A 144,179-nucleotide genomic window follows, 5' to 3' on the forward strand; every position below is an offset into this window, starting at 1 on the left:
AATACACACTCATTCTAATATTCTACCCTGATAGGTGATGCTTCTGCTTCTATAAGAATTATCCCCATGTAAGTCACTACCACAAATGAGAAAATATATCAGGCAATGCTAGTCACAAGAAAGTTCATGGTCCTCTATTGTTACCATGTTAGACTCCACCACATATGCCTTTCTCATAATTAAGTACAAGTAGGCTTAGATAGTGTATTAGGGTTAAATTCATTATCACAGATCGTTTAATTTATTCATGCCTCAGTTTTTTAATCTTTAATATGGGAACATTGCAAGTTGTTGAACTCTAATAGTAAAGGATAATTCAAACATGTTTTCATACTTTGCAAATGCAAATGCAACAGTGCTATGTATGTGCAAAATAATAGGAAGTCATCACTATGTGCTGAAAATAGCCAACCCCAAGTGCACAATAATTTAGACTACATAAAAGACTACCCCAGTTTGAGTTCCAGTTAATTAGGTCAAGATAATTTGGCAGCCTTTCTAATATCTTTCTCTGAGCACTAAGGAGTGTGATGATGGGCATCTCTGAAGTGCCCAGAGATAGACACTGAACAGAACTGACTCAAGCGGTTTAATAAAATTGGTCATGCCCTACAAGCCTGCAGATTTGCCGCCATTCCTCATTCATTCCCCATTGCCAGTTGTCATATGAATGCCCTCTCAGCAAAATTCTGTGCCCAGGTGCTTATTTTGAAAGGCATTGTACAAATATGGCCTGAGCGATAATAAATCCATCATTAAAGTTGTCACCATAAGCTCCTGAAACTGACCATAACACGATCCAGAGATTTTTCAAGGAGCTAATCTTACTCATGTTTATTTGGAACATTATCTTCCACCACTAGAAAGCATCTCTTGTTTTCTTTAATAAACCTCTGTTTTTTCAGCTGAATGTATATATATATATATATGTATATTTTGAAAGTATGTCAGTTTTTATAAATGTGTCCTCTGTATGCTTTTATTTATTTTCTGAAATACTAAGAATACAGTATATTTCAGGATTTAATATATAGCCTGCTGCTAAACAATTTATGTAAAAATAATAGCTAACACATTAAGAGAAATTATATTAAAACTTAGCCCCCTGCAAGTACCTGAGAGAAACATCAAACTCTGCAAATGTTTTTTAAAGTTAAAATGAAAATGCTTGATCAAATTCAAGGAGACATTTCTTTAACTTTGGCCAAGAATTTCTTTCAATAGAGATGGAGGAAGGAATTTACTCATGAGATTAAGGGTTTAAATTCTTGATTTTAGTTGACCTGTTGAATGCCTGAAAAAACCCAGTAAGAACCTGGTAGCATTCCACTGATTTCATTAGCAACAAATTATTTTTCTAATAGCTCTCACTTCTGCTCAATGCCTACTTTCTGATAATTATAATCTGGCGGATGGGGAGAAAAGTGATGCATTTAAGTTTTAAAAATTAAATTTAAATTTGTGATCACCACAATGAAAAATGTTAAGCAAACTCTCTCTTATGCTTATTATAATTGAGAGGAAACACTCACACACACACACTTATATCAAAGAACTCTTACAGTGATAATTCAGTTTTCTATAAATTACTGGAGTAATTCTTGTTTTTGAATCTATCCCTAAATGTGTGGTTATTATTTTATCTAATTGCATTTATCATCCATTCATAAAATGAAAGAGGAGCAGCATGTGCCTCTCCAAAATGTGCCACTATGGCATGTGAATTATTTTAAGCTGAAGGCCATCAAGACCCAGCAGATTCAGGAAAAAACTGCTTTTTTCCCCTTTAACTGCCTAAAAACATAGAGATAAACATCCTGGCCCAGAAAGAGAGCTATCCCCAGATATATACATATATATTTTTATTTCTGAAAGACTTGCATGACGGCAAATATCTAATTACCAAACATCTGCTCTCTTGTCTTCCTGTGAATTGCCCTCCTCCTATTTGAAGTTCTAGGCCCCGTCCCATTCCTTAAGTCAGAATGGCAGATAAACCTCAATTGCCTGACTGCCTTTCAGTCTAATGTCTCTGTGTGCTCCTGTATGTACATAATTAAGTTTGTCTGTCTCCAGTTAATCTGTCTTATGTCATTTTTCTTGTTAGACCAGAAAACAAAATTAGAAAGGTAGAAGGAAAAATTTTTTCTCCCCACAAAATCAGCAGATATTTATTGAGAACCCATGAGGTACCAAGATATGGATAAAGCATTGGAGTAACATTGTATAGCAAACAGTGATTCCTACTTTCAAGTTGACCAGGGGTTAGCTAGACAAGAAAACAGAAAATGACAGTGAAATGCACCATTATTAGAGTTTCATGGCAGTGTAAAAAGGGACACCTTAACCAGTCTTATTTTACAGGAATCGATGGTTTTCCAATCAGTTGGAACAGGCTAAACCTAGCCTGTAATTAGGCACTAGCCACAGATACTAGAAAAAAAGAAAATAAGGGGGGAGGGAGTTGGTAGATGAGTGTAAAAGGGATCAAACATATGGTGATGGAAGGAGAACTGACTCTGGATGGTGAACTAACAACATGATATACGTATATAGATGATGTATTACAGAACTGTACACCTGAAACCCATGTAACTTTATTAACAATTGTCACCCCAACAAACTTTAATTAAAAAAAAGAAAAGAAAAGAAAATGTAACCAAAAACTTTGAGTTTTATGATACCTGGTTAGGCAGTTTGGTATGTTTGGTGGGGGTGCACAAGGAATTTATTGGATTTTCCTATAATTATTATTATTTTTTTTGTTTTCAATGGCACATAGAATTGATACAAGTGACTTGGCAAAAAAAAAAAAAAAAGGAGTTCAAAGATAGAAGGGAAGACCAAGGGGAGGGGTTTGAATATCCATGGCAGATAGAATAGCTCTTGCTAACTCTAACATGACCGGTTGTAGAAATCGATAATGATCTCTTTACTGGAATATGGGTTTCTTTAATGTAGATATCTTCTCTTCATCTGTTTGTTCATAACACCACCTAGAACAGTAGTTATCACATTTTAATATCAAAGTCATTTGGGACTCTTGTTAAAAATACATATCGTTTCTCAGAAGGTCAGAGATGGGCCCAAGTCTACATTTTTGACAAGCTCCCAGGTAATGTTGACTAAGAAAGCCTCACAAACCATTGATGGAAGACAGATTTATATGTAAATAATTTGAATAAAATCCAACTGTTTTAACAAAAGTGTATACTATATACTACGGAAACATAGCTGAAGGCAGAAAGATACTTATTCCACATGCAAGTTTATGGAAGACTTCTTAGAAGTGACATGTTATCAGAATCTTAATTTATTTTTGAAATTTCAATGCCAGGGCCAAGGATTTTTGCAAAATTAGAGAGTCACAAAAGTTAACAGCTTTCCTGTGGATTATTAGTTTTGAGTTGCTTAGGGTGCATGCAAAGAAAAGACAACAATTCAACAAGTGGAGAGAATATTTTGAATTCCTTGTGAAGCATGCAAATTCCAACCTTTCCTAAGTTCACAAGTTTAAATTCTGCAGTGAGTTATTGCAGAAAAAGTTAATACGCTTTGGCAATCCTTCAGTTAATGCAAGTTGGCAAGCTAAATCTTTAACTCTGAGGTTTTAATCAATTCTTTTTATAGCCTTTTCTCCAGCAAACTGGGATCATTCAACGCTTTTTGGGTTTGTTTGGTGTTTTCCAGAAATTTTCATTTTATTGTAATATTTAGTACAATGCTTAATTTTTTATATGTTAACCTTGCTAGGCCATAGTACCCAGATATTTGATCAAACAGAAATCTGAATGATGCTGTGAAGGTATTTTCTAAATGAGATCAACATTGAAATCAATAGACTTTGACTAAACAGATTACTCTTCATAACAGGCCTCATCCGATCAGTTGAAAGTGTTAAGAGAAAACCAACCAAGATCCCACAAGGAAGTAAGAATTTTGCCTCCAAATCTTCAGACTTGAACTGAAACATCTGCTCTTCTCTGGATCTCCAGATCACGTGAGCCAATTTCTTAATATCTCTTCAGAGATACACACACAGATTCTATTGGTTCAATTTCTGTGGAGAAACCTAAAAATATATATTTTACTTTCACTAAACGTAGGACTGCCAGTGTTTCAAAAACTGTAACATTTCAGGAGAGGTTTTGAGCACTTCTTAGATAATGGTTTTGTGTTGTTTAGCCCATCAGAGATATTCAGGAAAAGAAGTGGATCTATCCTTGACTTTCGATGCCATAATTAATGGATTAAAATTACTGCAGATGGAAAAATAGTTTATGCATTAATAAATGAATAAGGTACATTTCTTCAGTTCAGTGTACTTGATAACATATTTGGCAAGCACCAACTCTATGCCAGACTTTATGCTAGGAGCTGGGAAAAAGGTGATGAATGAGACAAAATCTCTACTCTAAAGAGAGGATATGCTAAACATTATGTGGTAACCACAGACAGTTGAGTCTGGAATACTCAGGACGCCATATTGATATTCTGCAGGGATGAATAAATAAGCACTACTCTACAAATAACATGTTATGGTACGTAGGCTCTTCATGGAGTAGAGTACCCTGTGGTTATTTTAGGAAAATAAGCCATTAACCACTATGGAAAACAATCTGAATTAAATATCCTTACGAATTTCATCATGGGGAAGAAAAGAAGTTGAACAAATGGAAAAATAGCTCTTTTACAGAGTCTACCCTCAGCCTGACTTGCTTTTGATAGTGTTATTAAGTCATGAGTTAAGGGGTTGGAATCCTGAATGAAGCAGTGAGGAGAAGCAGCAGAGCTGTTCCTCCCTCTTCTGTGACCCACTCCCCTTGCTGCTCTAAGTGACCTGACGGTGTCTGGACATATCCACATCACAAGCATGTCAGCCGGTCCTGCTGTTAGTAACTGGTAAAGGCCTTAGTCCCTTCACCTCATCGGTGCCCTCAAACTGAGACAGCAGAAATTTGCTGCCACTCACCTATTAGCCTGCTCTTTTCAATTGCCCAAAGTATTTCTTGGGTCACTCAGTTTAGACTGGGAATTTGGCTTGGGAATAGTTTCAGCGGCTTCAGACAGTGATTATACTGCAGTGCAGTGACTTTGGGTTAATGTGTATTTTTAGGTTTTTCTCTAGACACAGAAGGGAGTAACCACACTCCATGGCATTGTACAAATTCAACCGCTGGATGGAGTTGTACAAATTCAACCACAGGGTAGAATTCTCATGCCTTTTTTAATGGAAAACCAAAGAGCCAGAATTCTTTGGAAACGATTTAACAATCCACCTGATATGAAATAAAATTTTACGAAATGCACTTATGATGATGATGTTAATAATGAGTGTTGGGTGATGAAGACAACTGCATGTAAAAGAGAAATAATTTCTCTCTGTTAATGCTTTTAGTGGACTTTTCTGTTTCATGTAATTTCCCTCATTTCTCCGATAGGCACATGAAATGAAGAGGAGCCAAATAAAATGTGCATTTTTTTCTGTGTCAACTCAATGTTAGCTAGATATCAAAAAAAAAAAAAAAAAAAAAAAAATCAAGGAGTATGTTTGCTCTTGTGTACTTGGAGAAAGACTACAATTTTTATGGTGCATTTTGTTTGCTTATATGGATTCCTATGACCTAGATGGCATTCATGCGCAAAGGCACATGGATGGATTTCCAGGGGTGTAGAGTGGCACAAAGCTGCTTCAGCAAACCGAGGAAAATGAGGGAGAGAGTCAGAGAGGAAGAGAGGATGAGAAAGAGGGAAAGAGGGAAGGAGGGAGAGAGGGAGGGAGGGAGGGAGGGAGGGAGAGAGAGAGAGAGAGAGAGAGAGAGAGAGAGAGAGAGAATATGAGATATTTTTGTTCATGTCTTTTATATTTCCTTGTGCTTAAAGGGGAGGGTGGAGACAGTTTAAGTTTTTTATTTGTGCAAGCAATTTAGTATTTGTGAAATTGGGATAAGGGGAAAATGAAAGTTCGTCATCAAGGGTAATGTGTAATTTTCAAATTTGGAATATATTTATTTGGGGTTTATAGATAACTAACTGTAAAAGTCAGGAGAGTACTGTATGCATGGCACTGATTGTTCATTAGATTGTTGGCAGCTACATCACTTGTTTTAGTAGATGATATAACAAGTTCACTAAAGTATGGTATTTCTTGCATCTGGATGAATGTGCCTTTGACTTTCACTGGAAATAAAAATATCCTACAGTGCAGCTTCAATAATTTCATTCTCCTTGTTACCACTTAAAAATTCTCACTGATTGAGATGTTACATATCATTTTGAGTGGTGTTAACTTAATTATTTCTTATCTGTTGAGGATTTAAACATGCTGGTATAGCTGGCATTAATTATTAAATAAAGGAGAAAATGATCTGTAGAGCAGAGATGTAGATGAAGCCATTTTAAAAATCTTGCCCTTAACCTCATTTCTCTTTTTTCAGACTTCAAAAAGGTTCATGGTACCTGCAAATTAATTTTAGATAAAATAGGGAAATTTTTAAGTACAGGAGCTACAAACTTAACAGTCTGTTTTATTAATGAAGGGTTTTCTTATCTGTGCCTTTAATATTTTTTTAAAATGCTTTCTTCCCAAGCATGGCAGGAAATATTGAAATGTCAGACCCCCATGGGAGCTGCCAAAATATTCATGAGTGTGCCTCAGAGAATCTTATCTATGTACAAACAGAAAAAACAAAAAACAAAAACAAAAACAAAAAAAAAATGCGTAGATATAGGTCAAGGAAAACCATTTTTGTTTTCTACATAGAGTGCCTTACAAATGAAGATGTACTATTTTCTGATATAATTGAAATCAAGTTCTTGTAAACTGGCAGTAAAAGGCCCAGCCATTTATTAAAACACAACATGATTACAAGTGAATAATAATAGCTAAATACTATATAAATGATTTTATTTTTTAACATGAAAATTACATGCCTAAACAATTCAGGGGAAAAAAAATCCCATCCAGCCCACAAAGGAGCTCAATCTGTCCTGGTCCCTAACCACAACCTGAAATTTTTTCTCACTTTTGGCCTCTCTCTTTATTTGATAATTTGGCTGCTGCGATTATCTTGAATCCTTCTACCTAAAATATTTCATCAGCTTCTAATATTATCTCAGAACAAAAGATGTATCTTTTTCACTCAGGCAGTTCTTGTCTTTTGCTGAATGCTTAGAAAATCATCGTCTTCTTCAATTTAGGTGTTTCCTTCCTTCCCTTCATAAAATATATGTTTTCTAAAATCCAGATTTATTGTTTTGGATAAATTCCGTTTTGAGACATAATTTATTAGAGGCAAACTGGTAATTTGGGGTTTGTAAATGAAGCCACCAGGTGGGGGGAATTACTGAGAAATAGGAGAGATGGACTGGGAAAAGAAAGAGCAAAATAAAGCTGGGTAAAGTATTAAAATACAGTTCGTATCAAAATTATTTCATTATGTTTCTTTCAAGATGTCCAAATGTCAAAACTATTAAAAACTCCATATTTATTTATAACTCTCAAACAGTTTATATACTTGATCTTAAGAAATAAATTACAAATAAAATATTACTTTGTAAGTAATCATTTTTATTTTATCAATATTGTGAGTCCAGATTATCCTTTTCTGTATCTTATTTAAGCAAAGGCCACTCTCAATAATCAGTTGGAGTAATTATATTCAGAGTTACCATTTTATAACTTTAAAATACACTGGCATGACTATAGTTTGATTGCTCTGATATTTAACTACTTCCTATAATTTTAACACTCATTATGTAGTAAGAATATCAAAATAATTTAAGAGGTACATGTGAAATGTAAACAGATAAACTCTTCTGCACTGAAAAAAGTTTAAAATGTGCATAGGAAGTCTGACAATTAAGTTCCCGAACTTGTTGCAACAATGTCGCTAACCTTTTTTTTTTATATCAGAGGGATTATTTATTATGAATTTGTACTAATTGGTCAGACAGGTAACCAAGTTTACTATTTGGAAGTGCTGAAAAGACTGAGTGAAAAAGTTAGACGACCTGAACTTTTCACCAGCAATTCATGGCTCTTGCATCATGACATTGCACCATCTTACACAGCATTGTCTGTGAGGGAGTTTTTAGCCAGTAAACAAATAACTGTATTCGACCACCCTCCCTACTCACCTGATCTGGCCCCCAGTGCCTTCTTTCTTTACCCAAAGAGAAAACAAGTATTGAAAGGAAGATATTTTGATGGCATTCAGGACATTAAGGGTAATACTAAGAAAGCTCTGATGGCCATTCCAGAAAAAGTTCCAGAATTGCTTTGAAGGGTGATCTAGGTACTGGCATCGCTGCATAGCTTCCCAAGGGGAGTACTTCGAAGGTGATCATAGTGATATTCAGCAGTGAGATATGTAGCAGTTTTTCTAGGATGAGTTCCCAGACTTAATTGTCCGACCTGGTGTGTAAGCTGAAGCTGGGATATACAAAATATACAGCAAAGCTTATCAAAGAGCTGACTTGGATAATATTGGCATATGATCATCCATATAACTGCACAGTAATTTGTTTATAATGTGCAGACAGAAATGGGAAGAAAAGAAAAATAAGCAAGGTCTTTAATCAAACAGGAGCTGATTTTGAAGTTTAGAGACCTTCCTTAGCACTAATCAGTCCTTCCTATCTAAACAAGTACAGTGGCTTTAGAACATTATTTAAGAAATTTAAGGGAAATTACTCATAGAGAGAATTTTTATTCTTTGATGTGATTTAGGTTATTATAATTTCCTTTAATCTTCAACACTTTTTTTGCCTATCATTCAGATAAGTAAAATAATTCAGCAATACAGTAATTATGTAGTGAACAGTAGAAATGTCTATTTGTTCGGCTTTTCGTATAATGCTAGTAAGATTGTAAATCAGTAACTTTCTGAGGGACAGTTTGGTAATGAGTCTAAAATGACTTAAGATTCACAAACTTATATTCACGTTAAGTAATTGATGCTAAAGAAAAAGTAAATAATATACACACAGAAATACGTATAAAGATTTGTCAGTATCGTTCAGTTTACAACACAGGAAGCAATTTGGAAACACCAAATGCCCCCTCCTTCCCCCTGAAAACCTCCTTATGGCAATGGAATAAATTAATAGTGATAAGCTGAATTTCAGCACACTGAAATATTTGCATCAATTAAAATGGTGTTTGAGGAATATATAATGAAATGGAAGACTACATGAAATACTCTTGACTCGGAAAAGAGAGTTGCTTGGATCTCATTCTGTTTTCTCTGATCTCATTTTGTCCATGTGTTTTTAGAGGAAATAGTCTTAAAATATATACTCCAAAATTTTAACATGCAAAATTTTCAAATATTTTGCCAGTCTGAAGTTGTAAAGTAGTAAACAATGAGATATGTTTTTGTTTTTTGTTGTTTTTGTTTTTCCTATCCAAACAATATGTATAGTGAACCATTCAAAAAGCTTTGCCTTTACTTTCTCCTTTAACGTCTTGATCTCCATGTGAATACTGAACTTCAGAAGTAATGAGCCCTGTTCAGTAGTCTGCAGACATTCCCTCTCCTGTGTCCAGGAACCATTCTCTTGTCCTCTTCCTGTCTTCCTTCTTCCTCTCTTTTACTCCTGCCCCCCTTCTCCTGACCTTCTCTCATGCTCTCTCCTGCTCCTCGCACTTGCATTTTTACTCTTCCTCTTTCTCCTTTCCCTCCTCTCTGCCTCTACTTTCTTCCCTTACTTCCTCCTGGGACCCCCTTTCCTCTTTTTCTTGTCTTTCATTGACTACCATTTATGACCTGAAGATTCTGAAGACTGAATATAGATGTCTTACCTAAAGCATATGATCTATTGTGCTTTTTTGCCTTTCTAACAATAATTGTAATAGGATTTTAAGAAAAACCTGCTAATTGAGAATCAAACAGATAACATTCCAGTGCTAAAATCAGGAAGGCTCTTAAGAGCATCAAAGTACCATGGAACCTGCAGCAGCAGTGACCATAACTTTAACACATACTTACAAAGACTCGTGCTATAATTCCTTTTTATGCTACCTAAGCTGAATCATTTATGAGTTAATCATATTTTGTACAGTGTGGTAATAAAGATGCTGCCTTCATATTTTAAAATGTGGCCTTTTGTAAGAGAATGCAGGTTAACGGCAATATTTAAAATGACAAAAATATTCCTGTACATTATTTTAAAAATATCTAAAAACTATGTGAACATTTAAAGTTTAGATATTCATTCTAAGTTCATAAATATTTTGTTCCACACCTCTTTTACATTTACAAGTCTTCATAAAAATCTGGCGTAGCCTGCTCAGGACTGCATTTATTCCTTTATGTCTCCCCTGACTCCCATCCCCACCCCTACCGAAGAACTTTCTTGGATGTCAACAGGAGGATGTAAGATGATCACAGGGCCAGTCTTGAATGAACGCCTGAAGAAGGGTGACGATCTGGTTTGATGAAAAATATATTATCAACCGAAGGCTTAGTCTGTAAGATATTGCAGGCCAAGTGGCAATACCAGTTTATATAGAAATGATAGCATTCAAAGCACACCTTCTGGATAACAAAAGCTGTAAACATTTGCTAGTGGTGAGAATAGCTATCCACTGGTTACCCAGCCATTTTCCTAGCTAGGCATAGGGCAGGAAACAAATCAAGATTCATGGTAAACGAGAAAGCGATATTATTTCATGCATTTGTGAGATGTTTCTCAGAAAATGGACAATGTTTAGAAAAAAAAGGGCTACTCATGACTCTCAGAAGGCTATGTGGCCCTGGCAAGCCATGTGACCTAGGTGTGTTTTCTAATTACCTCACATAAATGCATACTTGGACCAGATTGTCTCTGATCATTGTCCATTATTTGCATACTTTGGTGAAGGCTGTCCCCTTCCTCTCCAAAAATAGTACACACACACACACACACACACACACACACACACAGTTCTGTAATTGCTAGAAATGTTGAGGAAAATGCTGCATGTGTAATCAACTCATTGAACCATCTAAATTTGAAATGATTTTCTTTTTTCTTTAATTCTCTGGTCACTTCTAAGCATAACAATTCTGCCTAGAATAAAAATTTACTTGCATGTCTAGCTGATGGATTATCTCCTCTTCTCCCTCAGGGACTTCTGGGTGTTGGGCAGAGGGATCTGCACTTGCCATTTCACTTCTACTGTCCACTATCTTGCACATGCCTTCCTCATTTTTAGCTGGAGTAAAGACTCAAAAGCTGGAAAGGGACAAAACATCTTGCTGCTGTTGCTGCTGTAGTTGTTTATTGGTTTCACTGCTTCTTCAGTCAAGACTGGTGTTCCGGTATTCTCCATGAAGAAGGCATCCCTGTACTGGTTCTCAGGCAGGTTCATGTGTAAGACCTGGGAGCCATGGGGGTCCCTCTGTGCTTATGCCACTGAAGAGGGAGATATACGCTGACTTTGCTTTTCTAGTGCCCTCAATATCTGATCTTGGTGGAGTAGACATGTGCTGTTTTTTTCTTGCATGGTGGCCAGCCCACTTGGGTAGCATAGCAGCAAGCTAGTGCAAGCTAAGCTAATTCCTGTCATATTTATCTGAGTCTCCAAGAACTCAGGTGTCCTTTCTCATCCTTGTCTCTGCCCTGCTCTCTCTCTCTCTCTCTCTCTCTCTCTCTCTCTCTCTCTCTCTCTCTCTCTCTCTCTCTGTAATTATCTGCCTTCCTCACAACACCCAAGCTCACATAAGCACACAGGCAGATAGATGAGTTTACTGTTTAAGCATATGCCCAACCAAGAATTATGGTGCCAGTCTCGGTTATTATAGGCTTCCTTACTCTCTGCAAATAAATCGCTTGGTTTCCACATTTTACTTCATGAGACAAAAGTTTAGCATATAGTAAATAAAAGCAGGAAAAAGCCACAACACTCACTCTTAGACCTACACATCTTAATTCAGATCTAACTCCACACTGTCATCTTATTATACCAATGGGTAACTAACCGGGAGGAAGTATCATTTTGTTTGTTAGTGTTGATGGTGTGTGTGTGTGTGTGTGTGTGTGTGTGTGTGTGTGTTTGCAGTAGTTAATGAAATCTTTAAATACCTAGTAACAATGTGTGTTTCCTCTCCTTAGAGTACTCCCAGGCTACTTTCCTTGGGTTCTGTCAAAGTGGCCAATTTGGGGCAACAGGATAAGGCACTCTTAATATCTTGCTATTCCACATTGAAGTGAAGGTTATTCTGTCCATGAGATTATTTTATCAGGTTACCTAGGAGAAATTTACCCCCTGATAATTATTTCTTTGGTTGAAGAATGAGTAGTTATTGACTAGAAGCATCCAAGGAAGAGCTGAAAAACAAAACAATGGTAAAGGCAGATAGCTGCTAGCCCTCTCAACACTGAAGCCAGTGAAGATACCTCCAGCATTCTCAGTTCATCTTAAATGTCTGTCCCCTGCATGTTGATATCATTATCTCTCGGTGTAGAGCAGCTGTCTCCACATGTTGGAAAGTGTAGCCACAAAAACCCTGTAGTTAGTATATGAAATTTTTCAAAAATCATAAGGAAAGGTGTATTTATTCTGTTTTTGAAATTGTATAAGAATTGTATGTCAATTAATTATAGACAGTAGGTAGCATCATATAAAATATGAAAATTCACTCAATAGTAATATGTGTGGAATAATTCAAATTTTTATCAGCTGATGAATGGATAAAAAGTCCTATATGTATACAATGGAAGATTATTTGGCAATAAAAAGGAAAGAAGTATTGATGTATGCTACATCATGGATGAACCTTGAAAAGATTATTCTAGGCAAAAGGAGCTAGAAAAGATTACATACTGTATAATTTATTTTATATTAAACATCCAGAATGGGCAAATCAATAGAGAAAGAAAGTAGATTAGTAGTTGCCTAGGGCTTTTGGGGCGGGGCAAAATGTTCTAAATTTAGAGTGGGGTGATGATTGCACAATCCTGTGAATTTACTAATAAAGACATTGAATTCACTTTCAATTCAGCTGAATTGAATATGTAAATTACATGTCAATATATCTGTTGACATGTAATTTACATAATTACAAAAAAGAAACCAAGTAATATATATGGAGTTCCCAGAAGAGAGGACAGTTAATTTTACAGGTATCTTTACCACCCTGGTGTACCTACTTTCTTCTAAGGTATATCCCAGACCATACAAGGGGCACATTGCTATTAGAATACAACATACATTTATATGCTTGAGTGCAAAAAATTGGTCTTCCTTCATGCACATCAGCATATAACACCTATGATCTTCTTTACATATACTTGTCATGACAGAGATCATCTCCGAATAGCTCACTGTACCAGAAGATTACATTGAACTTAAGTCTGTATCTACTCCATAGCTTCCTAGAAGAGTGATGAGTGTGCATCCAGGGTGTCGATCAATGGGATACATTTGGATGTAGGCATAAACTATTATTACATCTATGTCTTTAACTATTTGATATACCACTGACACTAGTACTCTCACCAGGGAAATAGGCCAAATGACTGTCAGTCCATATGGAATATGAGTTATCCTGAGAGAAGACCGGGCATTCTGTAATGTGCAGAGTATGACAAGAGCACCTACATCTGTTCCTTTACTTTCAGCAGTTTGTGACACATTGCAACTCATGAATGGTTGTAACTGGATTATATTATCTAGTTTCATCTACCTTAATTCTCATAAAATAGACAAGTGTCATAGAAAATGTCTTTGCAAAGATGCCACAGACAACAATAATGTATGTTAAGCAAGAAGATAATTGCAAAGCTGTAACGTTTCCTCGTAACACAAGCTCTTCATCATCAGGTTTTGAAGTAAAACAATCAGGATTAGGAAGATCTGGCAAAAACCTAACCAAGATTTTTGAAAACGTCAAGGAGACACTTTGAAATCTGGATTTACATTGACTATTGGTGGTGGTGAAAGCTCCCTTCGGTATATATTGTGCCTTGAATGATTAGATAGTGATACTCTGAAGTCATAGAAAATAAGAAGGCTTTTTAGAAACAAATTCCAGAACATGAAGAACAAAACCAGAACATTCCAGAACATGAAGAACAAAAAAAAAAAAAAAAATACATATATATATATATATATATATTTGTATGTATGTATGTATATGTATATGTATATATATAAAACAAAACCATATGTGTGTATATATATATATATATATATATATATATATATATTTAAATCATATGCTATTCAGATGAGCTTTTTATGCAATTTCACTAAGCTTAATTACCTTAAAATTTCCTTATTTAATACTGAAAAAGAAGAATGAACACAGTAGGAGGAGAAGGAGGAGGAGGAGGCAGCAAACCCACCACCACATAACATTGAATAAAACCTTTGCTCTTCCTGCCCCAATTCAAAACGGTAGTTGTAATACATGGAAAATGGTACGCTAATGAACCAAATCTCAATTCTTTGTTCAAAATGTATTTTTGAAAGCCAATCATGAAGATAAATATGATAAAGATTTGACCAAATGAAAATAAAGATATATTACAAGAGAGGACAGACTACTGATGTAGATTACAACGTAAACGAACAAGTTGATGACAGGTGAAAAATTTGCCACTTACAGGTATTTCTAGCATGACTCAACTTATGAGATTTGTTAGGTTGCCACGAACAACTACCTTTCTGTGAACTGCTTCTCTGGTTTTAGTCTTGAGAGAAACAGCATAGGTAAAGATAAAGCCTTAAAAAAAAGTACTTCTTTAATTAGTACCACAAAACATCTTCAATAAAATGTTGTGTTAATACTGATGGAATAACTAACTTAAAAAACTCTGACTTAAAATACAATTTCTCAAAATTGTCACAGAACTAGCACCACACATGACACTTATTCACTGCATCATTCATAGGCAAGCTGTTAATATTTTTTCAGTGGGGAAGTTGTTGTCAGAAATGCAGTCAAAGTACTACAAGGGGTTAATTTTTCATTTAAAGAAGACATTTAAGATGTAATAACTTTTTATAATGACATTTTGTAATAAGATCAAAAGTGAAAACTGGAAAAAAATTTGCAAAATTTCTTGTTTTACATCATGGAAAAGTACTTGAAAGAGTTGTCATAGTCAAATATTTTCCTTTATTACAAACACAAGTGTTTCAAATTTGCAAATGTGTGTGTGTGATAAGTGAGTCAATAACATGCTTTCTATCAGATAACACTCCACACTTCCCTTGAAAGGAAAGAGAAATGCATTAAATAAATGAATAAATAAATAAATAAATAAATAAATAAATAAATAAATTATTGTAGGCAAAGTTTGCTTGTAGGCAAAGTTGATAGTTTACCAGAGAATGGAACAGAGACTGCTTTCAGTGGAAATTAGAAAGGGAAAGAATGACACACTACAGAAAGCAATTTTTAAAATGGATGTTTTAAAATGTTTCTGTTATTTATCTATTTATTTATTTATTCTTAGCAAAAATGATATAATTATGTCACCTATAAAATATTTAATGCATATGTTTAAAATTCAAGACTGAATTTTGAACTCTATTTTAAATGATCAAAATGAAGAACAATAGTAGGGTTTGGATCCATTTATTAAAAATATGGCAAGCAATTATTTACAATTTGTTTGCAAGAACAATTACATGGGCATTTCCTAACCAAATTTCAAAAGTAGCCTTTCTACTCTGCATATAGGTAGTTGGAACTAAACACCGAGTATCTGAATTTAGAAGGTATAGCTAACAATGTATTTATTTGATCTGGATCTACATACTCCACTCCTAAGTCCTTTTCGCCTTATGATAACCATTAAAACAAATGTTCTAATAAGTGGAACTTAGCACTACACCATCACAGAGTTATATCACAGAATGTTTATCCCTGATTTAAAAAAATGAGAAAGTACATTCAATGACATTGCACTCACTGAATATATTTTAGGGAGAATAAAATTGCTTTAGGACTATTTATAAATAAATGTAAGTAAAACACTTCAAAAAACTTTGTCGTTTCAATTAGCTTAATTTTTAAAGAATATTTTATAATGTGCATATCTATATCAGTTAGGATTCTATAGCCTGATGGAAATAGATTGAACAATGGAGTAAGAAACAAATATATACATTAATTATATAGGGACTCTAGAGTAAGGCAGTGTTAGAGTTGGTCCAGCAGCTCAGTGAATCTTCTGTTCTGCCACTTCCCCATTCTCACCTATTCTTATGACTGCAACCTCCATGATGTCTGCAGTACCTTTAGGCATCATGCCTTTAATCAATTGCCTCCAAGGTTAGCACAAAAAGACAGCTGTCCTTTGTAGGAATCTTTTTCCCCATTGGCCCCAATTGATTCTCATGATTACTTTCAGACCAAACCACTGATAATAGGAAAAAAGATTGTCAGGATCCCCTACGACTAAGAATGATCAATCCCCAAAGACTGTGCAAATCACCATCCAAGTAAAATGGATATTATGTTAACAAGGAAGAGAAGAAGCATATCTGTCAATTAGAAAACTAAGTTTCTGCACCTATAACCTATTAGCGAAGTAGTTCATATATATGATTTATCGGGAATAAATATGTGTATATTGACAGTATGTACTTGTATTTTTTCCTGATAATCATGTGTTATCAAGAAAGTTTTACACTCGTGGGTATACCTTTGCCTGGTGATATTTGTAAATGAGTGATTTAACTTTAAAGTTTGTGATGAATCATTTTAGAAAGTTAATTAAAATAAATAATCAATAAATAAAAACAATTCTAAGGAAATTAAAAAAGAGGGATGGTTTGTGTAGTGCAGTCTTTGTTTTCCTGTTTAATATGACATTTGAATTTGAAGGAAACTACTTAGAATTCGAAACAGTTTAAATGAACTGAACCTAAAACTATCAAAAAGGATTAGGGAAAGTATCTGCTGTAGCGGTCATTTTGGATGAATAAATGAAAATACCTTAAATAACAGATTTGCCAGTATAATGTATGAAAGTCTTAGACAATAATGTTCCAGAAAGAGTATTAGATTTCTCTTTACCTCCAACCCTGACATAAGGGATCTTAACAAAAAAACAAAGGGAGGAGGGGAGGCTTGTTAATTCATTAAATGTTTAACATTACATGTTATGTTCATTAAATGTAAATTAATTTCAAGTGAACATTAAAATAGAGTCATCTAGTTAGAAAATGAACAATATTTATGTGTAGAGATTTACAAAAATGCTATAGTCCTTAAGAATGCAGATAGTCCAGTGAAGGTAACAAGACAAATACAAATGGAAAAGATTTAACTAAGAATATGTAATGGGGAAATATGCAAAGTACATGCCAAACTATTCATCTCTAAAGAACAAAGTACATAAATACTTGAAGAAAACTGAAGAAAATGGAATAATTGAAGCCAAAGGCAAGCAGACACTCAAGGTTTTCTGAGTGATGTCAATGTTTTATTCATTTATTGCAGAGGGCAGCAGACTTCTGGCTCCAAACAGAGACCTTATACTCAGCTCGATTGTCCTGGAAGATCCCAGTTGGTTCTGACCATCATGGCATCCTGATTTAGATTTGTCTCTGATATTTCATTTTATTTACTGAATATTATTACCGATGCTTCTCTAAGACAAGATGAGATAACTTTGTTCAACCTCTGCTTTGCATTTCCAGCTTCTGCATTAGCTTCTTCCGGTAGCGAATGAGACATAGTTTTCATTCTAATATGTGGGTAAATATGAAAGGCAGCCAGTGATAACCTGCTGCTGTGTTTTTTTTTGTTTTGTTTTTTTCAACCTTTCCAGATGCAGAGTAGCTATCCTCTCCCTTCAAGTCAATGGCATTTAGGGCAGTTGTTGATAAGCCAAGGGTGCTGAGATAAAGTGTCTTTTCTGGGTGCTGGATGCAAGAAAGTAAAAGTAACATTAGACCCTGTTATCTTTGCCAGCCACTAAGCATGCTAACATGGTTTTATTGTGTTCACTGCCTGAAAAATGCCTGGAAGCTACCAGGCCACCTGCCTACATGGGCTGTGGGGAACATGAGCAAATATAGATTAAATATATTTGAAATGTGTACAGAAAATAGAGGTCATTGAGCTCATAGGATGTTTCTGAGGATTTTGCCAAAGTGCTTGTATAATTTAATATAAAATAATAGTTACTTAATTATTTTATTTTTAGAAACCCATTTTTATTTTCTGATAAAATCATTTAGCAGCAATGAACTAAATAGTTTATGAGAAATTTATTTTTTATAAGTTTTTATAATTCCTTCCTAGTTTTAACTTTTATTTATGTTTTTATCCTTTCAGGGATTTTTTTGTCTTTCATTTCATTTTCTTCTTTTTAGATATTTTCTATATTATTTTATCTTATTCATTTTTTAAAATATTTTTTTGTAAATAAGTTCTACACGCACAAGACCTGCAGATCAGTTCTCAGTGCTGAATGATTAAGGGGAGCATAGATCCAGGTTTGAGCCAGCCCACATTAGCAGGCATGTCTGTTCCCAGAGCAGGTGTCACCAGTGACTCGAGAGATTTCTTCTAGACTAAGAGTGTCCTTTATGATGTATTGGAACTGATAGCTTGTTCTAAGTCATTCTATCTCAGTGAATGCCAAAATTACATGAAAATTATGTTCTGGATTTCTGTATCCTAGGAAAGTAACATATGCATGTAACTTTCACAAACTCCTATTGACATCTATCTATCATGGATGCATTATGCTATAATCGAGCAAGTGAAATTTAGAAGGCCTAACCTGCTGAAAAGTCATCATCAGCCTCAACTTCAAATATGAGTAAATATTTTAAGAAGAATCTGCTTGAGATAACTTTTCTAGAGCAAATAGCTGTCATTTGCAATTCACTTCTCTCATTTTTAATTCTAAGTTTCCTTGTGCATTTAAAAAGTGAGCCTAGAGCTGTGTTGGCTTTATCTGCAGAAATGTTTATCACTTAAATGATGCAAGTTTGATAATCCTATTATCAGATACTTCAAATAGAAAATCAGTTAATCACAGTAATGTATGATTTTTTTTTTGTATATTTTATGGAATCAAAGCTGAGCTTTTGATAATTTTCTTTGAAATATCTGATAGCATATATATATATATATATATATATATATATATATATATTCAGATAAACTCAGTACAACATTTATCTGTTGACAATGATGTTGAATAAAACATAATACCTCATAATGGCAGTACGGAATTCTCCCTTTGTTGTGTAACATTAATCTGATTTTAGATATATTTGAGCCATAAAAAGCTACTTCATATATCAAACTGTTTCCCTATACTTGTATTAAACTGTTTTGCAATATTTTGATTGCGTTGTTTAAAAAAATCTTTACAGATTCAAAGTACTCAATGAATGAAATGCCCCCAAATCTTCAGATTTTAGGAAATCACAGTTATTTAAAAAATAGCGTGTAAACAGAAAGATGTTGAATTTTATTCATACAAAATAGGAAAAACTGAAAAAATGTTGAGAGCTCAATATGCAAAGTTTATTTTAGAATTGCAATCTTGGCTTTGAAATATTTACACTTGTGGAAAGAATACTTTGATGGGGCTTCTGTCTACATTGATTAAAATTATATTCTAGTTGGCTATACAATGAAATTGAAAAAGTCTAAGGTTTTGCAGCATTTATTTGCTAAAATGGTCAAAAAATCATAAATAGACACAACTTTTTGACAAGCTTTATCTTATAAAAATAATTCAAATAAAAGGACTCTGAAAGATAGCAATGAAAGTATATCTTTAAAATAATTGGATTGATACATGCACACATTTTAGTCAGATATAGAATTGAGAATAGCCTTCATTTAGCATAATTAGTTCTCAGACAACTAAATGGAAAGAGTTAACAATTGAAAGACTTCAAATGCATTAAATATAGAACGTAATTTTAAAAAGGTACAAGAAAATTTTATTTAAAGAAAGTAACATGACAATATTGAATACAGTATTTCACCCCCCCCAAAAAAAAAGTGACACAAAATTAGACACAAATACAGGTTAAAAAAAGCACATCTATATCTACAATAAAAATTAATTTTCAGTTTTTATAATTTTTATAATATTCAGTTAATCAATATAAATAAGTTTTCATATTTAATTTAAGGTTCCTATTTATATTAATTAAATTTGTACTATTTGATGTGTTTTAATTCTTCTTGAAATTATTTTTTGAAAATAATTTAATATAACTAGTTTATAGGTCAAATGATAAATGTTTTTAAAAATAAATCAATAATTAAGCATTTCAATCAATGAATAAACATTTTGAAATTATGTTTTATTAATTTTGGTATGACCTCTCATCTCAAAACCATCTCAGTGTCATAGAGAATACCCCTCAGATAACTGTCCACCCTAAAATTTAGTGGCTTGTAACAAGTTATTATAATTATTCCTCATGGTTTGTGGTTAACTGAGTTTCACTGGATACTTGTGAAAGGTGTTTCACACAGTTACAGTGAGATGGTAGCTAAGATTGGTGTCATATGAACAGTCAATTAGGTTGAATATGCAAGATAGCTCACTCATGTGGTTATCAGTTGATTTTGGTTACTGGATGGGGTTTAAATTAGACTACTAACTAAAGTACCTACATGTCACTTCTCCACACTATTTGGACTTCTTACAGCATAGTAGCTGGGTGCTGAATGATTAAGGGGAGCATAGATCCAGGTTTGAGCCAGCCCACATTAGCAGGTCCTAGAGCAGGTGTCACCAATGACTCGAGAGATTTCTTCTAGACTAAGAATGTCCTTTATGATTACTGGATGGGGCTTAAATTAGACTAATTAAAGTACCTACATGTCACTTCTCCACACTATTTGGACTTCTTACAGCATAGTAGCTGGGTGCTGAAAGAGAGGACTCTAAATATGTGTGCTCCAAGAGACACAGTAGAAACAGTGAGGGTTTTTATGAATAAGCACCATTTCTACCATATACTATTGACCACAATGAAGTTAAAAGTCTAGTCCAGATTCAAGAAGAAAGAACTATATAGGCATGAAAACCACTGTTCGTTGGTTAAAAGACAAGTGTTAAAGAGTCTTCAGGTAGAAAACTAAAATTGAATAGAAATGCATAGTGGTAAAGGAATTTTTTACAACAGAGGCAATTTTTTTGTTATTGTTTGATAGATGAGTTGGCAGATTGAGTGGTTTTGCAGTGCTTTGTTTGGTTAGATTAACATCTGAAGTAGAATTGTCGAATTAGTAAGGGAACTCGAAAGATAGAAGGTTATGAGACGTACAACCCAATATTTTCAGAGTATGTAGAGTAACTTAATTATTCTGCAAGTTTCTGAGAAGGGGGGAAGTACTATTGTTAATAATTTTTTTAAATACATGTTTTACTATTTGTCATATAAATTTGGCTAAAATCATAACCCATTAATAGTTTATGAACCTGAATTTATTTTACCAATAACTTCATGTACTCCATACATGAGGTAAAAGGGCTTTATATACATGCCAAAATTAGATGTCTAAAATATGTATAGATAGAATAGAATAGAATAGAATAGAATAGAATAGAATAGAATAGAATAGAATATAGAATAGAATACTGTATAGAATACATGAGATAAAAGGGCTTTATATACATGCCAAAATTAATTGACTGAAATATATAGAATAGAACAGAATAGAATAGAATAGAATAGAATAGAATAGAATAGAATAGAATAGGGTAGAATAGAGCAGAGTAGAATAGAATAGAGAATGTACAATATGTGCCATAGTAAAATATTCTGTCCTAAACAAGCTGTGTTTTAGAGTATTCATGGAAACTAGATTGAGGACTAGAAAACTGTTCGGTGGAAGACTGGTAGAGGATTAGGTTACCTGTAGTTAACCAAGTGATGCTGTTACATAGACAGTTGCATGCAAAAGTCAAGAGTAGAGATATAAATTAAAATCATTAGTATATATTAGAATTTTAAGCCAAGAGACTAGATGACATAACCCAAGGAGTTTGTGTAGATAGAGAAGTAAAGAAAGACTGAGCCATTTATAATATTTGGCATTTAGAAATTGAATAAGGAAGGCTTAAAAAGAAAGAGAAGTAGCGAGGACTTCGAATAGAATTAGGAAGCATTTTAAGAAAAGAGCATTTATTAGCTATTTCAAATCTTGCTGATATTTTAAACAATGAACCATAAAAGGACATGGGATTTTGCATTATTCATGTCATCATTGACAATGACAACAGCTGCTTTGGTTACATGGTAGAGCAAAAATCCTTTTTATTGTTGGTTCAAGAAAGACTCAGAGTGAGCAATCGGGCAGAATCAATGACTGTAAGACAACTCTTTAGAGGTTTTTCTTCGTTTCTTTTCTTCTTCTTTTTTTTTTTTTTTTTTTTAGAAGGGAGACATAAGTTAAGTGGGATATCGCTAGATGAAGATGCAGAATAAATATTTTTTAAAGCAATAATTAAATGTATGTGCTACCAGAAATGCTTCAATAAAAAGGAAACAATTTGATAATACAGAAGAAAGAGTGACATCTGCTGGCATGTGGTCCTTGGGTGGATGAGCATGAGAAAGCCCTCTACCCATCCTCCCTGTTTTCACAGTGGTATTGGAGGTCATGTTATCATATGAGTGTAAAGACGGAAAAAGAAGTTTGCGGAGTTAAAAAGGAAGGAGAAAGGAATAGTCATCTCAGAAAGTTATCCAAGACAATGAGTGAATGATGTAGGGAAGTGCAAGAATATGACAGATTTGTCATATAATCAATAGTAAAATTCACATTTGAAGAAAATTCAGTAACTTCCACAGGCTAAAACTGTCTATGATGCAATGTAATAGCAATGTATTAGTGATACACTATCTTAATGATATATTGTTCTATGACACAATGTAATAATAATAAAATAACAATGAGCAAAGGTTAAGTGCTAGTTATATGTTAGGGCCTCTTCTAAGTTTCTTAATACTCAAGAAAACCACGAAAAGTAGATGAAGTTGAAAAAAGTGAGGAAATGAAAGGCTATATAACTTTTAAATGATGTAATCAGAATTTGATTAAGATCTACTAGACTCAAAGCACTTCTTTTTTTCACTAGGTAGAGCTTTTATCTAATGGAGTAAAATAACACATTTACCTTTCAGCACGTTTAAACATGGTTTTCAGTGGAATTATCTTAAATTGAAAGTCATGAGCAGAAAACATAGAATTCAAACCTAAGGGTTTCAGTCTTTCTATCAATATCAGATGTCCAATAATAAGGATAGTCTATTTTCTTGGCATAGCTATTTTAATTGTTTTCTGTTCTACTTATGTTAAAAATGGTTTAGTTAAATCAAAGCTATAATGTAATTAGTTCTGTTTATTTATTTTAGAAAAAAATGTTTCACTTTTAGTGAAAAATATAAAGTAATACAAAGATTTAATCTAATCTTATAGAAAACATAGACTATAGAAAAATATTTAAAATAAATATGGCAGTAACATGTTAAGTAATAAACAACACAGGCAAAGAGTCCTCTATTATTTGCTACAATGTTTAATGGAACGCTAGTCAGGTATAGGTATAAGACATTTCATTTTGCCTGAGGTTATCTTCCTCATGTCAATCTTACTTCTGAGGTCTGATAGTAATTATGCACTTGTCAATCACCATAGGATTCTCTCTCCAGACGAGGCACTGACTAGTGCTCTTCTTCTCGGTTCCCATTGATGAGATATTTATTATGGCTGAGAAATCTGGAGTTACTCTTCACAAAATGCAATAATGTGAAGATGTGTATGGACAGTCTTTAAAAAAAGTCTTTCACGTCCTTTACTGTGAGCATGAATTGTGATATAGACTAATAAATATTGAAATGTCTGTAAAGATTAAGAAGCATGCAACTTAGAAAATACAACTAGCATTTTATTCAGCTCATATATGGTGCTATAACAACAAGTCATGAAACTCTAAAATTTCCTATGGCAGCCAAGAAAACCAACCTTGGAACAAACTGCTTCAAAGAAAAATTGTCTGTGCTGTGTTAAAAGTGGTAAGAGTCTAATGAGAATCTATCTACTGATCAACAGTCTATACCATTTTCTAAGCACCATGTGGCATAACATTTATGATAATTTTTAAGATTTGTATTACCAGAGTAAAACCAGCTTATCTTCAATTTTCATGAAAGGAAAAGGAAATTTTCAAATCTGCCCACAAAAGGTAAATATTGAAACAAGGAATCCTTGTAGTATTACCAGTGTTTATACCCCCTCACCCCTCCACTAGTGTATATTTTTCATGCACAGCAGGTAAAGTAGGAGTCAGGGCCTCAGCATCAATGTCATGGATTTGTGTTTATCCTGAAGGACCTAAGTATAATAACAAAAACACTGAAGCTAATTTTTGTGTAATGAAATCAGGATTTTTCCCATACATGGATCATTGCTGTCTACAGATGAAGCATGATTGAATTACATTATTTCACATAAACTACACTGTAGAAGCAGATATTCTTACTTAACATTTCTGGAAATTCAATAAGCAAACAAATCAAGTCATTTTGTCATCTGTTATTTAAAGTCTTTACCAGTGTGCAAAAGAGAAAATTGAGGATTATTTAAAAGCAATAACTAAAATATACCGCACATTGGAAGGTAGGATAGTACGTGAATTCAGCCGCTCTTTGAAGAGATGAGTTATTTTGCAGATGGCTCCCATGCGGCAAGGCTCTTCTGTTTATAGAGCTGCAGGTGGTAGAATAGGACATGGGAACAGGGGTGGAAAGGTTGAAGCTATATAATTCTCTCAACAGTAAATTCAGTAAAATTAAAGTAAGTTCCCAGCCTTCATTTCTTATCAGTACTGCCATCTAAGGTGACATGGGAAGTATCTATTTGATGGGTATTAAGCTTAGTGCATGATGTCAGGTTTTCATAATTTCGCATACTAGTGCAAAGAAAATAGCTGCATTATTCACAGTTAACATGGAAAAGCAGTTTAGAATAGTGGACAAGACTGAAATATGCAACTTAATGCACTTACACAAATTTAACGAACAACAATCTCTGACCATTCACTTTATAAACAGAAACCTCACATAGCCTGATGATCAGGAATCAGTTAGAATTAGAGTGTGGATGAGTCAAGATAAGCCAAGTAACAACCAACTCCAAATCTCAATGGCTTCCAACAATAAAAGTTTATTTCTTGATTAAACTAGATGTAAAATGCAGGTTCACAGAAGAGATTCTTCTTATCGAAGTCACCCCAGATCCTGACAGACAGAGTCTTCCTCATCTTAAAATGTTGGTCTCTCAGTGTGTGTCTCTATGGTTGTCATGGAGGGGAAGGGAGAATTTCAGAGCTTGGCATCAGCAACTAAACACTTCAACCCAGAAATGACACACTCCACACTCCTCTTCTGGTCATCTTTTAATAACAAAACAAGAAACATGCCCAGGCCTAACTTAATAGGTGTGGTTAAGTATAATTCTTTTATGTGCCTGGAGGGAGAATAGAACCTAAAATGTTAGTGAAAATGTAGCCATGTTACCACAGAGGGACATCTCAGCACAGAGTGATAAAGCAACATTGCCTAAGCCATGACATTATAATAATATATTTTTATATTTTATCATCTTTTTCTGAAAAGTCTTTACAAATGTCTTCCTAAAGGTGTCACAATGCTAGAGCACACAGGACAAATTTGAGAAAATTTTAAAAGGGGGGACAAAGAGTGACAAAATTTCAGACAAAAATTGTGAACATCAAGATTTGAGATGAGTTTATAATCCTACTATATAAACAAACAGTTGTTGAAAGTAGAGGAAAAGGGACAGATCATGTCCTTGTCATAACTAGACATCTTGACCAAATTATTGAATGGACTTTCCTAAATTTTACACAATAGTTTCAAATTCTTTCTAGTGAAAACATTAGCTCACCCTATTATTTTTTCTACCCAATGTCTTTAATGTAAAAGTTTTTTTTTCTTCGTTTGTTTTGTTTTGTTTTGTTTTGTTCTCTCTCTCTCTCTCTCTCTCTCTCTCTCTCTCTCTCTCTCTCTCCTTAGTTAAATTTTATCGGGGTGACAGTTGTTAGTAAAGTTACGTAGATTTCAGGTGTATAGTTCTGTAATATATTATCTATACCTCACATTGTATGTTCATCACCCAGAGTCAGTTCTCTTTCCATCACCATACATTAGTGTGTTTTGTTTTTTGATGACAAAGTTAATAGGATAATTTTATACTTGTTTTGGGACTGAAGTCTAAAAGTATCTATTACAAAATGCTTGCTATGACCTGTAGACTCTATCCCCTTGCTTGATTAGTTTAGTTAAAAAAAATTAAAAAGTTTTGTCCAGAAATGTGGATAAGCTTAAGAGAAAATGTGTACAAAACTGTCAAAGAAACCATTAAACATACTGTCACTAACCTAGCCTAGCAAAGTTGGCTTTTATTAAATGGCAGCTGTGCCTGATTAAAAGATTATGGCTCCCCTCAGGAATCAGGACAGTCATTAAAAACCGAGTCATAAAATCCTCTGCTCCCTGAAGGTACACTGACAGAGAACACTTTCCATTTCCTTACTGTAATTTAACCTTAACTACCATAATATCCAACATGCATTTAAAATATATTTTAAAATTGTCATTTTATTTTTTACAGACCTAACTCAAATTGTTAAACAATTACATTAAATTAGTATTTGTAAAATACAAATGACCTGAATTATAAATATGGTCACCTTAAATAATCTTTTTTTTCCTCAGATTTGTTAATGAATTTTCAACAGATTTACTTTAATGAGTATATTCATATATATTTTATCTTCATAGTTCTAAAAGACATTGTATAATTGGGCAAGGGAAACAAAAACAAATACACAAGTGGAACTATATCAAGCTAAAAAGTTTTTACACAGCAAAGGAAATTAAAAAAAAAAAAAGAAAAGACAACCTACTGAATGGGAGAAGGTAGTCACCAATGATACATTAGATAAGAGGTTAATATCCAAAATTTATAAAGAACTCTCACAACTCAATGCCAAAAAAACTAACAATCCAATTTAAAAAATGGGCAGAGGACCTGAATAAACATTTCTCCAAAGGAGACATACAGATGGCTAATAGACATATGAAAATATGTTCAACATCACTACTCATCAGAGAAATACAAATTAAAACCACAATGAGCCATCAGCTGAAACTTGTCAGAATGGCCATCATCAATAAGTCAACAAACAAATATAGAGAGGATTTGGAGAAAAGGAAACCCTTGTGCACTATTGGTGGCATTGCAAATTGGTGCTGCCACTATGGAAAACAGAATGGAGGTTACTCAAAAAATTAAAAATAAAACTACATTATGACTCAGCAATTACACTTCTGGGTATTTATCTGAAGAAATCCAAAACACTAATTTGAAAAGATATATGTACCCCTATGTTCACTTTAACATTATTTACAGTAGCCAAGATGCGATAGCAACCTAAGTGCCCATCAATAGACAATTGGATAATGAATATGTGTTACATGTATACAATGAAATATTACTTGGCCATAAAATGAATGAAATCTTACCATTTTTGACAATGTAGATGGACCTAGGAGGTACTATGCTAAGTGAAATAAGTCAAACACAAAAAGACAAATGCTATGTGATCTCACTTATGTGGGGACTCTGAGGAACAAAATAAATGAACAATCAAAACAGAAGGGAAAAAATGTATTAGATAGGAAAACAAACAAAAAACCTATCTGTGGGAAAATAATCTATGAAAATTAATAGACTTATCAAAAGTTGTAAATAGAGGTTTTCAGATATTTTCCTAATTCTAAATTTATAGATAATGCTTTCCAAATTCATATATACAGATTATATATATATATATATATATATATATATATATATATATATATATATACATATATATATATATATATATATACACACACACACACATATATGGATATATATATTCTCTATCAGAGAAGATTCTACGCTATTTCTTTTTTTTTTTTTCTATCTTAATCGTTCTATCTGACTTGTCCCCCAATTCCATTTGCAGTTCAGGTTGACAATCTGGCTATGACTATCTAGATATTTACAGAAAGCCAGCAATGGAATCAGTGTCATGGACCAGAAAGTCTCCAGTAGCCATCCTTCCAATGTCACTGCAGAGTATCTGCAGGATAGTCATTATTATTGTTAAAGTTCAGATTTACAAGTTTTGGTTTCAATCTCTATTGTTGGTGTGAAAGGGTGAAAGCCCTCTCTGGATTAAGCACAATAATCCTACTCATGAGGGCTCCCCCCTCATGACCTAATTGCCTCCCCAAAGCCTCACATCATAATACCATCACCTTGGGGCTTAGAATTTCAACATGTGAATTTAGGGGGAGCACAATCAATCTGTAGCAGCTGGAAGGTATAGGAACACTAGACATGCATGCTAGAATGATGGTCCAGTGATTTGTTCAGCTCAGCATTTGGCCTTTACAGTGTATTAGTCTGCTCAGGGTGCTATAACAAAATACCATAGATTTAAGCAACAGAAATTTATATTCTCACAGTTCTGGAGGCTGGGAAGTTTAAGACCAAGGTTCCAACTGATTGGGTTTCTGGTGAGAGTTCTCTTTCTGGCTTGCAGACAGCTGCCTTCTTGCTATGCCCTACTTGACCTTTCTTTTGTGCCTGCATTTAGAGAGTGAGGGTGAGCTATGGTCTTTCTCTTCTTAAAAGGATATGAATTCTATTGTGATCTCATTTAACCCTAAATGCATCCTAAATGCCATATCTCTAATTATAGTCACATTGAGGATTACAGCTTCAACATATGAATTTTGGAAAAATACAGACATTCAGCCCATAACACAAGGCAACTAGCTGTCTTTTTAGGAAACTTTGCCTTCAAAAAATTATCCAACATTTAGGAACACTTCATATTTATCTCTTAAGAACTGATTACCCATTTGTTCATTTAATATTTACTTGAATCTATATTTTCATCCTGTCTATAATCCTTTTGTATTATAAATCTTATGAGCTCATTATTTTTTATGCCAAGTAGTATATATCTTTGTATTTATTCTATAGTTAAGACTAAGGGAAGACCTTAGTATTTATATTAGTTGAGTTTTTGCTGATTGAGTTTGTTTTCATTATACCATAGTTTGCTTTGTATAATGTGCACTTTTTTGCCCAAATTTGCAAGGGAAAAATAAGGATACACATTATACATGGGTCGTACAAATTCTGTGTCTACATAAATGTTTTAAATTCTTTTATTTATGCTTATGAGTTAAAAGTAACTCTAGAAATCAATAACAATATCCATATGCAATATAATAAACTGAAATACAATAATCGGTTTTGTTGGACTTTCAACAAACTTGCAACAACGAAGAGCTCTTGGCCTTCTTTGATGCGTAAATATTGTAAATGTGTTACCGGTATATAAAATTTCTTGTACCTTGTATCTGTTCTTGTGTTTTGTAATTATTTGTCACATAAAATTTCTTGTACCATAGTATATGAAAACATAATGCCCAAATTCCTTCATAATACAAAAAATAAGCACATAAATGTAAACAAATAAAACTTTGAATTAAAACATGAAAACGAAAGATTTTTTTTCCCTAAAAGTTTGGGCCAAAACCATGGGTACACATTATACATGGGAAAATACAGTGTGTGTGTGTGTGTGTGTGTGTGTGTGTGTGTGTATATATAATTTTTTTCCAAGAATGAAAACAAACACTTATATTTTTCTTTACCTTCATTTTAAGATTAGAGTTTTTATTATTTAAATTTCCCATTTAGATCCTGTCTCCTTGACCATTTTAATAGTACTTTCTAGATATTTTCTAGCTTTATGTTGATATATCTTTCTTGAAAAGAGCATTTTAGATATTACAAAATCTTGCTTACTTATAAAGATAAGCAAATGCTTGCTGAGTTTTCTTTTTCAGTGTAATTTTTATGGATTAAGTAGGAGTGTCTTAGAAGTTTATAGAAGTTGGTTCTATTTTATTCTTCCTTTAATCTCTCATGTTTACTTAGCTACGTCTGTTGACTTAGTTACTTAGGTAACTCTTTGACCTTGAACTTAGAAAAATAAACTAAATGTAGTCAACATGCCTTCCACTGCTATAAGTTTTCAATGCTATAATTATTCTTTAGATAAGTGAAAGAAAAATGATTGTTTCAAATTGTCTACTATGAAAAAAATATTGTAATATTGAACCATAAGTTTAGTTATCATGCACTATGGGGTGGAGGTTAAAAAATTCAAATATCTCTGTGATATCTAATTTGCAAAGTAATTGTGAAATATTGTTGAAACCTTTCAAAAGGTTTAGAGATGCTCAAAAAGCCAGTAACACAATGTGATATATAGATGATGTATTACAGAATTGTGTACCTGAAATCTATGTAATTTTATTAACAATTGTCACCCAAATAAACTTTAATTATAAATAAATAAATTAATTAAGAAACAGTATATGAAGGCAGTAATAGAGGGTGTTGGTTATATTTTAAGGAAACATGTTGTAAGGACATATATTTTAATGACATATATTTTAATGTATATATATATACATATATATATATATATCCACTGTGTATATATGTGTGTGTGTACACACACACACACACACACACACACACACACAGTGGGTGCCAAAAAAATGTATAAACATTTTAAGAAAGGAAAAAACTGTATTAAAATTGTAATACTCAATATCTACCAATAACAAAAAAGGAATACAAGTCATGTTTGACTTCTGCAATTACAAATTACAAGAGGTGCTCAAAGTGGTTACTGTCAGCGCAATTTTATTTCAGTTTTTTTCCTTTCTTAAAATGTGTATACGTTTTTTTGGCACCCCCCTATATGCGTATATATATACACATACATACTATTTGTTGGAGTATAAATTAGTGCATTAATTCTCACAATTTATTTGGCATATAATAATGAATATTTTGGAGTATTTACTCTTTGCCAAGGTATTTAAAAATCATTCTGAGACAGGTAGTACCCTTATTTCTGTCTTACAGATGAGAAAGTGGAGGCATAGGATGGTTAAGTAACTTTTCTTAGGTTGTGACTATAAGCATCAAATCCAATTTCAATTCAAGAGTTCTGACTCTATAGCTCATATGCTGAAATTTTAACTAAAACTCCTTCAAATATAAATAATAAAAGCAAAAAAATGTACTTGATGTTTGCCCTGAGAACTTTTTAATAAAAGAGAAAAATATGTGAACACAATGTATTTATGTGGTGGTGGGATGTCATTTAAAAGGGCAGCCTATTGAATGCAACCTAGATGAGCCACAAAAAGAAATGGTTAAAAAGAAGCATATGTCTTTTAAATCAAATACTATGGAAATATTAAATGTTATTCTATAATATAATAGCTAAAGATATAGAGACATGTTTATAATTTGTTCTTAAGACAAAATAGCAGGTTACTTCACAATAGGTACAGTGCAAATCTAATTTTATACATGTCTACACCCAAATGTTAACTGTGGTAATCTTGGGAAGCTAGAATTTCAAGTGTTTTTATTTTGTTTTGTTTTGTTTTTCTCCTTTCTATGTTGCTACAGTTTTGAAATTCTTAGAAAAGACGGTTGTAGCTTTTATGTCAGAATAAAACATTAATTCAAAATTTTCAATGAAGGCAGCTCACATCTTCCAATTTTTGGCAAGAGGTCCTAAGAAAGATTAATGTTTATCTATAGTTATGTCCTTCTCAATGAATTTTTCAACAGATTAACAAATTATGGGCAAGGTACAATAGAGCTGAATTAAAGAAAACAAAGCACTCTGCCTATGCAATGAAATCTAAGACCACCAAGTGGTAGAGGCTGATTGTTTACTGGTTTATCATTTCTTTAATAATGCTGACCCTACCCGGTGGTGACTTTCCTATGTGGGTTTGGAATACATAATGTGACAACCTCGTTTTGAATAGAAGCAATGTGCAGAAATGCTTAAGGTGAATAAAGCCAAATATTGTTAGTTTTACTTTATACTTCTGGAAAAACATTGGATTCAAGATTGATACACTATTAATTTTAGTAACGGTGTGAATCAAAACTAGTCATTTGTATATCTTTGTGTTCAAAACCAGCAGTACATTGTAAAAAATTATCCTTAAATGATTAAGATATGTTGCTATAGCAACTTCTTATTTACTGTAAGCTGTTAATACAAGTAGATTATAGCAGATATGTGTTTGAAATGGTCTCTGTGATAAAAATAGAAGTTGACTTTTTTGCACTTTAGGACGAATGCGTTTCAGATATTTTATAACATTAGAATGCTAAAGAAAAAAATGACATTTGTTGTAGTTCTGAAGCATAAATATCTGCACAAAGTGTTTCTTTTCACTTTAATTTTGTCCAATAATTGCAACGAGGCAGTACCTTGCAATTATCTTTTATTGAGTGAAAGAATAAATAAATTTAGGGATGGTTAAATATACAATGCACTTTAAGTCGAATGAAAGAGTTCATGTTTTTATTCATAATTATGTATGGCAAGCTGTAAGGGAGACCCAATAAATACTGAGTCAACTTCAAGTTTCCTCATCACATCTATTACTTGACCAAAGACTATGTAAATCTCAGTCTCTACCCTCCCCTATGTATTCCCTCAGTCTTTGTCTAATTCTATCTTCTGGTACTATCTACCTCTAGGATGAATGTCATAAATATCATGGAAATCAAGAGGACATAAATAGTTCAGAAGAAGTAAAATGCTAACTAAATTACGTATATCTAAGAAGTGGAGTAATGTGAAGGGCAGGAAAATATCTTAGGAATTTGACAATAATCATGGGAATGTAATAGTGTAAATTTATTGAAAAGGTGCAAGAAAAAAATTGCATTGAAAATTAATTCAAGGTGAGCAAATAGGAAAAAAAAGTTCATATAATCTTTTGTGAGCTTTACTTTTATACGGAATGTTAAAATAAGAGTATAACTTAAGGGTGATGAAAGTTAGGATAACTTCTATAGGAGAACATGTTTGATTAAATATTAGACAAATCCAGTAGACTGGAAGAGATTGACAATATAAGAAAAGGAAGGAACACACATAAAATTTCATGCCTTAAAAAGATTAAAGGGGAAAAGATTACTAGCATATTTGCAAGGAGTGGCCTTTGAAAATAAGTAAATTTTTTTCCTTGATCGATACTTTTATTTTTTAATTGGATCTGAAAAATCTTCATAGAAAGCTATGATGGCTTGATTTAGGATCATCTCCAGCTCCTAAGCTCTGATGTCGCTCGTCTGCTAGTGAGCAACCTAACCTTTCTTCTGAGTACGAGAGTTTGAAGTAATTCTACCTCTTTGCTTTGAACTTCATTCCTAGGTTCCCTCTCATTGATTAGAAGATGAGTCTATGGGTGGCAGCATGAGCTTTCTTATTCATCAACCACATCATATCCAGACTTATAGTGTTCTTTATGTACAGAGGAAACGCGTTCTTATGAAGACGTTCATCTCAGGTAGAAAATTAATCTGCCACATTGTGTCCCATAATGTGCTTACAAAATGGTTGTGTTTTGAATTCTTCACTTAGAGAATCATAATAAGGGAACTATTTGATACTGTGAGGGATAAAAAAGACTCAATCAGATCCCGAACACTTTATTTTCTATGATAATGTTGGCACTCCCTGCATCTATATAGCATGTGAACACCCCAGTATAGGCATCAGAGCTTCCACTCTGGTTGTGTCTTCATCTCTGGTTGAATCCACTTTACCTTCATTAACCTTGTCAGTGAAGACTTAAAAAAAACCAAAAAACAACTCACAGTCCAGACATAGGACAGTCGTACAATCCTTATTTTGTACTTTGGAAGTACAAAAGAAACAAAAGTAAACACCATAAACAAAATAAGCTGTGCAGCCTATCATACCCCTATCGATATGGGCACATGCCATTTTACAAATAACATCTCTTTTGATAGTACACATTATCATCATGAGTTTTGGTGTGGTTACAATCTTATCTGAGAATCCTCAGCGTTTCTAAGCATAAAAACAGTTGTACTCTCTCCTCTTCTCTTACATTGCTTGGTATTTCTTGAAATATCATTATTCTTTGCAAATTTAATAAACCACATCTTGCAAAACAGATACCCACATCTGACAAAACCTTAGTGAAATCTGTTATAACAATAGAAATACAGAAGACAAATATAGACGCAGTTAGGATTGTAGATACATTGATGGCAAAATGGGGATGATTCCTTCTGATGACTTATTTTCTAAATTGTCCTACTGGATTATAAGACAAAAATGGGTCTGCCATGGAGTGCCCTTGAATAGCCCTTAGCTAAGTGTCCTTAATAGTCCTTAGGACATTAGTTCAGAAATTGTTTGAGCTGAAAATTTAGCCACGTTAATCCCCAGATTTCAAAGACACAACTAGTTTTGGAGGAAATCTGTTTTTAAAATAAGAGATTTTAACTTAAAAGGAAAAATAAAAACCAAAGCATTGTAAAAAATACTGAATTTTAGTTAATGATATGGATATTAATAATTTTTGCATAGAAGTATAATGATGTCTGTAACCTTAAAAAGCACCAAAACAAAATAAACAAACAAACAAAATTACAGATTGATGGAGAAAGATACACAAGTAATAATTCATGGGTAGTATAATGTTAGTGACAGAATCTAGATGGTGGGAATATGACTCTTCACAGTCAATTCTTTGAACATTTCTGTGTGTTTGTAATGTTTCATAGTAAGATGTTAGAAAAATAAAGCACATCTGCACTATAAATGAAATACAGAGACTTACTTAGGTGAAGGCTCATATTATTGATTATAGTTACTGATAAATATCGCTAAACTTTCTTATGCCTAGATACACACTGCTTACTTTTGCTCCAGTGACTACCACTGATTTAATTCCATCTCTATAACTTGACAAATCTAATGATTCTCTAAGTCTACTTCTTCTAAAACATAGAAAAAGTCAGTAAATAAAATGAAACAAAGAGGCTTTGGATTTTCTCGATCAATAAAATCTTATACATTGATTAATTACCTGATGAGCACAAGCAGTCAATTTGATTTAACTTGTTTGTTACTTAGAATAAAAGGTACCTGTCCATTTGTCTCTACATTTAGGGAGAAAGATTGAGATTTAACCACTTTTGAAAATAAAGTTTAATATATAGTGGTGCCTATCGTATGGCAGAAATATAAGTTTCTAACTTAGAAATTTTACAGGCTAATTCAGAGGCAGAATCATGAATTTGATAAATTATATTTTTGTCTTTTTAAAATGAAACTCCTTTCTCAACTCTTATTGCTCCTATGTCTTATCTACAAAAAAGCACCCAAAATCTTCAGAAAAAAATCTAATTTAGCAAGTCCTGTTATAATACACATAATATGTATGTTCTTTGTAGAAAAAAAATTAGAAAATATAGATAAATAAAAATAAGACAAAATATAATTTCACTAGAGGACACTCTTTTTCCCCCATATTTTTGAAGTGCATTTGTCAACATTCTGTGTATATCTGCATTTATAAAATAACTATCAATTTATAATGTTTTACCATTTTTAGTTAATTACTGTGTTTTCCTGAAAATAAGATCTATCCTGAAAATAAGCCCCAGTTAAGATCGTCAGCCAGATGGACACATTTAGTATGTTATGACGATATTCCAGAAGAAGATGACATGACTATATTTCAATAAATGTAGATTGTTGTACATGAAAAAATAAGACATTCCCTGAAAATACGCCCTAATGTGTCTTTTGGAGCAAAAACTAATATAAGACCCGGTCTTCTTTTCGGGGAAACGTGCTAATAACAGAAAATGTAAAAGTGGGATGGGTTTGGAGATGGAAATTATGCATGCTGCTAAACAAATCTACTTACTTCAATTAATAGTTATCTAATGTTGGTCTATTCCAAAGAACAAGTGTGAAACATTAATCTAAAATTTGAGATATAATTTTCAATTTTTGCAACATATATTTAACTTGCTGGGAATTGCCTCCCTTCTTGTAATGTATAAGTCAGCATGTGACATTCATATTTCTGATTTTTTTAACAATCTGTTAGATGCACATTATGAAAGTAGTTGATGGCCTTTCTATAGTTATTCCAATGAACAGTCATGCACATATATCTGGCTACTGTTCCAATCATTTGTTTACTACAAACTCCTTGAAAGTAAATTGCTAGAGTGAAGAGAGTGTAAGTTTGTAAAAATCTCCTTTAAAAATAGTTGCACAAATTTAACTTACACTAAAAATGAATATTAGTTCCTAGTACCTTGCTCCCTAGCCAACACTGGGTATTATCCCTATTTTTTGTGTGTGAACTGACAGACAATGTTCTTTAACAACCTTGAAGTAAAGTATTTTTATTTATATTTATATATATTTTTTCATGTTAGAATTCAAGTGCAAAACACTGAGTTAGTCATGTGTTTCAGTGTATGGCACTCTATCTTTCTTGGTCCATGCAGCTTTCTTCATTCTTTTTTTTTAATTAAAATTTAAACTAAGCATTTTTCCCCTGTTTTCCCATTCTTCTACACATTTAACTTTCTAATTAGAAAACTCTTCTAATAGGTTTATTTTGTATTCTTTTTCGTGTGTGTGTGTGTGTCTGTGTGTCTGTGTGTGTGTATACGCAAACACTCTTTCAATATACATTGTTTCTTTTCTACTTAGCATTATATTTAAGACCTATTAATATTTATACATGTTTTTATTGTCTAGTCTTCCAACTGCTATGCTCCGTAGTGAAATTGCACCACCTCTATACTCAAAGTTTTCTAGTGTTGGGACCAAAGACACATCTATAACCCGGCACTTCAAATACGTTGTGATGAATATCTTGACACAGGCCCTGACAGGAAGTTTTGTGAGAATTCCTCGAGGACCTATGCCCAGGAGCAGATGTGCTGAGTCCTAAGCTGGGGATGGTGGCAGTATCCACATTCCCAGCCACTGATACATGAGGACACCCAAATTCATACTTCCACCAGTGTAAATTCTTCCATTCTCATGGAGGAGGGCAGGCAGTAGAGGGCACCGCTTCTTCTTACAACAAATCAAGACAATAATAGAGGTCTAAATGACTTCATAAAAAGAAAATCCTTATCAGAGTGCCTAACCCATAATAAGTGCTCAAAAACTCAGCTATTAATATTAATATTTTCTTCTCATTGCTACAAAGAATTAAAAAGATAAACAAAAAAACTTGTAGCATATAACAAAAATAATGCAAGGTCCTTGCCCCTTCTTATTCTAAATATAAATGATTTGTCTTATGTCAGCATTTTCTGTTGATCAAGTTCTAACAGTCTGAATATTTCATATTACCCATATCCTATTTTAAATAGCTCATTAATGTCTTTTCTGACATTATTACCAGACTCAAATAAACTTTACATCTGCATTTGAAACACTGACTCTAATGCCACAGTCTCTTACTTAGACTAATCTTTCCTTCATTTCTTGACATTGAGAAAGGCCAAATTAATATATTTGGAAAAAGGCCCAACAGGAAAGAGATTTAGAAATAGATAAATGGTTCTGACACAATTATTAAGATGTCTAAAGTCACCTTTTCCTGTGACATTTAAAATGGTAGCTCTTAAATTATTTTCCTCAAAGCTACAAACATTTTATATAAATATTTAATATTGAAAGAGTTACAATTAATAGAATTTTTAGACTATAGATTTAAGCTTAATATTATAAAAAATATTAAGAGAAATGTTAATGCGTTTATCTCATTTTTAAAAATTGCTTTCCTACCTTCTTTTGATATTATTGCAAATCTCAAATTTTTAGTTTTGAGTTTCCCTTTCTAAATTAAAGAACCAGACAGGAATGAATTCAGTGGAGTAGCTTTGAAGTGTGATGACTGAAGTCTGATTTAAATGAATTTGAGAGATGGACTTTAGGAAGCAATAGGTCTTAAGTTAAAATGCCCCTATCAAGAAACAATATAAATATATTTCAAAGTGATTTGCATTTTTTCATATTAAATCCCAATTGTTCACCTATTACTTTTTTGTGGAACATTTTTACTGTGTAACCAGGGCAGAGAGTAATTGTTTCTCCCTCATCATGGAACGAGGACAGGAAAAAGATTTGCTGCTGCAGAGTATATCCAGTATACAAGTTCTGCTCTCTTTGGGATGAATCCTGTCATTTTTTCTTACTACCAGAAGAAATTTTCAGATACAAATGGAGAGATATTGGTCAAAGAATTAAAGATGAAGGTTTATATATTCTATAAAATATAAAATTATGTCAGGTTAAGTTTCGTTATTTTCTGTTTTCTTGTGCCAGTTAAACTAGTTTGAAAATTATGCATTCCATTTCCATTCTAGTAATTTCCCATAAAATATTAACTAACATACTTAAACTTACAGTTTCCCAGTAATTTAGAACATTTAACTTAGATTTGATTTATTTCTACTCTTTGGGATTCTTGCCATCTGTTATGTTTAAATCATCTGGAATTCTATTGCATACTCTCATTTTAAAATATGATTTTTGCACTCAATATTTATTTGATGAAAATGTATTACTAATTTATTCGTTTTATTGGTTGTTTTAGAAAAGTTTTTAGTGAGGTAAAGTTCCTTAGTCCTTCTCTGTCTGAATTTTGTTTTCTTTTATTCTTGAGTAATCTTTGACTATGTTGAGAATTCTTGGTTCAGCACTTTGAAGATGTTGCTCCCTTCTCTTCCTACATCTAGTTTTGCTATTGAGTCTGTGGCCAGTGATTCTTTTTTCTTTGGAGGTGATCTGCATTTTTTTTTTCTTTTTTTTTCCTAACAGTAGTATTTTCTGATATTTCTCTGTATACGTTTGTCTTAGAAATTTATTATATACCTATCAATTCAACTGTGTTAACGTTTTGTTATTTTCTCAAATATTACTTTACATGCATTATTCTGTCTTCCTCTCCCCACATTCCTATTAAAAAATCCAGATGCTTTGACTCTTGACTTTCATGTGTCTACTTTTCTCTTAGGCTTTCCCTCTATTTATCCTCTGGGCCAGGGGTGTCCAAACATTTTTCAACGTGTTTCACCAAGGGCCATATGCGGTAAAATACACAAACAGCCAGGCTACTTACTCGAGGTGAAGTAAGTATTGCCTCACCTGGTTTATTTAAGTAAACGAAATACATTTTTGGAATTTGCTGCAGGCCAATTAACAATGGATTGCGGGCCGCAGTTGGCTCGCGGGCCACAGTTTGGACACCCCTGCTCTGGGCCAACACTATTGGGGGAATTGCCACAGCCCAGTATGAAAAACTTAGCCCACCGAAACTTCACTTCATGTTTGAAACTGACTCTCTCTTAGCTTTTTGAAAATGTTTTCTATCATTTTTAACATTTGTTGATGGGAAGAAACTGCCCTTTGTGCCAAATCAACTGCCTTAAATCCAGGGTCACTGCCTGTTTTTTTTTTTCCCCCTCTATATTTCACTTTATTATGATATAATGAGTTAAATAGATATAATAGAAAGCAAATAAAGAAAGTGGTTGGATTGTCAAAGTACAATATGTTGTAAACTTGAACTGATGTGGCATCATTTAACAAATGACTGTCACCTACAATATTCCAGGTACTGTTCTAGGAATTTAGGATACATCAGTAAACAAAACAGAAAAAAGTCCTTGCCCACCTAAGGCATTCTAATATCTTTTCTAGTATTTTATTAATACAGTTGCTATAACAGTAGCTATTTTAATATTATGGAGGCTTTTTAATAACAGTATGAAAACTACTCATTTTTATATATTTATTGATTAGCAATGTCTACTACATATCCACATATAAGTCACTGTACAATGTTTTATGGAGGCTACACAAATCATCAAAGGAAAATATGAGACATCACCAGAAATTCCAAACAGCATATCTTAAACCTGTAGAAAAAAAAAAAAAAAAAAAAAAAAAAAAAAAATATATATATATATATATATATATATATATATATATATATATATATATATATATGTTATTTTCATGACATCAGGGTACATATATATATATATATATATTTTTTTTTTATGGAATATATTCTCAATTATATGCATATTGACTTAGAAATTTTATTTATAATAAATGTATATGTGAAATTTTAGTTACATTACACTATCATATGTTTAATAAATTACACACAAATTATAAAGTTTATAAGCAAATAAAGGTATAATGAATAAAATATGCTTTTAAAAGTTATTAATGGTATAATATGTCCTCAAAGCAAAAATTTTTCACATTTTGGACTCTCTGATTTTAATAATTTTGCTAATAAAGTACTTTCAAATTACCATTGAATATTTGATAATTGCTAATTGTTTGTGACACCCACCCCAAGCTTTCAAGATCTCTGTTGCCATGTACCCTCTAACAGTGCCATCACTAGGCACCTGTCTTTCCTGGCTCAGAGCCTACAGGTTGACTCCTACCATCTGGGGTTTGTTGCTTCCATGTTCCAGGTCCACTGAAATGTATACCATGTCCTCTCAACTCTTAATGTCAGCATTCTGATATTGTAAATTATTAACTATCTAATGTGATAAACTAATCTGTGCTGATGTGATAGGTTTACAAAAGCAACTACTAAACACTAGCATAGAGCTTCTAGATACAGAACACTTTTCTCTCATATATGGAGTCTAAGAATGAGAATTGCAAGTAAAAATTGAATTGTGCTGTTCTTCCCAGTCAATAGAAAAGATATTTTTAGAACAGAAAATAAACGGCATTGTGTTTTTTTCTTCATTATTGTTCTTGAATAAACCTTTTCTCCAACACACTTCCGATGCTGCTCAGCATTCATTTAGTAACTTTCCAGACAGGTATTATTAATTACTTTGCCTCACTCAAAATTAAATATTCACAATAATTCATTACATATATTAAAATATTTTTATGGTGAGAAATTGAAATAAAAATAAAGTATTTAATTCTATGCTATAATATATTACTCAAAATTCATTCGGATAACCGATCCACTAGGAGATCGATCGAGCTATCTATCTATCTATCATCTATCTATCTATCTATCTATCTATCTATCTATCTATCTATCTATCTATCTATCATCTATCTATCATCATCTATCTCCTTGTGAATTTGTTATTTGTAAGAAGGATTTGACCTCACAAACTTGCGGGAATGGTTAAGCAGTCTCTGCAAAGCTGCTATCTTGGTGTTTGAAGGTGGAGCTTGACTTCCTCAGACAGGTAGTAGAAAAGGGAAGATGGATATAATAGGGGGGAAAGCCAGTAAAAGCTGGAGCCTACAAGAATGCTCTGAGGGCCACTTGGACAGAATAAAACCACTTTAGTATTTGCTCCCTTTGACCTTGATGGTACCGATGTCTTGCAGAAGTTCAGGCCATTTGTCACTGAGCTAAACAATCACACCTGGACCAGGAGTCAAAGAAGCTGAAGGGCACGGTTGAACAGTTGCAAACCCAGTCACTACCAAGGAGCTTAGTCAATGAGTTAGCCACAAAATGTTTGAGCTACAAAACAACTGCTGCTTCCCCTCTTCTCCATAAATCCCTTGCAAGAATCCTTTTTACGGTTGACCCTGATTGGAAATGTATGGTAAAGGAAATTCTGGGAAATGAAGTTCAGAGTAGCCAAATTGACACATTATAGTCACCACAACCACACACAGCATTCTTCATTGAACCATATTTTGCTAGTTCTAGTGCACCTTTCCAATATGTTCAAAAATACTTAAAGCTGCATTCATGATATCAGGCTACATTACTTATCTGAGGCTACTAAGTAACATCCCAATGGCCTGGAAGGTAAGGTAGCAGATGAGAGTAAGCACTAGAATGGTTAATTTGATTCAGTAATCAAATCAGTTTCACTTTTTACTGAGTTGATCATCAGAATGGGTGATTTAATCATGAATATAGGCAAGCTTAAAAGGAATTTTGAAAACTTAGTAATAATTTTAATCTCATTATCTTCAGGTAAATAATTAGCAGGTGGTTTAAACATCAGATTTTGAAACATAATTAATTTTTACAATTCAAGGAAGCACTCAAGGCATAGCACATCTAGAATTTTAACCTCATGGCATTCTCACAGGTAAATTGCTTATCATTTCTGATTGCGGTGTTTTATTTGGTCATTATTTATTGTGTCATTTAAAAAACTACATTTGTCATCAGTACCCAAACAACCAGTAAAATGAACATTTTCCAGAGTAAACTCAAGAAGAGTGTTTGGAAATAGATTATTTACTCCCATAATAGAATTCGGTCTGTAATCCTCTCAACCACCTAAGAAACATAACTACCTAATTTAGTGGGATCGTCTTTATCTTGGATATTAAAATTACCCCTATATTTAAAAAGAATTGAAAAAGAACTTTGTATTCTTAAGTTTAATTTCAGAAGAAAATTAAAGCAATATAAAAAGCATTAGGATAATAGTATATTTGAGTTAAAATCTAGAAATAGAAATCTATTAAAACTGTAGTGCTAGTTTTTTTCAATTCAGTGTGAAGAGAAAGTGAACAAAAGATGCACTGTTTACATACATAGCCACTTCTCAACTACTTTACTGTTCGAAAATATTTTAGATGTACTAAAAAGAAGAAGAAAGTAAAATTCATTAATAAGCCCTCTAATTAATATATATTGATTGGTAGATAGGTAGGTAGGTAGTACAAGAGAGAATTAGATATGGATAGATCGTAGCCAAATAGATGATAGATAGATAGATGATATAGATAGATAGATGATAGATGATAGATAGATAGATAGATAGATAGATAGATAGATAGACAGATAGATAGATAGATTTGAAGAAAAAAATAATTTTCCATCCCTCTTATTACAAACCTTAGAAGTAACAAATAGTAGTTTCCTGTATCTTTAGGATAGGTCTTCATGTTGCATGCACAAATGAGTACATACATACACATTTTTTAAAAAACTGAAATGAAATTAGGCTTTACAAAAGCTTCCCACTTAATATGCCATGGACATTTTTCTCAGTCAGTACATAAGGCATATTACAGTGCTTTTTGTTTGTTTGCTTTTTTTTTTTTTTTTTTTTGCTGATGCTCCTATAGCATTGTATTACATGTATCTACCAAAGTTTACTTAACCAGTTTCCTAATTTTGGATATTTTCAGGTTGTTTCCTTTCTGTTGTTGTTTGTTTTACTATATAATAATCCTGCAGTGGATAACCTTGTATGATAATTTATAAGATAATTGCTTAATTACTACAAAATAAATTCAGTAAGTGGAATTACTTGATCATGTTTGCCCACTTTTAATCTAAATAGAGTTCCCACCTAAAGTTTAAAGAAAATCCCTCTGTCCCAACATTTCCAACAGCCTGGAAAAGTATCCATCTAGGGACTAAAATTTATGCTAACTTTATTTTCAAAAAGATTAATTTTTATCATTTTAATTAGCATTTGAAATTATTATTAAGGTTAAGCATCATTTATGTTTAGTGGCCAGTTGTATTTAATCTTCTATGAATTAGTTACTTACATAATTTACTCATAAAAAACAAACAAACAAACAAAAAAACCTTAGGCTAGTCATCTTTTCCTTAGTCATCTGTAAGTACCTCTACGTGCATTTGGGATATTGGCCCGCTTTTGTACTTGTTGTAGTATTTTTTTGACTTCTGATATTAAGGAATAAAACTTTAACACACATTAACATGAAATCTAGCAAATAATTATAAAGCATACATCCACCACTGTGTAGAAAGCATACTGTCACTGAAATCAAGAAACAGGGCAATCATCTCTGAGGTTCCCCATGTGTCCCTTTCTGACCACACTCCTCTTTCACCCAGAGAGGCACACCATCTTGACTTTCACATCAATTACTTTTATATCAATTGCTCCTTTATTTTTTTAATAGCTTCACTACCTATTTTTGCTTCCCAAAAGAATAGTTTCCTTTTCCTGTCCCTCCCCCACCAACACACAGTCAAAGACTTTGCTCCCCTAGTTACTGCTGCTTTTCTTTTTCTTCACTGTCAATATCTCCCTGTACTCTGGATACTGCAAACATGCAATGATTCTTTCATTTCAAAACTGAACAAACCTCTTTGGACTCCCTATTGTCTTCCAGGCCCTTTTCACTTCTCCACTTTCATTAAAACTTTCTTTGTGTAGTTTCTCATCTTGTATTCACTTTACATTTATTGTGGTAAATATACATAGTATAAAATATATCATATTAACCATATTTAAGTACAGCCTAGTGACATTAAGTATGTTCACATTGTTGTGCGACCATCATTACTAACCATCTCCAAAATTATTTTCAGCCTATACTGAAAAGCTATACCATTTAAACAATTACCCCCCAACCTCCTCCCCTGGAAACCACGATTCTACTATCTTTTTCTATAACTTTGACAATTCTAGGTAATTTATATAAATGGAATCATATACTGTATGTCATTATTTATATTAAGAAATATGTTCTCTAAAATCATTTGATGTTATATAAGGCAGAATTCTAGAATATTCCAACACCACTTGATGCTGTGAAAGGCAGTATTCTAGATTGTAAGCCCCATGTGGCTAGATTTCATCTTATTATTGCCTGTATCCTTGGTTCTTAGAAGAGAATGTTGCACAAAAAAGTTTCTCAGTAAATATTTGTTAAACTTGAATTAGTAAATTATGCATTTTATGCTTCATTATCTATGGTTTAGCTGCGGGTGCATGAAAATTAAACTAGAGCAGTTTGGATGAGTTTAGTCACAACATTTTCATTAGCTCTTTTCCCTCTGGGATATGAATGAAAAGATTAATGCTTCCCAAAATCTGGCAGGTGTCAAATTATCTCCTATGGTAGATATTTGAAGAAGGTCCCTGTGATATTTCACCCTGTTCTTATAAAAGTACTTAGGAAAAAATGTCAACATTCGATTATTATTCTGTAAGAGAGATATTTTGGATGGTCGTTATAATTGTTAAAGGCTAGTTATAGCTAGAAATATATTAGAAAAGTATTTTAAGAATCAATGTCCTTGAACTGGATCATATCAGGTTTTATAGACCCCAAAATGTGTAATTTACAATCTCAGTAGCGTGGTTTTGATGTGGGTGATAGGACTTTGTCTAATAAACAATCACTGCCAAAATAATGAACATTTAATATACTTTAGATGTTATTAAATACAGAATGAGGAAATGACTGATTAAGAATATTTTAAGTAATTATTTTTAAAATAAATAAAGGTAACCTTGATATAAAGGAATATTTTAAGTAATGATTTTAAAAATAAATAAAGGTAACCTGGATATAAATGTAAACTTCTGGGCACACTTGAAAAATGGACATGTGACTTTTTATACACAATGAAGTGAAAATAGAAGTTCATTATAACCTCTGGTAAGCTTTAAAAGCCATTGTGCAATTTATTAAATTATTTGTTCTAGACTTTGTGGTCATGGAAGCACATATATGCACAATTAAAAAAATAGTCTTCCTAATCTAGCAACGTAGTGCACCTTATATAAAAATAATCCCCACTGCACATCATTCATAAATTTTGATAAAATGAAGTAAAGAAATATACACACATATGTCAAGAAATATGTTCAAGAATATTCACATCAACATTGCTGGAAGCAATGTAAATTTACATCAACAAAAGAATGGATCTATAACATGTAATAATCATACCATGGAATGCTGTACAGCAATGAAAATGAATAAAATTGTGTTACATGTATCCATGCATCTAACTGGATGAATCACAGATATGACATATTAAAGAAATCAAAGAACAAGTTGTAGAAGAATACATATAGTACAAAACTTTAAAAACATGAAAAACATCCATATAATTATGCATGCACATATTTATGTGTGTATCTATAAATATGTATACATTTGTATATGAACAGATGTGCATGAACACACATACACACACAAGTGTGTGTGCATATACATGAGGAAGATTCAATAAATATTGGAAGAAAAAAATCAAATTCAGATTAGTTCAAATTTTAAATTAGTGAAATTAGTTACTAACTTGGTGTAAGGAATGAAAGAAATACTACCAACTAGGAGTAAAGCAGGGGTTTAAAGTACATTATATTTGTTATATCATATTTCTTATATTTTTATCTGTCATATTATTTTCATATTCCTAAAAATGGCTCATATATTTCACAATATTTTTAATACAATTATTAAATAATGGATACAATTTATTAGAACTACAAAGTGGTCTTTCTTTCCTGACCTGTACTCATCAAGGTAAGAAATACAAATTTCATGGTCCATTCCCATCAAATATAGTTGATTATAGGGGGAAAGAATAGCAAGAGTATAATATTTGACTTCAAGTACACTGTGATTAGTCTTCCCAATAGCTGCAGTTTAAAATCCAGACTTTTAAGTAACTTAGAAAATTCTTCACTTTTTGACCTTATCTGACTCTGCAGCCACTTTTTACATATACCCAATATTGCATCAAATTATCATTATCTCCAAATCACAAATTACAACCTATACTTTGTTGGCTTGAGTTGCCTTGTTCTCCTTGGCTACAACAATCCTACATCTTTAAAACGACAATTTTATTTATTTATTTATTTTCTGATGAGGAGTTTTGATTTTATTCCTGAGACCTCAAGAATGGTTAGTGTTTCCTCTGACTGCCTTTGGTTTATGTCTCTGTTCTAGAGGTCACTTGCTCCCCTGACCTTATCTGTGTTCACGTCTATTTTTCTAACTAAAGTGTGACTACCTAAAGAGCAGAAGGGGTGATTCAGAGTCTCTAATTCTAGATATTTGAGAAAATAGTGATCCTAAGATCAAACAGTAGATTCTCACTATTGTGTCATGGCTTTCAGAAAATGGACTTCAATAGTTCTAAATATTTGATGGTGAGAAGAGTGCTTACTCTAAACACATAAGTAGTTTTCTGCTTCGTCTTAGGGAAAATATATACTTCAGAGAAATTTCACTGTTTTGAAAAATAATGGAAAAAGTTTTATTAGTCAAAAAAAACAGAAGGTATGCACTGAAAGGTAGCAGTCTTGTAGCATAGTGGTGGGCTGGGGGCCAGACCTGGAGTGAGCTCTATGAATTCTAATCTTGGTTATATCCAAGAGCAGGTTTTGTATTATTTTTCCTAGTTGTAATTTTTTTGCCTTAAGTCAATCAGTAAAACAATACTGCCTGATCTTATTTACATTTGGGACAATAAGTATGATTGCATTTGAAACATACCAGTAAGCAGAAACACAGTTACCTGGAAGAGTTGATAATGAAACTGAAGGTAACTTTAATATTTTTAGAACTATTGCTAGACTATCTTGTAGAATTGAAAACCAACTGCCCAAAAAGATCTGTGGAAAATGTAAGTGGGCCTTTGGGTTTTCCGCAGATTACATGGGAAAGGGAAACTAGAATGAACTTTCCACAACCCAGGAAATGGGGCAGATAATGGCAAAAGTGACCTTATTTTGTATTCTTAGCTTGTGAGAGCTGAGAAAAACTTGAACTTTCAATTGAATAGAGAAAAGAATTAAACACGTTTTTTACAATGATATTAAGAAGTCTTTAAAATAGACTTTAAAAAGAGCCTTGTATGAAGGACATTAATTTGTTGACTCTCCATCTATCTGTGGACATGTCATTCCTTCCAGTGGTTACAGCCTAGGAAAAATGCTACTTGTTTTGTTACTCTTTGATTTCCCTATAGGATTAGATTCATACACCAGTTATCTTTAACATATAAAATAAACAAATGTCAGAACAAATAGAAAAGACCATAACTAGTAACTATATTAGTAATTACATGTTATTTCTTTTTTTTCTAATTTATTGGGGTGACAATTGTTAGTAAAATTACATAGATTTCAGGTGTACAATTCTGTATTACATCATCTATAAATCCCATTGTGTGTTCACCACCCAGAGTCAGTTCTCCTTCCATCACCATATATTTGATCCCCCTTACCCTCATCTCCCACCCCCCACCCCCCTTACCCTCTGGTAACCACTAAACTATTGTCTGTGTCTCTGAGTTTCTGTTTCTCATTTGTTTGTCTTGTTCTTTTGTTGTTTTTGGTTTATATACCACATATCAGTGAAATCATATGGTTCTCTGCTTTTTCTGTCTGACTTATTTCTCTTAGCATTATACTCTCAGGATCCATCCATGTTGTCACAAATGTTCCTATGTCATCTTTTCTTACCACCGAATAGTATTCCATTGTGTATATATACCACAACTTCTTTATCCATTCATCTATCGAAGGACGTTTTGGTTGTTTCCATGTCTTGGCCACCGTAAACAAAGCTGCAATGAACATTGGAGCACACGTGTCTTTATGTATAAATGTTTTCAGATTTTTTGGGTAGACACCCAGGAGAGGGATTGCTGGGTCATATGGTAATTCTATTCGTAATTTTTTGAGGAACCTCCACACTGCCTTCCATAACGGCTGCACCAATCTGCATTCCCACCAACAGTGTATGAGGGTTCCTTTTTCTCCACAGCCTCTCCAACACTTGTTACTATTTGTCTTGTTGATGATAGCCATTCTGACTGGGGTGAGGTGATATCTCATTGTGGTTTTGATTTGCATTTCTCTGATGATTAGTGATGTTGAGCATTTTTTCATATGTCTGTTTGCCATTTGTATGTCCTCTTTGGCGAAATGTATCTTCAGGTCCTCCGCCCGTTTTTCAATTGGGTTGTTTGTTTTTTGTTGTTGAGTTTCATGAGTTCCTTGTATATTTTGGATATTAGCCCCTTATCAGAGGCACTGCTTGCAAAAATCTCCTCCCATTCAGTTGGTTGCCTCTTTATTTTGTCGATGGTTTCTTTTGCTGTGCAGAAGCTTTTAAGTTTCATATAGTCCCATTTGTTTATTTTAGCTTTTACTTCCATTGTCTTTGGAGTCAAATTCATAAAATGCTCTTTGAACCCAAGGTCCATAACTTTACTAGCTATGTTTTCTTCTATGCTGTTTATTATGTCAGGTCTTATGCTTAAGTCTTTGATCCATTTTGAATTAATTTTGGTACATGGTGACAGATTGCAGTCCAGTTTCATTCTTTTGCACGTGGCTATCCAATTCTCCCAGCACCATTTATTGAGGAGGCTGTCTTTCCTCCGTTGTATGTTTTTAGCTTCTCTGTCAAAAATTATCTGTCCATATTTATGTGCTTTTATTTCTGGGTTCTCAATTCTATTCCATTGGTCTGTGTGTCTGTTTTTCTGCCAATACCATGCTGTTTTGATTATTGTAGCCCTGTAGTACACGCTAAAGTCAGGGAGTGTGATACCTCCAGTATTATTCTTTTTTCTTAAGATTGCTTTGGCTATTCGGGGTCTTTTGTGGTTCCAAACAAATTTGATGATTTTTTTGTTCTATTTCTTTAAAAAATGCCATTGGAATTCTGATGGGAATTGCATTAAATCTGTATATTGCTTTGGGTAATATGGCCATTTTAACTATGTTGAGTCTTCCAATCCATGAGCACGGAATGTCTTTCCATTTCTTTGTGTCTTCTTCAATTTCTTTCAAAAATGTCTTATAGTTTTCAGCATATAGGTCTTTCACATCCTTGGATAAGTTTATTCCTAGGTATTTTATTCTTTTTCCTGCAATTGCAAAAGGAATTTTTTTTTGTATTATTTTTTTCTGAGATTTCATTGTTAGTATATAGGAATGCAATGGACTTTTGTACATTGATTTTGTAGCCAACAACTTTACTGTATTCGTCGATTGTTTCTAATAGCTTTTTGGTGGAGTCTTTAGGGTTTTCTATATATAGCATCATGTCATCTGCAAAGAGTGATAATTGAACTTCTTCATTCCCAATTTGGATGCCTTTTATTTCTTTCTCTTGCCTGATTGCTCTGGCAAGGACTTCCAACACTGTGTTGAAAAGCAGAGGTGATAGGGGACAGCCCTGTCGTGTTCCTGAATATAGAGCAAAGGGCTTCAGTTTTTCACCATTAATTATGAGATTAGCTGAGGGCTTGTCATATATGGCCTTTATTATGTTAAGGTATTTTCCTCCTATACCTAGTTTATTAAGTGTTTTAATCATAAATGGTTGTATCTTGTCAAATGCTTTTTCTGCATCAATCGATATAATCATATGATTTCTGTCTTTTATTTTGTTTATGTGATATATCACATTGATGGATTTGCGGATGTTGAACCATCCTTGTGCTCTGGGGATGAACCCCACTTAGTCGTGATGAATAATCTTTTTAATGCATTGTTGTATTCGATTTGCTAGAATTTTGTTTAGGATTTTTGCATCTGTATTCATCAGAGATATTGGTCTGTAGTTTTATTTTTTTGTGCTGTCCTTACCAGGTTTTGGTATCAGGGTAATGTGGGCCACATAAAATGAGTTAGGGAGTACTGTCTCTTCTTCAATTTTTTGATCAGGATTGGTATTAGATCCTCTTTGAAGGTTTGGTAGAATTCACTAGTGAAGACATCTGGTCCTAGACTTTTGCTTTTGGGAAGGTTTTGGATGACTGATTCAATTTCATTACTGGTGATCGGTCTGTTTAGATTTTCCAGTTCTTCATGGTTCAGCCTTGGAAGGCTATATGTTTCTAAAAACTTGTTCATTTCTTCTAGGTTATTGAATTTGATGGCATATATTCCTTCGTAGTATTCCTGGATGATCTATTATATTTCTGTGGTGTCCGTGATAACTTCCCCTTTTTCATTTCTGATTTTGTTAATTAGTGTCTTCTCTCTTTTTATCTTAGTGAGTCTAGCCAAGGGTTTGTCAATTTTGTTAATCTTTTCAAAGAACCAGCTCTTTGTCACTTTAATTTTTTCTATTGTCTTTTTGTTCTCTATTTCATTTAGTTCTGCTCTGATTTTTGTTATTTCCTTTCTTCTGCTGACGTTGGGTTTCAACTTGTTCTTTTTCTAGTTCTTTACGGTGTAACATGAGGTTATTTATTTGGAATTTTTCTTATTTCTTGAGATAGGCCTGTAATGAGATGAATTTCCCTCTTAAAACTGCTTTCGCTGCATCCCCCAAATTTGGTAGGATGTATTTTCATTGTCATTTGTTTCTATGTATCTTCTGATCTCTCCTCTAATTTCTTCTTTGACCCAGTCATTTTTTAAAAGTATGTTGTTTAATCTCCATGTATTTGTGTTTTTTCCTGCTTTCTTTTTGCAGTTGATATCCACTTTCAAAGCCTTGTGATCAGAGAATATGCTTGGTATGATTTCAATCTTCTTAAATTTGCTGAGGCTGATTTTATTTCCCAATATATGGTCTATCCTTGAGAATGTTCCATGTATACTAGAAAAGAATGTATAGTCTGATGTTTTAGGATGAAGTGCTCTATAAATGTCAATTATGTCCATTTCATCTGATGTGTCGTTTAGGGCTGCTATTTCGTTATTTATTTTTGTTTGGATGATCTATGAATAGCTGTCAATGATGTATTTAAGTCCCCTAGTATAATTGTGTTTTGGTCAATTTCTCCCTTTAGTTATGTTAGTAGTCACTTGGTATATTTCGGTGCTCCCTGATTGGGGGCATAAATATTGATGACTGTTATGTCTTCCTGTTGTATAGTCCCCTTTACCATTATGAAATGTCCATCTTTGTCTCTTGTTGTCTTTTTCACCCTGAAGTCTGTTTCATCTGATATCATTATGGCTACACCTGATTTTGTCTGGGTACCATTTGCTTTGAGTGTCAATTTCCACCCTTTCACTTTGAGTCTATGCTTGTCCCTGTAGCTTAGATGTGTCTCTTGGAGACAGCATATGGTTGGGTTTAGTTTTTTGATCCAATCTGCTACTCTGTGCCTTTTTGTTGGTGAGTTCAGTCCATTTACATTTAGGGTGATTATTGATATGTGAGGATTTCCTGTCATTCTATCTTTAGTTTTCTGGTAAGGCTGTGTCTCCATTGTTTCTTTGCCTTTTTGTTGTTGTCTGTTATTTCTGTGTGGTGGTATTCCATGGTGTTTCCCTCTGTTTCTTCTTTTATTACAGTATATATTTCAGTTCTGGATTTTTTTGAGTGGTTACCCTTAATTTTATGTAAAAGAAAGTTTGATAGTTAGAGTATTCCATTTTTTTTCAGCACACTTACTTTCTCCATTCCCATATTCAGGTTCAGGCCTTTACTCTCCCCTTTTTTGTGTTTTGGTTGCCACAAATTGTCCCTGTTAATGGTGGTCGAATATCCTCCTTTAGTATTTCTTATAATGCAGGTCGTGTTAGAAAATTCCCTCAGCTTCTGTATGTCTGGAAATGTCTTTATTCCTCCTTCATATCTACCGGATATCTTTGCTGGATATATTATTCTTGGGCTCATAATTTATCTCTTTCAATAGTTTGAATATTTGGTTCCACTCCCTCCTGGTTTGTAGAGTTTCTGCTGAAAAATCTGATGATAACCTAATGGGCTTTCCTTTGTAGGTTACCGTCTTGATTTCCCTGGCTGCCTTGAGGATTCTTTCTTTGTCGTTGATTTTAGACAGCTTCAATACAATGTACCTTGGAGAAGGCCTGTTGGGATTGAGGTAATTAGGTGTTCTATTTGCTTCTTGGATCCGAGGATCCAGTTCTGTCCACAAGTTTGGGAAGTTCTCATCAACAATTTGTTTGAATATATTCTCTGTTCCCTTCTCTCTTTCTTCTCCTTCTAGTATGCAGATTATTCTTATATTGCTCTTTCTGATGGAGTCAGAAAGTTCTTGTAGAGTTCTTTCATTTCTTTTAAGTCTCAAGTCTCTTCTTCCATCTGTGTAATTTCCAGGTTTCTATCTTTGATGTCACTGATTCTTTCCTCCATCTGGTCAACTCTACTACCTAAGCTGGTTATTTCATTCTTAATTTCTTCTATTGAGTTCTTAATCTCCAGGAATTCTATTTGGTTCTTTTTTAAAATGTCAATCTCTTTCGTAAAATGCTCATGTTGTTCTTTGATTGTGTTTCTGAGTTCATTAAACTGCCTTTGTGTGTTTTCTTACATCTCATTGATTTTTTTTCAGAACTGCAGTCTTGAATTCTCTGTCCTTTAAGTCACGTATTTCCTTATCTTTAAATTCCTTTTCTGGAAAATTTTCACTTTCTTTTTGAGCTGTCTTGTTGCCTTGGTTACTCATGGCAATTACTGATTTATTATTTCTCTTCCTAGACATTTACAGGAGTGGCTTCTGCAACAGGTTGATAGGAAGAGGTCTTTCTTTTGTTTTCCAGTACTTGTCGGTAGAATGTTTTATTTTCTCTCCGACTGCAGCCTTTTTTTTCTCTCTCACATGGTAGTGTTATGTTTTCTCTGCACCATCCCAGCTTCTCACGCAATGGGGGGTTCCCTGGGAGATGGGCTTCTCCTCTACTAATAGTTCACCTGGGTTTCAGGGCGCAGTGTTTGTGTGGGTATGTGGAGAGCTTTTGATGTTCCAAAGCTCTTATTGCACCAGATTCAGAGCCCGTATGTTTCAGCAGTTCTGTTTACTCCTACAGGGATCCGCCCATATAGGTGGGGCCAGGGGTGGGGTGAGTTGTGAGAGGTGGGCCAGAGTAATGGCGGAGACCACCACCACAGCCGGTCCTGCTTCCGCAGCTCCCTCCCCTTTGCTGGAACTAGTTCGTTTGGGCATCTTTGTCTCTGGTCTACAGTTCTCAGAACAGCAAATATTGTGTTCTTTTGCTCTGACACTGGTACTCTTCCGCTTCTAGCACCGGGCAGGTGGGGGCAGGGCAAGCTCTGGGAGGGTAGGGAGGGAGCGGCTAGTCTCAGTGCCTAAAGCTTCCATTCTCTCCTCAGCAGTGAGGGCTTAAACCACCATTTTCAGCCTTCTTCCCTCAGTCTTTTCTCCACGGTCTCTGCCGTGAGCGTTGGGTTCAGCCGTGTTATATGCTGCCCCCTCGGCCCTGTGGGCCATAAGCGGAGCCCTAGCAGTCCGACTTCTTCCCTCTCCCACAAGTGCAGTAGTTCCGGGAATCAGCGAGCTCGGAGCACTGAGCTAGGTCTGCGTCCTGTGCCCACACAGCTCTGTCTCCGCACTTCTCCCTTCTCTCCTCTCCCACTCGTGCGATTCACCCATCTTTAGGCGACTTCAGTAGTGGGCCTCTTCGTCTTGCCTGTCTGCTGTGCAGGGAGTCCTTTGTGGAGTTATTGTTGTAAATTCCAGGGGAGCTTTACAGAGGCTCACCTCACGCCGCCATTTTGATGACGTCTCTTACATGTGATTTCTTAACTGAGCTTGTAAAACAGGTGTTTTGGTTATCACCACTTCTACTTCTGAAGAAAATGAGGCTTAGAGAGATCAAATTATGTGCCCCCAAACCTCATGGCCTCTTAGAGGTCTGCTGTGAGTTGATGCCATGTCTTCTATTCTAAATCCCAACCTCTTTCCTTTGTACCACACTTTGCCAACATTCTTGATACAAAGAGGAAAACTTTACATGCAGGTTATTTTCATCTAGCCACCTAATTCATGCTTATTTATGGCCCCTCTTTATGTGTGGCATTTGTATTGTAATTCCCATTTTACCAATGTCCAAGTTTGGTCCAAGTTGACATTCATTGAAACCCTTCAACAACTGAGGAAATAATAGCTTTCGTGTTTTAAAAGGATCGCTTCCCACTCCAAGGCAGGTTGACCTGTATCCTTGTCACACACTGAAGATCGAACAGCAGGTGTTTGACTCCAGTGGAACTCCCCAGATCACAATCTCACTCTCTTGCTGCTTTCTGCCTCTTACTCTGAACCCTGACCCTGACTTTGATTTATTTTTTTGAACATGATCTGCTTGTGTTAATTCTTTGAAATGGAATAGCGTAAAAATGTATTTGCTTATAGCCATGACTTGAGACCTTAAACTAAGAGTTCCATTTTCTTTTTCTCATATTCCATCTCCTACCCTGAATTTTAAGAGGAAAGACACAAATTACAGTAAAATCAGCTCTATTAAGCTATAGTCTAGTGTGGGACATCATCTTCAGAGTAAACAAGACAAATTTGTTGTTTTGCCTTTCTTATAGTACATATACAAAGCAAGTTATATAAAAGAAGCCTCCTGAGAAGATTTTTCAAAGATTAAATGGAGATAGGAATATGTTATTTTCTCCATAATCAACTTGTGGAGAAGGGCTTTGATTGGTATTTCTCTGAATAAAGATGAGGGCCTGGACAATGTTTTCTGAAGTTTGGGAGCTCTTCTAGGGTCTGGGGACACTCTTGCTTGAAATTTCTGAATGGCTGGGGTACAGACAAGTGTCTCACAGTGTGTTGTGATGTGCTTAAGTATGGTCTGGAGAGGATGTGGGTAAAAGCCATAGCGAGTATCCTGGGGCTCAGGGGACACAAGAAAAAGAAGTTCCAGGAAGTTTACATTATGAAATGCAGAACATAGAGTTTGAGAGAGAGAGAGAGAAAGAGAGACACTGGAAGAACTACAAAACAGGAAATTTACCAAATTAAAAACACTCAAAAGACGACACTGAGTGAACTGCTGGTAGGAGCCCAGGATAAATGTGAAGCTTTCTTTGGAACTGGAAAAGAGGGAAGGAGGCTGTTAGACTGAATCACCCACAAGAGCGCTATGACAGCAGGAGACTATGTTGGACATCACCTACCTACGGGCACCTAGATCCTGAAGATTTGAGATATTGCCAGTGTCAGGCAGGAAGAATGCTCTGGTGACTAAAGAGCAGACTGTATTCCTGTTTTCACAGCATAAGTCAGTCTTGTCAGCTGACCATCATACATCCTCTTTTACCACTTTGGGCTGCCCCAGCCAAATAAACCAGGGAGAGAGAAGGCCTACCATCCATCTCTACTCTCTAAGTGATTCTTTTTTATTGTAATAGAGCTCTACTCAAATGCTGATAGAAGACTTTTAACTGGACAGCAATGGATCATAACGAGTACAAACTGAATTTGAGTATTTGCCAAAGAAACATCCAGTTTTAAACTGGAGATCTTGTGATTGCAAAAAAAGTAATTGGATTTTTAATATCAATCTGATTCATTTTTCATAGTGGAGGATGAACAAGAAATTTTCAGATGCCAACAAAGCCCTTAGATTTATGTAAATAAAGCACATGTAACATTTAGGCATTAATATAAGCTCATTAGACTATCAGTGCCATATGGGCAGGATTTTCGTCTGATTTTAGGAGTGCAGAATTCTCAGTGACTAGAATAACACTGGGTCTATATTAAGTGTCCAATAAATATTATTGAACAAATGTTTGAATTTTCATGTATCTGGTAATGACTAACTGATATCATGTATGACAAGGGATGGTGCCGCAAATCGTGCAAGATATTAAGAAGCTAAATATCTTGAACAAGATTTATTCTGATAAATTTGATAATGTCCACAAAATAAACAAATTGCTTGAAAACAAATTTCCATGTTAACACAAGAAATGTAAACTCTGAATTTTCTGGTGTCTGGTAAAGAAATTAAATCTGTAACCCAAATCTTTACACAAAGAAAATATCAGAACTAGGTGGTATCACTAGTAATTTTTTTCAAATATTTAAAGAAGGAAAAGGTATACTAATTTTAAATGGCCTCCTTCAGAAAATAGAGAAAGAGGAAATAATTCTCAATTAATTTTATGAAAGTATAATAAGCTTGAAACTAAAGCCCAATAACAACAAAGAAATTTGACAGACCAATAGGTCTCATGAATATATACACAAAAGTACTAAACACAGTATTTGCAATTTGAATTCCTATGCAAATAGGAGAAGTTCATCCTGAGTAAATGAGATTTATTCCAGAATTTAAAATTTAGTTTAACATTCAAAATTAATTAATACATTTACCCTATCAACAGAATAAAAAGAATAACAAGTAATTACCTCAACAAATGAAGAATATAAATTTAATAAAATTTAACATCCATTTATGATTTTAAAAATCTCAAATTGAGAGTAAAAGAGAGCTATCTCTTAATATGTTACAGGATACCTACTAAAAACAAATAGCTAAAATCATATTTAATAGTGAAATATTAAATGTTTCTCCTCTAAGCCAGGAATAAGTAAGAATGTGCACAATAACATTTTAGTCACAATTGTAATGGTGATCCTAGACAGTGCAAAAAGGCAATCAAAAATGAAAATATGTATACATCGTAAAAGAAGTAAAATTTTAATTTTTGACAATGGCATGGTTATGTATTTAGAAAATTCCAAAGAACCTATAAACCATTAAAAATAATAACTAAATTTAAAAGGGTTACTGGATGTCATGTCAATACAGAAAATATTGTGTTTCTATGTATTCACAACAAACAATTTAAAAATAAACTTGAGAAATAACATGATTTGAAATGATATCATATATTATCAAATACCTAAGAATAACAGAAATCTGTAAGACTTCTTCATTAAAACTGTAAAATATAACTGATAGAAAATAAAATAGTTTTAAATAAATAGAAAAATATACCTTGTTCATATAGTTGTAATGTGCTAATTTCCCCCTGGTTAATCTAGAAATTCAACACAATCCCCCCAAAATGGATAATTTTTGTGGAGATATGTGTGAAAATTAAGTTGAATCTAGTGAAAATCAGAAGACTTTCAATGGCTAAGACAAACTTGAAGAAGACAAATAAAGATCAATTCTTACTATAAAGCTATAGAAAGCAAGACAACGTGGCATGGGTAGATGAATAGGAAAAACCTCTAACTGAATGGTTTAAATTGTTACCACCACTTGCCAGTCTCATAACTTTATAACAATTCTTCCTAATTATGTTTTCTGTCTGGCTACAGTAAATTAGGAAACTCATCACATTTTTCCTCCACCAATATCAACAATATGCATGTAAAATTTACGAACATTAAAACACAACAAAAATTGGGTAAATGTTACAGATAGGCAATTCAAAAATGGATAATTGCAAGTGGTTAACAGGATGTGTAGTTGTGCTGAAACTCATTGAAAATCAAATAAATGGAAAATAAAACAACAGTGAGATCCTATTTTATACCCACTAGATAGTTAAAGTTTGTAAATTGGATTTTGACAGGGCTTTAGGAAAATGTAAATCTTTTTGCATTGCTGGTTGGACTATATAGTAAGTACAGTAGAGCAGCCATTGTCGTTTTGAAGATCAGTCTGTAAAGATTAGATAAATCAAGTATCGAAAGATCCTATGGCACTTCAATTCTACTCCTAGGTATATATCTTGGAAATTCTTACATAGGAGCATAAATGTTCATCTGTAGGTTGGTTTGTGGTGATGCAAAGCAGGAAGCACTCTAGATATCAATCTCTGGGGAAATGGAAAAGAAAGCAGTATGTGTACACCATTGAATTCCATCAGACATTAGAAACATCTAAATAGATGCTAATACAGCAACATGGATCCATTGTGAAATGTGATTCTGGCTAAGAGAGAAAAGATCTATACCTCAATACAATCTAGGAAAATTTCAAATGCATGTATGTAATTAGCAGAAATATAATGTAAGGAAACTAGATACACATCAAACTCATTTAAATGGTTGACTATTGGTGGGAGAAGAGTGTGAGTGAGGATTATGATTAAAAGACAGTAACCAAACAAGTATGAAAGGAAAAAGACCTTGAACAGATGATTGTAGTATTCCACAAAATAGGGAGTTTCGTTAATTCAACTTTCTGCCTGCCCTCAAGATTCAAAAAGACATCAATCAATCAATCAATCAATCAATAATGGCATATCCATACAATGATTCACCGAATATATTCAAGTCATTGCTGTGTAAAAAAATATAAGCCCACTTTGTGGCTTAAAGGAATGCACGTTTATTATCTCACAGTTTCATGGGTCAGGAGTCCAGGCAAGGCTTTGCTTAACTCTCTCCTCAGGCCTTCATGAGACTGCAAGCAGTGTCAGCCAAACTGTATTCTAATGTGAGGCTTGAGGGGAAGAATCAGCTTCTAAGTTCATTTGGATTGCAGGCAGGAGTACCTTTCTTGCAGCTGCATTGGTGAGGCCCTTTTTTCTTGCTAGCTGTTGGCAGGGACTCCTCTCAGCTCCTAGAACTATCCTCATGTCTTTACATCATGCCCCCTCCATCAGCCTCTGACGACATCACAGCTGCCTTCTCCGAAGCCGTCCGCCAAGACAGTCATGATTACTAAGAAACGTAATCATGAATGTGACATCCCTTCATCTTTGCCATATAATGCGGCCTAATCAAGGTAATGACAGCCTATTGATTTTGAACACTCTGTTGGTTAGAAGCTGGTTCTGCCTACACTCAAACACGGTGGATCGCATGAGAACATAACTGATCTGGGGTCACTCTAAGGTGTGTCCTCCACACTGTGCACTTTGAAATGAATGAAGCACTTCTAAGTTGCTCTGATTTTTGGACAGATTTCCAGAGTATATGCAGTGAAAAAACAAGGTGAAAAACCATGTAAATATATCATAATTTATGTATACTAATTATATGTGGATATGTGTTTAAATTCATAGATGATTTGTAAAAAGATGAGCAAGAAACTGGTAATAATGATCCTTTCTGCAGTTACTGAGTTGAAAGGGCAAGGAAGGTAATGAAACTTAGTAATTATCCTTTTCATATTTTCAATTTTGTATGTGGTGCCTATAGTAACTTTTCAAGTTGCATATAATAGCTTTTCAGGAAGTAAATAAGATTTCCTATAGGAAACTGTTATTTTAAAAATTGCAAAATAAGAGATTGTATAACATACAAGCTAAAATGATCAGAAACATGTCAAGATCAAAGAGTTTCTTCCTATCAAGACATGAGTATGACAAAGAGTGAAGAAATGTTTGTAATCATGGTCTTTTGAAAATCAAAGCTCCATGTATAAAAGATAAGTTGCTAGTCATCGCATGAAAGCACATTTTAGGAGACTAATGAAAATATAAATTAATTAATAATTGATAAATTCTATGAATAAAAAGTTTTTCAAAATCCTCTAAATAGGAATTTGACAACTTATCTTACCATCAGTACTTTGAATAGTAACATCTGTTCTATGTATTTTAAGAATCACTCTGGTTTAAAAAGGTGTATGGTTAATTAGCATTCCACTTGGATACATTCTAGTATGTTTACTGAAGTGAAGATGAGATTTATATATTTCAGGCATCATGGGATTGATGTTCTAAGAAACACAGTAACACCCTATTTTAGGAATCACTCCATTATGTTATTGCTGTATTTACATCTCAGAGAGGGTAGAGACCAAGTTTTTCATCTGTGCACATTCATCATTTTTCAGAGTGATTGGACCTTAATTGGTCCTCAATAAATATTTTCTAGACATTTGAAAAAAAAAGGTTGATAGATAGTAGTGAGACTGGTTTCTGCAAAAATCTGTAAGCATAAGAAAATGATCAATATTTGCCTCATAAAATGTTATCATATCTGTCTCTGAATGCGTTAAAAATTCTGAATGACACATCAGAAGGCAAAATTCTGTCCATCATCTGATGTGTTGCCTATACTTTTCCAATTAGTATCTAGGTACAGTGATACCTAGGTTAGAAAGTTCTAGAGAACAAAGCCGCTTTGAACAATTTCAGCCTGGGATAATGATAAAGTTTGGCTCCTCTTGGCACTGGATCAGCAAAGAAGTAACTAAGAGCAAACAAGGGTACATGGTATTAACTTAGATGTATTCTGAATTTTTCAGATATTCTCGAGAACACACATTCCATTGTTAGGCCATTTTTTTCAGGCTTCAGATACATGAAATGCCATCTGTGGATGCAGAACCTTCTCTAATAGCAGTATCACACTAGCTCACAGACCTATATGCATGTGTGCATATGTGTATTTCTGTCTACAAGTGTGTAAATACTTTCCTAAGTGTTAAGTACTTCACACATATTGTAATTTATTCCTTATAACATATTTGCAGGGTAGATTCCATTGTTACCCTCAGTTGAAGAAACTGAGCCCAGAAAGGTTAAGTGGCTTCCCCGTCTCTTAGGACTAATGCATGTCAGAGCGAAATTCAGACCCAGGCAGCCTGATATTAGAGTCCAGGCTTTCAAACACTGGCCATGCAGCCTCTCTAAGTGTGTTAAAGCCCTCTGGCTGGGAGATATTGGAAATTAGACTCTGAGAAGCTTTAGCTTCTTCTCCAAAGTGAGGTGGGAAAAGAGCAATCCAATCATGGAATACATTTCTGTGATGACGTCTTAAGTAATGAAGTTTCTGATAACAAATTGTGTCATTGAAATGCCCCTTTTCAGCAGTGGCATTGCCATTTTGCAAACATTCAAGTTGGTGTGCTTTGTCCCATGAATATGCCTTGGAACCATGTGCCTTGCATATCTTACACGCATCCTGATTTTTAATAAGACTTCTTACAACCCTTGAAGGAAAAAAAAAGAATCTACCTTGCACTCGTGTAGTGCTTGAATTTCAAATACTCCTTATTATCACTCTCCTCTAGGTTTACTATCAGGGAAATTAAAAAAATAGAAAGCTAATGTTGGTATATGTATCTGGGTTATGTTTACATTTTATGTTCTTTGTGAAAATAAGTTTAAACTTACCAAGTAGACAAGAAAAATAGTTTTTATGCTAAGAATCAATACAGACTCATAAAAATTAGAATTCATGTTTAAGAGGTACTATATTTAAATTATTCCATTACAGACTGTTAGTGACACTTATGTCTACTTCCCCACATCCTTCCAGCATAGAATATCTCATTTTATCATAAAAAGGTAAAAGGAGTGTTTTGAACAATAGTCTCATCTACGGGCAAGTTTAAACCTATCTTTTATTCATTTATACTTTTGTGCTTTCTTACCTCCACCCAATGTATATGCATTGAGATGTACCCTCCTTTGCTTTAAAAATTCTGATTCTTGACAGCACTCATCTCAGTCTATACATAATTTATTATAATTACTACCAGTAACTTTCTAGTATCAAACTCAGTTCTCCCAGGAGCATTGAAAAGGATTGTGGATGATTGCATGCTTTTAGGCACATGAAACTATCATAAGAGGGTGTATGTACTAGTTGAAGTAAATGCCCACAAGCTCCAGAAGAAACAGAATACCTTTACAATGCACGGATGCTGTGCTCCCATTTACAGAGGCAGGGAATACTTTAGGACCAGAATCACATGGGGAAATTCAGATGCTTACATCGGAGCTTGCCATAGCAAGGATTGGAACCTGATCATTTTTCTAGCCAATACTTTTCAGTAGAAGAACCTGGCTGTCATAATTTCATAGTACCGAAGTTGCTTGTATATCTTATCCTTTGGTTGGGGAGTTAGGATTTTCTTGATGAAATTTGAGCCATAAGGCATTTGGAAGGAGACAGAATAATGATGTTGGTAATGTTTGCAAACTCTCCTGGGTGTGTGAGCGAATAAACATTTACAGAGCGACTAGGGGTTTGTTAGGAGACGGAATGAGCATGCATGTGTTTGTGCGAAAGGGGAAGAAGGCCTTGGAGCTATGCACAGATTTGCTACCTGTGCAGATAGCCCATCCATGACTCAATAAAAGTCACCTGATTTCCTTAACTTTCTTCTTCAAGGGATCAGGGCTGCTTCATTTTTAAGGAGTGGAAAGACATATTTGGAGTCAGCATACATTTCATGTTTCTGAGACCATTCCAAGTTTTGCTCGGATCTTGCTTTTTTGCCCTTAGCATTTCTAGGCCTGGTATTGTTGCTTTCCCTGCATTCTTTTCTCCTGGGTGTGCAAATGAGCCACAGGCCTGCTATGTGTCCATCAGGGATGCAGAGTTTGTCAAAAGCCCTCCAGACAGAAACCTCTTTGGCTTTTACCGATAGGGAAGAAGCAGATTCCATAATATAACTGTAGTTTTTCCTTTAATATAAGGCATAACCATAAATTAGTTTAAAAATCCTCATGGAATGCTTCAAAAATCAGTAGGTATATAAAGGTCAAATTTTTTTTTTCCAAAAAGGTGTTTTTAAAACCAATGTTTCAGAAAAACACATATGAATGAGTGTTGCCCTCTTCACAGTGATCTCCTCCTTTTTAACAGTGCTAGCACGGCTCAAAACTGTGTTGAACCTGTTTTGGAATTGTCTTCCAAAAGAGTTCGTTTACGAACCACATAAGAAAGTCATTAGTTTATGGTTATACCTCATAAAGTTCCACAAAGGGAATAGGAAAGACAAAGTGAAACAAATGGAGTGTGGCTTTGCCCATTCATAAACCCAGCTGAAAGGATGGGCTTTATATCTTCCCAGAACATTGACACCTGATGTTCCTTTGGATATATAGTAGAAAGAAAAATAGGTAAGTCTTAAAGAAAAACCTCTGATGCCTATATACTTAATCATATAGGTTTCCCTAAAATCTGGCCACATAAAGAATATGTTTTTATAGATTGTAGGTAAATTTAGAATTACATACATTCACTCGTGTTTCAGGACTGTATGGATGCCTTTGTAGAACCATTAGCAGGAGTGCAAATCATTGTATAAGGAAGATGAGCTATGCCCATGTAAACAACTCAAATGGCTAATTACCTTTATCCACATGGATCACTACCATTGTTTAGACCATTATCAGTTCTCACCTTCTATACTGCTGTTCATTCTAACATGATCTCTGTCTCTAATCCATTGCCTAAACTTTAGACACAATAAACTTTCTAAAAGCGTACATCTGAATATGACACTTCCTATTAAAACCTTGCAATGACTACCCTTTGTCTTCAAGATGAAGCTCACTGTTTAGTATGATATTCAAATCTTTCGCAATCTGCCCCCTTTTAGACTATAGATTGATTAATCTAGTCTGTCATATTCCCATTTCTCTTAATTGCCCTCTAGACTGATGGATTTGCTTCCAAGAAAGCACTCATGTGTGTGTGTGTGTGTGTGTGTGTGTGTGTGTGTGTGTGTGTGTGTGTTTTGTTTTGTTTTCTGCCTAGTTTCTAGAACTTCATACATGCTTCCGAATACGTGAGACGTGAAATGTCTATCCATGATTTTAATCACTCCCCAGTGGTCTTCTCCTATTCTGGAGAAAGACATAGAAATATATCTTTCTAGCATTGGTTTTTATTATAGATACCTACTGTGCATTATTTAAAATGCCAGTTTCTTGGACAATTCTAAAGGCGATTTATCATAAGGTCATGTTGTGCCCAAGAATCCATATTGTTTAACAAGCATTCCAGAGGACTCAAATGTAGGTTTTAATATCACATTTTGAGAAATTCCTTTGGGATACTCCCCACTGCCTGAAATCGGAGTAGGACAGAATTTTGATCCTTCTCTAAAATTCCTGCTATGAATAGATGATTAAGCATAGCATTGACCAAACAGTAGAACCTTGAAAAAAAATGCTGAATAATTAATTTTCATGAAATATTCACAGGCCCTGTTTTGGTAGCTCGAGCACAAAGATGGTTGAAAATAATTATATACCTTTTTGTGCATGTGTGATGTATGCTGCTCATCCCAAGACGAGGAGCATTGTATCCTTCTCTTTAAAGCCACGCTGGTCTTATGATTGCTTTGAGCAATGCAATACAAAGGAAATAGCATTCAAAGACTTCTGAGTGTAAGCAAGCGTTATGAAAATCAGGCAGCTTCAGTGTGTTCTCTGTTAGGATACTCTTGAAACTCAGATGCCATGCAATGAGAAGCCCAAGCTAAAGGGAGGGGCTATGTATGTTGTGCTCTGGTCAAACAGCTCTAAATGAGCTTCCAGCTGGCAGCCAACATCAACTGTCTGCCAAATAGGAGAGACATCTTGGACCATTGCAGCTTGATCAAACCCTCAGAAGACTGCAGCCCTAGCAAACATGGAGGGACAGAAGACCATCTAGCTGAGCCCAGTAATGCAGAATCATAAGAGGTAATAATTTTAAGCCAATATACAGTAATAGAAAATTGAAACCCACATCCATTCTTTTCTTTTCTATTCTAATGCAAACTCACATAGAAAACCATTCTTCCATTTTAGAAAGGGAATATGATTATTAACTGTACTCCTTTAAGTGGAACTAATACACAATTTTTTACAAACCAATTTATTCTTTCCTTGTTTATATTTAAACAAAAATTAATTTATACAGATGCCTCAGGTTCTCATGTCACATTTTTCGGGCCCATCTCTGACATCAGCTGCAGCACAGGTGGCAGCTCCAGCTCACCTTGTGCTGGCTGCCAGCATGCCATTAGAAGCTCAGATTGTGTGGCTTTCTTCACTCTGTGCCCAGGCCTTCTCTACTTGGAGGGACCTTACTTGGCCAGTGCACGAGTGCTTTTTTAACTTCCCTAGGTTGATCCTTCAACCAATTAGGTAGGTGGGAATGGATACATGTTCCAGTCTCCCATCATTCAGATTGAAAATTCTGGATCACTCCATAGAGTTTGTAGATATTTGGGTTGAAAGAAGATCCTTGCCCACAGTAGCATCCTAGTACAATCTTTCACTGACTTTTCTTGCTTCACTCTTCCCCGTCTCTCATTCCTACTGCCTGAGTTCATCTCACAAATCCTTATCTCATAAGAAAATTCTCTGGAGTCCTTGTTTTAAACTCTGCTTTCAGGGTAAGCCAAATGAATATAGTTACTAATAAGCTAATGTTATGAATGGAATATTTGTATTTGCCCAAACATATACTATTTATTTTGAAGGTCTAACCTCCAGGGTGGCTGTATTGGAGATGGGGGTCTCTCAGGAAGCTAATTAAGGTTAAATAAAATTCAAAGGGTGGGGCCATAATCCGATAGAAGGAATGTTGTTATAAAAACAAAAAAACCACAACAGACACCAGAGATTATTCTCTATTTCTCCATGCTCACATACCAAGGACTGTGAGGCCATGTGAGGATGTAGCATTCTATTTTTGTCTTCCTTAGTTCTCTACATATTTGCCTTGATGGTTTTGACCAGCATCTTTTTACCCTTGAGCCGCAGCTAGACAGAATGTTGTTTCATAGCCTCTCTCTGTTCACTTGCACCTGAGGAAAACACACAACCCTCATGAGGCTTTTTAAGTGATTTTGCTGCTCGTAATACTCATAACATAACTTTAAGACACAAGAAGATTCACTTTACTGATTTTTTTACTTTATAACAAATAAGGTGTTTATAGTATTTTTTAAGGCTAGTCCCAGTTCACTTCTGTTCTTTCATCAGTTCTGCACTCACTGCCTTTTTTCTCTTCCAAAAAAGATGAAAGTTGTTACATTTGCTCTTTATGCTCATGGAAAAAGTTTTCGTACCCACTGTCATAGTTACTAAGGAAACTCTGAGATTGTTTTGCATTGTGAGATTTAAGTCAAACAGAGTATCAGGAAGACTTGACCTTTATTTCATGCCATCTTCACTGTCTTTTTCCTTATAAACTCAACATCCTTGAATCAGCCCCTCAGTAATTCTCCACTTGTGGATGTCACAAGATCTAAATTTAATGGCAGATGTGTTTCCTTAATACTTCTAGCATCATTCTCCATATCAAGGGTTAAAGTTTGGGTATCCTATAATTTTAGGGCCTTTAGATTAGACAAAGTCCTTTAGATAAGTTTCTTAGATACACATAGGGTCAGAAGTGCATAATCGTTATTTTTTAACATTGACATACTTTTTGAAGTTAACTTTTGCATCTTCACATGTAAACTTAATAATGTACTGGCAAATAGTTAATGAAACCGTAGAGTATTTATCGCCAGAGGCAGCATTAAGGATTTTATTTATATTAAGTGTAAGCTTCAAAATAATCCTTTAAAATAAGTATTTTATTATGTCTATTTTAATGTGAAGAAACTGAAGCTTAGATATGTACCGTAACTTTTGTATAATCTCAGAGATGATCAATGGTAAAACTGGGATTTAAGTCTGATCAGTTGAATAAAGTATGTTGTCCTTCTACTTATAAAAAATAATTAGGGCAAAATAGTGTATAGGTTGATATTTCAGGCAAACCTGTGGTAAAAATATTTTAGTCAAGAAATCATTTGGTGACCTCTATTCACAGGAGTTATTGATTCTGCGAATAGAATTTCAGCTTTGCCAAATGGAAGGCGGTGGACCTACATCCTATTGCTGTAAGACAAGAGCGTTCCTTGAACAGAGAGAATGATCTCTGAGAGTTGATCTCAGATTCCTTATCTGTAAAACGAATTTTATCCTTTTGTGATTTTAAAGTAAAATGAGAAGTTTATGAAACATATGATATAGTATCCATTCACTGTGACTGTATTTTTATTGTACGGTTCTTGAGAATGAGACTTCTAAATAGAGTGTGATTACAAATTACAGGCAGTTTTTAACTCTCACATTCTCTATTTATAAATGATTGACTGTGGTCCTAAGCATTTCTCTCTTTTTCTCCACTGCTAGAAGTTGAGCCTTTCCTCCCTTCCTTTTTCCTCTTTGACTTTTTTTTTTTTTTTTTTTTTCATATTGAATGACACATCATTAACACTTTTGCAGGACTTTGTCTCATTTTGTATTCTTTTTCCCTGACAGTTTTCAAATGAAAGAAGGGAGGTGTTAGAGGCTAGGGAGGAGCCAAACTTCTTGGATCCTAGAGCATATTTGGTGGCTTTGGGGAGTAAAGATGTTCCTGTATGATTAATGAAAAAAAAATAGTTTCCTCTTTCTGCAAAGAACATCTTCCTCAGATTACATCTCCAGTCTGGACATGCAAAAAGCCAATACAGGTATTTATCCAGACAGCTTGAGAAACTACATAAACTTGTCAACAAATGGAATGACAAATATCACAACTTTTTGCCACTTTCTGGAAAAGAATGAAAGAACACTAAATCCTGGAATAAAAGCTTCTCAGAGGAGCCAGATTAGGGTCTCAATAAAGTTTGCTTTTTTTGATAACAAAAAATTTGGTATTTAATATATTCATATTTCAATGAATAGAATTATGGGATTGAAAGTGCTTTGTAAATATTATCTGGCCAACTTCTGTTTTTTTAAAAAGTATATACTTAAATAAATACTATGCCCAACATTATAAACCAACATTGAAGAGCAGAGAGCACTTTTGCAGAGTTAGATTTCTTGACAATTTTAAACTTTTCCTTTGCATTTAATGTTTCTCTTGCCTATTTTTGCTAGCAGCAAAATCTCTTCAATAGCCTCATGAGGGTTGTATGATTTCCTCAGGTACAAGAGGACCGAGAGAGCCTATGAAGCAGCTTTCTGTCTAGCAGTGGCCCAAGGACAAGCAAAACTCTATAGACAAAACCGTTGATACAAATCTATAGGGACTCAGGAAGACCAAAATGGAATGGTTTCTTGTGTTTAAATTAAGATGAGCTACAGGGTGGTGGAAAGTTGGGCTCCTATTCCCCTTTTGAATTAATTTGATGGCTAAATGTTGTTTTTATAGTGAACATGCACTGCATGTATAGCAAAAAAGGGCGATTGAAGAGAAAATATTTCCATTTTGGGCCATAATAAAAACTGTTACTACTGAGGGTATATATAGTGAAAAGTAGGGGTTCCCATGACTACCTTCCGTAAGAAACCTACTAGCCTCACTTTAATGCTTCATTTTTTTAGCCTCTGTTCCACTGGTTTCCCTTCTCCTGTTCAGGGAATAGGTTCCAGCAGAGATGTGCTAGGGAAGCTTCTAGCTTAACCACAGAAGTTGTTTTTATTTGCTCCTAAATTCATACTTGTAATATAGTTTCTAATTAAACACTCAAGTTAGAAAATGATACTCTCTACTTCACAGACATCTCTAGTCTGTACTCCTTACATTCTGCCTAATCCAGGATATTCTATATTGAATTTCAGAGTACATATTTTATTGCATTCTAATAGTATATTTGCCTGTTTCTTCTGCAAGACTATGAACTTGGAGGTTACACTGACTTTTATTATCTCAGTATTCTCATCATCTAGTAGTGAATAATCCAAACTAAATATTATCAACATCTGTTCAATTTTAATGAAAAGACAAAAGGAAAGAAGTAAGAAGTGGGGATGAAGAAACAAAGGAAAGAGACAAACATTGTCACATATTGTGGTTATAGATTTTTGTATAGCTTAATTAAACCCAATCTAAGAACACTATAACATTAAAAAGTACATGAACATTATAATAATTTATAGTAATGTATTTGTGAAAAAAATCCATCTCCATATTGCAAAACACACATATACCTGGGTGCCAAAAAAATGCCCATGCGACTTGTATTCATCTTTTGTTATCCATATATATTGTTACAATTTCAAGATAGTTTTTTTCCTTTCTTAAAATGTGTATTTCATTGTGTATATATACCACATCTTCTTTAGCCAATCATTTATCAAAGGGCATTTGTTTTTTTCCATGTCTTGGCCACCATAAATAAAGCTGCAATGAACATCGGAGTACATATATCTTTACAGATAAATGTCTTCAGCGTTCTTGGGTATAAATGCAGAAGAGGGATTGCTGGGTCATATGGTAATTCTGTTCTTAAGTTTTTAGGAACCTCCACACTGCCTTCCATAGCGGCTGCACCAATCTGCATTCCCAGCAACAGTATATGAGGATTCCTTTCTCTCCACAGCCTTTTCAACACTTGTTATTATTTGTCTTGTTGATGATAACCGTTCTAACTGGTGTGAGGTGCTATCTCGTGGTTTTTATTTGCATTTCTCTGATGATTAGGGAAGTTGAGCATCTTTTCATATGTCTATTGGCCATCTGCATATCTTCTTTGGAGAAATAGCTATTCAGTTCCTCTGCCCATTTTTAAATTGGATTGTTTGTTTCTTTGTTTTTTTGTTGAGTTGCATGAGTTCCTTATATATTTTGGATATTAGCACCTTATTGGAGGCGTTGTTTGCAAATATCTTCTCTCATTCAGTTTATATATACACAATGGAATAGTACTCTGCCATAAGAAAATATTAAATAGTGCCATTTGAGACAAAAATGGATTAATCTTGAGATTATTATGCTAAATGAAATAAATCATACAGAAAAAAATTGAGAGCCACATGATTTCACTGATATGTGGGATATAAAACTGAAAGCAACCAAGGAACAAGACAAACAAATAAAGAAACAAAGCCTTATAGACACAGACAATAGTTTAGTGGTTACCAGAGGGTAAGAGGGGATGGAGTGGTAGATGAGGGTAAACGGGATCAAACATATGGTGATGGAAGGAGAACTGACTGGGTGCTGAACACATAATGTGATATACAGATGATGTATTACAGAATTGTACACTTGCAACCTCTGTAATTTTACTAAGCAATGTCACCCCAATACATTTTAATTTTTAAAAAAGTATATACATTTCTTTGGCACCCTCTGTATAATATAGTCCCTGAAAACACACCTGCATGTACTTTTGTGTGTGCTAGTGTAATGCTTATTTAAATTGCCAGGGCATTTTGATTTTAACTCTTTTAACACTTTTGGAATGGATTAAATTTAAATGCAGATATTAATGATAGTTAACATGAACTATACATATTTTTTTATAGATTCCAAAGCTTCTTGAAAATATCATTGCCCTTTAATGGAGAGTTGAAATAATTTTGACTAAAACCCAATTTTCTGCCTGCATGGTAGAAGGTGGCGTATCAAACCAAAATAGTCTCTCTAAAGGTCATTGTATGTTACCCGGTATCATTCATTAATTATCTGGTTTCCATCAACTCCATGATAAATTTAGTCAAGTTACGTTAGTATGCTTGATATTTGATTCTATTAATATTAAATATTAAAACAAAAGCGAGAAAGGGAGAAAGAGCGAGAGAATCGTTTTTCAAGAAATTAAATTCCAAGATTTCCTCCAGTTGCTAGTTCTCACATTTTAATACTTATTTTTGCGGTTGTGTTACATTTGTTTTAATTTTCCCATTGCAACTTAGGCTTTTTCTTTTTGTTCTTTCCTCGATGAAGGTGGAAAACTGCTGGCTGCCAACAACCTTTTATTTACCACCAACCTTTCCTTAAAAGAATACAAAGCTTATTTTCTTCCATCTCCGCCTGATCTGATTGTCTTCCCAAGTCACTAGAAAGTGTAGTAGAAAAAATGAACTAGAAATCGTATGGTATTTTGTTAAAGTATAGTTGACATAGAATACTGTATTAGTTTCATGTGTACAACATAGTGATTCAACATGTACATATCTCACAATGTGATCACCCAATAAGTCTAGCAACCATCTGTCACTGTATAAAGTATTATAATATTATTGACTTATTTCCTGTGCTGCACATTATACCCCCATGTCTTATATATTTTATGACAGGAAGCTTATACCTCTTATCTCTCTTCACCTTTTTCATCCATTCCCTTTAACCCCTCCATTCTGGCAACCATCAGTTTGTTTTCTGTATTTATAAGTCTGTTTCTGTTTTGTTTTGTTTATTTTTCATATATATAGGTAAAATCATATAACATTTGTCTTTCTCTGTCTGACTTATATCACTTAGTGTAATATACTCTAGGCCCATTCATGTTGTCACAAATAGCAAGATTTCATTCTTTGTATTGATGAGTAGTTTTTCATTGTGTGTGATATACATATATATGTATATATATATATACATATATATACATATATATATATACATATATATGTATATATATATATATATGTATATATATATATATATATATATATATATATATATATACAGGTACATGCAAAAAGAAAGAAAGAAAGAAAGAAAGAAAGAAAGAAAGAAAGAAAGAAAGAAAGAAACTAGACCACTTTCTTCCACCATATACAAAAAAATTCTAAAAGGATGAAAAATTTAAACGTAAGACCTGACATTATACAGCCTTTGAAGCAATTTACCACATATATGAATTTATTTTTATTAAATACTTTAATAAGTTAAGCTATATTTGGAAGATAGAAATTGATATACATAAAATGATATACAGAGAAGAAATAGATATATCCTATACTATATTTTCATTTCATTTTATTTATAAAAACTGTAGCTATAATTTTAATTTGAGCTGGTAAAAAGCAACCTTTGTGAGGTTTTAGTGGTCATTTGCATGTACTTAAGCATTTTCTCATTGGTGAGAGGAAGGAGGAAGTATGAATAAGAAATCTCCATGTTCTAGTAAAAAACTAGTGATTTAAGTCCACTAATTCATTAATCTAGTTCTCATTAAATCTAACCAGATAAATTTACACTGAGAATTTGTTAGATTAACAGAATCTTTTAGGCTTAGTAATTACTTTGAAAATTATCTTTTGAAAAATGACCAGTGCTTACAGTTCTTGAAATAAATCAGCTAATGCAACTATGGAATACGACTTTGTTCTTTGAATATGGAAAAGTGTTGTCCTGTCTCATCAGATGTGAAGTATTCTCTAGGGTTATGTTTCTAATCCTTCACCATCATCAAGTTGGGCATCATTGTCCTACACCTGGACTCTTTCACTAGCTTAGATACCAGCATTTACTAGAGGGTTCTAACCAGATGCAGTGAGTAGCAAAGATGTTACATGCCATGTGGGATGGTAATATAGTGCACCTGACAACTGGCAGAGCCGGTGGAAATGAGGCTTAATGGTTAAATGAGTGCAATTAAGTGAACTGTTACATCTTTGCTGTCCCAGACTACTAGAATGCTTAATGTGACTCATCAGCCCCATTCCAAGTTCCAGACACTTAAAACTGAATGAGTATAAATAGCAAAAGCCACAGTAAATCAGTTGCACAAAATAATTTATAAATATAAAAAATGATAATCAATTTTGGTCTGTTGATTTCTTTTCAGTATACAGCTAACATTATAAAGTATACTGATGCTAGAACCATGTCCAGTTTAACACATTGAACTTTGTTACATTACAAGTTCATAAAAAACGTTGCCTCCCTTTACTAAATCAAACTAACCATTGGTAAGCCATACCTTCTCAGAGAGGCCAGGGATGTCTGTCAATTACACTGCCAAACTCAAAACAAGATTGCTAACTTCAGGTTAAGAAATAGTTCTGCATTGACCTATGTCGCAACTCCTATCCAGCAGTCATTTGAAACAATCAATAGTACAGACAGCCAAAAGTCCAAGATTACGGAAATTGCCTATTTGGACAACCAAACCAAAAAAAAAAAAAAAAAAAAAAAAAAGAGAAAAAAAAGGAAAGAAAAAGAAAAGAAAACCTAGAAAATTATTTTGTGCTTCTCTGATCAATTGTTATCTTGGTTGGGGCGGCGGGGAAGAGGAAAATATAAGTTTCCTCAACTCACCAACAAGAAAACCATAATTTTAACTTCTGCAGAAAAAAAACAACATCCCAGCTTGATGAACAGAAAGGAAGATTTCAGACAGGAGGCCATGTGAACAACCTTGAAGAGGTCTAAAGAAAAGATTTAAGATCATTTGTGCTAAAGACAGCAAGTAGAGACAAAATAAAAGTGATTGACCAGCATTAGTTCAAGTCTTTCCATTATGGAACGCAAAAAGTATTCTCTCGCTCTAAAATTCTCTGCACACCAGAAAGTTATTTCTTTACTGGAAAACATTAAAGGAAAGAATGAGTATCTATCATGATTTTCAGTTTTAACAAAATTTAAACCCCAAAATTGTTCTATACAAATGGAATAATATGGATGGGCCAAATCAACTCTGCTAAGACTGACACAGACATTTTAGATTTTCCTAGATTTTACCTGAAAGTTTGCTTGACTGTAAAATTGTATCTATTATTAAAGATGGTAAAGTAATACTGAATTTAGAACTAAAATAAATAAGTTAGTGTTACCCACTTGTATTAGCTAGATTACATGAAGTCTGGTAAATTTAATTACAGTATCATTTTTATATATTGTCCAGTGAGATTTCTATTGCATTTCACAGTGTGTCCCGCAAGGAAAACCAGCAATAAGCAGAGACTAGGAAAATATAGTTTTATGCATATCTGATATACAAAAATGGAAACAAACACACTCAATGAGGTCAATCAGATGCAAACGTGTATAGTGTCTCCTAGAGCAGATGGCCCTGTTGATGAGAATTTTAGACAGTTTACAGCCAGAGTTTATGCCCAACTTCAGTTCATGCAAACAAACAAACAGCAACAAGATAAAACACCAATCTGAGCTCAACTAAAAGAACAAAACAAAATGTACCAAATTCTAGCCATTGGCTCATTTAGTTCAGAGAGGGTCGTTTTGTAGAAAACTTGAGCTTGTATGTTTTATTTCTGAAAATAAGACTGAAAAGTAAGTTCACGATGAAGAATATGATAATTTAAAGATTTGGTTTAGTATAATGACCAACCCTACTTCATAAAAAATAATTTGGTCACTTAATAAATATAGTACTGCATAAAATCCATACCCATATTATTGGGTGAGAGAGGTGACTTTTTTTCTTATTGCATAATAATGCAGTGGTTAACAGTTGGCATATGGCATATGGTGTTCCTTTTACACCACTGTGAGCCATGCCACAGAATGTTACATCACCATTCTAAGAATCTTTTCTTCTCCTTCTTCCCCATATGGCCTTCAATTCTAAAATAGACTTTTCTGAACACACTTAATGTCTCTGTTCAGTATTCTATAGTTGGGAATCAGGTGTGACTGAAAGATGAGAGAAAGGTCTTCTAAATCTTCAGTTCCCAGTTGGGTCTATAGGGATCTCAACTACAGTTATGTATTTCCATAAAATGTGTGATTTCCACAGAAACCAAATGAAAACTAAACTTAACCATTTGTGCTAAAATCTCCCCAGGACAGCAAAAAATTAAGACTAAATTATTTAGGTCTAACCAATCTACTTAGTTCAACTCACTTAACTGTTTAGAAGTTTGACCTCAGAAATACACGGAACTGAACAGAGGTTGATAAAAATTTGGTATAGGGAATTTTGCTATGACTTCCAGTTTATAATTAGATTACAAACTCCAAGGATGCATAATGGAGATTTATGAAGTGAATTAAATGATAGAATGTCATTAGTGCTGACTGGCAGCCACATACTCATTCTAGTACATGATACTTGACTGAAGACATGTTGTTTGATTAAAGACATTTGCCTAAGTTGTACAGTAAAATGTGTTTTTCCCATAAACATGACAATGACAATTTTACTTGTAATCTATTGTTACTCTCAATTCTAAAGTTTAGAGGAAAGATTTTGCCTGAAAATGTACCACTCCTGTAGGCCTCAGGTTAATGAATATTGGGTGACGGCATTTTGATGCTGTTGTCCCTTCCTTTCATTTTCTACATCTACTGAGAAGTTTTATTAATATATTTTGCCCTGTTTAAAAATATAATAATAGACTTCGGTTTTGATAAACAAAATAATCATGAGGCATTTACTTTTTAATATATTTTATTTTTCAGAAAAATTTCAGGTTCACAGCAAAATTGAGCAGAAAGTACAAAGAGTTCCCATATACTTTTCATCCCTCCCTCCTTCGTAACCTCTGGCCACAACTGATCTTTTTATTGTCTTCATAGTTTTGCTTTCCCCAGAATGTCATGTAGTTGGAATCATACAGTAGGTAGTTTTTCAGTTGGCTTCTTTCACTTAGTAATACTTATTTAAGATTCCTCCATGTGTTTTTATGGTTTGACAGATTCTTTTTAGTGCTGTATATTGCTCCATTGTCTGGATATACCAGATTATCTATGTCACTGAAGGACATTTTTGGAGTTACCAATCATAAATAAAGCAAATATAAATAAAGCTGTTACAAACATCTGTGTGCAGGTTTTTGTGTGGATATGTTTCCATTCCTTTGGGCAGATACCAAGAAGTGCAATTGCTGGATTGTGTAGAGTAATTTAATTTTGTAAGAAACTGCCAAACTGTCTTCCAAAGGGGCTATACCAGTTTGCATCCCCATCAGCAATGACTGACAGTTCCTGTTGCTCTACATCTTTGCTGGCATTTTGTGTCTTTGGTGTTCCAGATTTTGGCCATTCTAATTATGTAGTGGTACATCATTGTTGTTTTAATTTTCATTTGATGCAAATTAATAATGACATCTGATGTGGAGCATCTCTGTAGGCAATTCCTTAACAGTGAATACAAACATTCTTGATTTATGCTTGCAGTACATGTTTATTTCTCAGTCAGGTCAAAATATTTTTTTTTGTTCTTCAGATATACATTTTACCTTTCCTGGTAGAAGACAAGAATAATTTATCTTCAACTTGTTTATGCTTACATAATAATTTGTACATAATTCTTCTTCCCTAGCATTTAAATTAATATTATGTATATACAATAATTCTACTGTTTTTTTTCTCTATGAGGTCAGGAAATTATATGATACTTACTTTTATATCCCCACTGTACAACATACAACCAGTGCTCAATAAACACTTTTGAATGAATAAATATTACACATTATTGACATACATATTAATGATAACATAGAAAGTTTTATAAATATAAATACAATTATCATAAACAGAAAACATTTTAAATTAAGAATTTCTCACCTATTTTCTATTGTTTATTTATTTTGTTATGACTGCACATTAAAACTTACAAGAGAGAAAGTATTAAATAAGATGCAAAATGGAATTACCTGATAATTTCATATTATGTGTTAAGAAGTAGAAAATGCAGTTTTTAAGATGCTTAGTGATTTCATGTGTACCTATAAAATTATAATAAACCTCAAATTGAAATTATTTTTAAAAGATAGAATATTATTACCAATTAGTATGGTCTCTAGAGAGAAATGTTATTTTTTTCATTTATGTGTTCATTCTTTCATTGTGTAAGGATATGTGGAGAATAAAAGATGCGGTGCAATACAGCCATTGTTCTTATCATGCCTAAAACTTAGCAGTTGAGCTGAAAACTGAAGATATTAAAAGGAGGTTTTAAAAAGAAAGATAACTTTCACTTAGGTAGAGCATGGGAGCCTTCTTAGGAAGTAGCAGTAGTATTTTGTGTCCCTTTAGTGGTCTCATTGCTTCTGGTAAAAACAGTGATATTGTTTAATAGTAGTTTTTCTTTCTTTCTTTGTTTTTGCTATATTACTATGGTTTTCCTTCAAATGTCGTTCTAAAAATGAAATTAAAATGCCAAGATTTTAAAATAATTTTAATTAGGAAACAGGCTTGGCAAATAACAACTCAGTTTCTTCTAGGGAAAATTTAAACAACCCTTATGGGAAGTGATTAATAGCTTATGTAAAAGCAGTGGACTTAATCAAGAAGAACGACCTCTGTCTTAGAAAGCTGAACAAGGAGATGTGTGTCCAATTCTTCCTGATTTAATGAAATGAAGTAATGGAAATTGAGTATAAAAAGCATCTCATTTGAACATATAGAGATTATATATTTGGTAAATGAACTTGGATTTTATCAGCGAACACTTTCAGGAACCAAACTATGCATACAATGATAATTATATAACCTTGTGATTATATTCAAGGTGTTTAACAAATAACCTTGCATCACTGAATGGGAAGTTTGCTTTAGTTCAATGATTTAGTCCACTATCATCTAGAATACAGAATATTTTTAATTTGCAAATATTTTAAAGTGAGTATTACAAAGATTCCTTATAACCATGATGCAATCTTAATAAATATATTAAACTTTGGATGCTACAACTTAGTGGTGAAGCCTTGAAGATAAAAAAGTGTTTTCACCCTCATTAATAAGATAACTTGCCAAATAATTTCAACTATAAAGCATTTATCAAAGGGATGACTTTGGTTTTGTCTGTTTGTTTATTAATATCTTATTTATATCAAAAAAGTCATGTTCTCTACATAGAAAATGCTTATTACATGTAAATTCAACATTCAGTTAATGAATATTCATAGAATGGTAATCACTTAATAGCCACCATTTTGCTATAGTTTTATAGTGTGCCGGAGAGGCACTATCATAAACACTGTGTATTAAATAATTTAATCTTCACAACCACTCTATGAAGTACGCACTATTTTTAACTTCAATTTAAGGATGAGGAAACTGAGACACAGACTGATTATGCCACTTGGCCAAGGTCACAAAATTGCTAAGTGGCTGAGCCAGGATTTAAACCCAGGCAGTCTAAAGCTAGAGCATATGTTTAGAACTAATTCAAACCATAGCAGCAATTGCTGAAGATATAATGAGCGAGATGGACATGACCTGTACTTTCACAGAGTTAACAGGAGAGAAAGTATATTTAACAACTAACTGCAATGAAGATGTGTTTATGTGGTAACTTGTAATAAGGGAACTAAGTTACTCTTTAAAAAAAGAAGAAGGTGGAGAAGGAAGAGGAGGAAGAGGAGGAGGAGATGGAGGAGGAGGAGGAGGAGGAGGAGGAGGAGGAGGAGGAGGAGGAGGAGGAGGAGGAGGAGGCTTCCAGGAAGAGAAAACTGAATTTGCAAAATATTTATATTCAGTAGCATAGGATTATCCTTGTCAATCCTGTGTATATCAGATAATGATCAGCTATTGACTGAATTGATAGATTTATCACTTTATATTTTCCTTCCTACTTCTCCCAGATATAAAGTTTAAGTCTGCAGAATTTTTAAATTATAGAACCTTTGCTTGAAAATATTGTAGATTATACAGCAGCATAAACTATCTCATAGCAAGTTTGGTTACTTCTGATATTAACATCATTAGCATTACAATGCTTAAATGATAAAGCATCCACAGCTACATGCCTGGACTATTTACTTCATCAGAAAATATGTAAGATAAGTTTTCATTTCAAAATATAAAATATTTTATTACCTAATATGATGGCTAAATCCAGACTGCAAAGGTATGCAGTAATATTTTCAAACCAAGTTGAACACAAAGAATGAGAATTAGTCTCAAAAACAAGTGACCTTGTCCACTGGGAGAACATTTTATGCAATACAGTGTAGGCTGTTCAGTTATAAAGCAAGAGATGTCATTTTTACAATGTGAATTTTGAAAGGAAAGGGCATTTTAAAGACACACCCATGGCCCCCTTGTCTGCCATAATCTGGATAACTCAGCAGTGCAGAATCAATAATCTGAACTAATACCACAAATCATTGGTATGGGAAGAAAAATAGAAACTTGGAGAACTCAAGACTTTGCAGCTATAAATAACAGCATTGATAAAGGAGAAACAGAACAGAAAAAAGTAATGATTTTAAGGTAATATTATTTCTGTCTTCAAAAAATGGGCATCTATATTTTAGGATTTCTAGTTAATATATGAGTCAAGAAAATGACTCAATCTTGTCTCATGTTAGCATTTAGTAATGGCTACCAGAAAATGATTTGCATTTTCTTAGAAATCCGTTGTTTAAAAATAAAACAAGAAATTCATCTTTTTTTCTATGTGTCTCTCACCTGCAAATGCAGTAGACATAATTTTACTTATTATGTGAATCAAGTACATTACACAATGTCATTCCAAGTACAAATTTAGCCTTTCTAGCTGGATGGAATTCTAGATTGAATTTGCTGTATTTTAATTGATTAATAATTTAATCAATTATTTTTGAAAACAAAAGATATTTTACACTTTCATTAACTCATTTTTATATTTATAAAACACTGAAATATAGTTTCCATATAACGATAGCCAGATTTGTTTTATAAGAGGTATTGACATATTATGATTTTATGTAACATGCTTTATTTTTTCAATGTGTGAAGGGTGGAAATCTTCTCTTCTGTCTTTCCTTCCTAATCCTCTGCATAACTTAACATTATGCATTGATGATTGGTTAATGAATAATACAAAGCAATACTAACATCAATTTTGGAAATGGAGAAAAACAAGCAACATTGTTCCCCAGCAAATTCTGTAGCTTGTTTTGCCCATTGCAGCCATAATGATCAGATCTTGCCTCCTTGATTTTTATGAATTATGTAATACATATTTGCTACAATAGAAATGGGCAAAACCACGATTCAAACATTTGGCTACCTACTAGTAGGGAGGAATTTTTTCCAGTCAGGAAATACTCATTATTATTAAACACTATTAGCATAACAAATATTTTTAAAGGATAAAATTGTAACATCAAAAGTAATATGAACAAACAAAACACAAGCTATCATCTGGCTAAGCTCAATTCATCTATTTACAATGTAAATTCAAAAATTCTTCTAATGAAGAAAGTGGTCATCAAAAGCGTCACACAGATAGACTCTGTGCTGATTGATTGACAATTTCTGTGATAGATGAAATTGATAATGTTGGAGATTCTGAACTAACTTTACTGAATGGCAATTTATCTATACATTGTAAGAATCATAAATTATTCAACCCTTATTCCCAGAAATCTCTCGTCTAGTCATAAGGGAAGAATTCAAAGGAAGAAAGTAAAATAATTTATATAAAAGGTTCTTTTCACACTGTTTATTTAATAGTAATGTTTTAAAAAAAACTAAGCATAAAAAATGGACCTATTAAGTCAAATTATATGATAGCTTGAGCACCCATGAATATGATAAATAGAGAGTATGAAAAAAATTAAACATTTTATGAAAAATTTAAGTAAAATAATTAAAAATCACAATTTTATAGCCACTATAATTACAAAATACATATTTTTTTCATAAGCTATGAAAAGAAGGAGAGGGAAAGAGAGATCAGAATAGGGCACAGATAAACGTAAATTATTTGATTGATGGGAGTGATTTTATTTATTGTTAAATATTTATGAAATATTAATTTAATATTTCATTAGGAACTATAAAAATGCAAGTTATACTCAGAGGTTTTAAATATTGAAATAATTTTCTGATCAAAGTTTTGGAATATTCTTTATTTAGTAGAAGATCAACACGAAATATTTTTCTTTTAGGTTAAATTGATTTTACTCCCTCTAATTATTTATATATAAATGTACATATGTAACTATATATTTATAGATTAATACAAACTTTCATTCTTTCTTCACTAAAATATAAAACCCTAGAGTGAGAGTCCTTGTCTGTTTTTTGTTTGTTTGTTTGTTTGTTTTGTTTTTAACAGATCTATCAAAAGAATCCAGAAGAGTGTCTGGCACGTAGTAATTTCAGTAAATATCTGATGAGTGAATGGATCACTTTAAGTAGTTATGAACAGCTCTGTCAGGATTCATATATTCATATGTCCATACATAAATATGCTATCCTCAATGTAATACCCCATCCACTGTTTTTAATAAATAGGTTAAACTTTATTGTATTGTGTGAAAATAGAAAAATGAGGGTACAGTTGAATTTTTTGGACAACACAGATATTAAATACTGTACTGAAAAAGTTTTTATGGCAAGTAGAAATGTTTAAACTATGTACCATATATATAAGACATTACCTATTATATTCCCAGATATTTAGTATGTACATGACTGGTACCAAATATTAGGGAAGAAACCCAAAAATATGACTGGAACCCAACAGGATTCTTTGTCATTTGTAGGATACCAAGATCCTACAAATGACAAATAAAGTGTATTCCTAGACGGAATAATATGAGCATTTAATTTTGTATCTCTACTAATTTTGAAATATGATGCTTATAATAATATAATGTTATAAGGGTAATTGTATATAATATGATTAATATTATAATGGAAACATTTAGCAGAGAAAACAACAGGAATAGAGGTAGGCCTCTGAGTAATGTTAGTCTACTAAAGTTTTACCAGGAATCCTACTAACTACATACATGTCTTAGGTCATTTTTTCACAAAATTTGTTCAAAAAAGAATTCAGTCCAGTAGATGCCAGATATACTTGCAACCAAGCTCATCATAAGATAATTTCTTTACCACAATGCATACAGATGCTTCTTTGGGCCATTAATTTTATACTATCTTTCATACATATTAGCTTGATGCTAAAAATACAGTTGGAGCTTTTTATCTTTTATCTGTCATGAGTTGAATTGTGTCCTCAAAAAGACATGTTGAAATCCTAACCCCCAGGACCTTTTGTAGAAATAGAGTCATCAAAGATGTAATTAGTTAAGATGAAGTCATACTGAAGTAATGTGAGCCCTTAATCGAGCATGATGTGTGTCTTTATAAGAAAATGATATGGATGGATCTTGAGATTATGATGCTAAGAGAAATAATACAGACAGAAAAAGTCAAGAACTGTATGACTTCACTGATATGTGGGATATAAAACTGCAAGCAACAAAGGAACAAGACAAACAAATACAGAAACAAAAACTCATAGACACAGACAGCAATTTAGTGGCTACAAGAGGGTAAAAGGCAAGAAGATGGTAGACGAGGTTAAAGGGAATCAAATATATGGCGATAGAAAAAGAACTGACTCTGGGTGGTGAACACATAATGTGATACACAGATGATGTATTACAGAATTGGACACTCGAGACACCTATGTTATTTTACTAAGTACTGTCACCCCAATAAATTTAATTAGAAAAAGATATAAAGACACAAAGAAAGAATTCCAGGTGACTATAGAGGCAGAAACTGGGGTTATGCTACCACCAGCCAAGGAATGCCTGGGACTACCAGAGCTGCAAGAGACAGGAAAGGATGTTCGTTAGATGCTTCCGAGGGAAGGGACGTGGCCTTGCTGATACCTTGGTTTCTGACTTCTAGCCTCTGGAACTTCATACAATACATTTCTGTAGTTTTAAATCATCCAGTTTGTGTTATGTTTGTTATGGCAGCCCTAGGAACCTAATACAGCTGTAGGAAACCATTAAGTTGAATAATGCCATATAAACAACATGGAGGTTAGAGACGTAAATTTCAATTTTGGCTCTACCATACTTTATGATGAGTAATCTTCATGGATACTAAAACAAAAAGTCAGTGAAAAATGTTATCTACGTCATAGTAATATTTGCCTCTCTTCTGCCCTCTTTGCTCCGTTGTGCTATTGAGTATTGAGAGTGTTATCATAAGAGCTACAGGACAAATCCAACCTTTTCTTGAGTTCCCATTATATTTATAAAATCACACCAGGTATTACAGTGATTTGTACTTCATATAAACAAAATGTAAACTATCAGAAACTTAAAATGCTCTGAATGATAGGAGAGGTTCAAATGCTTAATGCTAACTAAATGTTGCTGTCCGTACTAGATCAAAGAAAACCAGTGGTATCTCTTCAATGTAGATAAGTGTAAAGAGAAACATGCTACACACAGATAAGAGTAGTAAGTGAAAGCTAAATAGGAATACAAGAAAACAGTGAGTATTTCCTTAGTAACATGGCACATGCAGTCCAAGGAAATAAAGGGAGTATTAATGAAACGGGTAAGACTAGCAGTCCATAGAGAACCACAGTCACTGACCTGAGACCGTCAATTCCCCACAAAGTTACTGATAGTAAGTTGTCTTTTGTTGTTGTTTTTTAAAGCCATTAGAATAATGCTTCTCCTTTTGCACTCCATGTCCCAGAGTTTCCTAACAAATTTGACAACATGGGAGTCTTTATGAAGCCCTTTGTTGTTTTGGTTCTACCCTGTTTCCCCAAAAATAAGACCTAGCCGGACAATCATCTCTAATTCATCTTTTTTTTTTCTTTTAAGATTTTATTGGGGAAGGGGAACAGGACTTTATCGGGGAACAGTGTGTACTTCCAGGACTTTTTTCCAAGTCAAGTTGTTGTCCTTTCAATCTTAGTTGTGGAGGGCACAGCTCAGCTCCAGGTCCAGTTGCCATTGCTAGTTGCAGGGGGCACAGCCCACTGTCCCTTGCAGGAGTCGAACCGGCAACCTTGTGGTTGAGAGGACATGCTCCAACCAAATGAGCCATCTGGGATCTCAGTGGCAGCTCAGTTCAAGGTGCCATGTTCAATCTTTTTAGTTGCAGGGGGCGCTGCCCACCCTCCCTTGTAGGACTCGAGGAATTGAACTGGCAACCTTGTGGTTGAGAGCCCACTGGCCTATGTGGAAATCGAACCGGCAGCCTTTGGAATTAAGAGCATGGAGCTCCAACCAACTGAGTCACTGTGCCAGCCCTCTAATGAATCTTTTGAAGCAAATATTAATATAACCTGGTATTATATTATATTATATTATATTATATTATATTATATTATATTATATTATTGTATTATATTATATAAGACCCAGTCTTATTTTACTATAAGACCGGGTCTTATATAATATAATACAATATAATAATATAATATATATTATTGTATATGTTTTACTATATATATATTTTACTATATATAGTATATATTTACTATAATATATATTATATATATATTTACTATAATATATATTATATATTTACTATATATAATATTATATAATATATATTTTACTATATATAATATAATATTATACTTATTTTACTATAAGCCTGGGCTTATATAATATATATGTGTATGTATATGTATATGTATATGTATATGTATATGTATATGTATATCTATCTATCTATCTATCTATCTATCTATCGATCTATCTATCTATCTATATATAATTTAATTTTTGTTCCAAAAGACGCATTAGAGCTGATTGTTCGGCTAGGTCTTATTTTCGGGGAAACACAGTAGTATATTGACAGCTGATATTAATTTTTTTTTTTGCAAAGAAAAGCAGTATATGGACGAACCACAGAAAAGGAAAGTATTTCAACAACTTCAACCCAGGATCTGAAGACAGAAATTGAGGTAATCATGTTGACCTTTCTCTTGGATGTTCTGGGGGAACATGAGATCTTTAGAAAATCTATATTAACCTATCTAAAGTACAACTTATAACAAATAAAAATAATACCCTCTAAATTTTTTGTGAACCTGAAAATTTCACTTTGTTTTCCCAAACTTTTTGGAATTGTAACAGTGATATATCCAGTTACATGTGATTTTTAAATTTCTACCTGTATTCCTTATCTACAATATTAGTTTTTTGTCAAACCCTTTTCTTATGAGTTTATTTTAACTAACAGGGTTAATAGCATGTTAATAATTGTAATTAAGTTAAAACAGGGACTGTGTGAGTTTGTATGTGCTTATGTGTGCATATATAATACTATCATATGATATTCTAAGGACTTTCCTGATCCTAATAAGCACTAATTGTGGTTTTCACAGCATTGCATAAAATACGGTGAATTTTAACTCCACTAGCTACTTTCTACAAGTAGAAGAATATAAATATTTATGGGGACATTAAACATTATTAAACTCTTTCTCCATTTAGATTGAAACAATTTCTCTCTAACTGGTGTTTTCTGTAGAAGTATTTGCTTTTTATGGCACTGCCGAAATACCTTCTAATTAATCAAATTTTGAGGTATAGGCTAAAGATTTTTTGAAAACCATAATGTTGAATGAAGATGTCATACCTAAATTTTGGTCTGGAATAATACTATATCTTCCCTTCTCTGGCTTCCTGACTGCAGCATTTGTTTAACCGACTGTGTGTGATGTTTTAATAATATGAAGCTTCTTCAAGAAACAAGGAAAGGGTAATAAATAATTTGACAATAGTAGTAACAAATATTAGTAGTACTTCACTAAACTTGTCTCTCAAAAATCTATCCTCATATAGAGTTTTCTAGGAATCAACACCCAACCAAATACATGTGCATAAAAGTGTGATTGCTTATTCTATCACATCTGGTGAAATTTTCACTTTGAAATTGATGAAAATTAGATTCAGACGTAAAAATTATGATCACAATTTATATATTCAAATAGTAAACCACTGTAATGCCTCTAACACGGTGTTATTAATATGAAATTCATTTGATACCTAAAGTTTGAATCCAATCATTTCTCATAGAAATTCTTTTGCACTTTAAAATGTTTCTAAGTAACAACCTCAACACACACACTTGCACACACACACAGTATCTCTGATGCAATCTTCTAAGAGATTTACTAAAAATTCTATCAAGAGATTTACTAGAAACCTAAAAAAATCCCTGAAACTAGTAAAAAGTCTCAATAGTAGAGGTCATTTTATACATTTATTTTAAGAAAAGAAACACTCTAAAGCCATTACAGAATTAGAAAGAAATTTTTGAATATTGATTATTAGTGATAATTTTCTTGGGAGCTAAGATGTTTAGTAGAGACAAAGAAGATGTGAGAAAAAAAAGAAACTTGAGAGAGGGAAAGATAAAATGTGGGAATAAAGAGAAACAGCGTTGCCTTACATCATTTTTATTTACATATTTTATATTGTATATATTTTTCACTAAAACCAAAATCTCATGATGCCATCAAATATCTATTGTAGTCACTATCACGTGTTCACTTGCTTCCAGTTCTGTCTGCTGAGCCTGGACTGCTCTGAGGCTGATCTATATATGCTTCCATGAGTCACCCTGAATCAGGGCATCAGCAATGATACTTCACAACACCATTTTCTTTAGAGTACAGAATAGAACTAAGTAATTATATATATATATATATAATTTTTTATATATTATATATATAATTTTTACATATTATATATATAATTTTATGTATATATATACATATATATGTATATATATACACATACATATTTTTTTTTTATTTTTTTTATTTTTTTTTCCCCTAGAGTTCTTTTTAGCTGTTGAGCACATGGCTCCTAATACCTGACTATTTCCTTTTTGAGGTCTGGCCAAGACTTACTTCACAGATAGCAATGCCTTCCCATATGCTAGATTTTCTAGATGCCATTGTAGATCTAGTCTTTCATATACCTTTACTTGCTTGCTGCGTGTAAACTTCAAATTTCGTACATTATCTCAACCCATGAGGACTGTTGATTTTTTTTTTTTTTCTGTTGACGTGCAGAGGGCTGTTAATAAAACTCCTCTGTTCTCTGCAGGATGAAGCTCGCCTCTACAATTTCTTTATCACTGTCCTTGAGAAATGACATTAGCTGTCAGCCCTCACATGAAAGAGCTGTGTGTTTCCTTTCAGGGTTCCCCAGATCATGCTTATGTAATTTCTCTTCTTCTCTGAACTTTTGTTGAGGTCTTGCCCTCCTCACTGTTTTCATCTATACTTATTTTGTTTCCTAGTTTCTCTTTTCCATTAGAATCTGTGTCTCACAATTCTGTTTCATTCACATCTCACATCTTGACATTAGTTTCCAATCACAGATACCATCCCTTTTGTCCGTCCACTCTGCAGACTTCACCTGAAGATAAAATTTCAACAATTTCAAAGTGTTTTTAAAACAACATATCTTTTTTTCATGCTGCACATGTTCTGTACCCAGGACCGCTGTCTCTCATGAATATACTATAATTTACGAGGGCATAATGTGCAAAGCTTTTGGAAAGGCTCACACGTTAGAGGTAGCTTTTTCTTCTAAGCAAATGAATGTTAATAACTAACTCTCAGAAAACTAAAATTTGGAACTAAAGAGGTGTTTCCCATGAACAACTTAAGACAAAAAGGAAAACAAACAAATATAATTCCTCACTCTCAAGAGACCTTTAATTTTAAAAGTTTGTAGAAGCAAAAGTCTCAAGTCCACTTGAAAGCATGGTGTCTATTACATGTATTAACTGAGAATAATTCCAAACCCTATATATACTGTTTTTTCCTGTACATAAATACCTATAATAAAGTTTACTTTAGAAATTAGGCACAGTAAGAGATTAATGACAATAACTACAAATAAAATAATAATAATAATTAACAAAGTTATGTGAATGTGGCTTCTCTTTCTCTGAAAATATCTTATTGTATGGTCCTCACCCTTTTTCTCTGTGTGATGATGTGAGATGATAAAATGCCAAACCTATACCTGGTTTCATGAAGCAACACCTTACATGCAGTAACTAGCTTGACGTCACTTGTTTCAGGGGATTCCTTGCTGAAGTCTTTGGATAGGCTCAATGTTTTCTGGCACCACATGTTGCTGTCAATTGGAATGATTTCTGTTTATGTCTTCTACCCACAAATTGAATGCCTTCTTCATCTTCACTAGGTATTTATTATGCACTGGGACCATATTTTTTGTAATTTGAGATGCAACAGCAAAACTAGCACAGATTTCTTTTTCTTCACAATTTCATGGTTAGAAGATTTGTTCTTACTATAGATCTTAGCAAACCCTGCATACTATTTTTCTGTTTCCTTATTAAGTTGAGAACTTTCACCTTTTCACTTAAAGGAAGCACTTTACATCTTCTCTTTGGTGTATCTTTATTGCCAACATCACTACTCATACTTTTGGGGCTATTATTAGGTAAAATGAAATTTACTTGAATATAAGCACTGCGATACTGTGGTAGTTGACCTGCTAAAACCCAGATAGCTATTAAGTGATTACTGGGTAGGTAGCTGGTAGTGTACACAGCAAGGAAACTCTTGACAAAGGGATGGGTTATGGCCAGACTAGGTGGAGCTAGAGAGCACAAGATTTCATCACAATATTCAGAATGGCTTGCAAATTAAAACTTATGAATTGCTTATTTCTAGAATTTTCCATCTAATATTTCAGAGTGCAGTTGACTATGGGTAACTGAAACCATAGTAGGAGAAGTCATGAATAAGGGGGAAAAATTACATATATATACATATATATATATATATTCTTGAGAGCTAGAAGACAAGAAATTATTGAGTAAAGAGGACACATTAATACAGAGGGAAATATGGTAATTATGGAAAACTTAATGCTCACAAACTACTCATAGCTCTTTAGCTTACATTTGTAATTTTTGTTTAACTTCTCTGTTAAATATTTTTAATCCAAATTCATAGAGATAACCTGTACACTAATGTGATCTCTTCCAACCATTACTAGCAAATGTTGTTTATAATATGTTTATAGCAAATGAACTAGACAAGTTATGAGGTAAAACCCAGGTTCCAATAAGATAAAATAGTTTCCATTTCAATAACATTCATTCATTGTGAGTGCTAAGTACACCTTGTAGGAACGCAGTGAGTCAAATTTTAGACTCATGCACCTAGATGACTGAGAACAAATGTACTTCTTATAATTTGTGGATTATAAGAAGTTGGATTGATAAGTGTTTATACATAAACTATTTCCTGTATTTTAATAAAAAGTTATTTTATGTATTATTCTATATAGTTAATTGTTTCCTACTTTGAGCTACTCTGGGTCTAATAATAAATAGGACGTCATGTACTCCTTCATTGTTCTAAGGGTCATATGTTTTCCACATTTAAAAATCTCAGAATATGAGATATATTTTTATTACCATCATGCAAGCCATTATATTTAACATTTACATTATTGTTATATTTTTATAAAAAAGTAATGTTAAAAGTTTATCAAATATAAACATATCTTTAATAAATATGAAAGAAAATTTTAAGTGATATGAAAACATTGCATAAAGTTTAACTGGAAGCACATTATTACATTTTTTAGATGTAGATATAATAATAGTGCATCTTACCACTGATGGTGTCTCAGACTAAATGAAAAGGGGCAGTTTCTAGCATATATAGAACAAAATCTTGCTCCTAATATTTAATACTTCAGGTATATTCAATTTCTTAGAATTTATTTTTGAAATGTAATTTACTTGGGTTTAAACCAACGTGAACTTTTAAAAATCTATTACCTCTATAACAGATATCTATTTAAAATATTCTATTAATGATATTGTCTAAGTTGTGATTTTCATTTTTTATGAAATTGAAAAATAATACTTCCCCACTCAGGAAGCAGCCATTTAGGTAATTGAGTAAATCATAACATTGAGTAATTATTTATCATAACAGACAGTAGATTGGAGACTTTCTCCAGAAGTTCTCTGGAGATCTTGAAGGTCATATAAGGCTGTAATTCAAGTGGCTTGCTATTTGTTATGGTATTTTAAAAGTAGAACTGTCTTATAGTCTAAATAATTATTAATTGAGCCAATTTGCCTCGTGTGTGTGTGTGTGTGTGTGTGTGTGTGTGTGTGTGTGTGCGTATTTATGGTAGATTATGTTTTAAAATCAGTTTAAAATTCTTTAATCAATATATTTAACCAATAATTGTATTTTCTAGTTTGGATTTTAACAAGTGTTTTTTAAATCTTTAATATCACAGCCATCTTTTCAAAAATGGGAAAAATAGAAAAAAAAGTCATACCAAAAATGTTAATTTCCTTTATTTCTTCAACTATTAAAATGTTCATTGCTCTTTAATTTTGAAATTGATAAAATGATAAAAAATGATTTCTGATACAAGTAGACATTTCTGAAATGAAATCCATTCAGCTCATTTTTTCCATATTTTTATAACACCAAACTTTGAAAAACAATAAATGAAGGTACCAATATGAGTTTTATTCTTACCAGAAAAGAGTTGGTCATAGCTCACCTTGCACAGATGGCTAATGAATGCCTTTGCTTTAGGACTCTATGGTTAGTCTCATTCAAAGTGATAGCTGCTTTTATTTTTGTCTATGACTATCAGCTACCAAGGGACAGTGACAATTAGAAGCAGCAGGACTTCCAGGTGTTTCTCTGTAATTAACCAATTGTGGAGTGTTTATATGAGCAATGCATGGAGGTATCTTTTTTATCTACAGTAATGGTGAATATTTATGATGTATTATCTCTAAATAAATAAGCATCATAACCAATGAACATTTTAAAAGAGGATTTGAAGAAAAAAAACACATTTTAGGCAGGCTTCAAAAGAAACATCAGGGCAATTTTCTGTCAAACACCATGAAACTTGAAAACGTATGGAAACAGATCTAGAAAAGGCAATAAGTCCGAGGGGTGATGGTCAAAATCTTTAGCCAGGAAATAGCTGACATGTGGACTCACCAGAAAAAGGACAACAGTTTATTTCTTACTCTCTTTCAGTTTTAAGTACCGTTGACCAATAAGGAACATTAAAACATAAAACTGAAAATGTTCTGCTTTTCTATTTCTTAGAAACCAAATATGTTGAGTGGGATTGTTGGTCTCCATGAACTTGTTGGTAGAAATTCTACTCCTTAACTGTGGCTAGGAAGCATGACCAATAATAACCAAGAAGGAGATTTGGCTTGTGAAAAGGCTAATATATCATTGCAAACTTTCAATATAGAATTTGACTCCATCAAATGAGAAATCTTAAAATCACCTCAAGGGGTCTAAATCCAAACCCTAATCATAAATGGTTATTTTAATTCAGGTTCAAGTTTAATTGGTGGCATTTAAAGATATCAAGATTGATTAACAGTATATCCATATAAACATCAACATTGCAGAGGACTCAATGTTCTTATCATTTTTTATTTCAGAATCTTTTAGTCAAGTAATTTCAAAATATTAAATTCGGGTGCAAAGGAGCCTCATTTTATGGAGCAGGCACTGTAACCAGGTATTGTCAAATAGCTTAATGTATTTAATTAACACAACTACCTGAGATACACAGTATACCAATTTTAAAGATGAAGAAGCAAACACAGTGAAGTTAAATAAATATGTCTCATTCACAGAGCCAGAGGTTTTCGTTTGCAGAGTCAACAAATAAGAAACAGTGGTACTGGTGCTAGGTTAGCCCCCAAATGGAAAAAGGTGATAATGTGTTTATTTTTATGTTGTAAGTCCCACCTCTTCACATTGCAACATATGATGAAAAATAAGCCTACCTAAGGCAATTCTATGGGAAATGTGTAAATATACTCCCCTCTTCCTCCCTTTCATAAGCCATCTGAGCTTTCTTTTCTCCCCATGTCACTTGTATATGTGACTGTGATTGGCAATCATTATAAATGTAATTTTAGTGTTATAATTTAGATAACTTTCCACTATTCCATTCACATTTTTTTCTTGTTGTTTTCTAAACACTAAATTGTCCAAGGAAGCTTATACTTTTAATGTAAATTAAAACAATTTTTAAAATATTTGTTGTGTTTAGTAAAGTTTAATCCCTTTTTAATAGAACTGACTGAAGAGGATCAAACACATGAAAAATGAAATGAATATTAAACAGTTGGGGAAAATGGCTTTGTCACTGGAGGGAACAGGGAATCCAGAGTCAATATATTAATAAAAATGGCAAAAAACATAAATAAATAAAGTGGTATTTTATATATTCTTTCTAATTCAACTTCAGATGCAAACAATAAGTTTACAATGTGATGTTTCAGGAAAAATGTTGCAGATAATTCAAATAAATTAATTTAGGTGAATGATGCCCTGAATATTTGTGAGAAAAATATTCAACTTTCTCAAGTAATTTAACTCAATTAACAGAGAAAGTTACGTGTCAAATTCTATCTGTGGCTGAATTTGCTGGTTGACTGACTTCATTACCCAAATTTGGCAAAAGAACAGATATAATTTTCTTGTATTGAAGTTATTTCTTTAGTAAATTAAGAATATCACAAGATAAAACTACTATGAGTATCACTGCTGCTATCACCACCATCACTAACATGTCTAGAGTTATTATCTTGTGAAGAATTTTATACAGATTATCTATTTTAATCTTTATACTATACACATATAATAATAATAATTATTATTATTCCCCTTTAAATATGAAAAAAAAACTGAAGACAAAGGTGCTTTGGACTCAAGAGTATGCATGCTCTCCTGATGCCAGGGAGCCTGCTCAACCAAGCCATTGTATTAATAATATTCTATCATGTTACAAACTGAATTATTCATATAATATTGGGAATAGAGTAATGGTTGCCTCTTTTATAAGTGACACATAGTGTGCACCCCATGAACTTTGCTGTCAGAAAAATCCACATTTAATCCCTAAAGCTGTCATCTACTATCTGTGTGATTCTAGCAAATTTAAGCTTTCTGAGTCTCATCAATAACATGGTACAATAAACACCCACTATCAACCATAGCACGTGGGAGAAATTACATAAATGTTTATTGAATAAATTACTAATATTTCTTATATTCCCTTAGGGAGACAATAATAAAGCCAATCAACTCTCTATCTAATATCTCCATAATCATGCTAGTTTCTATAGGCATTAAATAATAATGACTATAATAAAATTTAAAACTAATATTTAGTGCTTAGATGTATTATTTATCACTACTGAGGTAAGTACTAAGAATTGGAGAAGAGCTGTGGTTTTCCCAATTTTGGGGTCAGAGATAAGTAGTCTGTGAATCCACTCATGTCATAAACACCCTCTTCTGGTCCCCCCCATCCAACAATACAATAGACAAGTGGGATAGCCAAAGTGGAGAGAAATGAGCCATTTTTTATACTCTTTTCCTTTTATTCAAGAATGCTAAGCGTCCCCTGCAAACAGTTTCTTTATTCCCAACTCTCTCATGTGTGACTCAACACAAAGCCTCTTTTCCATTCCCACATCTTCACAAAAATTGTTGTTGTCAAGGGGAACCTCGTTGATTCTAAAGCCATTACATGCTTTTCACTTCATATTTCTTGTATTCTCTTGGCATTTGATTCTTGATCATTCTTCCCTTTTGAACCCTGCTGATCAAACAGGAAACTCAAGAAGCATCCTTGAATCACTCTTCAGAATCTGTATCCAAATCAACAAAAAACATACACTTTATTCGATGTACTTACTCTTAAATTCAACTTTTCTGATGTCTTTTATAACCTTAGTTCAAGCCCCTTATTTTTGGTCTGCAAAACTCATAAGGAAATCCTTTTCTGGCCCCAGTCTTGCTCTCTTCCAACGATTCTCTATTTTGTAGCTGTATTAATCTTGTAAAGCACAAATTTGACATAATCACAATTTTGTATAAACTGCATGACTGGCATATCCTCTAAGACGAATTTCTAACCCATTGAAATGCTAGTTGTTGTTTTTAAATTGAATTTGAACTAAAATAATATAAATAAAATAAAATAAATGATTTTAGTGTCTCTACTACCTTAATGGGAATTGTTGCCACTCATGCACACATTTCCTGCTCCTCTGTCACCCAGAATGACTTGTTTTTCCACAAATTATGCATGCTTACTTGGCATAAGTCCACTCTCTGGCATCAACTGCTATTTTATCCTGCAATGCCTGTTCCTCAACTAACATCCTTCATTGACTGAGCTTATCTGAGCTTCAGAGCTCAATAGGGTCACTTTGTTGTTTCCTTCCTGAGGGCTTGTCTATCTCTTCCCTCCAAGTGCTGTTCTGATGTGCCCCCAGCCACTACCTCTCAGAACACGCATCACAAGATATTGAAATTAGCTGTCCATGTTTCTGTCTCTGGCCTACAAGCTTCAAAACAGGGCATGCATGCTGTGGTTCTTGGTATCCCAAGCACTGAGTAGAGAGTCTGGTAAAGAGTGGACTAAATAAATATTTGGGGAATGAATGAATGAATGAATGAATGTGCTAGAGAAATTACCAAGTGACACATCTGAATAATTACAACTTGTGCAAAAATATAGAAATGCCACTGTCGAAGGGATAGGCCTGATTGAATCACAAAGTTAGAATAGTTTTTTGGAAGAAGTATATACTCTGTCACAGAGTAGAAAAGAGCAGATAACAGGAAAGAATAATCGCTAGAATAAAGGCACAAAGAGGAAAGGCAGGCACTGTACTTTTCAAGATGCTCGCAATGACAAAGACATCAAAAGTCATAGAAGATACTTATTTCAGATTAATTCCTATCAAAAATAATATCTTTCACCATGTTTTCCAATATACACTCTCAGCTTTGTAAAAGAGATTTGTAATAAATATTAAGCTCTGAATCTTTTCAAGATCTCTAGCCACAAATTCCTGCTGTAAAAGCTGTTAGCATGCAGTATTTCCTAAAGATGGCATGTTAAATATTATACCCTAACCCGATGGGATGAATAATGTGGATATTTAAAACAAAGTATGCTATTTTTACTCAATGCTTATATTACTTTTGTCTCATACCCAGCTTACAGACTTTAACATCCAAAGAGAAAAAGCACAAAACCTATTCTAGGATTCTTCATTATAAGAAGGTAAGTTTTACCAGTCCTTATAAATGAATGCATCTTCTGTTACCACAAAAGGGTTCTCCTTTTTCCATCATCACTTTGTAATCCTAGAAACACTTCTCCACTTGATATGAGAGGTACTCAACTACAAGTTGTAAAAACAGCCTCTCTTCAATGTCTCCATTCTATTTGATTATTTTGGGGTAAAGAAAGTCCATGTAATGTCCCTGTCTCTTAATTTCTTTGGCTGACCTCCAAAGTGTAGCTGTCAGCTGGTGTTAGCTAAATAAGTATGAGCCATGGCCCATGGCCCATTTACTGTCAGTCACTTGGATGAAAATATGCCCCCATATCAGTATTGCTGAACATCAAGTAGGGACCATCAATATACTTCTCTCCAGTCAAATGCCCAAAGACTGAGTAAGGATATCAGGAATTGCTATATAAACAGACACATACAAAAAGTCCATCAATGTACTCTCTATGTTTCAGATGTATTTTATTTAAATACAATTAAATCTCATCTTATCAAGGAAGTATTTTATGATTAACCTCATCTGCCATCTCTTACTTGGAAATCTCAACCTGTATTTACTCATATTTAATATTTGAATTGTCATGTTTAACATGTTACTCCGTAAATGTAGTCTTCATTTGTGTGTGTGTGTGTGTTTTGAGTCTGTATATATATCTTCTATCTCTTCATTTAGACTGCTGGATAATTAGAGATGAGATTTCTGTCATATTTTTGTATCTTTCTTTGTATCTATTTTTCTGAATATATACTAAATAAAAATGAAAAAAATAATATTTCTTGTGATTCTTAGATAATGCTCAGTTCTATAAATTATCATAGAATTTTTTTTTTGTTATTTGCCAAATAAAAAGAGCTTAATGGAAAATAATATCACTCAAAATTTCCCAAGTTATAGATTACCCTTGAAATGCTCTGAATTTATCATCTTTATGTGTAGCTTTAGAAAAATATGGATGTAAGTATAGATATATATTTTAGCAAAAACAAGATCACACCTATATTTAGTTTTATAAAATTGTTTTTCATGTAACATACAATATTGTATTACTAACAATTGAATCTTTGATTGTAAAACTGTGACTAAGGATTTATATACTGGAACTTATGCCTTTCTGTATTTTCCTTCCATCCAAAAATGCACATAGTACTGTGCCACAGAGAAGTCAATTTGCATTAACAAATCAAGTTGCAAAACCACAAGAAACTAAGGACTTATTTAAAAATCCATCAATCTCTAGGATAAAAAACCCAAAAACTGATAATTTCATCTTGGGCATCTTGGAATGTGAAGCAAAGCTATGTCTGGGTAGAGTTACATAGAATAACATAAAATGAGGAAAAAAATAGGTTTTGATTCAATCTTTTTAATATATAAAGACACAGAAGCACCCTAACTATAATGATTCTTAACTGTAAACTTACTTCTTTGATATGCTGTGGTCATACAACCCAGAATGGCTATGGCAATCCTGGTTCAGACTTTTTAATATGTTCTAGATTTTTCATTTTTCACTGAAGTATTATTATCGTTGTTGCTGCTGTTGCTGTTATTTGTTTCACAAAAATTGATCTTCTCTTAAAACAAAAATCTCACCTCAAAATATGTGAGACACAGATGCATACACAGTGAACAGAGGCCTCATTTTAATATCTCTTCTCTTTTTACTCTCCTCTGATGCAAAATGATGATGCCAGGTGCTTGCTGATAAAATGAAGTGTATCTATCTATTCAACAGTGGCTAGGGACACTTCACTCCTTCTGGTCTCTGGTGAAAGTGGAAGAAACATATGATGCCGCTGCCCTTGGCCATGTGATGAACCAGCCTGGGCTGGTCACTGTAAGTGAGAGACCAAAACTGCTGCCAGATTGCCAGTTAGTGCAGTTGGAGGGAAAGTGAAAAATGATAGGTTGAAATATATGTGGTATATATGGGGGGAAATAAGAGGCTGAGAAGTAAAGGTTCTGTTTTAATTCTTATGAAGAGCAATTTCTTGCCATATATTGCATATTTATAAATCTATATTTATTTATTTTATTATTGATTATGATTTTATTTTTATCATTTCTCAATAAATCATCTTGGATTTCGAATCTTCATTTTCAAAGACACATGATGATGAACAAAATACCTGTGTTATCAAATTTGGAAAATGTTTGGTCACTCATTCTTCCAATATTTTTCTGTCAGCTCTGTCCTTAAGGATTCCAATTAGATGTGTATGAGGCCTTGACATCATATTATACCACTATGTAAATAGGATCTGGAAGAGCTAACTGATAAAAAATAGATACTAGAATGGTGGTTACTAGGGGCTGGGGATACTGAGGGAGAATGTGGAGATGATGGTCAAAGGGTACAAACTTCCAGTTATAAAATGAGTAAGTTCTGGGGATCTAATGTACAGTATGGTGGTTATAGTTAATAGTACTGTATTATATACTTGAAAGTTACTAAAACAGTAGATATTAAATGTTCTCAGTACAAAAAAAGAACTTGTAATAATGTGTCATGATGGAGGTTAATACTATGGTGGTAATCATTTTGCAATATAAGAGCACATCAAATCAACCTATTGTACAACTTCAACTTACACAATGTTATATGTCAATTATACTTCAATGACGCTGGAAAAAATACAGACACACAAATGGTAAGGTAAAAAATAACGGTTTCAATTTTTTAATTTTATAATTACACTTTGGAAACCTTAACTTCTAAGAAAAGTTTTGTGATGATGGTCCCAAGTTTAATCGGATAAATTTATACTCAACAATGAAATTGACAGGGTGTACAATTTATCAGCAACTAGATTTGGTGAAGCTTTCAAATGAATCACAAAACAGAGTCAATTCATTTGATGAGTTTTATCATGTAAAAATATTTGTCAAAGGAAAATATTTTGAATGTAGTCAAAATGACAGTAGTATATGTGGAAATATTTGGGCTGAAGTTTTCAGATATTTCTTTATAGAAAAAAGATAATTAAGATATCCTTTATTTAGCAGTATTTTCAGTGAGCAGCTTAACATCTATAGAGTATTTCTTATTTTTAAAAAATATATTTTGATCCACAGAGGATAGTCAATTGGAGGTATCAAGAACTTTAAAAAGGCAACTTTGAAGAAAAAAATTGAAGATTTTATATAGAAAAGACTCTTTGAACGAAACTTTTTTTCTGAATTATAGCAATGACATGTTATGACAGATATGGTAAGAAAGCTGATTAGAGTATATGGAATCTTTACTAAAATTATTTTGCTTATTTTAATTATTTCTTTTTCAATAGTTAACATACTTTTAAAGATTATTTTATTATATATGGATGTATATTTTCAGGAAGAATTTTATTTTTGAAAATAGTTTATGATTTAGAACTATTTTATAGGATAGTCAATAGTAAATATTTCAAAATTATTTAACTTTAGTTATTTTTAATATTCTCTGTTACTCATAGAATTGCATGGTTTGAACACTAAATTACATGGACATTCTCACTCTTGCACCTACATGTGACGTTTCAGGGGATTTTACTTCCCTCACTTCATACTCTCCGCTGCCTCTTTCTGTTTCCACCTGGACTACTACCACTCCTGCGAAAGAAACAGCCCAGTGGTAAAAACCAAAGAACTGCAGCCTTCAGTCCTGATCTATAACATCAGAGCTGGGCCCTCTCCAAACTGTAGATTTTCATGATGACTTTAGACAGCCCCTTGAAAAATAAAATTATCAAATTTTCTAGGACAATAGTTGATGTCTTATCATCAGGGACTTAAGCAATGGAAACAAGACTGAAACCTAAAGACACACAATTGGCAAATTCTTACTAGCTATTTTGACTTTGAGCTATGACCACCAAATGTATCTTTGTTGTTTAATATTTGAAATAAGATATGTGGGTTCTATGAGAACACATCCACCTTTCCAATTGGCAAACATTGTCTTCACTGTTAAAAAGAAAAAGAAACATATTTTTAACACTTAAGTCTGGCAAACAGACATGCACATTATGACTTATTTGCATTGAATATAAATGAAAATGTCCTAAGTGATAAATGAGCGAAGTGAAATAAATAATTCCTAAAAATAGCCAAACGTCTTACCCAGATGGTTTTACCCTAAGAAAATTCAAATATAGCTTATCTGAAATTGTTTCCCCCTTCTTTTTTTAAATTCATCATCTTTCTTCCACCATCTAGATATCAGCCTTAGCTTTTCATGTACCGTGCCTCATTCTGCAATAAAAAAGTGAACAGAATTGCTGAGAAAGTTTTTAAATTTACCTTTCTCTACCCCATCAGGCTTATAGTAAGTGTTGTTTTCTTTCAGGATACTTTTTGGAAGATCATGAGACAAAGTCAGAAGGAACAGAACATAACAAAGATAAACTAAACCACAAAGCATCAGAAAAGAGCAAGGTAAGTCATAGAAGACTTTTTCCCTTCACAGGGAAAAACTCTAAATGCTCAAATACGCTAGCTATTCAAGATAGTGAGAGGAAGGAAAAAAGATCTGGGGTGCTGTGCCCAAATTTTAGATACTTTCTGAGATTCTGAGTTAAGATTCTAAGCGCTATCTTCAGTGGTCTTGTCCTTAGAGGGTGCTACAGGTAATATGAAAGAGTTCCTGATAGAAAACCTCAAATGATTTTAGTGATATTTGAAAATAAATCACATCTATTGTACTTTGTTACCCAGAAAGAAGGTGGCCTGCAATGAGCTTGCAGATTCTCTGTAAGACTGTGGGTCTTGTCCAAAGGGGTGGAGGGTCTCTGCTGATGGGCTGAAGGCAGAGCAGAGAAGCCTACTTATCTGAATTTGGTTCTGGGAATTTCTAAACCACTAAAGAGCCGGCGGTGGGGGGGGGGAAGTAGGGGGGAAGGGGGGGTAGGGGTAAGTTCAAATCAATGTTCAGAGATGAACTAGTGCTTAAGAGACTGGAGAGGGTGCAGATTCACTGATCATGTGACTAGAAGCAGGGTAGGGAGCCCAGACACAGTAGTGGGTGCTGCCACAAAACAGTCTACACTCAGCAGAGACCCAGGAGAACTGAAGAAGAGCCCGTTAGTTCAAACAACCATCTGCTGATGTCAGGGAGACTGGTATATCTCCTAATGAAGGTCAATTACCTCTAAGGAGGAAAAAAAAAACAAGGGGACTAAATCTAACGCAATATTTATTGACGTTAGATTTAAAAAAAGACATTATTTCTTAAGTAGAAATGAATGATTTGCCTTGAATTATACCCTCATTTTCTTTTATTCCTATCAGTGTGTAAACAGGTTTGTGAGTTTCATTGATTTCAGTTATAGAAAAATTAAATTAAAACTTTGCTCTGTTAAGTTCAAAATTTGTATGCCTGAGATTTATGGGCCTTACAGATTTTAAAGTCATACTAAAGAGCAAGTTTGTGTAAGACATTGTGATGGTCTATAAGGTATTAAAACTTTTATAAATTTTGCTTTTTGTAATCTTAAAAAGAAAGATTTGGAGACAGGTATAAGGATGTTCACTGCAGAACTCACTGAAAGAGAGAAAAAATCTCTATCAACTGATATATCCATGACTGAGGAATAAGCAATGTTTTAATGCAGTTACTCAAAGTTATAGTTTGTAAAAATATTGAATGGAATAAAATTGCTAACAATACAACATACAGTATAAAGGCAGAATACAAAAAAAATGTTGGTTGGAATAAACTTTTATATTATTTTTATACTTTTAGTATATTTGAAATATTTAAAATATATTAATACTTAAAATTAGATATGCTAATGATCATATTTTTCAAAAATAAAAGATGTATAAGGTATGCATTCTCAAAGAGGTGTTATCCCTTTTGAGATAACAAATTCTGTTGTAATCTGTGGTTTCTGTGACCTGGGATTCTGCATCTGAAACATATTTCCAAAGTTGCTTTTTTAAGGAAATTATTTCACACAAATTTACCAAATCTCAACTCAATTTCGAGATTTTCTGGTGACTTTACACAGGTGAAGCCTATATTTACATTATATTTCTCAGTTCACACAGTATACCTTGTCTATTTCACTCAGTCTGGCATTGAACCATATATTGTGGATTGCCCTCTTATATCTATTACATAACTACAATAGGAAATTAAAACACGATAAAAGTTAATCATCTCATCTATAATATATATATATATATATATATATATATATATATATATATACACACACATGTATAACAATTTCACCAATTTTCCCAATACTGTCCTTTAGAGTATGCATGTATGTATGTGTGCATGTATGTATGTATTTATCTATAAATTTCTTGGTCCAGGGGCCAATCCAAGATTACATGTTGCATTTAGTAGCATACACTTTAGTCACCTTTAATGTAGAATAGTTCTTATATCTTTCTTTGTCTTTCATGACCTTGACGTTTTTGTAAAGAATAAAAAGTCATTTTAAAGGAAGTATTTACTCTGGAATTACATATTCTCGTTAATAAAATATATTATGTTACTCGTGAAATTTGTGAAGAGGTCTCAGTTTTGATAATTACAAAAGGTAAGAGATCATGGATTTGAGTTTAAAATTTTGTTTTATGATCATGTAGATTCATTATGATCTGTCTTTTAGAGTGTGGGACCAATTTGAATTTCCATGTGAACACATAAACTTTACAGTCAATGCACTGAGGGCTTCAAGGGTGGTGGTGCATAGAAAAAGTAGGGAAGGAGGGAAGAGGAAGAGTAAGAAGAAGACCTAAACGAAGGAGGAGGAGATTTGGCGATGGAGGAGCAGGAGGAAAAGAAAGAGAAGAGAAGAAACAGTGTCATTTTCTTAAGAATACCTCAGAAAATGTTATTATACTTACTTATCCAAGAGTTATCCTGAAGGCTTTTCTACTGTTTAAGGTATATTCAGCAAACATATTGAAAGTTCTTCCTTTTCCCTCCAAATAAACAAGTCAGTAAATTACAGTCCTTCAGGTCTTCCCAAAATACTGCAAGAAAGAACATTTCTCTTGGACAACCAATTTAATTACTTCAGGAGTGCTCGTTGTTACAATATTTCATGGTAAATGCAAGTGCCCCAGAGATTTAGAAACCTGCTGGTGAAAGAAATGCTGAGGGTTCCTTGGTTACTTTTCACACATTTTGTGGAATACTAATGGAACTACAGCTGTGCTTTGAAAAATGTAACGTCCCCATGTAACAATACCAGGTAACCTGTGGTTTAGGAAACATTGCAATTTATAAAGACCCCAGCGGTTTACTGGAAAATATTGCTATTTGTATATTACTAAAATGTGTATGTTAAAAAAATAATGGTGATATTCTGCAAGTCATCTGGAATCATGGTAAAATATCTTAATAAACCAAACTGGTTAAATTCACTTCAGTAGTACAGTTCTTTGTTTTTTCACAGAAGATAATTAAAGCATTCTTTTGACTATTGGGACAATAGAGAGAAAAAATATCTTTAATAATTTAAAAATGAGTTATGAAATAATTTTAATTTTGCTCTCTCTTTTACTTTCTCTCATGACATTATAAATCTTTTAGTCAGGGTCAAGACCAAGCCAGTGATTCAATTCTTTATTTCAAAGATTAAACACGTTCCAAGAATTCTTGAGAAAAATTAAATTTATTCGAAGAATGGTTCTGAAAAAAATGTTTTCTACCTTGTTCTGTTTACATTTCTTAATCGTTTTAGGAGTTACTTAGTCAATGAATAGTCATTTTGTTAATGTATGCTATTTCTCAGCTGAATATCTCTTGAGAATTGCACTTAAGATGCAGTAATTATTTTTGTCATTTTCATATAAATCAGTAAAATACATATTTAGTGTTACCAACACAGTGCCATGGGCAATTAAAAAGACAAACATTGTTGATAGCTATATTTTGAAAACATTTTTTTAAAATTTTGCACTGTTTAGAATGTTTCTCTGTTCACCGTATCCCTGATGTGCAGCTATAAAAATATTGGCTCAAACTTCAAGAATTGCTTTGTGGGTCCCCTGGGTGGATATAGTGACCGCTTTCACCTTGTCAAAAGGGCAATCATGTCAGGCTCACAGTACTCAATACTCTGAAGAGCATCCGTTCAGCCTAGAAACATGGACCAAGCAGGCACTCCAGAGTGCAGGTGCTGAGATGTGCAGATCTGACAGAGACAAATAGTTCCAGGGCTCCCCAGCTGATCAAGGACGAAGGGACATTCTGCCTCTGAAGCTCAAGCCCACTTAGATTTCTCCTGTATCACTTAATGATGTGAGCAGAGACTTAATTCTTTGAAGTGCCTGATTTAAGGAGCCGAAGAGCAAAGGATGTTTTTTGCTTGATCTGATCCTTGTTATTTAAAAAAGTAGAGGAGATAAAACACTTTCTATTTTTATCTATTGGTGTATTTTGAAGGCAGTGTTTCAGTTTGTTCATCTATATTCTGTCCTCTGCCTTCATTTAAGAGTTCCTGTCCGCTTCTGTATAAGAGTGTCAATTAATTTGTTGATATATCCTTTAGCTGATTACAGTTAACTTTTTCCAATTTGAAAGATAGTTTGTCTTATTTCAACTGACATATCATTCATTTTGCACTCCAATTTAATTAAGAATCCCAACTGAAAATTTCAGAATATGTACTGAAATAATCTATTTTGATATCATACCCAAAGTAAAAAAGTAAATAAGAAATCTGAATCTTCTGCCTTTCCAAGCATAGTCCATCCACTAATGTCTCTCAAAAATTTTCTTTAAGAGATTAAATTATTTTCCTTTTTTTCCCTTACTATCCAGATTCACTTTGTGCCACCAAAGTTCTAGATAGTATTGATTGAAATGCTACCCCACATTATAGCATTCCAATGACCTTCTGAATATTTCTACAGATTCCCAGGGCAAGAAAGAGTTGTGGCTTGTGATACTTTGTCTCTGATCTGCGGCTCCTGCATAATCATTTCGGTTTATGGATCTCATTGCTGTCCAGTGCATGAAGCTCCATTTTTAAGGGTATCAGTAGAAATGTAGTAGCCAAGCCTCCTTCTCAAATACTTCACTCTCACATGACATTTGTGTGAAGGAGCTACGTTAATTGAAGATTTGGAGAGACGGGAGATTTACAACACAAATGTGCTGATAACACCATGGGTTTAGACACCGTGTTTTATTTATTTATTTATTTTTATAACATTTTTTTTATTAGTTTCAGATGCACAAAACAATGTAATAGTTAGACATTTATCATTTATATCCCTCACACAGTGACAACCCCCTTCCCCCATCTACTATCTGACATCACACACAGCCATTACATTTCCACTGTCTCTATTACTAATGCTGTACTCTGCTTCTTGTAAATATATATATATATATATTTACATTGTATATATATATATATATTACATTATATATATTTGTATATATTACATTATATATGTATATATATGTATATATATATATGTATATATATATATATATATATATATATATATATATATATATATATAATTGTCGTTGACATTCATTATTGTTAAACTTCAGCTTCAGGTGTACAGTGCAGTGATCAGGCATCTACATCATCCCTGAGGTGGTCTCGCTAATGAGACAAGGTGGTCTCCCTAATGAGGCCCTACAAAATCTTTACATTATTGATTACTTTCCCCAAATTGACATTTGTATCCCCTTGGCAATCTTGTTGTTACCTATTGTGTTTTTTAATCCCCTCACCTTTCCTTTATCGCCACTCCCCCTCCCATCTAGCAATCCTCAGTTTTTCCTCTATGTCTCTGAGACTGTTTTTGATTAGTTCATTCATTTATTATTTTCTTTAGCTTCCACATATAAGTGAGATCATATGGAATTTGTCTTTCTCTGTCTGACTTATTTCACTTAGCATAATGTTCTCTAGGTCCATCCATGTTGTTGCAAATGATAAGATTTCTTTCTTCTTTATGGCTGCGTAATACTCCATTATATAAATGTACCATAATTTCTTAATCCAGTCATCTACCAATGGGCATTTCAGTTGTTTCCGTGTCTTGGCTACTGAGTATAGTGCTGCAATAAACATAGGGGTGCATAAATGTTTTTGAATTAGAATTTTGGATTTCTCCAGTTAGATACCTAAGAGTAGACACCATGTTTTAATACTACTACATCCATAGTCCTATACTTCTCTGAAATTAATTTTCTCACCCTTACCATTTTCCTCATGACTCTGTCCTGTCTTCAAACTGGTATTCATTTTTAATACAAAAACATAAAATAAAACATAAAAATATCCATGGATTTTTTCTTATTTGGCACCAGCCTACCCATTCCAACAGGGTCCTCAACCACTATCCCAAGTAGCTTATGATCATTATCATGAATGAACACTGGCTTTAAGGAACAAAGAATGCTTTCCTTCATAAAAGGAAACAAATGTTAACTAGGAAGAGATTTAAAAAAAACACATTTTTACTACACTTCACTGCATATGGTCAGGGACCCTGATTACCAATATTAATGTGGTTATAGTTAGGTTTACCTTTCATTCTAGGCTTGTATTTAGGTTAGCTATAATTGAAGATAAGCCTGAAAAACAAGTAGTGTCTGTATTTCTTTTTTTATCTTTCCTTTGACTTTCAGCCTGAAGAACAGTGATAATCTTCATTTCCAGTATTGTCACTGAGCTTGCGTTTCATTGTAGTGACAGTACAGCTACCAGCATCAGTGTCAATATCCTTTTTGGGAATACAGCAAAACCAGACTCCTACATTCGGGAGAACTTGGTGCCTGCCAGGTATGTTACAGTTCAAATAAATGCCACGAGAAAAGCTGCAGATTCTAGAAGCAAACCTATCTTCTTGAAATGAAGACAATCAGCACAGATGATCTGCCTATTTAAAGGTAGGTTCCTGATTCTCCCTGAACTCCTACCTATGTATTAATTCTGCTGTTGTTTCCCAGAATATCTTGCATTTTCCATGAACATCTGACTGGTACTACTGCAATTGACACTATTCACATCTTAGATAGCATGTTATGAAGCAGTGAACAATGATTATAAACCATGTACGATCTGTAGACTATCTTTATGGAACCACTCTTGTTCATTTTTTTCTGTAAGTTTAAGCACATAACTAAGCCCTACCTCCATATCTTGATGCTGGTCATATAGCCAGCTATTAAGAATCGGAACTGATATTCTCAAATGTAACTGTGTATGTCTACCAGTTGAAATAAAATTTATTATGCTAATAGCTTCCATTCCTCCACTTAATTTTCAACTTTTAGTTTAAACTTCTGGAAATTAGAGATTTTATTTTAAAAATTCAACCCTACTAGATAGGTGAAAAGTGGTATTTAGAAAATTACTTAATTTCTAGGAGTCTTAGTTTCTTCATCTATAAAACTAGACTAGTAAAGAAATTTATAAGGACTGTTGTATATGTGAAATCATAGCATATAAGGAAAGCAAGGGTCATTAAATCAAATGCCCCCATAAGCCAGGTTGGTCACATAAATTAGTAAATCCAGACAAATGTAAGAGAGTAGGAATTTGGAGGACTTTTGGGACCTGCAACAGACAAATGTATTCAAACATAAAACTTGTCTTGGCCACATAAAACACTAAGGAACAAAATCTGGCCACGATTTACCTGAAACTTACAAAAATATTTAGTATGTAAGACATTCAAAACTGTTAGATCTCTCTTTCACTTTCACTTTCCTTTTACCTCCAATCCTGACATATTGGTTATTCCAGGCTTGTGATTAGTAATCAAAGTAAAAAATAAAGATGGCTAAAGCATTTTCTATATTTTTAAAAATCACTGAATCTCTTGGGAAGACAAGTAGCAAATAAAATATAACAAGTCAAGAATAATAATGGAAATTGAAGATAGCAGAATATACTACTCTAAAATATGAATTTTGGAGTTTGGGACATGCCATCCTAAAATATATTGCTTTGATATGTTGATTGTTTTGAGTTGTAGGCACTTGGAAAATAGCAAAGGAAGGAAGAGGCTTTCTCTGGACGGACGCTTATCTGCCTAAAGTCAGATCCTCCAAAAGGAACTCAGATGCTATAAATCCTCTTTCTGGGAGTTTCATCAACCAGGGAAAATTGACTCATCTCAAAAGAGGAGCCTAGAAGTTGACATCATACTCAGACAAACTTTATCACAAACTATCTTACCTCCCATGTATTCTTGTAAGAGCCCATTCATCTTTCCTAAAAATCATTCACTCTCTCCTAAGAGGCCTATATTCCCTCTCACCTTTCCTTACTGAGGTGGGTTTTAATCCTGAATTCTAAAGCCACATTTTTGAGTTATTCATGTTTCCCTGGGTGTCTCTAGTGTATCTATGAGGTATATATATTAATAGGCTTCTCTTTGTTTTGCTCTGGTTAATTTGTCTTCTGTTACAGGGGTCTCAGCTAAGACCTCAGAAGGGTAGAGCTAAAGTATTTTAACTCCCCTACAAAAACATAAACCAATGTCCTATATATCTACAATGAAATCACCAAAGAAGGATTTACTTGTTGGGTCATCAGGGAGGATTTCATAGATAAGCTGGCATTTGAGCTGGTTCTTACAATAAAATAAGTTAGCCAATGTAAAACAAGGGGTGTCAAGGGCTTTTACAATTGCAGGAACCATTTATGCAAAATATGAAGAATGGAATATACCCGTATATTTGCCCAAGTGTTTATTTGAAGTCACTAACATCTTCCGGATATAAATCATAGTTCAAAGTCACTTTTACATGACTTTATGTTAGCTACCTAATATTTTCCAGTCTTGGTTTCTAGAACTATTCAATCATATGTTTTTGTGATAATTAGAGATAATATAATAGAGGCTCCAATATTTGTAAAAAGAAACAGAACTAGGCTTGGCTAAATTGGCAAGTCATGGTAGATTGTACCAGGGGGACATCCTTGTAAGAAACCTTAGAGTCTTATTTTCAACTAATTAGACGCCATGGAATGGTGTCTAAGGTCACAAGAAAACTAGATAAATGCTTACCTGGAATCTTTAATTATTCAGCAATACTTTGAACTCCTAATGTCTTTACCAAAGATTTATTCCCTCCACCTAATATAATTTGAATGGATGTTTCATTATATTTGTATTAAATTAAAATTTTAAACTCAGGATATTTTAATAGGTTTCAACAATATAATAATTTGGGAGACTCATTTGAGGATAATCTATAATTACTATTGGCATTCCTTACCTTCTTATTCAGGCCAAAGGGCACCAACATTCAATGTTAGTTGCTTTATTCTTTTGACTCCCTAATGGTTTACTGGTGTGTGTCAGGACCTTAATATCGCTGATCTGAACTTTTATAATATCCTACTGCACTCAGCCTCTCCTCCCCTCAATCTACTCTGAATTAATCTTTCTGGAACACAATTTTGATCTTAGTAATTCTCTGCTCAACAACCTTTAGTGATACCCCATTAACTACCAAATAACACAAATAATTACAAAATAAATTCTGATTATTCATCTTGGTTCAAACCACACTTGTCGGTGAACCAGAGTAGGAGTAAATAAGATATGAGGGAAGTGGAACAAGCAGAATATTGATTTGGAGTCACTAGCATCTTCTGGATTTAAATCATAATTCAAAGTCACTTTTGTATGACTTTATGTTAGCTACCTAATATTATCCAGTCTTGGTTTCTAAGCTAATCCATCAAGTGTTTTTAAAAATTGCTATGGAGGGTTTTGTAGTGATTAGAGACAATATAATAGATGCTCCAATATTTGTGAAAAGAAACAGAAGTAAGCCTGTTTAAGTTGACAAGTTCTGGCAGCATAAATATAAGAAATTCAGACAAATATTCCAGAGTAGACAAGGAGACCCAAAAGTATACCAAGAGAAAGAATCCAGAAGGTAAACAAGTCATCAGGAGAGACTGACAGCTGATAATAGGAGGGACGTAAGAAAGTCAGGAGATTTTACCAGGTGGATATCCCTGTAAAGAACAGGTCTAGGTAGTCCATTATTAGGAAGAAATGATCCAGAGAAGAAATTGAGATCAGAGGTGTCATACAGCAGATAGATGGCACCCAGTATCAGCAAAAGGAGTTGCCAGGGTAGAACTCAACTACAGGATACAACAGAGTATGAAAAACACCAACAAGACACAGCTGATCCCCAGCACCTAATATATGAATACAGATTTTTTTTTAAAAGATTTTTATTAAAAATATAGCTAACATGCAATATTATATTAGATTCAGGGGTATGCCATAGTTATTTAACATTTATATATACCATAATCAACATTTATTTATAAAGAAGTAATCATTATAAGTCCAACAACCATCTGACACCATACTAAGCTACGATAATATCACAATATTATTGACTATATTCCTTATACTGTACATTACATCCCCATGACTTATTTGTTTTATACCTGGAAATTTGGATCTCCTATTCCCCTTCCCCTCACCCCCTTTTTAAACTTACCAATTACAGTTGACATTCAATATTATTTTATATTAGTTTCAGGTGTATAGTATAGTGGTTAGACATTTACATAATTTAAGACGTGTGTGGGGACAGAGCCCCAGAGAGCAGTTTCCAGGCTCTTGGCCTCATGTGGAGGGGTGCTGGCTTGGGTAGTAGATGGCCGTCAGCTGTGGCTAGTTGGTCGTCAGCTGTAACCATTGAGCCATTGGCCACAAATACAAAGGCCGCGGCTATGTTGAGGAGTCAAGGAGAGTCGAGGGAATTCAGACAGTCGGTGGGTTGGCAGAAAAGCGGACAGCAGGTCTCACATCGTGTGAATCCAGCCTCCAGTGAGACTATAGTGGTATGAGTCCCCTACCTATGGCTCCGTGGGTGTTCCTTTTTGACCTCACCATATGTTCTTGTGTGTGGAGCGGGAGCTGAGACCCCACATGACACCCCGCATGAAAAAGTGATCCCCCTAACTAGTCTAGTACACACGTAGCACTATACATAATTATTAGCATATCATTGCCCCAGCCCCCTCCCATCTATCACACTAACAAATCTAGTACCATCTGACACCATACATAGTTACTACAATATTATTGACTATATCTCTTATGCTATGCCCTACATCCCCATAACTACTTTGTAACAACCAATTTGTACTTCTTAATCCCTTCTCCTTCTCTTGCACATGCCCCCAATCCCCTTCTCACCTTACAACCATCAAAATTTTTTTGGTATCTATGACTCTGTTTCTGTTTTGGTTGTTAATTGTGTTCTTAGATTCCACATATAAGTGAAATCACATTGCATCTGTTTTTCTCTGTCTGATATACTCCACTCAGCACAACACACTCCAGGTCCAACCATGCTGCCACAGATGGCAAGAAAACATTCCCTTCCATGGCTAAGCAATATTTCATTGTATATTTGTACGAACTCCTCTTTATCCACTCTTCCATCAACAGACACCCAGGCTGCCTCCTCACCTTGGTTATTGTAAACAATGTTGCAATGAACATATGGATGTGTATGCCCCTTGAAGTAGCATTTTGGATTTCTTCAGATAAATACCCAGAAGTGGGATTACTGGGTCCTTCATTGTCTCTTCATTGCCTTTGTTGTAAAGTCTATTTGCCTGTATAAATATTGCTACCCCACATTTTTGTGTGTTTTTATTTCCATTTTCATGAAATATATTTTTCCATCCCTTCACTTTCTGTCTGTGTGTATGTTTCAATCTGAAGTTATTCTCTTATAGGCCGCATATGTAAGGGTTTTGTTTCTTTTATCCATTCATGCCTTCTATGTCTTTTGTTTGGAGCATTTCATCCATTTACATTGAAAGTTTTGTTGAATGTGTAGCTATTGCCATTTTATTATTCATATTATTCATATTATTTATTTATTTATTTATTATGTATTTATTTATTTTCTACCTTCAAGTCCCTCTAACATTCCTTGTAATACTGGTTTGGTGTTGAACTCCTTTAGCTTTTTCTTCTCTGGGAAGCTCTTTATCTGTCCTTCAATTTTAAGTGATAGCCTTGGTGTGTAGAGTAGTCTTGGCTGTACGTCCTTGCTTTCATTACATTCAACATTTTGTGCCAATCACTTCTGGCTGGCAAAGTTTCTGGTGTGAAATCAGCTGACAGTCTTTATGGGAGTTCCTTTGTAAGTCACTAGTTACAGCTGAGGCAATAAGGCAGAGCAGTGGAGCTCACCAGGCTAATCATTTTCAGATTTGGCCTGTGAGGGTGGACTCAACATAGGAAAGATGACATCTGCCTGCTGGCTGCATGGGAGAAGGATCCCCTCAGCGAGAAAGTCCTGACAGTCCTGCAGTCCTCCTCCTGCAGCCACACACCTCAGTCTGCCGCCATATGTCTCCAAGGCCCCCTGAGTCACCGCCCTCCGCTGGAGCCCACGGTGAGTGCCTGCAAGCGAGTGAGTCTGTGAGCGGGCTGTTTAAGAGGATGTCTTGGTTTCCTGCAGCCTTCCATCCCACCTGAATGGTCAGAATTCCTACTGTTTTTGACAGCCAGCTGTTGTAAGGGCTACTCTTCCTGGCACCAATACTTTGAGTCAGGGAGCCTGGTGTGGGGGACTAGGATCCCTCACGCCTCTGGGGGGAACCTCCATGGCTGAACATCCCTCCTGATTCTCAATCACCACAGGGAGGTTTGGTGCCCATTCCTCATCTCCGCCATTCCTACCAGTCTTGACCTGGCTTCTTTACATTTTTAGTTATAGGGGTTCTGTTCAGCTAGACTTTAGATGGTTCTCCAGGATGATTGTTCCATAATTTAGTTGCAATTTTAATGTGTTCACAGAAGGACACAGGCATAGTGTTTATCTACTCTGCCATCTTGGATCTTTCAGCCAAATACATACATCTTTTGATTTCCCCGACTTTAAAGCCGGATCTGCTTTTGAGTCCAGAAATGGTGAAATATATGGGTTAATGACATCTCAAATATGTAATATCACCCTGGGAGTGATGTTTGGACTACAGCAGAGATAGGATCCAATCCAGACTCTTGTGTAATTTTGTTACTAATTTTGAACTGGACACTCTAAGGACTGTTAACAATTTGGTCTTTATAAATAGTGTTTTCATTTATGAAACAAATTTCCACTCAAACAATATACTTTGAGTAGAGTCAATATGCCACATCTATTCTCAAATAGGACACTAAAGAAATGATCCATATTAATAAGAAGACAAATGTATATCTATGCTTTTAAACTTGAGATCAGTGGTAGAAATAAAGAAACATGCATACCCCAATTAAAAATATTTAGACCAAATTTGTTTAACAAAACCATTACTATGTTCCAGGCACTTTTATTAACTCCATTTTACAGATGTGGAAACTGAGCAAAACAAGTTTAAGTAACTTGCTTCAGGTCATACTGATAAAAAGTGGTATATTCAGAATTTGAACTCCATAAATTTGGTTCTAAGTCTCCATATTTTTAATCACCATTTCATCTTGGCTGATTATATGTTAATAAGTGATTAAATAGCATCCATCAGAAGATAATTAGATATGATTGAAAATTAAATAAAAATAACTTCAAATGTGTATACCTTAGATTTGCTGCTTAATAAACCACCTCAAAACTTAGCGACCTAAAAAACAACTGTTTATTTAGCTCAGTCAGCTTAGTGGTTCTTCATGTCTGAATCAGCTCAACTGATCTGGGGGGTACGCTCAGTTAGATGGTCTAGAATAGCTTAATTCACACATCTGGCAATTGACAGGCTTTTGGCCAGAGTACCTTTCTTCTCTTCCACATGGTCTCATCTTCCAACAGGATAGCTCAGGTTTACTCACATGGTAATTTTAGGATTCTAGCATGAATCCAGGATTTTAGCATAAGAGGGAATCCTCCAATATGAAAGTTGTATTCAAGACTCTACATCAGCGGTTGTCAACTTGGAAGCAATCCTCCCTACCCCCATGGGATATTTCACAATGTCTGGAGATACAGTTTTTATTGGCCTAGTCATAGGATTGCTACTGGTATCTAGTCGGTAGAAACCATACATGTTGCTAAATATCCTACTATCATCAGGACAATCCTCCAACAAAGAATTATCCAGTCCAAAAAGTCAACAGTGCTGAGGTCTAGAAACTGATCAATTTAGAACATATGTGTTAATGTCCCATCAGTCAAAGAAACTCCCATGGCCTACCCTATTTCAAGGGGTAATAAAATAGATTCCATCTCATGATGAAAAGAGGAGAATTTGTGGTCAGTTTTTCAATATTATATTGCAATAATAATGTAAACTATTTGAAAAAAAGGAAGTTAAAAAAAAGAAAGAAGATAGCATAGGAGCAGCAGCAGTAACAGAAGAAGCTCAAGGAAGAGATGAGAGGGGATTAATAGGGTTAAAGAATATTCATCAGGACAGCAAACCTGGGAGGTTATCTTTAATATTTTGCTTTCATTTAATCAGAATTTATGCACTCATATATGATTAGGTATGATTTTTTCATAGCCTTTAAGAGATGTCTCTATTTCAAATAGGGTTTTAAATATTTAAAACACTAAAATAATCTACACCAATAGGACATTAGCCTATATATACAAAGTATTTCAAAACATGGTAAAAAAGCAATTGTAATTGACTGATAAGCCTGTCTATAGTAATTACTGAGGCATTTATATAGTTCATTAGCAGTAAATCCATTATTATATTTCCCTCTCTCCATAAATGTAATTATTGCTAAAGGATAAACTAAAATCCATGTTTCTTACTGAAAGATCAATAATTACTGACCATATCATAAACAGAGACTTTGCTGAGGGAATTGGTTTGTTATATCCATTATCTTTTGAAAGAGTTCTTTAAATCTTAGTCTTTTATTAGTTAGGAAGAAGAAACAGAGAAAGAATAAAGAGAATTTAGCCATTTAAACTATCTACTACTATTTCATAAACTTCAAGCACACAAATTAAGTGTATGGATTAAAAAAATATACTTAATGATCTAACTATACTGATATGATGTAAGATATCTGATAATAATGACAATATTTTTGTCAATTTTTGTTTCCAAATACGTGGGATTTTGGTGTCAATTATGTTAAAAATTATAACAATTGATAATTATTATCATTATTATAACTGATACAGAATTTACCTATAAACAGCTAAAAATTACATACACTATTACATGGATGAACTATATAAAATTGTTAATAACATAATCATTTTATACCTGTACAAATTGCAATAGTATATGGTTCAAATTTATATCACTAGCTAACTCAAATTAAGAAAATCTGTAATTTAAAAAATAATTTTTAAGAGGTTTGGCAAATCTAAATATATTGCCTAAAAAAATTTGCATGATTTGGAGATGCTAAAAAAATAACTTCTTTAAATTTTTATCACGCCAAACATATGTGATCATGCCCTGTGCAAATTAAGATTTCAAAAACGATGTTAGACAGATATGACCAGAAAATTAAAAATTAAAAAGCAGCTGTTGGAAATGTTCCCATCTTTTTAGCCCATAAATGTAACACAACAAAATTTTAAGTATATACATATGCCTGTCATCCTCCAATTACCTGTGCACATATGCAATTTTAGTAAAGGATGGATTTGCTCATAGAAACATAAATGCTATTTTTCTAAAAGAGATACAAGTTTCTCCTTATGATATCTTTGCTTCGAAATCTTAATGAGGTGCAGTGAAGTGAGAAGAGGATATCCTCTGGGATCACACAGACCTCACTTATCATCTTAACCCTGCTCTTCTTAGCACTAGCCTAGATCTTTATTATTGTGAAGTTCTCAGAGGCTTAGTTTACTAGTGTGCAAAATAGGATAATAATCCTATCTTACTGTGTTTGTGATAAAAGATAAAGGAAACTATACATAAAGTATCCTTAACTATGTTAAGGTATATGCTCAGTTAATACAATCAGCCTAGTAATTTATATTATTTTTACAAATATGTTTGTATTATAAGTCAATATATATCATATTCTAATTAAGTTGTCTACATTGTACTTTATCTTAGCTCCTTTCTAGCTCCCAAGATTTCTAAATTCTTGCTGGAAGAGAAAATGAGAAAAGTCTCTGGGTTTCACCAAGTTTAATTTACCTAATTATTCCCATTCCTTTAATTTTATCATCCAATTTTTCCAGTCTAAAATTGTCTTCCTTGCTTACCACGTATATAACATACCCTTTGATTAAAAATCTTTTAAAAATTAGACAAGAATTTAGTATCTTCAATGTCTACCTTTAAAAATAAAATGTTACAGTTAGATAACGAAAAATAGATTTAGAAAAAGCTATCTAGATGGTCAAATAGTCTGAGTTCCTGACTGAAACTTCATTCTGTATGTTTGAACATTTATGTCTGAAAAACAATGTAGTTGCTTTGGCTTGGAAAATACTCCCTCTGTTTCCCCAATGTCAAAGTAATTTTCAATTTATCGCAGATGTGGAAGATAGCCAAAAATGATCTTAAATAAAATGTCACGTTCATTAATTCTATCCCTAAAGAAATATGATGCATAACCAATATGCCTTTCATTGATTACATATAGTGTATTAAATAATCACATTATAAAACCTGAGGGACAGAATTATAGATATTTGCAGACTGCAAATAAGCTCCAAAATAAAATATTTCTGCACAAATCTTTGGTGACTAGCTATGGAAATAAGGCAATATGAATTGATGGGTTCATTTATCTCCACCTCTTCAGAGACCAGTTTATATTTTTCACCGACTACATAAATACATTCTGTTTGACTATGAATAGTCACTGTTATGAGATACCTTTCAACAGCCCAGAACAGTTTAATCTTATCAAGGTTACAGCTGTACTTGTTCATAAATTATTCATTTAAAATGCATTTTTTAATTAAAAAAATGGGTCATGTGATTCATTTTGAAGTCCTACGGGTCATTGGAAGATCATCTTGGGATGATTCATTAATAACTTCTCTAGAATCTACAGTTTGCTATCCCACGTTTGTTCATAAATGAACTGAGTAATACCATCTATGATTCCTACGTTTTCTCTGTAAAATTGTCAGAGGCACCTTTGACTAACACCTCCATGGATTTAAAGACAATATGGGCTCATCATACTCTGGTACACAGATACCAGCCATGTGGTGCTTGGAAACCTTTGCCCATTTATCAGGCGAAATTGTAGTTCAGACTTGGCAGAAAAGAAAATAGAGCATCATATTTTTACTTGTATATAACATTACTGGTAACTGTAAACTGACACAATAAAATAGAAAATAATTTTTGATATCTGTGGTTACACATATCTATTGCCATACTTGAGGTCTTTGTGAAACATGATTTTAAAATGGATTAGCTATTATAAACCTATTTTCAGCTTTGAAAGTTTACTAAATAATGGTCAATAACCTGACAGGTGAATAAAATTTTCCTAAGGTTTGGCATTTGAAGAATCACATAAAATGTTTAGGAATTACTGTAGCTCCATACAGTCTGTTGCAGGACCAGTGGTACTCTGGTGGCATCAATCGTTGATGCACCTTTGAAAGCATAAGTCATCTGAGCAATTAGTTCCCCTGCCAGTGATGCTGAGGCCACAGCTTTGACCTCTATAAAGACTCCTTTTCTTTGCAGAAAAAAGGAAAAAAGGCTTAGTTGAAGCCCAGAGACACACGCATACATTTATTTCACAAAATAGCCTGGACTGGGTAATATAACTTGAACTATCTCACACATATTTCAACCTCTCCCTTTCCACCGTTTTTTTCATCTCAACATATGAACACCGCCAAGACTTGCTCATCTTAAAAATTTTTATTATAAAAATATAACCTTCCATTAACTTTGTATCTCTTTATGTATACTGACTATATAACTATGTATATCCTTTCTTTGAAAGAGAAGATTTCCTTGCTTATTCTTCAGCTTGGAACAGTGTAACATCCACACCAAATTGCTCCTTAAACAACAAGCATTGCACACTAAGGTTTCAAAATTCATTGAACACTTAGTGGTCTTTATCTTGTCCCAGTGCCCCTTATACTTGACCCTCTGACATATCCTCCTTTGATTTATGACATTATTTTCTCCTTCTACAACTTTGATAGCTCTTTTTACTCTATCTTATGAAATAGTCTGCATTTTTTATATGTCTGTGTTCTCTTTTCTCTAGTCTTTTCTCTATTCACCGTATATCCTTGACAGATATCCATATACAAATTTCTTCAGAAACAACTGAAAAGCAGTTAGATCCCAAATATACGTCTCCAGACTATAGACTCTACTAAAAATTTCCATCTATCAACCAACTTATTTCCAATCTCTACTTAGTAGTTCCAGATACATCTCAAACTCAAGCTTAAAATCGACATCCTCTTTATTCCCTCAATCTATTCTTCCTCCTCTCTCAGTAAATGACATCATTACTCATGCTCACCCAAACTACAGACAAAGTGGAGTTGTATTTAGCTATTGTCTGAGCACAGGCTGCTTTCAGCCATCTTTAAACACAGCTGTGTTTCTTTCCCCCAACAGACCTTCCAGGTGCCATAGATATAGCCCTTTTCTTGAGGCTTATGCTTGTCTTGTTAAAATTGCTGAAAAATTCCACAAGAGGTAAAGTAGACAGGGAAAAGAAACAATTTCATTAATGAAGAGATATAGATGGTCTTTACTCCCACTGCGGGAACATTATGTAAGGCTAGCTCCTCACCAAAGGAAAATTTCATCAGGTACCTATGACAAGAGCAGCTAATATAAGTCTTGGCACAGAAAGAACAGTAGCAAATGATGTTTCAATTTCCAAGTGGCTCTGACAACTGAAACAAGTCCCCTCAAAAAGATCATTTACCAAAATGTCTATATGACCCCTCACCTCTAACCCTGTCCCTAAAGATATTAAAAAATACACTCTTCTCACTTTCCCTCTTTTACTGATTAGGAAATTGAGTCCATCAAATGTTAAGCAGTTGGCCCATGATAATAATGTAAGATAAAAATAGAAAAGGTGCAACAAGTGTCATTCATGGATCACAATGACCATGTCTAGAGAACATGCTTATAAATTATGAATAGTATACAAGTCTATTTACTACTGTACTGAATGGTTAAAGACCTCAATAAGGGACTTGAGGATAAAATAATAAGAAAAAATTAGTATGACAAACGTTAAATCTTGAGTTTTAATTTAAACAAAAAACTTGCACAGATATAAACAGGGGTAGCAGGAAGTACATAAACAGGGGTATCACTCCAAGAACTCTAAGAGTTTGACTAACAAAATCAATGTTACAGTAAAAGCTTAAGTGTTTCTGAAACACACAAAATGTTTAATTCATTTAATAAAACAAACCTAAAGTATGGAGATAAGAATAATATCCTAACAGAATTCAGAGAGACAAAACATGGTGGTGTATACTCACTACTTCACAGGGGAGGGAAACGCTGAATCTGGAGCCTAAGATAATCTGAGTCACCTGGAAGATACTCTCTGTTTCTGAGCAAGGATTGTTCGTTAGACTTCTTGACTTGGATAAAATAACTGTCAAGATGTTCTTCCAACCTGTCTTCTTAATCTAAACTCATGAACTTACTTTCTGATATCTAATCCAGTGTTCTTGATATTAAAATACCAGGAAAGTGGGTGACTTAATTAGAAGGCAGATATAGTCTGGTCTAAATTTCTTCAAAAAAATGTATTATTCGCTGTATAGGAAGAAATTGGCTTTCATATATTATGTCAAGCTTTGGCATTTAATAAATACATGAGTGCAACTAACTCTGTAGCACTGAAAATATTGTTTTTCACAATATGCCCAGTTGAAAACCAAAGATCTCAAACTGTGGCAAATTCTCCTTTAAAAGCCTCATTGGCTAAGGTAACATAATTTGGGTTGCCTTTCTTAGCAAACATGTCAATCTTTTTATTAGTAGTAGTAGCAGTAGTGGTAGTAGTAGTAGTAGTAGTAGTAGTAGGTTTCAGGTGTACAAAACAGCATAATTATTAGACATTTGCACCCCTCACAAAGTGATAACCTCCTCCAAATCCACTACCCATCTGACACCATGCATGCTATTACAATACAATTGACTATATTCCCTATGCTGTTCTCTCTCTCTCTCTCTCTCTCTCTATATATATATATATATATATACATATATATATATATATTAATGATAATATATTATATATTATTTATATATTATATATATTATAAATATATTAATGGTAATATGTATATTATATATATATTTGACATGCACTATTATTTTATATTAGTTTCAAGTGTATAGCACAGTGGTTAGGCATTTATATAATTATGTCAATCTTGATATGCAACTTTTCAACAACAATATAGAAGACCTAGATTCAATGGAATTCATGTGAAAAAAATCACCAAATTAGTCAGTAAAAATTAATGAGTTCCAAAGTAATTAAATGTAGCATCGAAAGAAAAAGAAATAACAGTGATAGGAAAAACCATTATCTGGAGATTTATATGAGATCCTAAATTTACTGGTATAACATTTAAAAGATAATTACTATGATAGCTATTTGTAAATATTTGAAGGCTCATCAATTGCTAAAGTGTTTGATTTGTTTTATATGAATCGAAAGGGACAGAACTGAGAAGCATGAATGAAAGTAAAAGGTGAATAGATTTTATGTGTTTCAGTGCAATGGGTTGCCTCGCAGGGTGGTGAGTTTCCAAGTTGCGAGCCAGGTTATGAGGCCTCCTTCAGAGATATTTTAAAGAATTCTTATATTGAATAAAAGTTGGGCTAAATGACTTCTAAGTGATATTCTAACTTAAAAGATTCTATGCTCAATGTGCTTAGTGAAAGATCAGTTAAAGAACCTATATATTCTGACTCCTGATATAACGTTCTCCCCATTATTTTCTCTTCTTGTTATCAGTAGTTGTGATTTCTTTTTTCTTTTCCTGTCTTTTCTTTCCTTTCCTTCTTTTTCTTTCCTTTCCTTTCCTTTTTCTGTTTTTTGTACATGGAGATGATACTCACTTACCTGTTAGCTTATTATGTACTCCTTTGCATAATTGTGTTTTTATTTGAGTTGCATGAATAAGACAGGGACATCTTCAAACAACATCAGATTTTTATTTTTCATACAAAACCATCACCTGCATGCCAGTGAAGGAAAATGCCCCCTGAGTATATCTTCTTTTCCTTAGTTCTATGTAATAGTGTTCCATGACTGGTAATTGCATGTTTGAAAACTAATTCACACAAATTATTAGACAGCCAATACTAACTGTTCACACAAGGATTTTTTTTTTTTATTAATCTGCCACAAGCAACTCCATTCTTGATATTGTGATTAGGGGGTAATTCATTAATCATACACTCAGGAGAAAATAGCTTATACAGTCTATTTTTGTCTGTATCAAACAAAACACCACACATAGAAATGTTTATTGTAAATGTTCTCATGAGAATGAAGAAAACGGGACATAAACTTAGCATCTTAATTTCTGTAGAACTCTGTTGTATTTCAAATTGCCACTTCATGATACACAAATCTTGCATTCCCAGATGACAGACTAATAGTGAGAGAGCACTAATCATGGAGGCATAAGCAATCAAAGTGCAAAAGTCAGGGCTGGTGTGAAGCAATTAACTTAATGTAAGAAATACTAGTATGATATATACAATGAAATCCAATGTGTTGAAAACAGGAATCAACTCACAAAAATGGTATATGTGATTTGTGCATTTGTTAACAAACTGTATCAGAATAAACCTGTCCCTTTTTAGTAAGCAAATGTAACACTTAATTTTTAGATTGTAAATGAAGAAAACATTTGTTAGCCTCTAAAGCTTATCTGCATATCTTGTCTTATAATTTAGTATCTTTCCACTATGAGAGGTTGACTCTATTATTTTAAAATTCAACAAATAGTAAATATATTAATTTAAAATACTGTAATAAGATAATTTCCAAATTCCTTTGATTTTGGACTTAAAATATCCAATTATTTTTAAAAGTATTATTCTGTTCAACTTTTTTTAATATCCATGCTTATCCTTAAATTTGAGCAAAATGCATTCTTTGATTCTAACAACCAAAAACCTATATATTAGTTAATTAATTAGTTTTGCTGCTGTTGTTCAGAAACTCACATATACACACAAGTTTACTAAAAACACATACGAGAATCTCCTAAATGAGCAGTCGTGAGCAGAGGTTCAGGGCTGCTGTGAAATTTATAGAATAGGATTCATAATTATTTTTCCTATATTATTTTGGACAATCCACACAATTTTCTTCGCTCTGTTTCTTCCTTCTTTTCACATAACACTTCCAGCTTTGGGGAACAGAAGCAACCTACCTTTAAAGGATTCACTGTCTCAAGGATGCTCTGAATTACAAGGGTAAGCTTCCATCCCCATAACTACTGTCCCAGCCTCCACTCCTACATGACTGTGGGCCAGGAGGAACCGTCAGTGAACACAGTTTTGAGCTTTATTGCTTCTACTCCTGACTCCAGCCCTCTCCTGCCACCCACTCACAGTATTGAAGACCACCAAACGCTTGCACAGTTTTGTTGGTGTTTGGCTGGGGAGCAGTGGGGTAACAAAATTGAAATGATAAATGTGATCATGAATTGCACACTTTGTTTTGTAGGTTTTAAGAATCTATCGAAGGTTTTAAAGCAGAAGAGTTAATGACAAAAGTGGTATTTGGGAAGGATAAGTTTTCAGTGGCGTGCAGGAAGAATTGGGTGTGAAGAGGAGAGTATATAGCAGATACCAGCACACAAATAACCAGTGAGAGGTAGAGAAGATACAGAAGTATCATGACCTTTGCCCTGAAATAGCTTATACAGCCCCTTATTTGCGGTTTCTCTTTCCATGATGGTTTCAGTTATCTACAGTCAACCACGGTCCAAAAATATTAAATGGAAAATTCCAGAAATAAACAATTTACCAATTTTAAATTGCATGTTGTTCAGAATAGTGTGATGAAATCTCACTCTTTCCCACTCCATTGTTCCTGGGTGGTGAACCCCATTGTCCAGTGTGTCCATGCTATATATGCAACCTGCCCATTAATTATTTAGTTGCCTTCTCAGTTGTCAAATCAACTCTCACAATATTGCAGTGCTTGCGTTCAACTAATTCTTATTTTACTTAATCATGGATCAAAGCACAAGAGTTGTGATGCTGACAATTCAGATACGCCAAAATAGAAACCTTGTAAAATATTCCCTTTAAGTGAAATGGTATATACGTACAAGAAAAACATAGTGTATGTGTGTATGTGTGTATATATATATATGTATACATATATACATATATATATACATATATATATGTATGTATATATATATATATATATATATAGAGAGAGAGAGAGAGAGAGAGAGTTGAGTGCTATCCATTGTTTCAGGCATCTACTAGGGGTCTTAAAATGTGGATAAGGGTGGGGAGGGGAGGGCTACTGTAATGGCAGAACCAAGGCATATAAAATCATTTCTTCTGTTCCCGGGAATTAGGTGAACACTTTTGCTATGAAATAGTGGCTTATTTAATAGTGTAACAAAAATGAGAAAAATACATAAATATGTTAATATTCTGAAATGTATGAATGAGATAATTCATGCCATCGTAAGTCATTAAATGTAAAATACCAAGGAATGGAAACTTACGGAACTTTTGAGTCTTTATCGTAGATACCAAATGAAATGCCAAGAAAAAGTACAAAAGACAATAAAGCCTTAGAAAAATATTGAAGCTCCATATGGAATATCAGCTCTTTTACACACCTAGACAGTTGCTTGGTGTGTTGATTTCCCTCTGCATGCATTTGTTTAGGAGAAAGAAATCAAAGGAAAAAAAGAAAGAAAAAAAAAGATGGGATGCAGTTAGAGTTCAGGGTTACAAAAACAAGGCAAGGGATAGATACACAGAAGTGCTCATGTTGGACGGTGCTTCTGCTGACAGTGTTGTTGTCAAAATGTAAAAGAATAACAGGAAAAGTCAGCATGAGAACAGCAGTCTTGTCCACAATGCCTTTAGAGAAGAATAGCCCTGGTTTGTGAATAAATGCTCTTTGTGTTTCTGGCTCAGCTTTGCCTTGTCTGCTACCTAATTCAGCCCACGTTTTACTTTCTGGCTGCTGCTTTTTTATGTACATGCTAGCACTATTTATTCCTTGGCAATGCTCAGCAGTGTAGTATTACCTAAGGCAGCATTGCAGTGTCAGTTTAGCTGGTTAGAACAAAATGCTCAATAATCTAAAGGCACAGAGGAGTGGTTTAATAAGGTCACTTGGCTTTGTACAGAAAATCCCTCCCCCGCAAGGCTGTCCTTCTCACTCCTGCCCCTTTGGGACAGTGGACTTGCACATACACACTGTCACCGTCTGGGAAGCCATTCAAAGGAACTGTTGTGACAATACGGTCATTTTAGGGATGTCATCCTGTGGGAAGGCCACATTGTTCTTCCGCTAGTCAAGTTGGTTGGAGGTTTGTTTGCCTTTGTTTATAACACTTAGATGTAGCTTATGTCAATTTATAATTTTAACAACTACTTAGGTAATCTATTACAACATACCTGCTTCACTTGGAGAAGACATTGTGAATCTCTGTAGCAGGTATATAGTCACACCGGGTCCCAGACTTGGTTGGACCCTAAGTATTACTCTACAGGTGGCCAAGAAAGCCCTATGCACATTTTGCTATAGGTCTATGTCTCAAATCCATAAGAATAATTTTTAAAAATTGCTACTAATACCTTTTATAGATCTTTAGTTTGATTTAAAAGTTGATGTTATATTGACATCACACCCTGACTTGTACACTGTCATATGCAAGGACATAAACACTAGATTGCTTCTTTATTCTAGTCTAAAGTAATTTCAACTTTCACCAATGTTGTTTGCTGACACCGAGGCATGTGGAAATATTACATTTGTGTGAGAAGTCAATGAGAAAAGTTAATTGTTTATGTGACATATTTATAGATTATATTTTGAAACATAAGAGTTTACAAACATATTAATCATATATATCAGCTAAACAAATTATAAAATTAGAAGCTCATAAAATTGTACCTGTTTTATTGAACAAAAACAGAGGTTCAGATGTATTTCAACTTACTATCATGATAATACAGGACAGGAAAATAAGAGTCTGCTATTTTAAACCAGATTTCACTGAATAAACACCATTTACATTTAGAGCAAAGCAAATATTCCTAGTTGATAGAAAATTTAAAATATGTGGAGATAAATTGGGCTCTGAATTATTATTAATTTTTGTAATCTTAGAACATGATATACTGTCCAGCACATCATAATCCCTTAATGTTGAAGCCCGTATGGCCTCCAAATACTGAGATGCATAGCAAATATCCTTTAAATGCACAGTTGAGTTTGAAAATATGTTACAGAAATCCCCAGGGGACAGAAACTGAAATGCAACTCTGGAGGAGGTGGGTAAAGGATTATTAGTGTCAATAACCTAGGATTGTATTTGTTATCATAGAAACAGACAAAAAAGAATGAAGCCTTGGGTGAGCAGAGTGAATTAGATCTAAAATCCACACAAAAAAAGCTACAAGGAGCTGAGGGTAACTTCTTCAGAAACTGGTAGAGAAGATTAAAAAAAAAAAAAAAAAAAAAGGAGATTGCATACAGCAGAAGGGAATTTGTCTCTCTTGGGTTTGTCCTGCCATCATTCAGACCTACTCTCAGACCTGCCCTCATTCAACACTTTATTGGTGAAATAACAAGTGTTGTTAGACCAAAAGTGTTTTCCTTTGAAGAAGTTCTGCTTTTGTTTCTGTCTCATGTCCAAATTAATTTATTCATCAACTCTTGATTGCTATTATTACATATTTTTTTTCAGATTTGGGTTTATGAAATTAGAAAATACATGAGCAATTTACCTTGAGCAAGTCAATAGAAAAAACTATCACAATATAATGGAATCTTAGTTTAACAGATCTTTCAGGTAGAGATTATAAAATAAGACAGGATAAAATAAGACCAGTCAACTTGAGTTTTTCAAAATTTAAAAATATAGTCTTTGAAATGAATCACTCAGCAGATGAATTAAACAGTGAATTAGACACAATTGAAGAAAGATTTAGTAAAAACTGGAAAAGTCAACCAGATTGTAACATAGAGACATAAAAATAGGAATCTATGAAAGACAAACTGTAAGCCATGGAAGAAAGAATGGCAAGTTCCAATGACATTCCAACAGGAATGCTAATAGGAGCCAATAGAAAATGGGGAAGAGATAACATTCATAGTTATGTTCCAGAATTGATGAAAGACATCATTTCAGGATGATGAGTTCCAATTATGATAGAAACACTCAGATACAATATAATGATACTAGAGGACACTGAAGGGAAGAGAGAGAGAGAGAGAGAGAGAGAGAGAGAGAATATTATAAATGTAAAAAAAGGATAAGAATTAGCTACAAGAGAAGACTAGATAGATAGCTTTCTTTTTCAGCAGAACCAATAAAAGCCAGAGACAATAGAAACATATATTCAAATGGCATCTAAGTAAAGACTTACAGTATGTGTGTGGGTTAGCCATGTGAATTTCAGAGAAAAGGGGCGGGAGAATTTGGGATCAAATCAATGGGGCTACAAAGTCCTTAAGACAAGGATATGGCTTGTTTACTCAAGAAAAAGGCCAGGGTAGCCAGAGAATATTAAGAAAATAGAACAAAAGAAGCACATGAAATCAAAGAAGAAACAGGGCCAGGTTATATGGGGTCCTACAAGCTAAGTAAGAATTCAAAACTCACTTTAAATGACATGTGAAACATTGCAGAGTTTTAAACAGAGAAGTGACAGAATTTGATGCACACTTTAAAAATGATTACAGCGAGAATTCTGAAAACAGCCTGTTAGGAAGCAGGGGTGTAATTAGGGCGATCAGCTAAAAGGTTATTACAGCAACGTGGGCTTGGACTTTGGTATTACAACAGTGGAAGTGGTAAAAATGTTCCTATTCTGGGACAATTTTGAAGGTGGAGTCAACAAGATTCCCTGACTGACTAGATATAGAGTGTGGCAAAAAGAAAAATCAAAGCTGATTCAATGATTTTTGGCTCTAGAAGCTTGAAGTATGAAACTGGCTTCAACTGTGATGAAGAGGCTGCAAATGAAGGCCGTTTGGGGAAAAAAAAGGCTAGTTTGTTTTAAAAATGCTATGCTTGATAGTACTATGAAGTTCAAATGTATTAGGTTGGTGCAACAGTAATTGCGGTTTAAAAGGTGAAAATTCATTGCAAAAACCGCAATAACTTTTGTACCAACCTAATAGCCAGAGTTTCTAGAACGGGGATGCTTCACATGTTTTTTCTGTAATCACTTAACCTTGCCATTACCTTTGTAAATAGGACCTTCACTAAAGTTTGTTCTATTACCTTGTTTGAGATTTCTGTTTCCTGCTACAACTATGAATGATACAATTATTAAATGAATAATTAATTAATGTAATGCAAACTCTCCCACCGCTTGAGTTTTTAATGTCAGAATCTTTTCAAGTGTATATATTGGCATACACAGATTTTCAGAACTAAAAGAAAAATTCACTAGATTTAATTACCGTGTTTCCCCCAAAATAAGACCTAGCTGGACCATAAGCTCTAATGCGTCTTTTGGAGCAAAAATTAATATAAGACCCGGTCTTATTTTAATATAATATAAGACCAGCTCTTTAATATAGTGTAATATAATAATATAACATAATATAATATAATATAATATAATATAATATAATATAATATAATATAATATAATATAATATAATAATATAATATAATATAATAATATAATACCAGATCTCGTATTAATTTTTGCTCCAAAAGATACAATAGAGCTGATGGTCCGGCTAGGTCTTATTTTCGGGGAAACACAGTTGTAGTATGCTATGTGCATTTATTGTAACCAAATTCCAAACAATGAAAATAGTATATGCCACTTGAATAAAACTTTCATGAAAAGTAAATAAGAAAGCATTTAACAGATGACCTGGAATTTCACATTAAATCACATGTCATGATCTACTACTACAGGAACAATTATGGACAAACTATGTGTGTATTTAGAATTTTTGTTTTGCTTTGCTTCGTTTCATTTCTTTCCCATGCTGAAAGTCAGCAATGGCATGTCCCAGCAAAGTCTAGGAATGCTATTAATCACATTAATATAAAGAGAGAAAAGGCTAATGTACACAAAATAATGTTCAAAGTTATAATTAACTGACAGAGCTATTCATAACATGAAGCCCTGGATGTTTTAAGAAAAATGGATACAAAATTGTGGAATTTGTCTATTAGCTCTATGGAAATGAGAAAGAAAGCATGTTTAAAGCTAACTGATATATAGAATCTACCAAGGGACAAACTACAGACTTTATGTTTTTAAATTTCACCTGTGAATTATCACACACCTTCTGAGCCCCCATCTCCCTCTTCCCTGTTTGTGGGGCAAAGCATGGTAGGGAAAGGAGACTGATCCTACAATACCAGTGTTATCTAAAACAGAGGCAGCTCATGTTTTAACATCTGCTCCAACAATGCCCCTCGTAGGTGTCATGCTCAATAACACATTTGTTCTCCAAAACTCAGAATATATTAAAGACAGAAAGAAATAAAAGGCATACTTTTTAGAACTACATTTATATTGAAAGTTAAACACCCGAGTGAAAGAGATTTACATAAAAGAATGTGACCTACATGATATAATGTACATGAGTGAAAATTGCTTCTCAGTTTTTCATAAAATTTTAGCTTGACTGGCAGGTACAATGTAAAAACAATATGCATGCTCTGCTTTCATTTAGATTTTCACTCTCCATGTCATATTGAATTATATATATTATTTATATATATATATATATATATATATATATATATAATATATGTATATATAATATATAAATATGTATATGTGTGTGTGTGTATATATATATATATATATATATATATATATATATATATATATATGTTTCACCACAGCAATAATCACTTCAAAGCATATTAGTGCTGTCCCCTTATGTGATATAAACAAATACGTGTCAGAACACTGAATTGTTGCTTTAACCTTGGTCTAACATGGCTTAACATAATGATATTATCCCCATTTATATGAAAAACGTAAAATAGTGGGTTTGCTTAATACACATACACGCGCACGCAGAGCATATCACATAAGGGCACTATTTCCATATAGTAGGTCAACAAAATGTTGTTAAATATGTTTGATTCTCTAAGAATCAGGAAGCACTATCTTTTCTTAATAATATACATTTAATTCTAATATGTGAGTTCATAAATATTTACTGAGTGCCTAATATATGCTAAGCAACGTACTAGAGAGAAGGCAAAAGAAAATAGATAGGTTTAATATAGCATAATGGGAAAGAAAAATATAAATTATAAATAGAAATTTTTCATATAATATGTTCAGTGTTAAAGTAGGCGTACGCAGAGTGGGATAGGCAGCACAGAAGAGACTTGTGTAGCTAATCCGAACACTTTGTAGTAAGTTCCCTGAAAGGGATGGTTTGATATTTGCCAAACTGTCACACAAAATATAGGTAAGGTACTTTGGAGTACCTTATGCTACAATGAAGTTTTCCAGCTTTTAAAATGTTTCAAGTTTATTAGGCATGATTCTGTAAGAAAATTTACTCTTTCTTGAATACACTAACCATGGAATTAATGTCTACAATTATTTTCAATGATTTATAAAATAAACAGTTTTATCTTTGCATTATTTTAATAATGATATAAAATTTTTATGGACAATAAGTGGCTATGGTACTTCAAGGAATATTGTGATATGAAAACACGGTACTTCCAGCAAGGATTCCTATAACAGGTTATTGGAATAATTAATGTGGAAAAAATGATAAGTCCTAAACGAGGGCACTAAATATATGTGTGGAACTTGGCTGAAGTAATCACTTATGTTTATTTGGTAAAGTTGGCAGGACTTACTATACGGTGGGATGTCGGGGTGTGAGATGAAGGGCTCTGAAGTGGCTCCCAAGATTCTGACTTGGAGGATTAGGTGTGTGGTAATGAGGAATGCAGATGTAAGAGTGGTTCTAGGCATATTGAAGTGAAAGTAGATGTGAAATATCCAAATATCTTTATGATCTAAAGCTCAAAAAATTGGAGTTCAAGAAGTATTTGGAAGTTATCTACATGCAGATATAATTAAAGCTATGAGGGTAGATGAGATCATCCAAAGGGAACACATAGAAGCAGTGCTAAATTCCAAAGTAGGAGCCCAAAGCAGTAGTTACAATATTTAAGGAGTAAGTAAGCATAGGAGGCAGTGTCAGTGTCCACAATGCGAGTGTGGAGAGAACAAGAGGAAAACATTACAGAGACACAAAGGCAACCTGAAGAGATTATTGCCATGAAGTCAAATAACTCGTAGTTTTCAGAAGAAAATCAGAGTACCTACCGCACTGGAGATATCCACCAATGTTAAGGGCCAAAAAGAGACTATAAACTTGATTTACAGGTATTGAAGACTAGGGAAGTAAGGCCAACCTCCTGCTGAGGAGAACCAAAAAATAAATATAAAGAAGTTGGAATATATGAAACAAAACGAAGTCATCATAAATTTAACAATGTAATGAGAAGATAGAGAAGGTAAAGGAATAGTTCATTTTATTTACTAATTTTGCTTATTTTCAGTGAATTGTGAACAGATACAAGTACAACATTTTTATAGACAGAATGAATATCTACTGATGAAGCATGAGAATGAGAATTGAAGAAAACTCATACTGATAATTTACCGTGAAATATTAGCACATTTCAGTGTACATCTTAGGTATTTCTTCATTCTTTATATCTCTGAAAATATGTGTGAGTAGCATAGCTCTCACACGTTACAACTTACAGAGAAACTGTCTTCAAATCTAATAATTTGAAAGAACAATTTTCCAAAATAAATCCTCTCAGGGAAGGAAAAATTCTATTGTTTTTCAGTGTTGGTTGTAGACACATCAACTCTTGAAGTTGTTTCCAAAACATTTTGCTCCTCTATTGTTTTTTCCATATCAGAAGAATTATATTTCTAAGGGGACTACATAAAAGCATGAAATGTAAGGACAAGATATAATATGTTGAAAAGCTAGCTCTGAGTGCAATATAATGAATGAGCTTTTGTTCTGGATAAACACAAAGAGCAATTTGTATATTTTTTATTTGATTTTTTAATATGAAACTCAATCTTTGAAAAAGATGTTATTTTGTTATCTTAATTAGTATTTTTTCCAGATACCTTAATTGTTTATATTTGTTTTACAATATATTGACTAGTTTAGGAGCAACGAATTTCAATGTGTTTAAAAAGTAACATTTTTAAGAACAAGTTGGTTGTGATGTCATAATTCCCCTCCAATAGCTTGTAGTAGTGTTGTAAGACATTGATTTACATAAGAAACAAAATTCATGAATGCAGAAATGTATGAATTTAACATTTAAAAAGTAAAATTGCTACTTTTTGGAGTAAAGTAATACAAAAGAATATAGGTACTTGTACAATATCAAGTATTAATGATAGGAAGCAAAAAGCAAAGGGGAAAAGGTGTCTATAGAATTTCATGAATTATTCAGAATTTTTTAAGTGGCATAACTAATTTACAGCTGTGTACACATAATACAAAATGGCATACAGTGAAATGAACAAATGAGGACTTCTCAACATGTGCCTTTTTTTTTTTGACTCCACTGCATCCCCAACTATGACTTTAATTGCTATCTAATTGCCAACAACTCTCAAACCTACATTCTCCTCTCTCCACCTCTCCCTTGGCTGTTTAACACTTCCACTTGCATGTCTCAAGGGTACTTAAGACTTTATCTAATATCAAACTCAAGATTTTTCTTCATAAACTGACTCTTGTTTAGGAGCTCCTGTTTCCATGAATAGCACAACCATTTATTTACTTTAACAAACCAGAAACCTGGAGTCATCTTTAACATCCTTCTTTGCTTTTCCATTATTATAGGGTATTATATCTATATGCATCTTTTATTTCAAAAGCTACTAATGACTTTGCAGTTTGTTTTGGGCATATGTAAATAATCACTAATAAAATTATATTTCATTAGTTTTAATGCTCACTGCTAAGCCTACAGTTCAAAATCCTTGATCCCTCTCTGTCTCCATCTATGCCTTTAACATTCCCCCTTTCTTTTCCTCCATCCTTCCTTTCTCCTTCTTTTTTTAATCTTTGACGTGGCTGGAATATTTTTAGTAGTTATATTTTTTTGTGGATGGTTCATTGATCCATTCATTAACACATTTATTCAACATGTTCTTATAATACACCTACTTTGTAAATTGCACTATGCTAAGGGATATGTCTCAAAACAAATTACAAAAATTCTCCACTTAATTTTCAACAATTGTTTGAGGCTCTGTTTTATGAGGATGGTTGAAGTGGCATTAAGATAAGACAAATGGGCATATGCATCCTGCACTATTTTTAGATATTCCATGGAGGTGCCTATGAATTGTGTTTGGACTGTCTTTCCAACCACATCAGGGATTCATTCATTGAACAACCATAATAATTATGCACCCAATACTGTGCTGGGACTAGAATACAAAGATGAATACAATACAACTTATATTATACTATAGTACAGAGAAACAAAACAGTGAAAAACAAAAATGAGGAAACTAGGATGGACAAAAGGAGTCATAAATTCCCTGAAGAGAGAGTGTTTAGAAATACCTCATTGTAAAGAATGTTTTTCTTCTAGGGACTTGTGCAGTTTTTCAGGAGACTTTTCCTCTCAAGAGTAATATCACAGTATCCTTCTTTTCACAACTAACGGGACTTCCTATTCTTAACCTAGACACTTAGGTTCTTAGCTTTTCTTAGCTGGAATTTCAGTAAAAGGAAGTTGTTGCCTGCTTGTAGTAAGTGGTATGGTGGGTCAGAAAACAGATACTAAATTTCACCTCTTGTGAACATTTTCTATGACCATTACTACTATTATTACCAGTAGTAGTAGCACCAATAGTAATAATACCATCATTATTTTCCAGAATTGGAATTATCCAAGGATAGAATTTAATCCCTTTCTCCTAAACCTCTATAAAGGGATCCATTAATGTCAGAGAAATAGTTGTAAAGTTATCATTATGGAATAGGAAAGATGTCAAAAAAGCAAACTAAAAATGAAAAAGAGGAACTAAACTAAGTGATATGGATGTTAAGTCAATGTGTGGCCCATGTGAGAGTAGATACATGTTGTCCAAGCCAAAATTAATACTTGAGACCAGTGTTGAAAGGCGCAGCAAGATCACTCAAGATCAGGATTATAGGATCGAAGGAACAGCACGGTGAATATAGTGGTGCAGATATCTTTTTGAGTTAATGCTTTGGATTTCATTGAATAAATACCCAGAAGTGGAATTGCTGGGTCATAAAGTAGTTCTATTTTTTAAATTTTTGAGGAATTTCCGGTTGGGGAGCTAGGTGAAAAAATTAAGAAATGTACATTGGTAGTTGCCAAATAGAGAGATGTAAAGTAAAGCATGGGCAATATAGTCAACAATGTTTCAACAACTATGTATAGTGTCAGGTGGGTACTAGACTAATGGGGTGTGGGAATCACTACATAAATTATATAAATGTCTAACCACTATGCTGTATACTTAAAACTAATATAAAATAATATTGACTGTCAACTGTAACTAAAAAATAATTATAATTAATTAAAATTTTTAAAAAAGAAGAGCACGAATTGTTACACACATTGTGGAAAAGCCATTCACCTTTCCAGTAGGTCTCAACAATCTTGTTCTGAAACCAAATCTGAAAAGTTTGCTAGTCACAATACTACATAAAGTCTTTAGATATAACTATATAAATTTCCAATTTCTAGACATATAAACAATAAAAAATATATAGTACAGATCTAGATATGAGCCTTTATGTTAGTAATCTAGTATTTTGATTATCCATTGTTAGTGCAGATATTTGAGAGTGGTTAAACCTGGAAGGAATCTTAATGATCAGCCTTATTCCTTTGTTTTACTAATGACATGACTTCGATCCAGAGAAGTTGAGTGACATCTGAAGGTGATATATTAATGTTGAAACCAGGATTAAAATTTCAATGTTCTAACTTCTAAATAGGCTGTGTGTTTTTTTAAATTTTCAATATATCTATCACTCTATAAATGGGTGTAAATGTTTGTGAACACAGATACAATGCCTATTGCATGTATGAATAACTATGATAAAAGTAATTACAACAATGATTCCAATTATCTTAGTTAATCCGTGTAAAAACATAATTGTGTCATTTCATACTTTCGTGTGCAACCAAAACTTAATGGGAAATACACATGTAAAAACGTAAACTTTCATTCAATAACCTCTTCCGAAATTATAATTTTACTTAGTTCCATTTTAAATATTACTTCAAATTACATATCTGTTTTATTCAGAGAAACACCTCCCTGAGAAATGCCATGAAACATTAAAAGTAAATGTTTTTTTTTTTTTTTTTTATATAATACAAGAAAAAAAAGAATAGAAAATAATGATGAAGAAAGATGTTAGGCTTCAATCCATCAAAGGAAAACACTGTATTCTTCAATTATTGCAAGTATGAAGGGAAGAAATGAGTAAGTACAGAGGCATTAAAAGGGAACGTCATCTCTTACCTTGCTGTCATCTCATACCTTCACATGATATGACCCCTTTAGCTGCAAGCAGCTCTCATGAAGGCAGACAAAGAGGGCAAAAAAGATCAGCACTGCAGCCCTCCTCCCTGACAGGTGAATGTAAGTGGCACTTCTAATGCTGTTACAAATTTATTAAGTATTCCAAAGTTAGAATTTAATCGGAATATTTTTGTCACATTATCCATCACTAACTTAGAAGAGATGGAATTTTCTTAAACAGCCGCACAGTGCAGTGCCTTAGGCAGGCTTTTAGTCATTTCAGTTTGTCACAATGGACTAGTTCCATTTTAATGATTTAGTTAATTGTGTGACAAGCTATGAAAAATGGGAGTGACCCAATACTTAGTCCAAGGAATATGCCAAGGTCTAGCAGTTAAGTTACTGAGAAGCACTCTCATTTGCAAATAAAAAAAAAAAAAAGAAAAGAAAGAAAGAAAGAAAAATTCTTACTTATTCTTTTATGAATTTCAGATTTCATATGTTAAGCAAAAGTCAAGTTAGAGAATAGCAGTTCATTTATATAAAGACAAGATGAACACAATAAAGTCACATTAGCAGTTAAGTGATCAAGTTAAATAAGATACAATTTAAGTGAAAAGATAATTAAGTGTTGAAAATGTAATGATCCATTTGACAATAGGAGGATAGAAGATGCAGAGAATTCCAAATACAACCTCCCAATCTAGAAATCACATTTAGTATTCTTTACAAGGGAATATATGCATCTGATAGCATTGTGTTAGTTTAAGACTTAACCTATCATTTAATTAAGGCACACTAATATTATATAAAATACATCCTTTATAATCACTGTAGAGTCAGGGACAAGGATTTTTTATAAAAAGGATGCATCATAGAAACATCGATAGAAAAATAATAATAGTGTCTTGTCTCTACTGTGTTTTGATTTTGCATAAGAATTGTATTGGTACAACCTTGTCTGTCCTGCTAATTCCTGCATTAAAAATGTTCACTCCATCTTCACAGAAAAGTAACAAAGAAAAGAAGTGGCTATGAATGACTCAAAATACAAGTAATAACACATCTTTACATTCAAATCAAATATCATATTAATCTCTATAGTATTTTGAAAATAAGATATTCTGTCGCATCAGAAAATCTGGGCTTAAGTAAATAACTGAAGCGGCTAGGGTAATCTCCCCGAATTGAGGTTTCTGTGTCTGTCAAGTTTGACTATTATCATTTGCCTTACATGATTATTGTGAAGAGAAAATGTCAATTTGTGTAAAATAAATAATGTAGGTTTATATCAATAAGGCCGTATATCATGCTGGCAAAGATTAGGAATTTGAGAAGGCTAACGGGTAACCTCTCTGGCACAGTGAAGGATATCACCAGACAACAGAGCATCACAAGTATATTGTTACTCATTCCAGGTAGGTATTACAAACAATAGAGTGACCAATTAATGATCCATGGAGGATAGTACTGCAACATTCAGAAAAAAATAATAACCCATCCTACCTCAAACTATATAAACCTCAAACTATTACATATTCCAAATAGAAACAAGTCATGAGGTACAATGTTGAACTGGCAGGTAAATGGATTGATTGGGTAACATATCACATCTTTTGCTTCTCTATTTTTATGATATATAGACATTCTATGCTCTCAGGATTTTATCACCATGCTCTAATGTCTTTTAAGTGCAATAGATGTGCATTGAAATTCAATGCCGAAATATAGACAGTGACATGGTCACAACAAACCAAACTCATAACAATTTTATGACAGGCAACACATCATCAGTTTACAGTGTATACTATATTCACAGATTGTAGTGTTGTCTAAATGACTTTCTAAAACACTGAATAAGAGATATACATACTAACAATATTTAAATAATTTATATAAAAATAAATGCATGATGGTATCCATTCATAGTTCCTTTATAAAAACTTAATGTACTTTTTCATTTTATAAAATTTCATATGCAAAAATTTTTTCTCTTAAAATATACAAAATCACTGGAGAAGACAGGGTTTTCATTGTTTAACTTTAAGCCATGCGATTAGACTAAAAATAGTTTAAACTCTATTACAAAATGAACATGTTCCTTAAAAAATACAGATGTGTGTAACATAATTTTTTATTTTTAGAGTTTACATGGTGCTTCCGCTATAGTTGTCTATAAATTAATTAATCAGAATATCCACATCCATATGTTGAATCACTCAGTTTTCCTGAGTGGCTACTTACAAAGTCTCTAGTTCAATTCTTAACTTTGTTGAAATTTAATTCATTAATTACTCAATACTGCAACATTCTCCTTATAATTTATTTACACTTGACTTATCTTCCAAATTAATTCAAATGGCCAAATGTGATCCTTTACTTATCATCAATCAATCAACTTTCTTTATATCCAGAACCTTCCAGATGTGGTTGTTTATGCCTCATTTATACCTACTGACCAGGAATTATGTGTTTATGTACCAACTGGAGCATTAGTATATAATTATTAATGATACTTCTGCTTACTATTGCTTCAGACTTATCTTCTGAAGGTTTTAGTAACTTTGAATGGCAAATTTATGGAATTTAGGAAAATAACTTTCTTTGTGGAAGATTTTGCATTTCACATTTTCCTACTTTTTTAGGTAAGATTATTATGCTATTGAATAAAATATTGCCTTTGGTATTCATTCCTGGGAATCATATCTAAACTGTTTCCATGTGGAGTACAACTGCATTCATCCATTAGATGAATATGCATTCATCCATCAGATGAGGAATCAGGGCAGGTGACCTCCAAGACCTACCCAGTTCAACACATTTGACACTCAGCCTGGGAGCAACCACCAAAATGAATGGCACAAAATCTCCTCAAACTGTAATCATTTGGATTCCTAGTTCATCTTTCTCCTCTTCCCTGACCCGTGTTATCACAAATATTGACAAACACCCAGAGATAGTTTCTCACTTGGCATCCCAGAAGATAGAGAGAAACATTTGGTAGGAGGAATGGCTATAAGAAAAAAAAGGGAATATGTCAGATAGGTAATCTACTTCCTCTACTTGAGGGACATAGCATCAGGAGAATGAGGTGGTAGGTAAATGCCACTGCCAACATCATCATATTTCACCCTTTTTGTGTTTTAGCTCACTTCACTGCTGTCTGCATGTAATATCTCAAATTCTCAGCCTTGCAAAACAATGTTTCATGAAGGGAAAATTAGGGCAAACAAAAATAATTAGAACTTTTAGAACTTGAAACTTGATAGTACATGAAATTGGAAGATAAAGTGTCATTCTAATATAAAACATAGGTTCTACTTTTTTTCTTTATTAACAAGATGAAAATATAAGGAAGCTATGAGCAAGTACCTCTTTTGCATATCACTGTGTTGCTTAAATATTGTTTATGCCCCCATCCTCAGTCATTACTCTTTCTTTCACTTTGAGCTCCGGTACCCCAACCCCACCCTTCAAAACCACTTAGGGGTGATTCATTGGCGGTGTCCAACTCTTCTTAACTCACATCCGTTAATGAAGAACCTGATCCTGCCCTCACCATGAATACTAATCTCTCCCTTTCTCATTCCTTCAGAATTTGTACTTTACTAATGTACAAATTAGTAAATTTCTACTGTACTAATGGGCTAAAGAGGCTGTTTTCCTCTAAAATATTTAAAGAAATATTTAGACTGAACATTTCTCTAAAAAAAAGATTATTACCCCAAACCTTTGTGTATATCATAGCCACCATCACCACCAATAAACAACTGTGCATTCCCTTTCATAAAATTTGTTTCTATCTCTTTAAAGCTTTAACTACTTACTAAAAAATTTTACACTATTTCCAAACTGTTTTTTGCAAGGAAGAATAGGAAGATAATAGAAACTACATAACTGTTTTCTAGTCCATAATGTATAGAGGAAGTGAGAAACCTCGATGGGAAGTCTTAAATAGTTGATGGTGAAAATAGTACATAGAGGCTAAACCCTGGGAAGCCAGAAGTTAAAAAAAAAAAAAAAAAAGAAAAAGAAAGAAACCTAGCCCCATAATTTCTGCAGCTCAATGCTACCCTTTTGCTTCCACATCCTTTATCCATATTCTGCTGGTGCCATCCCAGATGGAGCTACCACTTTTTGTGGATTAGAGCTAGATTAGCCCTTCTTTAATGTTCCCCCATTATGGGGTTTAAAGATGGGGACTGTACAGTATTGAATAAGGAATTCCCAAATTCTGTTACCAGGAAGTCAGCAAAGGAAAATGTTTTCCCAGAATCTGCATTTGTACTTCTGATTTATAATCCTGCGGACACATCATATGTGATGATCCATGCAGTATCATTCATATAGAACAATAATTCAGTTACATATGCATGTAGGCATATTTAGACTACCTTGACATCCACACTCTACATTTTGCCTCTGGGCTCCAAGCAACCAACAACCATATGGCTTTTGAGAATCCAAGCTATTGACAAATTTGAGGTTGCTTATACCTGTATTCATTATAGGATTATCAAGAAGACTAATGAAGTAGTATATTTGGAAGAACTTTGAGAGCTTACTTAAAAAAGCATTACATAAGTGCAAAGTATTGTAAAGAGGCAATAGGGGAAAATGTGTTGGCTGAGGAAATAATTGGCAACAAAGAGAAGGCAGCATTTCTTGCAGCTGGACAGAAAACGTGGTGAGGCAATACTGAACCAGGTGAATGGAAAAAGGATTTGGGTTTATTGGAGGAGGACAGCAAGTGCCAGCAACTTGGAAAGAAGTGGAAAGCATATTTGACTGTTTGGAGAACATTCTTTGAGAGTACCTGATGAGATTTCCAGATTGTCAACTGGACATTCACCCTAAATTTTCTAAGTGTCAACTCCCTGCCCTTGAATTTCAATAGACATATGTTATTAAGGGGTGTGCAGGTGGGTATTTACGTGCATATGTGTATGTGTGCATGTGTAATCAAAGTATCCAAAAAAGATTCAGGGTTCACAAAACACTGCTCAGAGAAGCAAAGAAACATTATTCTATTAAGATATAGCACTGAAAACTTTGAATAGGTAATTTAAAATAAATGTTCTTACTAATTAAAATTACATTCAATTTTTTTTCCTTTGGGGAATTTTTAAAGGTTTTTATTTATTTAAAGCTGGTAAAATAAATTGCTAAGTTAATTTTTATCTGTACCTCTGATACTTTATTTTTAATTAATAATGATATATCAACCACCAAAATACTCAAAGTATCAAAAGAGGATATGGTTCACCAGCAGTAAATATATATGAGATGAATTTTCTTAGGGGATATATGTGTAAAACAAGAAAAAAATGTGGGCTTTTGGTAAAATTAGAATGATGAGTAGATATAGTCATTTGTTTATTTAATTTGTATATTACATGATAGTACAGAATATTTTCAAACTCAACTTCATATCATGATATCAAAAATATAAATTCCAATATTTAAGGAAGTAGGGTAAGTGGAACGATTTCTCCTTGAGCCCGCTATGCTCTGGCTCCCATATAATTTGTAGCACTGCTGCACAAGTAGTACAGCTGTCATCCAGTGGTAACTTCTTTCGTTTCTGGCCTGTGCTGGATGACCTTTGATTCCATGTCTTCCTCTGTTTTAATTTTTCCCTCATATTGATGAAACAAAACTTTCATAAACCCTTGAAAATTGATTTATTAAACATAAAAATGTTAAGTATATGTATGCATAAAACTGTCTTTTGGCCATCACTTTTATTTCATATTTTAGCATAATATAGAATTTTAGGTTGGAACCTTTTTATCAGAAACTTAAAAGTGTAATTTCATGTTCTTTCAGATGTCAGTATTACATCTCATAAATCTGATGCTACTATTCTGATTCCTAAATCTTTGCTGGCCCCACTTTTTCTCCTCTCTGGAAAATTTTGTCATCTTCCCTATATATCTGAAATTTTTAATTTTAATGAAATAAGGTATTTTAGTGTGACTTTTAAAATTCTATTATATAGGTTAGAATGTGGTATTTCCTTTCTAAGTGGAAACCAACGCCCTAATAAAATCGATCATATCTGTATATTATTTCTTTGATAATATCTCCCATTTGACTTTTCTCTGTTCTCTATTTCTGGAATTCCTACTAAAGTTTGTATTTCCTGGGTAGTTCCTTGAATGTCCTTATTTTTAAACTTCTGTGTGTTTTTTTTTTGTTTGTTTGTTTTTTTATCTACTTCTTCATTTTCTTTTATACTTTTAGGTAATTTTCCTCAGCTTTTTTTTTATTCTAAGCCTTCTTTAAATATTTTGTTTCATATATATATATATAGATAGATAGATAGATAGATAGATAGATAGATAGATAGAGATGATATAGATATAGATATAGATATAGATATAGATATAGATATAGATATAGATATAGATATATGTATGTATGAATGTATGTATATATATGTATCTGAGTTAGATATGTATAGTATATATATATATATTTCATATATATTATATATCAATAATTCTTTACTAGTCTATGAATGTCTCTTTGTCATGGCATTATGCTTTTATTTCACAGATGTAATAGCATCACAATTTTAAAAGTAGCCAAAATCTCCTGAACACCTAAATGTTCCAGTTATGATTTTATGGACATTATGTGTCTTAAATAATTTTATCATCTTATTTTTATGAGATTTTTTTAAAATGTTGGTGTGTCCACTGCCTTTGTGTTTAAAATGCATTTTAAAAATCTTTTTCCTTTTTTCCCCCTCTTTTCTCAAGTCTTCAATGACACTGTATAAGGATTAAATATTCAATTACAAGTGTATGTCAGGGATTGTCAACTGATGAGCCTGAGTAGAGAAATAAGGTAGAGAAATATCCTTTTCTTTGTGGAATGCAGGCTTGTGGTAGGCAGAATTACAAGATGGCCTCCACGATCGCTACCTCCTGGTGTTACTCCTGGGCTTATGGTATCACATAACAAAAGGGATTTTGCAGATATCATTAAGATTAAAACCCATTACCTTAAAATGCAGAGATTATCTAGGTAGACCTAACTAATCACATACGCCTTTTAAAATCAGAATGTTTCCTCCAGATGGTGGCAAAGAAAGAGGACAGAGAAATTTGAAGCATGAAAGGGACTGGCTGAGATTGAATGGATCGTGTAGAAAGAACCTGAGAGTGGTCTCTAGATGCTGAGAGCAGTCTCCAGCTAGCAAGACAAAGGAACCTCAGCCCTATTGTGAATAATGATGCAATGAACATGAATATGCAAATATCTGTTTGAGACCCTGCTTTCACTGCATTTGGTATATAGCCAGAAGGGGATTTAAAGGATCGTACAGTAATTCTGTGTTTAATTTTTTTGTGGGAACCACCCTACTCAGTTTTACACAGTAACTGCACCATTTTACTGAATGTGTGTTGTTTTAAACTGCCGAATTTATGGTAATTTTTTATGCAAGAACAGAAAATTAATGTACTAACTTCCCCACCAAGTGTCAGTATCTACAGAGTTTTTCTTGTTGAGTGGAGGGGTGCTAGGCAATTTTTACCAGAGAGTAATTCAGTATTCAATGGTTAGAGAAAAAAAAGTTTGATAAAATACTAAAAAAAAAGGAGAGTAGTTCCTTTATTTCTCTCACTTTCAGTCTGGTTCCTCTCCCCTACCTTTTGTCACACCTGGTACTTCTTATTCCATTTCTCCAAAGAGTAAAATTTCAATCTTTTTCTTGGATAGGAGGAGTAACTTCTAGGTTATATGAGATGGGCAAAGATATTAAGAGGATTAATGACTAATTAAGAAGATAATTTTTAAAAATGTAATGGGTAGTAGGTGCATATAATTGGATTAATCAAATTCCTTCATTTATGAAACACTCATCTTTAGTCCAACATGCTCATCCTTGGTCTCTGCATGGGCCTTCTCTCTCTCTCTCTCTCTTTCTTTCTCTCATCTGTTTTCAACAAACACACAAATGTAAAAACCAAATTGCTGACAATAACTTACATCTAACATATGGTCTGCCCCAAACCCATATCCTAATATCTCCTCATCTGAGGCAACTACTTGCCTGATTCTAACATTTATAATTATTTATAGATATTATAAATATATACATTAATAATGCATGCATATATACATATATGCCTACATGTTTATAAATAAAAACATTTACATTTAACATTTAAATATATGTACATGCAATTCTAAATATATCATCTTTATATTTATTTTAGTTATTGTAAGTTTATGTTTATATGTGCACATATATGAGTGTATATGTGTATGTATATATGTATGCATGTGTGGTGTGTGTGTGTGTGTGTGTGTGTGTATCAGAGTTTGACAAACTTTTCCTGTTAAAGGCTGATGCAACTTTGTGGGACATATGAGTTCTGTCCCAACTATTCTACTATTGAAGTGCAAATGCAGACATAGATAAAACATAAACTAATGAACTTGGTCATGTTCCAATAAATCTGTATTATGGATACTGAAATGTGTTTGTCAACCATTTAAGTGTATAGAAACCATTATTAGCTCAAGGAATAGTCATAAAAGAACAGGTAGATTTAGTCTTTAATCCGTGGTTTCCTACCTCATGGTATACATATAATATTTAAGTTTGTTTTAATTTTATAGGGAATGTCAGGCTCTCTCTATATATATTTTTTAAGATTTTATTGGGGTACGGGAACAGGACTTTATTGGGGAACAGTGTGTACTTCCAGGACTTTTTTCCAAGTCAAGTTGTTGTCCTTTCAATCTTAGTTGTGGAGGGTGCCGTTCAGCTTCAAGTTGTTGTTCTTTTAGTCTTAGTTGTGGAGGATGCAACTCAGCTCCAGGTTCAGTTGCCATTGCTAGTTGCAGGGGGCGCAGCCCACCATCCCTTGCGGGAGTCGAGGAGTTGAATCGGCAACCTTGTGGTTGAGAGCCCACTGGCCCATGTTGGAATTGAACTGTCAGCCTTCGGAGTTAGGAGCATGGAGCTCTAACCGCCTGAGCCACCGGGCTGGGCTATATATTCTTTTTGTACTACTTTCTTTTATTTATATATTGTTCAAATGTATTTGTATTTATCTGTTGTCATAAGTACTTAATTTTGTTTGCTGCTTATTTCATTTATGAAAGCATATCAGAGTTCATTCATCTACCCTTCTGTTGATGGGCAGCTGGGTTCCAAATACCTGGCACTTCAAATTTATGCGTCTTTTTGGGGTTCTGTAGTGGGAATTAGTTGCTGCTTGTTAACCTCCTCCGCTGGAGTCTGATGTGCCAGTTTTTGTCATCTGCTCTGTCCATACACCTGCCACCTTCCAATGTTCCCTTCACGTCCCTTATTTGTTGTTGTCTATTCTTCCATTGTCTTTCTACTCAGTCTGTACAATAATTTTAATTATTTTAATGCCATTTTTGAGGAAAGAGGATACAGATGTAAACTTAGTATCCAACCCAGCAATTCTACTCTTAGGAATCTGTCCAAGAGAAACAAAAATGTTTGTCCTTACATAAATGTGTATGTGAATGTTCACATTATTATTAATGGCAACCAAAAAAGTGAAAACAACCCAAACATCCAGTAAGTAGTAGATAAATGATCCAAATGCAGTATATCCATGTTGTGGAATACTATTCAGCAATAAAAAAGAATAAAATATGGATACAGGTTACACCATGGATAAACCTCAAAGATATAATCCTATAGAAAATAAGTGAGGTGTAAAAGAATAGTTGCTAATTTAGAGTCTTAGTAGAAGTGCCTTTGCAATCTAGGTTTTTACAATCATATAAGGAAGAAAGGATAGAAGTTCACAATATGCAGTACTTCCTCCTTAATTAGAATACTACAGTTTACCACATAATCTTTACTACTGTAAAATTAATAAATAGTCATAGTGACAATATAAAAAAGTCATTTTTAAATCCAAATGATAAATGATTATGATAGAATAAAATGTTACATTGAGGAGATAGTGATATATAATTAAACTACTCTGTTTCCCTGTGATGTTAAAACTACGTCAGAGAAGGTGTCACCCACTTCCCTTACTGATCAAAGGTAAGCTATGATTGAGAAGGAAATATAAAATTTAAAGATGAACAATTTACACAAATGAGAGTACATTTGATCTCCACAGTGATAGTAAGTTGTAAAGGGAAAACAAAATGATAAAAAAGATGACACTGGTATTACCACACATGGGAAACATACAACAAAAGAGAGAGAGAGAGAGAGAGAGAGAGAGAGAGAGAGAGGTGACTTAGAGGATAATGATAGGAATATAAGCTGTCCACATTTTAAGGACATATATCTATTTTAATTTTATAACACGAAGGAAGTTGTGGATTTTAAGATGCATTTTGAAACTGATAGGTTTTGTATTGTATGTGCTATTTATTAAATGAAATCTTCACATTTAAGTGCATTATAATCTTTAACATAAAGGATTTTAGATTATTTCAAAACAAGTTTCATTGAAGAAATTCAACCAAGGAGAGATTATTTTTGAAATTATATCTGTGAATATGAAAATAAGAGTATATCTGAGGACAAGAAGCATCAGTTGCCTTATAAATTGTATCTAAATACTGCCCTGTTCACCTATGTTCTGTAAGTTCTAATGTAGTTATCTACCCTTTCAATTCATACTGAACGTAAATTCCAGTTCGGTTTCATGGCTAATTTAGAGCACCTGTTTCTTCCTCTGATGAAACACAGATTGGTCCACATATCTGTGATGCATGCATGAGACCTTAATCATGCTCAAGGAGGCTGTTTGTGAAAATAACC

Source organism: Rhinolophus sinicus, chromosome 2 (assembly GCF_057876585.1).
Source record: "Rhinolophus sinicus isolate RSI-liver-muscle chromosome 2, RSI-T2T, whole genome shotgun sequence".
NCBI lineage: Eukaryota > Metazoa > Chordata > Mammalia > Chiroptera > Rhinolophidae > Rhinolophus > Rhinolophus sinicus.